This window comes from Peromyscus eremicus, chromosome 10 (genome assembly GCF_949786415.1).
Source record: "Peromyscus eremicus chromosome 10, PerEre_H2_v1, whole genome shotgun sequence".
Taxonomy (NCBI): Eukaryota; Metazoa; Chordata; class Mammalia; order Rodentia; family Cricetidae; genus Peromyscus; species Peromyscus eremicus.
The window spans coordinates 55,363,289-55,507,467 of NC_081426.1; the positions used below are offsets into that span (position 1 = coordinate 55,363,289).

The following is a 144,179-nucleotide window of genomic DNA, read 5'->3' on the forward strand; positions in this document are numbered from 1 at the left end:
ATTAAGGTTGTTCTCAGATGAGTTATAATATCTGCCATTGGCCCAGATCTCACAACTAAACTGGAGGCGAGTTCTCACCATTATCCCAACCAACAGACTATCATGTAAGGAGACTGGAGGGGCACACTCGGAAACATGGAACTAATTGGTCTGATTCTGTGTTGTTTCTTTGTATATCATGCAAAAGGGCATTGGCATAGTTGTTGGATCAAGTAATGGCTCTAAGTATCTGTCTTCAAGGTCATGGAAACATACTCTGTCTCTTTGGACAAAGATAAGGAATCCAACTCCCATTTTAAAATCCACAATAGTAGTCCTATTTGTGAATATCTTTCCCATGGGTCATTGATTCCCAGAAAACCTTATCAGATAGATATTGGAGTGGATGTGCTTTACATCTCAGTCATTTCCCTTGACATGTATCCTTGTGTCTCCCTCTCTCAGTCCTTATGAATGTTGAAATTGTTTTCCGAATGTTAAGCTTAGAATGTGTTGTTTAAGAGAGAATGTGTGAAGTGCCATAAAGGATGTAGAAATCCATTTCCCTCCTTTAAATATCATTTTCTTATTGAAAATATTGTAAATATGTTAAACTCATCTTTTAAAGGTTCTATAGCACTTTTCAACTCATTGGTTAGTAATTGTCAATTCTTTAGAAATTACTCTGTTGGACAGCGTTAAACTGTGCCATTCAAATTCAGAAGACTTGAACTCAATTGTGATTTTAAAAGTAAAGAAACATAGGAGACAGTTTTCCCCATGGGTGAACATAACAATTCTCCTGAACATTAGTAGTAAACAACAGAGTTCTAGAACTGAAAACTCATACATAAAAGTATGCGTGCATTCTCATTCTCTCTCTCTCTCTCTCTCTCTCTCTCTCTCTCTCTGTCTCTCTCTCTCTCAGACATACACATGCATGCTCACACACATAAATAACATACATGTCCACACACATACATGAGCATACACGTGCATGCGCATTAATGCTCATATGCACATTCATTTTTTACATGTACACATACTTGTATGTATGTACGAATGTATGTACATATGTATATCTTAGTACCATCAGTTCCTTTTACAATAAAAATTAAGCAGTTGAGAAATTCAAGTCCCTCAAAGCTTAAGAAGGCCACTTCCTGTACACAGGCACCAACTTGTGTACCAATCTGTAGAAATGAATAGAAATCTATGTCAATATTACTGAAATACAGTTTAATCATTAATTCACAAATACCTTGCTAATTTTCTGGGGTTGGTTTTAGATATTAGATGAATAAAAAGCAGCTGAAGAAGACAAATTGAACTATGGGATTTAAATGAATCTTCATACCCTCACTCACATCTGGATGGCACAGTTTATACAGCTCATGGTGCATTGGAAAGTTTCCTTTTCAAACTAAATTATTGTCATTTAGAAGTAACAATGTGAATAGAAAGGAAAAGTTTTTCCATGTGAAGTGCAGACCTAATTTGAAGGCCTGGATTTCAAATGAGACTCTTCAATCTTTTGAAGCTAGTATCCAGGAATTAAAAAGGACCCCATCTTATGTGGTTAGATAATACTACAGAGAGTATTTCCAACCTCAGCGTCTGCTCCTATCGACTGACTAGACCTACTTAAACTGACTAACCTCTTTAATGAGCTCCAAAAATAAATGCACATTATAGAGGGAAACTAAGGCGCACCCACTCTTTACAGAGAAATGACAGAGAGAGGGCACTTCTTTGGTCTGCGACCCAAATAGCCCAGATCAGATTTAATTCAATATGGGAATCTGGGATTACACTGGGACTGCTATCTGGGTCTACAGTTAAATGCAAATATATCATTAAAAAAGTACTGGATTGCCTCTGTCAAAAGAGTCATTTCTTCCAGAGAATAAAATTAATTCATTCTTGTTCTCATTTTCATCCTGATGAGTTAAAAGAGAAATTATTTAAATTAAATGCAGTTTCCTTGGAATTTTTATAGCTGATTCTGAAATATGAAATGGTTGGGTAAGTAATCGTGTTGTTTCTGAAAGTTCTCAAAAGAAAAAACAAACCGCAAAGAAAAGTATCTTATGAGAGCACAGCACTGTGCAGACCTAATGCACAGACTGACAGGTACTCTGAACAGGCAGAGCGTAGAAGCCTCAGGAGCTGCCTTTGCAGATTCATTCTTTAAAAATTCAAATAATGCCTCCGAAGAATCTTGGACCTGCCAAGATTCTAGTACAAATGGGTTTATGTAGGTGATTTTGGCAGCTGATGCTAGACAGTGAGGGAAGGAGCAACATGGAAAGTGTGTTGAAATGGAAAAGTAAGTAGAAAACAGGTCCAGAAAGGACACGCCATTGATGATAAGTTTGGATAAGAAAAGTCTTGCCTAAGGTCAAAATAGCTCCTCTTTCCCCATATTGCTCCTCACTGAGATCTTCCAAGTAGTCCTGAACATGGTAATGAGAACAAGGGAAAAGAGTCACGTGAAAACAAAGATTAATAGCATGTTCTTTTCTGATTTTGGGTACGGCCAATAATTAGATATAGATTACATAAGACAGTGGTTGACTGACCAAATATGTTATGATAACACTGGTGTAAGAAGGGATAAATTGCAGCTCTGAGGAGCCTAAAGTTTTCCACCTTCAGTGAACTTTATTTCTGAGAGACAAGATCACTGAGGTATGTATGCACAGCGTAACTCTCCTGGTCATGATGAAAATGATGGGATGTTGAGGGGATCCTAACTCATTCAAATGGAGTTGAATAAGTTCAACTATGTCTGACAAGCATGGTACTGGGCATCACATTCCTTTCTTGTTTGCCTCAAGACAATTTCTTGCGTGTGCATTTCATGCTTATGAACTAGCTTGAACTAGCTTGTTGCAAAGGTTGTTATTTTTTTTTCATTTTCATTTTTGTTTGTATTTGTTTTTGTTTTTTCGAAACAGGGTTTCTCTGTGTAGTAGACCAGACTGGCCTCGAACTCACAGAGATAAGCCTGGCTCTGCCTCCTGAGTCCTGGGATTAAAGGCATGCGCCACCTCTGCCCGGCTTACAAAGGTAATTTTTTTTTTTTTTTTTTTTTTAGCAGTATGAGGAAATCTTATGTTCATATTTCGCAGTGTAAGGAATCAGATTTCTGATGACAGTTCAGCTTTCAAGGGAGGAGTCTTTGTGTATGTTGGGGATTAAGGTTTCTAGGATGTCAAGGAGTAGGATAGAAGAGAAGTTTTGTTTTGATAAGACCAGAGGCAAAGATCACATAGAGGGGATATGACAGAATAAGTGAAGTATATTCAAGTTAAAACATACAGAGCACTTTCTTCCTCTCTTTTGTAGAAAACATCCTTTATTCACTCTTTTGTGTCTTTCTTTTTTTTTTTTTTTGTGGATTTGTTGCTCCGAACTATAATCATAGCCTGACAAACTTCAAGCCACAAAGAAGGTGAAGTAAGCACTAGAAACACTGAGACAGCAAAGGATACTTTGGTAATGCATTGGACACACCCTCTTGTGAAAATCTGTTATATATATACTGTGGTAATGTATTGGCACACCCTCTTGTGAAAATCTGTTTTATTCATATATATGTATATATATGCACACACATATACATAAACTGCGATAATGCATTGGACACACCCTCTTGTGAAAATCTGCTTCAGAAAACGTTGGCAGAGGGAAAGCCATCTAGTTTTTCAGTTCACATGAAAGTTATTTCATTGGTTTCATGTGATAGGCCCATGACTGTATAAAGAGTCAGAATCTTTACAAAGACAACAATGACTCAATGGAGAAGTGTTGCAAGGCTGTAATCTGAAGCACTGGCATTGCTTTGGAGGCCGTTAATGCTATTGAAAAGGAGACTTGCCACTCAAATCTTTGAATACATATATAATTGCTTCTCAAGTCAAGGATAGCTCCTGACATGTAGAATAGAAGAAACCATTTGCTTTTTGTTATGACTGAGGAACTTGCCCAAGGAGAATGAAGTTTCAACACTAAACATCTATATGTAAGAAACCACCTCAGAATCACTCACAGTTATAATTGAATGGTAAATGTTCATGAATTTGCTTAATTGGATGGTAAACGTTCATGCATTTGCTTACATACAAAGGAATGAAAACATCTCTGTCAACATGTCTCCTATTATTTTCCAAATCCAGTGACTTGGTTTGAACAAATTCTTTTACTTCTATGCCTCATTAGCATATACAAAATGACAAAAATGAAAGATGTTTGAAATCTATCATTAAACTGTTCCATTACCATTTCTTTAGGCATGTACACTTATGAAAATGAGTTTTCTGTTGTTTTCATTTGTTTTAAAACCGTTAACAAGGAGTCAATCACCTTCATGAATCTTAGAATATAATTTTAGGAACTGTATAAGAAGATTCTGATATTTATGAAGTAATTCAAAATACTTGACAATATTTATGACATTAAAAGAGATGTTTGTTTGTATTGTTTTTAAGATGGTAAAAGGTATGATAATATTTTAAAAAGAGTATGTGGGATGTTTATGACATTTCATCTTTATCTGAATCACCAAACAATTGTTGATTTTGGCTGTGTTTGGAACTCTGTTCAGATAAAGCACTTCACTCCAGGTTATATCCAGTTGGAGATCATTCCACCTCTGAAAATCTTGCCCAGCCAATTAGGTTTTTGCTCACTATTAAACATTTGACAATGAATTCTAAGCATTTCCAAGTGATACTTTTTTTCTTTATAAAGTCAACAGAGTCTCCATTGACTACTTTGAAGTTATTCCATAGAAGTGATTTATTATGCCAGCTTTAATACTTTGCCAAGAGATCCGTAGGGAAGATAACACTTGAATCAGGCCCTTCTACAAAGTATGCATACACCTTATACCTAGGGAATGTAGCCACATTGTTTTAAGAGCCATATAGTATTACGATTCCAAAGAAAAACAATAGATCACTCAATCTTGTACTCCTCCCACCCCAAATTCCCAAACATTTATCAATGTCTTCCTTCCAAAGACTACCATGAACACCTGAAACTGGTCAAGTAGGACCAACCAATTCTTTGTTTCAGTGAGGGAAAACTTGCCATGGAGAGCTGTGAGGCGTCTCATCTGATGATCTGATTTGTACTTTGATTGGGTGTTTTTGAGATGGTGTTCCATTTTTGAATTTGAATAATATGTAAAATGAGATAATGCTGGATTTTACTGGTTGTATCAATATCTCAATACTTTCTTTCTTTCTTTTCTTTTCTTTTTTTTTTTTTTTTTGGTGCTCAGGATGGAAGTTAAGGCCTTAGGAGAAGTACTGACAAATGCTTGACCCCTGAGCTACATGCCAAGCCCTCACTAAATCTCCGTAAGAAGGGCAGACTATAATGAGACTAAAAATGCAGTGGCTTATAAGCAACTAGTACAGAGACTGAGAGAAGGACACATGCTATTTCATGGATGAGACAAGGCTCACATACCACCTGTATTTACTTGTGATTATAGGGGGGATCTTTGTTTTCTCTTGTTCCTACGAGATATTGAGGTTCTATAAGACTTTTTATTTTCTAACGTGGGAATGCGAACTTCCAGCTGTGAAGGCCAGAGCAGCCCCTAGCAAACACCAGGGCAATCGTAGACCAGTTTCAAGAAGTCAGAGGTTGCTTTTCTCTTTATGGCCTTCTTTCCAGAGGCCATCACATTAAAGAGTCCTTTTTAAAGCATGCTTAATCACAGCACACGTGTGTGTGTGTGTGTGTGTGTGTGTGTGTGTGTGTGTGTTTGTGTGCATGTGTGCATGCATCCAGGCCCAAGACTGACCCTGTGTGTCTTCCTTGATTGCTCTGCACCTCATTCATTGAGGCAAGATCTCTCAGATAAATTGGGGCTGGATGATTCGGGGAGTCTGATTGTTTAGATTGCTTCAGAGATCTCCATCTTCATTTTCCAAATTCTGAGTTCACAGGCATTCTGGCACACCCATCTCACATTTATGTGGGCTCTGTGGGTCCTAACTCTGGTTCTCATGCTTACATGGCAAGCACATTAACTGCTGTGCTATTTTCCCATTTAAGAACCTAGATTCTTAAACATTAATTTTTACCTTTTGTTGTATTTAGTTATAAAGTAAATAGCTTCTCCTTTGGGTAATAAACCCTTTTGCTCTTACATATACCTCCCTGTATATATTCATCAGATATACACTTCTTGGGCCCTTCTTAGTAACAGACTTATAATATTTATTTGAAGCAATGGTCAATCTTTTTATTGTTTTGGCTGTGTAAATATTAGTCACAGCAGTGCAACACAGTAGATTATAAGTGCACATCCTCCTCAAAAGTTTAATTTTATTCTGGCTTTATCATTGTTCTATACTATATGGGAGGTTACCAATAATTATTCTGGAACACATTTATATTTGTTCCTCTTTCTCTTTCTAGAATTCATATTAATTGGACTACTTCATTAAGTCTTTAATATTGTTAACCTCCCTTCCCCCTACCCCTGACTGTGAATCTCTGCATTTTTCTTTGATCTTTCTAAGGTCTTTTTGACTGCTTTTTTTCCTGACCATGTACTAGTTTGAAATTTTTCTGTTTTTCTGTTTTCTGTTTAATTTCTGAGTTCCTTCTCAAGAGGCAAATTTCTCATTTTTGTAAAGAAAATCTTGTCTGGTTTGATGGGAGGAGATGTACATTTTCTTGTCTTATCTCAGAGTCTGGTAAATTTAAGTACCTGTGTGGTTGGTATTTTCTTCCCTTCCCTGTGTTGACTCTATTTCTTTCAAATGCTTTGTTTGACTTTCCATAGTTCAGCCCCTTGCTTTCTACTAGAGGCTTTTGTAGATGCCTGTCCTCACTGGCTATTTCCCCATATTTAAATGGGAGGTATTAAATGCACGGTTTACAAGCTTGACATTCATAGGTAGGGCTTAAGACTAAGAGCCTCATTGTTGGTTGGACAATCCAGTGAGGTCTGAGCAGGCTCTGAAGGGCTGGGAGTGGGGGAGGGGCACTGAATGCTTCAATCCCGCATGTTTATCTCTTACGGTGCACAGATGCTATGGCAAGGACTCTGCATTCTGTCTAGGGGGTTATAATCGTCCATACACACTCTCAGAGGTGAGAAGCTGAAATAAGGCCTTCAGCTTCTCTGCTGATGTCTTTTCTGGAAAGACTCTCAAGCTTTGATGAGTAAGAAAAAGGCAGTGAAGTGACTGTGAAACCGATGGTGGGATGGTGGGCCATAGAAGTCTACCTGCTTTCAATCCAGTCACAGCAAAAACTACTTAGTATCTGAAGTTCCTTCTCAAGTCCAGGAGCACCAGGCCTTTCTAAGTGCTGGGACTTTGTGAGCATCTCTGGTGCATGCCAGCCCCGCCCCCCATTTCACCATTTATATTCTTGTGTTTCAATTCTCCTTAGCGTCACACAGTTTACTACTTTCAACCTTCTTGGACTTTGTTGACCTCTTTCTTCTATCATAATTTGTTTTCTTTTTCCTAGTGGAATTTATTTTTTTTTTTTTTCTTTTTCTGGGGATTTGAGGAAGAAGCAGAGTAAAAACAAAAAGGAGGAGCATCAAATCTATCTCCAAAAACAGATGTGTTGGCTTTGATTTTTACTATTTGATTTATTTTATTTACTATTTTATTTATTTATTTTAGCATGCACAATAATAGGATTCATCATGGCATCTTCATATCTTTATACACATAGTTCATTATACTTCCTTTTTATTCAAGCCCCTCCCTTGCCATCCTCCATCAGGTCCCTCCCTCCTCCATCATGTGATCTTTTGAAACATTTTAAAACTAATAAGCACATTGACAATATTTACATTTAGTTTATAGTTAAAGCTCTTGTGCTGACATCTGAACTATGAATCACTAGCCATCAGGACTTCTATCAAAATACGATACCAAAACATTAAACACTATTGTTTTTATCCCTTGTTTTGAATCAATAATTTATCCAACTGCTATAGTTTTACTTCTTTAGAGAAAATACTAGTAACTATCCTACTCCCCTGTTTTAATATCTGACTGGATACTTTTAAAGACTGTCATCTTTTTAACCATATAATATTTTATATGAATTCAAGACCATGCGCTAAATTGTCTCATGTTAGTGAAGTACAGGCTTTTTAGTAGGAAATTGAAAGCAGTCTTAATGAGCCTCAACAATGATGGGTCTAAAGTAGTGTGAAAACCATCAGATGAACTTCTGCAGTTGATTTATTTGAGTGTCTCTACTGTAAATGTCAGTTTTTCTTGTGGTCAGTGACATCAATTAATTGAAAACAAAATGCAGAAACATGCAGATGCCTGTTTTAACAAGTGCATGCAGCATGGCCTGTGGTAGGTTTTATTTTGCAAACATTGCCTATTCTTTAGAAGCTAGACAGAAAGCAAGTGTAGACATGAAATGAGCAAGTGGTGTTGGAACTAAGGAGGGAGGTTTTGGGTGTTCCTTTTTATCCTGACAGAGAAGGTTTCTCACAGATCTATAAGGAAATAAACATAAGTGGATCTAGTGATCTTACATTTAGTATTGTTTCATTCAGTATTTAAAATGTGCATGGTAGCCGGGCGGTGCTCACAGATCTATAAGGAAATAAACATAAGTGGATCTAGTGATCTTACATTTAGTATTGTTTCATTCAGTATTTAAAATGTGCATGGTAGCCGGGAGGTGGTGGCGCACGCCTTTAATCCCAGTACTCGGGAGGCAGAGCCAGGCGGATCTCTGTGAGTTCGAGGCCAGCCTGGGCTACCAAGTGAGTTCCAGGAAAAAGGCGCAAATCTACACAGAGAAACCCTGTCTCGAAAAACCAAAAAAATAAAAAATAAAAAATAATAAAAAATAAAATGTGCATGGTATAAGTTCTTCATTTTCTTCTACTACTGGGGATTCATTCACTACCTATTTACAGAAAATGCTTAAATATTTGCCAATACTCTTCTTACCTATCTGTTACATTTCTAACACAATCTCAATGGTTTTCCTGAGCTAACTTGAAAGCTACAAATCTAATATCAATCAAATTCCATTCTAACAAATCTAAAGTCCCTCATATATTTCTTAATACAGTTACCAACTAGGAAGTGACCTAAGTGAGATGACTTAATTATATTCCATTGCCAATAACAGTTCTTTTATCAGTGACCAATAAATAAATGGGCAGATATCCAATGCTTTCAGTTTCTTTCAGTCTGTCTGATTGTGCAGTAAATTCTATGTATTCTACTCCAAATTCAATCTGCTTTCAAGATGTCCACTTTTGTTGCTTGCCCTGTAACTGCTTTAATGTAGACCCTCAAGCCTCCCAAAAATTAAATTTATGGCATCAGTGACATATGTGACATGTAGCACAGATTTCATCATTTTTGTTACTTGGTTTAAAACATATAACCTCTCACTTCTATCCACAAAGCCAAATTCTGATTTCTCTAGTCTTTCCAAATTCTGGATGCAACTTTTCTCATCCCTCCTGACTGAGCCTTTCCCTAAAATCACATCTTTCTACTGTCATTCCACTGTATAATTTCTCATATACATACCTTCGATAATATGATTTCTAATCTAAAATGGTGCTTCTTTGTGTTTTCTAGCCTGCTCATCCTTAGGTTCCTAATTTGAATACCTCCATCAGTTAACTTTTCATGCTTTGGATCTAGCTCTCAACAGTCTAAAGTGTATTGCAATTATGTACTCATGTATCTGCCTCTCATGAAAGGCCTGAAATCATAGCTCACAGTACACACTGGAGAAAAGTTTTCAGAATTAGTCTCGAATAAAAGCCGTTTGTATATGATCTGGGAAATTATATATAGATTTCAGCACTTAGCCAAAAGAATAGGCTGAGATGCAACTAGAACGTCTTGCAAACCGAAAGAATGTGAAAACATTTTAATGTAATCTTTTATATGATATGGATTAAAATTTCAAAAAAAATGAGTTTCACTGGAAAATAAGACTTATTTTGTAATTTTTAAAATGAAAATATGATTACATCATTTCTCCACTCTCCTTCCTCCAACCCCTTCCCCTGCCACGTGTTCCCTCTCTTCCCCCCAAATTCATAGCCTCCTCTTCTCCAATTGTTGTTGTCATTCCTGCTTTTGTGTGTGTGTGTGTGTTTATAAACATATAAACACACAAATGTATAAATACAACTTCCTGAGTCCATTTAGTGTTGCTTGTATGTATATAATTTCAGTGCTGACCATTTGGTTTTGGATAGCCAATGAGGGGCTCTTCCTTGTGGATGACAATTTCTCCCTCTCTCAGCAGTTATTAGTTACCTGAAAAGTAGGATATAAGGAGATACACTCTGGAGCTCCCAGCTCTTCTGTGTTCTTTTCCATGCCCGTTGGAATCTATGAACCAGGGAGGGAGGTTTGTGCAGGATACAGGTCTGTGTTTTCACTCTTCCTTCTTCATTCCCTGGAACTCTTTTCCCCAATGGTTTGTGTATTCTAAGTGAAGCCCTAAGAATCTCAGTGCTTAAGATGAAATAATGTTGCTGTAGGGCAGAAAGCATTCTATTGCCCCCTTTTGAAAGGTTTTATTTTCTATCAGGTCCTCTAGGGAACATGAGTTCTCCCTTTGCTGTGTATTCTCTTTTCTTAGAAAAGGGGAGTTGGAGGAGAGGAAGCAGGCTGTTCTGCAGTGCACCTCAGCCTCTCCTACGTCCAGCTCTGTGTTGCAATGATCCCATTTATAATGTGCCCACTGAACAGGTAGCATGGTGAGAACATTCTACATCTGAATTTTAATTATATTGGTAGTAAATACTCCTTGTTAGCCCAGAGGAAGCCACTCTTCAGGTTTGCTTTCTTTTTGTAAAGAAGCACTTGACACAATTAGAGAGAAATTATCAAAGGGCAGAGCTGAGACCAAGTTCCTATCTCAATCTTGATGTACACTTACCTACAAGAAAGTAGTAATTATACTTACTAAACAATGGTATTAGGCTATGCTCCAACAGAGGGATGTTCTTTCTTTTAACTCTTGCTGTGGTTGTTGGTGACTGGGTCTCACTATGGAGCTCTGACTGGTCTTGTACTTGAAGTAATCATCCTGCCCCTAACTCCCAGATGCTATGATTAGACTCATAAGTCACCATGCCTGGACCTCCTCTAACTCTTTGTTTTAACTTTAAATCTTTACTTCTTATTTTACATGTATGTAAGTTAAAAAGACCCCATATGTAACTTCATCCAGTTCCAACAAATTCTGATTTTATGGCCAATCTTATTTTTCTAAACTTTATTCGTATACTCCCAAATTATTTTAAAGCAAACCATATATTTCATTAATAAGTATTTATAAAGATACAGACAGGAATTTTAGTAGCAGTATTGTAATAAAAGAGAAAAAACCAAGAGTTTGCTTTAATTAATGAAGTTCATCTTCTACCTGGGATACATATTTTGTTACTGTAAAAGTTAAAGAGATGTGGGGTTTCCATAGCATACTGAATTTGCAAAGTTTACATGGATGTATGATTATGTGAGCTAACTCTGTCCTGGTGATTAATCTCCTCCGTACACAATAGCACTAGGGTTCAGGAACGCCCCTCTTCTGGTCACCTAGTAACTTTTCACTGGTCAACAACAAGCCGAATAAACTCTTAGGTTGCAGAAGAATGTTTCGCTGACTTGGATCCTCTATGAGATTTTAGAAGAAATAACCATTGCTAAGTTTGAATGTGCTAAACCTTTAGCAGGATATACATATATTATTTCTGGAGCTTAAAAATGGATACAGAAGACAAGGGCTTAGGTAAATTAGGACAAATACTGAAGCAGATTTGGAGACAAAACCAAATGTTAAAGCAGGCTCTCCTGGGTGATAGTCTCTGTGAGGTGGCTGGGGGAGCCACTTGGCTAGTCACAGTGATCTTTTTGGGTCAAGGGCTCAGTGAAGCCCTTCATCAACTGTTGGAACACACTGTAGGGACCCTTCAGTCTACCTGCCAGCAGCTGCATATACTACTTGACAAGGATAATCAATGTGTCTGGAGACAAGGCAAGTAGTCTGTTTTGTTTGCTTGGGTTTATACTTTCTTTTGAAATACTCATCTGGTCAATATTTAAGAGGAGCTATGTATAGAAACAAGGAAGGTAGAATCTGTTTACAAAAAACTGATGTTATTATAGAGAAAGTAGAGGAAGACAGTATCTCACAAGATTTAAACGCTCCTCCTGTTGGGGAACAGTTGAAGTGTTTTCAGGCTTTTCTGGTGGCCAGGAATCATATTTTAAGGAAGGGAATTTACAGCTCTGCTAGGAAATATGTGGTATTTAAACTGACGCCTAAACAACTAATTGGAGCCATGCAACTGGAAATTCAGGTGCTTGGTCTGTTATTTGCAAGACCAAAGCCTTAGAGGAAGGAAAGTCCAGGACTAATTAAAGCAGAACAGGCAGTTTTTCTATATTGGAAGAACATGTTGTAACTCCAGAGTCATTTGAGCCTAGTGCTATTAATTACAAAAACACTGGAAAGACTGGATGAGCTAGAAGAAACTGGATCCCTACACACTGAAAGCAGGATGTAAATTCTTGGGAATATGATCAGGTGTGTGCACTAAAAAGTACAGTAAGGCATGGGGGATGCAGTATCTGAGGACTGTGGTCTTAACATCAATGCTTCCAGAATCTAGATGGCATTATGAAATCCAGCTCTCAAACATATAGTGTCATGTCAAGGTGAGCCGGTGGACCTCAGTCAGGAATCCAGAGTAGACAGTACTAAGGAGTTCAGTCTAGAGGCCAAATAGTGAATGTCAGAGAATCTCTCCCAGAGCATGTGACTCCAGGACCATCAGCAGGAGCTCACCACCAGTCAGTCTCTGGAAGGATTGAACACAGTCCTAGACAACAAGCTAAGGCAATTAGTAAGCTACCAAAAAGGATGAGTTCAAAATAAACATGGGATCTCAGGCATCAGACAAAGACCAAGTTGTCAGAACTGTAGTGCAAAGGCAAGTCCAGACCAGTGAAAGGATGATTTGGTGACAGTGAGATGTGTGATCTTTGGATACAGACTCCTGGCTCAGAGCTGAGAGTCTAGAAAGGATCAGCCTGAGAGAAGCTTGAGAAGTGAGATGCACAGACAGGAGCTTAGGATGGAGTGAGAAATGGATTGACTTGGGTTTGATGATGCTTACTTAGCCTTAGAGTAAAGCAATTTGTCTTAGTTTGGTTGTCATTGATCAACCACTGCAGGGTCCAGTCAGAGAATGATACGGTAACGTTATTCTTTGAAAGAACAATTTGACATATTTTTAATGATCACGTGCTCAGTAGGGGAAGGATTGGATTTCCGACCAAAATACAGCATCTGTGTCATCATAAATAACATAGCTGTTGCCTTTCTGCTATTGACCTGTCCTGGGTGTTCAGATAAATATATGTCTGATATTTGAAATGGACAATTGATATAGTATAGTATCTCCCAAGGCAAAGGAACAACTGTCAAATATTCCAAATGATTGAGGAGGTCTTGCCTCCATCCTTATTAAGGAGAAGGATCCTCACATTTTTCTATAAGGTTTAAAGCATACTTATGGGGAAAAAGGGCAAGTTTCACTACTTGGCTACTATGTTAAAAGTAGAGTTTCTTTTCTTGTAGTTATATAAGTGTTAAAAGCTGGCAAATTGTGCAGATACTTCCTTCATCTGTGCAGAAGCATAATTTGACTTAGTTTTTACTTCTTCTTTGTGTGTCTACATGTGCAGAAATTATTGCTTTCATAGACTGCCTCATGAAAATGAATGAACATTTGGGGAACACTGCTATGCTTCTAAGGAAAGAAGAAAAGGAGATGTGTAATTTATGCAGCATGCATGAGGACCGTACTCCACAGCAGACAATATCGGCCATTCAAGATACCAAAGCAACAGACATTGCTCCAAAAAGGGAACTAAATGTCATGGAAACAGCTACTGTTTCTCCTACAAATGCAGAGGAACGTCATTATACAAACCAGGTCCAGTTAAAAGAAAATCAAACCCAGATAAATTCTGAATTAGGGGGGAAAGAAAACAATGCATCATTGAGTAGAAATGTAATAGGGCAAGAAGAGTCACAGAGCTCAGTGTTCCCAGATAATGCAGAAAATGAAGATGAAAAACAAATAGAACACATGACTGCTGAGAACATAAATGGCAACAAGGAAGACATTCATGATGCAATCCAGACAACAACAAGGGAAACTCGAGAGACCTCAGAAAACCAAGGAGAAGAGATTATCACATCCCCAGCAGCATGGGATGTCTCCAGTAAAGATGTGAATAGTCTTCATAATGACTCAGAGAGTCCAAAACAAAAGAATAACATAATGGAGAAGGAGTAAGTAAAGACACCGTGAGAAATGTTTATATAAGCCTACTTCTACATTCGTTTCTATAGTTCTTAAATGCCTTAACCCTGCTGCTATGACAAACTACCACAAACTGGTTTGTTTTGAGTGAAAGAAATTAATATCTTAGAGTTCTAGAAGTGGAGAGACAAGAAAGGCACAGGAGATTCGGTGTCTACTGAAAGCTTACTGATTCACAGATGGTACCTTCTTGTTGCATTCTCAAATGGTATAAGGGGCAAGCCAGCTTCAAGGTCCTTTATTAATGATGCTAATCCTATCCATAAGGACTGTGCTATGACCTAATTAGGTCCTGCAAAGGCCCCGTTTCCTAACAGTCCTCTATGGGATAAAAATCCCAACATATGATATGAGGGAACATGCAACAAAGTTTTATATTTTTGTGTCATGTCTCCAAAATTTACTGTAAACAAGTGATTCAAGTTAAAAATCAACCCACAGAAATTTATGTGGCTGCTATTGCTAATATCATTCTGTTCTTCATTGTTTTAGAAAACACTAATATTAAGTAGTGATTTAAAGGAAAAATAATTAGTTATGAAAGTAATTCAGAGCAATTGTTCAGATCATGAACACTTTTCTAAATAACAAAATTCAGTTTCTAATAAGAAAAAAAACTTCAGAATGTTAAAAATTAAAAGACAATTTGCTAATATGATTACAGTTATCTCTAAGATAATTGTCATCAGTCTTTCAATCTTGCCTTCAGAGCTCCAGGGGATTTGTGGATAGGCTTTTCAGAGTTCTTGAAGGTAAATATGATGGTCACACCTATTCAGCTCAGAAAATTGTCAGGCGTTTTTTTGTTTGTTTGCTTTTTTTTTTAAATCAGATTCTCTAAAACCCATGGAATAAAGAAAGAGAGGAAGATTAATGTATTTTATGAGCTATCTCCCCAGCACTGCAAGGTAGCATTGATTCTCGATTTGTCTAAATTGGTAGTTTCTAACTATATTTTCCCAGATAAATACAACATCTTCCTTAGCAGTGTGATATAATGGGGAAAAATATTTGGGGAGCAGGACAAAATTAATTTTTATTTGCTGTCTTATTATTAGCAAGTTATTTTGAAACTGGGCAACTTGCTTCGTGTTTTCTTTTTCCTTCTTTTTATTTGTGTGTTCATTTTTGATCTCAGTTTCTCAGTGTCTTCTTCCTTGGTGCATGTGATTAGCAAATGAGACAGTCACAGAGGGGCCTTAGTGTTGGGTCCCTCTGTCAGTGTTCACACTCAGCTAGGTGTTAGTATGTTATTTGATGTCAGGCCCTGTAAGATGAATCACTAAATAGTCTTATTAATAAAAAACCAGGAGCCAAAAATTGGGGTGAAAAGCAGAAATCAGAGGAATAGACAAGCCACAGCCAACCTCACCTTACCAACTCCTCAGCCTCCAGAGAGAGCTACTTCCTGTATACTTATGCGTATATAAGTTTCTGTGCCCTGCCATCTTACTTCCTGTTTGTACAGACCTCCAACCTCCATGGTTAGTGCTGGGATTAAAGGCGTGTGCCACCATGCCTGGCTCTGTTCCCAGTGTGGCCTTGAACTCACAGAGATCCGGATGAATCTCTGCCTCCGGAATGCTAGGATTAAAGGTGTGTATTACCACTGACTGACCTCTATGTTTAATATAGTGGCTGGCTTTATCCTCTGATCCCCAGATAAGCTTTATTGGGGTGCACAAATAAAATATCACCACAGAGCCCAGCTACTTTCACTATCCTACCACTCCTCACTTCTGTTACACACTTGTATCCTTCTCGGCACAACACGCTGATGGTCTACTGTGTAAGCACACAACACTGTTCCCAGGAAAACATTACCGAGTCTATATTCTTCAGCAAGTCCTTTGCTTACCTTGATCATAGGACTCTATAAAAAAAAATGAAAAAAGAAAGTAATGTATCCCCAGCAAAGAGAATGTAATGAATTCTGTTGATGAATCTTTCAATGCATGAAGACCTCCATGGTTTGCAAAAATTACTGTCCCTGACAAACAACCTCTAAAGTTGTCAATATGTGGTTTCCCATTTCATTTGAGAAAAACATTGACACTTCACATCCTCCCATTCAGAAATGACTCAAAACAGCACCTCGTGAGTCATTGCCGGCACCACTCCCTCTGACACCTACTTTAGGTGTTCCCTGGTTAGCGACTGACTTCCTCTGTAGCATGGAACCAATTGTGCCTGGCTTGCATATTTACCAAGATGACTCTTCATTGCAGTCCCCCAGGCTAGGAAGCCATCACAGCACGTAAAAGTATATGCAATAAACAAAACTTTGCTTGGGATCTTTTGTGGTTCCTCAACCTTCAGTTTCCCAAAAGCCCTATCCTTTGGAGATAGCTATACTAAAGTGTACACAAAGAGGAAAAAAACCCCGCTAAACTAATGTAATCTATTTAGTAACAAGACTAGTCACAGTTGATTAAGACTGTAGAGAATGGATTTATTTACAAATTTCCTGTACACTTTATCTGTCATTTGGGAACCACACCTTATAGAGGTGGGGTGCATTGAGATGGTTTCCAGGATAGAGAAGAGGGCATTCCTGGACTTATATGAAGCCAGTTCACTGAATCTTCTGCTGAATAATGTTTCTTTTTTCTGAATTATCATTATCTCTATGAACAAAAAAGTTAAGCAGATCAACGTGCTGGAGATCTTTTTATAAGTTCAGAACCGTATACATAAATAAATGACCTCTATGAGTTAAATATTTAATTATATTTCTTTATGAAATTATAAATTATATTTAGCAGTAAACTTTGAACTGTATTAACAGTAAAAGAAAAAAAGCTAAAACTTTATTACTATATAACTGAGAAAATGATGTTGTGTTATACATAGATCCTGTCATATACCTTCAACATTGCCTTTGTTTCCATTATTTCTCTGTTGTGAAATAAATATCAAGAAGAGAACCCCAAGTGGATGGTGTTAACATGGAGATCAAACCATTAGTGATCATGCAGTTTACTCAGATCCATTACATTTTAATAGGTTTAAATATTAGATCTCATTCAAACTTTGCAATATCATAGATTAGATATTAGTTTCAAGCTGTAATGGATGGAGCAATCATTACTTAGGGAAGATCTGCGAAAGGCATGACAATATTTGAGAGCTTTTACTTCCACATTAAGAAGCAGAGAGTCAACGTTTACTTCTAAAATTGAACATCTATGAGATTTGTAGCAAGTTAAAAAATCTCAGCCTCAGTTTCCCTGTCTGCAAAATAGTAGAGATAATAATACTTGACACAGAAGCTATAAAAATTAAGTAAAACTATGTGGCTAAAACCTGACCAACAGGAAGCATTAAACTACTGACTGTTCTGAGAGGTCGTGATATTTATGGGCAAACAAATGTGAAATGGTCGGTCTCAAATTTGAATTCAAATTTATAAGGCTCTGAAAATCTTTGCAAAGATGGTGTTGAAGAGAAATAAAATAGTTAAACTTTTCAAATGACAATCTCAGGGTTAGAAATAATCTATTCCTGCTTAATAGGATTAGTGTACAAAAACTTAAATGTCACTATTTGATCTTGTGTACTTGGACAATTTCTGTGCTTCATATTCATCACTTCTTGAGGCAATAGGCATCATACAGATCCCTTGCCAGCAGGTAGACAGGCAAATAAATAAGAGGTTTTAGATAGATTAATGGACTTTATACTTAAGCATTTATGATGGGCAACTTCCTCATTCTTCTTCCTCTCCAAGTCAAGGACTTGGTGGCCTTTTCCCCTCCAGATAGAACTGTTTAGAATTTTCAAGTCTCCCAGAACAGGTGGTGAGTCAGGAGTGAGGGCCTATGGAAGGGAGCAATTAGCTTTTCTTCTTTGTCTGGATTATTCAGTTTCCTGCAATCGCCCAAACTACCTACTTTTGAGGAAGAAAAGGAATCTACTCTACCCCAATCATATATAGAGTCTGAATACCTCTGCACTGTTTTTGTCTTATCTCTCTGTCTCTCTTTTTCTCTCTGTCTTTCTCTCTGTCTGTCTGTCTCTCTCTCTGTGAGTGTGTGTGTGTGTGTGTATGTTTGTGTATGAGGGGTTGTGTGTGCATGCACATGCATGTGTACTTTTGCTTTCAATAAGACTGGATGAATGCTGGGACTTTCCTTTTTCTGAATTTTTACTTTTAAATCAGAAAAAAAATTCATTCTTGCAATCCTAGAGGACCTCACTATAAAGGCATCTCTCTCCTCACAGTTAAGTAAACTATTAATTTATTTAAAAACATCATTGATTTTTGAATTTTATTATAGGATGAACAACAGTGGGGAATAAATCAATCACTTTGATAATAAAATTAGTCAAAAACAGTTATAACTCATGTGAAGTAGATATTGCTTTCACCCCATATTACAGGAAATTGTGGTATACAGAGGTTTAGCATCTTTTTGATTACAGGGTTAATAACTGGGAACATTAAAGTCCACATCAAGGCAATGTGCCTCACACTTTGTGACCTTCTGCTTTTGTCTATAAAGTACATGGATAGAATGGCTGGAAAATGAAGCTTGCTTTTTTTTTTTTTTTTTTTTTTTTTTTTTTTTTTTTTTTGCAGGTATCTTGATGTGCTGAGTGCTGGGACTGACCCTCAAGTGTCTTGTTACATCACAGCACCTTCGCATGTTCTGCAACAGTTGGACTGCCAGATAATTAACAGCATGAGCTCCTTCATAGTGAGTGCTAACGAAGAGTTGGTCAGCAACGTCATCGCTGTTGAATGCTCAGATAAGGAAAAGAAAATCCCATTCCCAGTATGCATTGCAATTCCTTTCAAGGCAAGCTACAAGGGCAATTACAGAGACATTGTGGTGAAAATGACTGACACGAACTTTCAATCCAGTTACCTAACTCCAAATTCATTGGAAGGAATGAGGGGAACTTCTTACAAGGTCAGTAAGGCCTGAGCTACAACTGTATTTGTTGTTTTTCTTCTCTTCTTGTAACTCAGAATATTATGTAGTAATGTAGTAATAATTGTTCCATTATATAAGTGTGGACACATTTATGTTAGAATACTCATGTTTTTTTTTTTCTAAATACCATCTATGAAGTTCCAACAGTAGAAATTATTTGCCAAAGTTAGTAATAGAGAATGGGTCCAGGACTCACCAAATGTTCCTTTTTTTCTCCTAGAAAACAACCAGCATCATAGCTTCATTCACTTCATGGTTCATGCTAACTTCATAATTACGTATCTACTGTGTTGGACTGCTGCCCACACAGAAGCATTAGAATTCCCAGATGCTATAGTTTTAGTTTTTATTATTCATAGGTTGGGAGAATATATATATATATATATATATATATATATATATAGATAGATAGATAGATAGATAGATAGATATAGATATAGATATAGATATAGATATAGATACAGATATAGATATAGATACAGATATAGATATAGATAATGGAAACAGTGTGTATGTGCCTGCTCTGATGAACTGATTACATTTATAAATGGATTTTAGTCTACACATTGAGGATTGTGTTGTTAGTCACTGGGATGAGGACAGTAAAGGAAGAAATGTGGTTCCCACATTTGGCTGCAGTGTGAATTCAGATGGATCAAGACACCTCTCTGTGACTCAGAGCTTTTATTTGAAAAGTAGTATAATAATGTCTGCCTGATAAGACGGCAAAAACTAAATGAACAAACCACTTAAGAAGATGGGAAAGTCTTTATACAAGCGAGTTGTTAATAAGTTTTCACCATGTGAAACAGACTTTATTGTAATAATATTAAGGCTCTCTATGTCACAAATTCAAATGTTGCTGAGACAGAATCCAGAATTACGAATTTAGTATTAGAGAATTAATGAGGATTCAAGTTAAGAGTTTTCTGTGGGCTACTGAATTTATTGGTAAACAATTAAGGTGTTTATGTTTTTATATGCAAATGTTTCTTATTGGGTGGGAACAGAAAAGAATACATGTTAAAATCTTCATAATACATTCTGTCCTTTTGGTTTGTTTACAAATCAAATCAAGGCTACATAGTTGAATAATAAAGCTAAGTCTTTTCTCATTACTCCTATTCATGCCACTAATACCTGTTAGATTTAGACTAGCTGCCTGTGAATATGGGAGTCTGATTAGCATTGCTCTGGAGCAGGCCTCTCAATCTTGGCGAGTCTGTGTGTCCTTTATAACAAGTACTTTAGAAACTGCTCACAGTACAAGTGCCTTTCCCAGATGGGCTCAAAAGATGTTTTGTAAATGAATAATCAAGACACAAGAAAAATTAAGAGGATCATTGTTTACCAGAAAACTGTACTTTTCTTTACATAGTAGGCTAATGAGAGTTATCTCTAATTTTAGCTCAGGAACATTTGAGTTCTGGACCCCTTCCAAAGTTTTATGTGGGTCCTATGACATTTAAATGCTCTAATTCTCAAAAGCCTTTTTAGTTTCCCTGGTATCTGCCAAATGTGGTCTCAGTGCTCAGCAACCACCACTTGTTCCCAGGAGACCTTTTCTTCTCACTACTTTCCCTCTGGCCACTGAAGCAGGATCATTGTGCTCCGAATTTTCCCAACTGTGATATTGTGAAATGTTTCCCTTAGTCAGCTTTCAAATGGTAGATTATTTTCCAGTGTGAATAACCCTGAAATGTTTGTGTGTGTGCATGCGCTATTATCCACTCATGCTGGGTGGAGTCTAGCTGGTATTGGGGAATGCATGAACAGAGCACATTATTTCTTGGTCTGCCTCCTTGTTTAAAGCATTGATGATTATATACATAGATCATTTTCCTTCCACTTATGGACTCAGTTCCATTTTGTATGATAAAACTGTTGAGTATGTGCTTGGATACATGGTTATTTATTTGAATATAAATACAGAAGAAAGACACAGTGTATTACTCTGTAGTTATGTGTTGCCACTGGGGAAAGAAAAGTCATAGAGACAATGACTTTTTATGGCATCTGAAGATGTTGTGATCTGTCAGAAGGAAGAATTTTTTGGACAGTACACTTGCTGCAATGTTAAAGTAAAATGCCCAGGAAATAAAATTCTATCCCTTGGAATTCTGTAAAATAGCATAGAAACTTCTAGACAAGTTCTATATATAAAACTCATTCTATCCAAAAAAAAAAAAATCATTCTAGCCAAAAATGGCTAGGATTTCAGAGTAACTAAAACTTGTGAAGATATTATGACTACCTATTATACATGTGTGAAGATTTAATTTAAGTTACAAAATAAATTCATTTCTCATTTCTCTACTGGGAAGTCCAAGCTTAAGAAACTCTTAACATCTCCTTATCCTTTCCCAAAAAAGATCACATCTCAGTCAATGTGATCTCTCCACACCATGGGAGATTATGGGTAGCATATACATTTTTTGCTTGTTTTGACAGCCCACAGAATATGTGTTATATATGTATTTTTTCCAAAATAATGCTAATTGCTTGCTTCAGTAAAGTGTCTTTTACTCCATATAGGGGACTTGTGCTGCAGTGAATGTTTACAAGTTGGGTATGTTTTCAGTAGTGTCATGTTTAAAGAAACAGTCTTTCACAGTAACGAAAAAAGGACTTAATCTAAAATCAAGCGTAGATGCCCGGATAGCCTTCAGTTATCCTGCAGGAGTTTTCAACTCACCAGTGCTTGTCCAGTTAAAGGTAAACATTAAAAAGGTAAATTAATTATATTCTATGTCTAGTGGGCCAAGCATGGTCCTACAGATGCAGAAATTATAGATTTGTCATATATCCATGAAGCTTATCTTCTCTTATATGTGGACTCATCTGTAGTGAGTTGAATGATACAGTAAATATTTTGAGTACATCTGAAACACACCTCTGCTTTTATTTACAAGGCTTTCCTAAATAGTCTTCTGTATTACTAGTTTATGTTTGTTGGCAAACATATGCTGAATGTCTAGAAAACAATTGCTGACAAATTTGGGGGTATTTATATAAATCCAGATTTCCAAATAAATTGATGGAAAAAAGAAGCTACTGATCCATTCAAATGGTTATTATCATGATTTTTTTATTTTATTTACTAAAGAAAATCAGCTTTTTTGAACAATAATTTAATGTACACAAACACTATTTTCATAACATGTAATGCTATATGAATATACATCCCAGAAGATTTATATTCTCCAATGGGATTCCTTATCATTCCAGCCTTGTTCTTCCCATTTTCTCTTTCCTATTTCTCCCAGCTCCCATCACAAATAGTAAGTCAAGGAGAAAGATTGGGAAGAAAGCCTAATTATAATATTTTATTTGAAAATATTTTCTATGAACTTTGAGTTGTGTTAGCTTTCTTCTCAATTTTGTGCTAATCACATGATCTAAGAATAGTGATATTTAGAAATTACACAAAATGTCACTTCTGTTTCCTTGATTATGTTGTTGTTTATAGTTGAGTGTTTCTAAAACACATGCACAAATGTATATATACATAAATAAGCACATGTGTGTTTGTAAGTGTGTATGCATATGTGTGTGTTCATGTGTGCATGCATATATCAATAGGAAACCACGTTTTAAGAGATTTTACTCAATTGTGTGCTTTTATATAAAGAGTTTTATTTCCAGGCAAGAATGTACAGAGAAACACATGAAAATACATTCCCTAAAGTTTTCAAAAAATTGTTTTAGGGCCATGCTAATACTTGCATCCTCTGAATGAATGTGTGCATATGTGTGTTTGAGTGTGTATACATGGACATGGACATATTTTTCCTTCTTTTTTGTTTAGATCCAGCCAGTCGACCCTTCTTTGGTGTTATATTTAAAAGCACATCAAGATTCCTCCTATTCAGTACAGTCGACAAGTCCTCTTATCCACATCCAGCACCCATCAACTCATTCTTTTCAAAAGCCAGTCACGGTATTCCTTCCTTGTTCTCCTCTCCCTGAAAAAAAGAATCTTGAGTCTGAGAAAGATCACAGGAGACCCGAGAGTGCCACAGTGCACAGGAGCCTGCCAACACCCTTGTACTTCAACAGGTGAGTCAGAGACCTACTACTGCTAACTAATTTAATGGGGTACAAAGAACCTTCTATGGTTACTAGTAATCAGTTGACTTGAATTTAAATATCTGAGTAAAATAGTATGAAGTATGTTCTCACAGTTGACCCACAATAGGAAAGAGTTTTAGTTCTAATGGACTCAAAGCTGTACCATGTGAAAAACAGTGCTTTTTAATAATATAGATATGAGATTAAATCTTTCAAGAATTTATGATATGGTTAATTATGAGAATGCAACATAGTACTTATAATTTCTTCATTCAGTGTATGAATAAGATAAATTTTATCTTTTAAAATACAATAAAATTTCCCAGATCGTGGTGATGTTTTTATTTATCTCAGCAGTCGTGTATCAGAGGTAGGCAGATCTTTGTGAGTTTGAAGCCAGTCTGATTTACAGAGTGAGTTCCAGGACAGCCAATGTTACACAGAGAAACCCTATCTCAAAATTGGTTAATTAATTAACTTAATTTGAATTTATATTTACCTGCAAGTGTATTTCTTCTCCCAAGTCATATAATCGAACAACATCTTCATGAATAAAGTCAAATATACATACTAACTCACCAGCCAAAATAAACAAAAAAGTGGAAGGTTAGCAAATTGAACATATTGCAGGACATTAAACCTGACCTTAATTCCCATCTTTTAACTTAAGATTAATTTTCTTTCCTAATAGAGGAGACAGACAAGGATATTCCCATTTACTAAACATGAAAGGACTGGTTTTGAAAAACAAGAATTGAGTAACAGCTACTATTACCCTAGAGGTCACTCTGTGGCAGATTTGTGTACTGTGGCCTGCATTATCATTTTATAAATGTGAAGACTTAAGTGTAGTGACATTAAGAACCTCTGCAAGTCTGCTCACTAGTGAGTGATGCAGTCATGAACTGAACTCACACATTTCCTCTCTATTGAGTCCCCACCATTTGTCTGAGTTAATGGCTATGTTCTTGTTCCTATTATGCTTGCAGCTTAAGAAGCTTGGGGCAGCACTCTGTTGATTTGTGGCTGGAGGAAAATTAAACATTCTTTACTGTAAGATAAAGGATAGGGAACATAGAAATAGACATGATCAGTAGTTATAATTTCGCTACTCAACTTCACCAGCAGAGCCACCTTTTAACACACTTTCACAGTTCTTTACTTCTGTTACGTACTTCCATCATCATATACCTATGGCAATGTGCCATATAATTTCTTCACATTCCAGTTCAAAACACAATGTTAAAAAAATATTCTGACCTTTAAAATATACTTTTAAGGCAACATTTGAATTACTGTTTTTAATGTTTTCTTCTAAACTCTCTTATTTGTATTTGTCACCTATTAAAATTTCCTAAGTTCTTGATAGTCTCTTGCTGCTTATACCTTCGTCTTGAGAATTCCTATCTGTGGCTGTTTCTTCTGCTGTCACTCGTGGCTCTGTTTCTTCATTTGGGGACTTCAATGCCTGGGTGTGCACTGTAGGATTCTGCTGGCATGAAATGGAGCCAGTTGCCTCAGATGGCATGTATTTCTGTCTCTGTTGAGATCCAACTCCGACTTCAAAACTACTTTCAACAGTTTCAATATGCTAAACGTTCATGTTCATCTTTCCAGTGCTGTGATCCCGAAGATGGATAGCTTCATATTCTGCTCATTTGATTACTGTTTACTGCTGTTGGCTCCTGTTTCTTGGTTATTGGAAGAGCATTGTCCACATAGAAATCCTTCATTCCAGTCTGACTCTTCCTCCAGCTGTAACTTTGACCTTTCACATTTTTTTTTTTTTTGTCAAAAAGTTTGGGGAATTCATTTCAGAGGCCCCTGCCTTATGCAAGTCAAAATATTATAGATAAAAATTATATTTATTATCATCTAACTATTTTTGCTTCATTGGGGAAAGATCCTCAGACGACCCATTCTAAACGTGTTACTTACCATTCTGTGCTATACGTATTAAGTATATAATCTTTTGAAGAATCAATTGGGGAAAGAAATGGTAATGTTATAGATAGTAATAGCACACATGCTGTATGGTCCTTAGGGGCTAGTACTGTCTGGTCCACACAGGAAGGCCCAACCTACCATAATAATGTCACAATTTCAGTGAGACATGGGTTCAGAGAGCTTTGGAGCAAATAAAATGTTTCCCTTTTGTTAAACTTGAAGCTATCGCTTTGTAAAGTCTTCAAACACATCATGTACTATTGCATTCAAGAACATTAAGGTCCTGGAGGGTTGAAAAGCCTGCTTTGGAAAATCAAGGGGAAACCCCTCTTGAACACTCCCTAGTAGTATATCTTTCCACTCATGGAAACCAAATATTGAAGTGACTGGAAGCAGACCTTTTTATCATGGAATGCTCTTCTGAACTCTTTTATGTGGCATTGAAGGAATTAAGGAAAGGTGAAAACGGTGTAGTAATAGGTGACTGCCAGGCCTGAGACAGTGACCCTGGGCTGTGTATCTATCATCCTGTCTCCCTGGCAGATTGTCTGAGGGGAATTAACCTAGTTTCCAGAGCTCACCTTTTGTGTTCAAGCAGTCTCAATAGGAGATTTCCATATTAGTCAGTGTCACTGCTATAAGGAAACTTTGAACCCTAAGTAGGCTGACCCTGTTCTCAAATGCATGGCCATTGACATGAGAAGAGCTTTGGACTCAAGAGGTAGCAACATCAATTTATAAAGTGAATTTTATGTTGCTTAGAAATGTATACTCACTGGTAATATAGAAAAAGAAAGTAAAGACGAAGAGAAAAATAGGTAAAGATGATGTTTGTCTTCTCTATAGTGTTTTTCTACCTTGTATATTTGCTCCATTAACAAACATGCATTATTATAAATTGCTTCATTTTATAGTTGGGTAAAGTAGATTTAGTTATCTTTCATTTTATCCAAAATAATCTTAACAAATGTTATTTCATTTGTATACTCCTTGGTATATGAAGATAGTTGCCTTGGGGATGGATAGATAAGTAGTCAGGATAGAAACAAGAGCCTCCTGAATGGAAATTGATTGGAGTCATCACCCTTATTTTTCTGTGAAGTACAGCATTGTGGAAATATTTCTTCTTTGTTGAGTTAGATATTCTGAAGCCTATTGCAAATAAAAAAATATGAAGAAGGGAATTTGAATGTGTAGACCCTGCTGATCAGTAAGACAGGTTAGCAATGTCTATATTTTCACTTTTGAAGAAATAAATGTTTATGCTAGTGCTTAATGTGCAGTGTCTTTGGGAGCACAATCTCAAGGTATAGTAACTGACTTCCATATGAGCTCAACAAAGAAAAGTGTTCGTATATTTTTAAACAATAACTTTTCGAATAGAGACATGTGCTAGTGGTTGTACTAACGCTGACAGATCATGAGGAATCCCCAGCTGTCATGACCAGATACATATCCACAACACACAGTAGATTAGAATATGGAGTCCGTGGTAAGTGTAACTGGGACTAAGGACATTGTCAATTAGGCAAGACACCAAAAGTTTATAACTTGATAATTAAACAGGGTAGTTGAATCAGAAAAACAAAAACAAAAACTTTTTTCTCAATATCAGTCATTTGAATTGAAATCCCAAAGTGATTATATTGGTAACAAATATTAAATTCAGAGTGAACAATTTGATCCAGAAAATGATCCTCAATCTATCAATTTATTGCAAACTAAATACAAACTATGTAGAAAATAGACCACCGGAAATTCCTCAGTATGCCATACACCCTAGGCAATGTGACCATGCATATGTTCCTTGTCCATATACTTTCTGTCTTAGAGTTTCTATTGTTGTGATGACATTGTGACCAAAAGCAACTTGGGGAGAAAAGCGTTTATCTGGCTTACACTTCCATATCATAGTTCATCGTCACTGAAGGAAGTCTGGGCAGAAACTGAAATAGAGACCATTGAGGAGTGCTGCTTACTGGCTTTCTCTCCATGGCTTGCTCAGCCTGCTCTTGTATACAACACAGGACCACTTGCCCAAGGGTGGCACCACCTGTAGTGGCCTGTCCCACATCAATCGTGAATCAGGAAAATGCTCTACAGACTTGCTACAGACAATCTGATGGAATCATTTTTGCAATTGAGGTTTCTCTTCCTGGGTAACTTTAACTTGAGGGGGCGGGAGGGGGGAAAACAAGGGAATCCGTGGCTGATATGTAGAACTGAATTGTATTGCAAAATAAAAATTAAAAAAAAATTAGTCAGGAGACACTTCTATTTTAAAACAGCTCTATCATCAACATGTATAATTTATAATGGGAGTTGTTTTAAATTTTTGAGTAAAGAAATTCTATGTAAAAATCAGTACTTTAATGACTAAATTAGTTTTTTGAGAAAAGTTAATTTTAAAGTGTTGACGCTCACATTTAAAGGCCCATGCATTATGTATACCACAAAGGGATTGTTCTGAAAGTAAAATGTGATATGAGAATTTTGATAATGTGATTGCTTGCTGCACATGTTTTCTTAGAGATTAATAGTATATTTATTTTAGTCAGCATCTTCACAGAACCTGATTCTATCTTGGGAAGAGATGAACATTTTTAAATGAATCATTTTTAGAAAGATGCACTATATTTTATTTATTTTAATTTTTCAACACGCATGTGTGAGAGTGTGCATGCACGTGGGCATGTGTGTGGAGATCCTAGGTTGATGTTGGGTGTCTTCCTCAATCACTCTTCACTTTATCGACTGACAGGGTACCTCCCTGAATGTGGAACAGACTGGCTCAACTAGTCTGTCTAATCAGTTTGCTTCAAGGATTCCATATGTCCATCTCCTGACCAATGGGATTATAAAAGGGCAGACACACCTACCCACCCATCATTTACATTAGTGGTAGGGGTCAGAATTCCTGTGCTCATGCTCCATGTTGTTCTAGCCAAAGTATCTCTCCAGTTCTGGTTTATATATTCTGGAGAATTGTCATAACATCAAAATGTCATTTTTTGATCTTGACCAAGCACTAGTCATTACTAGGCAACATTATTTGTCAAGGTTTGCTAATAGTGCATAAGTATGGCATAGTTTAGTTAAAGAGCTGTTAATCCTAGGAGGTATGGATGTATCATGCCATTATTTGACTTAAAGATACATTGCATTTATTACTGCACATTCTGTTTCTTTTATTCAGGACTGTTTCTTTCTTGTGTTTTGAGACAGACTCTTGTTCTATAGCTCTTCTGGTACCTCCTGTGTAGCCCAACTGGCTGCACACTCTCTGTTCTCCTTCAACCTCAGCCTACTCAGTCCTAAGGTTACAGGCACATGCTATTAATCTTGGTTATTAAGGACACCTTTTAAGACACAGAAAAGCAAACAAAAGTCTTCAATCAAAAAGTGCTATAACTTTTTTATTTATTTATATTTTTGTGTACTGGGGATAAAACATAGTCTCTCATTTGTGTTCTTTCCTGAACCAATTATATTCTCTGACATGTTTGTACCTCATGAAGATGATACCCACTACATCTTCATAAATCCAAGTTAGAGAAAAACAGGAATATTTCCCTCATTTATATGCATATAAGTAAGTTCAGCTCTATAAGCCTAGAGCTGAACTCCCATTCCAAATTTATTAGAAACTCATAACTGGACCAAGAAGGAATACAAAATACAAATTAGCCTATGTTATGAAGTGACAACAAATTTCTTAACAGTCCTTGTATCTTATTATACATATATAACAACAGTCTTTATATCTCATTCCATGCTATGAAAGGCTGCTTCTTGCTTCTTGTGCCTATACTTAGGCACAGAACAAACACTTTCTGGTTGCCATTATGGCTATAGAAAAACTTTGGGTAGATCCACTAGCAATAAGCCTCACGTCCCCAAAGTGACAAATCTCTCTTCAATTTCCAATTATTTAACTGGAACTAGTCACATGGTCTCACTCAACTATAGTGATAGAGACATGCAATCCCATTGTACACTCAAAACAAAGGATTAGCCAATATTTTAGTGGCCATTGCTTATGAATGCCAGATGCACTATTTGGCTGAATCAAGTAACTATCTGTCCTGAGTCAGGGTGTATGGGCCTTCACTACACATTACGACCTCATCGAAACTCAGAGCATTGGCAGAAAAAAAGTGAATAGTTACTACCATGGGTGGGTTTAGGGAAGGATCAACGTTGTATTTAGTGAAATTTATTTCTAGTGAATGATCAAGATTCTGATTCAGTGTGAATATATTCTCCAGTGTAAATTAATTTTTAGCTTCAAGGATTAAAAAAATCTACCACATCTGTGATTATAATCTAACATCCCAAAGCCAATTTCTCTAATTTTTTATTTTATTCTGTCAGAGTCCCTGAAAAACCAATAGAGGATTTTAAAAATAATGTAAGTTTAGACCAGTTCTTTGTTTCTGAGTCATAGGACATATTGGTCTGTGAAACTGAGGTAAATTTTATAATTCTACTTATCTACACACAGACACACCACATCACATAAATGCACAGAGAGAGAGAGAGGAGGTGGGGAGAGAGATGAAAGAGATCGAACTTGATTTTGGTAGCTAGCTAAATTGTTTCTTTCCCCATCAAGTTGCAGGATGTTTTTCTCCAAAGATGTTCAGTATCAACAGTTTTTTTTGGGTTTTGGTTTGTGAAAAACAGATACTGTTTAAATGAATGCAAGAAGAACACTCATTGAAGGACCTCATATTAGTCTCAGAAGACTCCATTGTCTCTTTCACATTAATTTTTTTCTTACTCCCTTAACATCTAAATTTTCTTCTTAATATGCACACTATCAATTGATTTCCTTAGTCCAGAGCTTTGCAACTAAAGGAAAGTGATGAGCCACAGTCTCTGAACTCTGACATAGCCAAATTCCAAAGAAAGGGACCTGTGTTGGCTGGCTCTTAGAAACTGGTCTATGGAATGAACTCCAGTTGGCAAGCAGTAACATGTGGTACTTAAAGCTGTTAGGCTTTGGGTGGGACGTGTTACATAAGCAGGAAAAGTATTTAAGAAATCATATTGGCTATCTTCTGCTGTAGGATGTGGTATGGGATATTAATACCACCTAACACTTTCAATGAATGCTTCATAAGTATCCACACTTGTATATATAATCCTATGATAAAGATAACATTGTTCTATTGTGATAGCCAGTAAAATTGAGATACATAAATACAAAATACCTTATGTATGGTCATTTGATTTTTAAGAGACGGAACTCAGCCAGAAGAAATGGTGTTGGAGTCTATGGTTTTACCCAACATGCTATACAATCATTCTTGAGTACCCCTAAAGTGTCTGTGCTTGTCCCTCTGAGTCCGTTATGTTTCTAAGTGTTCCTTTAAACCTTCTTTTGCCAGTAGTAAAATGTATTTCATTCTTCAAATCCATTCTTTCACACCAGCATTTTTATTCTGCAAATATCCTTGAATAGTATATTTGCTCCTAAATCCCCCATGCTTTCTTCTTAGGACCACACAGATTACCCCATGCTATAAACAGATAATACTATGATAGTGTATCGATACTTCTAGAAGCAAGGGCTATAATCGTCCCATCTTTCTATTCTTGAAGTCAGAAATAATTAGGAATGCATAGCGTACACATTATGGATTGTTGCTGGATTAATTACTTCATAAAAAGTAGATTTTTTTAATGTGATTTGTGCTATGTGGATTTTTACCCATTTCTGTTAACCATTTTATAGGACCAAGAGTGCTTCCATCAGAAAACCTGGTAACAACGCTTGTGAAACTTTGAAATTAGTAGGATTCAGAAGCAGAGACAGTGGTTGGTTTGGAATTGATGACGTCGTGGTGAGAACTGTCCAGAATGGCTTGGTATCTTTCGAATTGTGTGAACACTTAGAGAGGTAAGGCCATAGGAAATGATCAGAGGTGATGGCACTCTCCTATAGCCTATAATTAATGTGTAGGAATGGGATCATAGAAACATATGCTGGCTTTTAGGGTGTACTTAAAATGCTAACCACAGTGGACATGGATCCTCTCTTTGCAATTTTGCTCATGACAGTATAAGTAGGGCTTTCGAAACTTACTTTCAATATAGGTTTATTTTTATAGGTTTCTCTTACCACAAAAATAGTTTCAAAACAGCACCTTCATTTCTTAAATTCCACAGGAGAGTAATTAACTGTTCGTACTGTGCTCATCTCATAACTATGTAGATATAAACTGAATTTGTTATTTCAGTTCCTTCATTTAACTTTCTCATTTCCATGTATTCTAGACGGGCCATTAAAGGAATGTTTTAGACAGTTTTCAGGTACATGAGGATTAGGCACTCATGAAGAGAGGCAATCACATGCCTAAAGATAGGTTTCCTTTCGTAATGACGACCCGACCTCTGTGATTATCCCCACGCCAAATTCTGCAGAAACACAGTGTGAGCTGAGAGGGCAGGTGGCTGACTGAGGGAGGCCTCTCAGGAAGATCCTGTGAGGAAAGGAAAGAAGTGGAGGAGTCCAGGGAACATGACGGTTAAAGCTGGTTGTTGTTGGCTCTTCCCCAGCCTGGTGCCTCAGGGGAGCTCTGGAACAACACAGTGGTTGGCTTTGGTGGTTACACCCAGCAGTCCTTGTCTGTGAGAGAAGTCTGCTCTGGATGAGAGCTTCTGTTCTCTGGAGGCCAAGCAAGGGTTAACTTGTCCTGTTCTGGGATCTAAGTCTGTATTAGTTTCCCGGGGGAAATTAATTAATTTATTTATTATTATCACACATTTATTTATTATCCTACAGTTCTAGAGGCTCCGTGTCTCCAATCAGAGCATGTGTAGGGTTTGCTTCCCTTGAGGACTTCAAGGGATGAATCCACTGGAAGCCTGTCCTTGACTTATAAATGACCATTGTCCTCCTCACACAGTGTTCTGTGTTCTTTTTCTGTTGAAAACTCCTGCTTTGAAGAACACTAGTAATATTGAATTAGGGTCATCCTAGTGCCCTCACCTTGGTTTGTATACCTCTATAGTGACATATAGTGTTACATGAACATTAGCATTTGAGGATATGATTTAGGGTGGGACAAAATTAAACCCCAAACAAGATCCATCATAAAAATTCTCACATCACAAAAATGAAGATGAGTATTTCACCCCCACCTACATGTGTTACAGAAATGGATTATTTTCAACATCATTTGCTTCCATGTTTTGAAGTATTACTTGGATACTTTTCTATAGCCTTACTCTGTTGAATGATGGAATAATGAACATTTCAAACCTTGGCAATTGTACTACCATACAAAGAACACAGTGTACTCACACAAACCTGGGTAGCATAGCCTGGAATAAATCTAAGAGTGTATGGTTGCAGCTGATTTAAACATAAAATAGCTAGTTTATCAAAATGCATTTCAGTATACTAAAAATATTGGATACAAGATGTTTTTAATAGAATATCTATATAGTGCTTTTACCATTAATGGAGCTTGCAGGGCAGGGCATGGTTCTGGATGAGTCTGAACACTGAATCTGAAGACCCAAGATGTTACTCTGCACTGTGTAAGATTTATAAATACTGTGTCATTGGTGAGACTAAATTTACTGTCTTTTTCTTCTATCATAAACAGTATTACTTACTATTATTTTATTATTTCATATATAAAACTTTCACATTTTGGGCCATTTGTGTTATCAATTAACTTAAAACAGAAGCATATTGTTTGGCTATATAAAACTGTTTCCCTTACATTCTTTTCTCTTTTTTTTCTAAGAGTGCAGGAACCTCTGATGTTCAAAAGAGAGTGTAGGGTTTCCTATGGCTGAGGGCACTGGTGGTTTTGAGCAGCCTGCCACCAGTGCTGGGAACCTAACCTGGGTCCTACACTAGGACAGAATGTAATCTTAACCATGGAGACATCTCTATATGCCTTGTTTACATTTTATTCTCTGCAAATTTCTACTTTAAATTGTTATTCATTTATTTATTTCATATTGTTTGTGACAGGATCTTGCTAGCTAGTTCTGGATACTCTCAAACCTTTCTATTTAGACAAGACTGGCCTCATGTTCATGGTAGTAGTCCTCCTGCCTCTACCTCCTTACTGCTGGAATTACAGAGGCAAACCAATCCATCTGGATTTATTTAATTTTGTTGTTGTTTTTAAAGTCAAAGACACAAATAAACATTATTCTAGGTCTACATAGGACCAGAATCACCCAAATACTGCCTTTTACCTCCTTACTTTGTCCCACTACAAGCTCTTTAGGGGCAATAACATACCTGGAGCTGTCATCTTTTATGAGAGCAGTGTCTTCTTCTGTACCCTAAACATTATGTAGATTGGAATACATTCTAAACTAATAATCAAAATACGTTAAATACAAAAGGCAGTCATATAGTTGCTTATTGTTATCATCAAGTATCATATACTATGCATAATTCTATGTGCTGCAACTTCATTCACTTGGCAGGGCAATAGGTTTTTCATACCAACATCACCACACACATGTGAGTAATGTCCTTGTACTGTGGTGTTAAGACTGCAATATCACTAAGTGATAGAATTTTTCAGCTCCATTATATTCTCATAGGAACAACCAGTTATGTGCAGTCACTGATTGAAATGATATAGAATGCATGACTCTATAATGAAAACATGGGACCACTTTTAGAACTCACCTGAGACAGAGTGATTACTTTAAGGATATGTTTTAGAGGGGGATATGGTAGGGTTCACTCATCACATGGAAGGCTGATGAAGGACTGTTGTGAGTTCAAAACTAGCTGGGCTACAGAGCAAGAACAAACTACCCAACAATATCCAAAAACATCTTTTAGAATTTAGCTTGAGACCTAGGGGGAGGTCTTGGTCAGTAAAGTTCCTGCCATGCAAACAACAGGACCTCAGTTCAGTTCCCCAGTACTCAAACACCTTAGTATGACAGTTCACATCTGCAACTTGAGTATTGAAGAGAACAGAGACAGGCAGATCTCTGGTGCTCATTGGCCAGCAAGTCTAATGGACCTGATGAGCTCTCTTAGGTTCACCAAGACACTCTATGAGACAGTCTATCTCAAATAATAAGATGGAAAGAGCCGGGTGGTGGTGGTGCACGCCTTTAATCACAGCACTCAGGAGGCAGAGCCAGGCGGATCTCTGTGAGTTTGAGGCCAGCCTGGGCTACCAAGTGAGTCCCAGGAAAGGCGCAAAGCTACACAGAGAAACCCTGTCTCGAAAAACCAAAAAAATAAAAAATAAAAAATAAGATGGAAAGGAATGGAGAGATACCTAACATCTTACATTGATCTCTGGCCTCCACATGCATGTATGTACATATGCCCACACAGCCAAATGTGTAGATGTATGCACCCATACAAACAACATGCATACAAAACACACAGCCAAAGACAACAAACAGTTTAGTTGATCTGAACTAGTTTCTTGACTGCCTGGGATTTCACTAAAGTCCTTCATTAATATAGGCAGTTGATCATCAGAATGATTGCTTTAAGTGGAAGTTAAGAAAAGCAATTTTTTCCTTTGGGTTTGTGGTATTTCAATGCTTCATATTCCCTTTGGGTCTCGCCTCTTTCCTTTTACACAGGTTTATTGTGCTCCACCTGTCTTCCACAGCAGACAATAGCCACTTGGTTTCTTTTGTGAAGTCTTTAGAGGAAGCCTCACTCAGCACCACTGCCTGTATTGTGCTGTCACACCAGAAGGACAATCCGCACAGAGTGGTTATTTTAGTGGTACCTTCGAAGGAGTTAAACCTGGTACTGAAGGACTTGCGCTCAGAAGGCTTTGGAGGACTTCCAGAATCATCTAGACATTTCCAAGTAAGAGAAGGAGAACAACTTCTTTTAAGGTTTACTGGAAACATATTTGGCTCAAGTAAGTATGAGGAAATATTCTTATGTGTTTTACAGACTATAAGCCACAAACCTTAGATGTAACACCCCAAACTTGTATTACTAAGGAAGACTTCCCTTTAGAGAATTTGGGGAAACATTTACTGACTAGTCTGTCTAGGCACTAGTCTTTTTATGTACAGGGACACATGTGTCTTCTTGGACAGATTTTAAGTGACATTCTTTTAGAAACAGTCTTCTTCATGATTGCTCCTGAGTTCAAGCTAACATCACCTCTTCCTTGTGACAACTCCATAGCATCTAAATGCTACCTGCTTCCACCTGGCAATATGAATGTGTTTCCATAAGGAAATAACAATTTGTTGAGAAACATGTCATGTGATAAATGGCCCCCACTTATGATGATTTGATTTAGGAAAGTTGGTTTTATGATATACAATGGCAATACACATTCAAGTAGAAATGGTACATTCTGAGTTTTGGTCTTTCTCCAACTTATCTGCTTCAGGACTGATATTGTCTGTGATGTCACAACTCCTAGTTGGCCACTCAGTCTCAAGGGGAAAGAACTAATATTCTGTGGTATGTTAGGTTGCTAAGCCATGGTGTTAAGTATTTGACATGTATTAAGTGTGTTTTTGACATGATGTTTTCTATTTGTTACATTTGTAAGAAAGTGGTAACATCACAAGTTCAGGAGCATCTGTCTGTCACTCTTCTAGCAGAACTGTATTAGCTTCCATTGCACTTAAAATTATGTACATACTCTTTAATGTCTCTGTTAAGAATCCAGCATGGGTCAGTAGACTCCCATGAGATATATGATTAGAAGTATGCCATGTAATTCCTTATTTTTAATTACATGTATTTTATTTTACATATTTTAAAATATATTCTCAGAAATATATTTTACATTTGGAAAGTGGTCCGAGGTACAAAAGAAGCTTAAGAATATTATATGTGGGCAACACACCCTGAAGATTTCTCATTCCCACATTTACCCAGTATTGCTCTTGTTCTCATTATAAATGACATTAAAATTAGAAATTGGTGGCTCCTAGGTTTGGGTTTTACTCATATTCTCAGGAGACATTCTTCGCTGGAATGAAAGTCCATGGGACAGTGAGCATGTCTTCCTTGTCTGGTGTCCTCTGAGCCCAACAGCACCTTCTTTCATTGACTGTAGAGTGAATGAATGAAGATATGGCAGTGCTGAAGAAGATGAACAAGATGATGGCAGTGGGAAATGCTGTGGGGGAGGGAGAAGTGAGTGGTTGGGGAGGTGAAAAAGATTCAAGACAGTGAAAGGGGAAGTGAAAAGAAGAAAAGAGAAGAAGAGTAAATGGATAGGTAAAAGAAGAGAACAAAAGGTCTTGAGAGGAATTGCCATCTGGGTATTTCTTTTTCATCATCTACTTCCAATTTCCAGTTCCTTCCTTGAGTAAAATAGAATATCAAAGGTATGGTGATAATGGTGGCATGTGAGAGAGAATTAAAGGGTGGATTTTGTGGGGAGTTCTGAATCAGGAACCTTACTATGCACTTGACTTGATGCGACTTGATGCAATAGTCTTTGTATATATATATATAAATTAATGTGTATAATATTGAATCCATGATACCTACTATCTCTCATTCAGAAAATGGCCCCAAGGCCTTATGTGGTATTTGTAGCTCACAAAGAAAAGGAAGTTTGAAGCCAGTCCTGACCCTCACAGGGATAAGTGAGACCCACTATTACCCAGTATCTCCCAATCTAAAGTGTCTCTTCTAACATGTCTGTCACTGGAGGAGAGGAGGAAAGAAGGATGGGAACGATGCCTTTCTACTTAAGTTCTGAAGCAGAAACCAAACTTGACACCCAAGAAAGAGAGATAGTCATAACTCAGAAGTACTCCACCCAAACTAATGATGCAAATGATTTTTCTGTAATACCAAAGAGGCAGCTATGTTTACCTGCTGTCCTAAACAGGACTGAGCTGTTGTCTTTACAGGCAGGGAATCTGTTGTCTTGACTGAGTCCAGGGTCCCATGCTAAATTAAGACAGCCTAAAGATGGACAGCATCTAGGAGGGTTTCTTCATTCAAGGAAACCAAGGCAGGCAAGATGTCCATATTCTTTCCATTGTCCTTTTCCAGGAGATTCTTGTTCATATTAGGATCCTCACTGGAATTTTCTGGATCGAGGAGGAACATGACTCTCCAAAAAGAGTTGATACCTATCTCTACATCAGAACATGGGAAGCCGAAGGAGATAACCCCAGGTGTCCTCTGTCTGCTGGGCCCTCATCTCCTCCCCTGCTTCTCTCCCACCCTAATGTCTCCTATTTCATCTTCTTAATGATCACGTTCAAGGATGTGTTCCTTATTCTTCCCCGCCACATGTTTCAGATGTTATTTTATTTTCACAGATGTTCACCCTTTCTTTTTGTGTCCCCTGCCACCGACGCCACTTTCTATTTACTTATTTAATGCCACATCCCCTATAAAGACTCTCATTGGGAGGGGGCAGTCTTGTTGGGGATACCATGCAACCCCCATCACCTAGGATAGTACAGGGCAGATAGAAGGAACTCTGTGATTAGAAATGAAAACAAAGGTCTTGGCATTGCACTAATAATTGTAGTGGTTGAATGAGTTAACTATGAATAAATTCATTAATACATTTGTAGCTAGAGTTTTCCTGCCTGGCCCAGGGTCAGGACAAATCTCTCTCACCTACCAGTCCCACAGCTGCTCAGACCCAACCAAGTAAACACACAAAGACTTATATTGCTTACAAACCGTATGGCTGTGACAGGCTTCTTGCTATCTAATTTTTTTATCTTAAATTAACCCATGTCTATTAGTCTATAAGTTGCCACATGGCTCCTAGCCTTCCGGTACCTTACATCTTGCTTGTCATGGCAGCGTCTCTCTGACTCGGCCTTCCACTTCCCAGAATTATCCTCTCTGCCTGTCCCGCCTATACTTCCTGCTTGGCTACTGGCCAATCAGTGTTTTATTTATTAACCAATCAGAGCAACACATTTAACATACAGAACATCCCACAGCACTTGTGGGACAAGGAGAGAAGAGAATTCTGGGAAGTGGAAGGCTGAGTCAGAGAGACACTGCCAGCCATCGCCATGACAAGTGAGATGTAAGGTACCGGTAAGCCACAAGCCATGTGGCAACTTACAGACTAATAGAAATGGGTTAATTTAAGATATAAGAACAGTTAGCAAGAAGCCTGCCATGGCCATATAGTTTGTAAGCAATATAAGTCCCTGTGTGTTTACTTGGTTGGGTCTGAGCAGCTGTGGGACTGGCAGGTGAGAGAGATTTGTCCTGACCGTGGGCCAGGCAGGACCAGGAAAACTCTAGCTACATACATTATTGAATTTAGACAACTGTTCAATAAAAACCCCAAAGTCCTCTGATCTACAGATATGCAATATGGATGACTCTTGAGAAAGTTTCATAAGGCATCTATTTCTGAGATGAGATCAAAGGAATGTTTCTGCATCTTGCATCTTGATCTTTATCTTTGCCTGTCATTCTTCAGGATAGAGCTAGAGCATGCTTTCATTCTCTGTCAGAGCTGTCAATACAGCACTTAGACATTTTGCTGCATGACCCTTAGGATCCCTTTGAGTGCAAACAAAATCCAGAAAATGCTAGCAATTTCTTGGGGGTTTTATATAATGATACCGTAGTCTCACTCCTAATGTCTAGAAATACTCTGTGCAAGCCCGTGTGCCTCAAAGATGTTGGCAGTACCTTATGTCCTTGGGTAGCATATTCAATTTATCATCCTTTTATTCACTCTGTAAAACTTACCAACTCTTATGAATATTATCATCTGTAGACAAGACAAAATAAGTAATTAAGTGAATACAATATACATTATAATGCTGGCTAAAAAGTATACTGAAGAAACCAAAACAGGAGAAAGATGAGGAAGAGGCAGAGTTATAGTTTTAAACAATGATCATAGAAGAGCTATTAAGTAGGTGACATTTATATAATTCTCTAAGGACATGAGAGAATGAGCATTAATCCCATCTCAGGAAGTTTGTCTCAGGCATAGGCATTAAAAGTGCATATAAATTGTGTGCTTGAGGACCAGCAAAAGCTAAAAAAGCAGGATCAGAAGGCATGAGGGGAGGTAGTAGGAGATGCAAACTGATCACTCCTAGGGCCATTGCAAAGACTGTGCTGAGACACCATTTGAGATGAGTGGTCCACAGAGGAGTAACATAACAAGCTAGACCACAATTCTGTTGAGAATAAGCGGTAAGGTGAGAGTTGAAATGAAGAGGCCATATAATGAGCTATTTCTGTAATTGAGCCATTTCTGTAAGGCCACGGCAGACTGTCGAGTAGAAGCTGTGGATAGTCAGTAAGAATCATTAAAACACACAAAGACACTGTTTCTCTCTGGGTATTTTGGTTCCTCCTATAACTAGCACTTTTGCTTCCTCATCTGACTTTTCTAGGGAAAGCACTTCTTCTTGTATGTGAATGCCTATGACATCAATAAAAGACATTTAACCCTCATTTCCGAGAAGAATATGTATTGCTGTAAGAAACCTCCAGTTACTCACAAAATATAAATAATATTTTGACTTGGCAAGCATTTGTGCAATAGTGGTTGTCTCAATTCTCTACTAAGGGCTATGCATCTTATATGATCAGAAGGGGGAAACACTCTCCAAAGGTCAGCCAGCCAAAGCTTTAGAAATGTCGCTCTCATTTTTACTTCTTTGTGTATGTCAGAGGAAAAGGAAAAATACTCTCATTTATTTTAAGTTTTTCAGCCCTTTGTTCTTTTTTATTAGAGACTGATAGCCCTCAAATATCATGTTCTCTCTTAACAACAATACAAGTCCAAATTTTTTAAAAATTATGTAACAAGTCCTTTACAAGATCATGAATCTGTTACTGATAAATTCTCAATAATTGCATCCTTATTTAATTTACAGATGTGACTTTTAGAGTTCCATTACAGATACTACTAATGTTTAAAAGGTGTTTACACAGTCTAGATCTGAATTTAACCGATGTAGGCTTAATTCCAAATCCTTGTATCCTGCATATTAATCATCACTTACAAGTAACTGTAAATCTCACAGGGAAAAAAGAGATTTTAAAAAAAGAAATTTTCTAAGTCATAGTTGACCAGGATCAACATAGTGCTGTTTCTTCTGATAATTCTTGGGGTGGGAAGTAAAGACCTAACAAGACATTATTCAAGGGATCTGAAAACTTTAATTTCCAATATAGATCACATTTTAATCACCCAAAATAGTTTATCACTAAAAAATGCTAACCTGAAACCTTCTTAAGTAACACACTCCTTCCCCCATAAGTAATTGTCCTCAATGATCTGCTTCAGTTCAGGAACCAGATTGCCACAACACAATCTTATGCAAAGGGGACTTCTTTTCACAATGGAGAACCTGTCTATTCCTGCTTTTCAGTGAAATTTAGAAATTTGCCAAAATGCCTTTTAGCAGCCACAGCAGGGAAACAGCAATATCTTCTAAATCTTTTACTGAATTTTCCCCCTAGGCAAAACATAAGGCATTCATTCTGTGAGAGATATAGCTAAGGACCACCAGCTTTATGGCTTCCTAGAGAATAGAACCTCAGTTTGGCATTTCATTAAAAGTTTAACTATTTGGTTTAGCGTACAGATGCAGTACAACAACGGAATCTTGCTTCTTTCTCTTCATTTACTATCATGCTGTCATTTCTTCAGCATTTAATATGTACCAGGAGTTGGGGCAATTATATTATTCATATTACATCAGGTCACTTTTAAGGGTAATCTTAGATGGCAAATGCTGTTTTTTCTGTTTTAAAGATGAGGAAGTTAAGGACCTCAAAGTTCCCCAAGCGTAGGAGCACCGGACAGACATTACCATGAAGACAAGTGGCGGGGGCTGGACTTGACTCTAGACCTTTACATCCCAAACATGCCACCTCAGCTGCTCTCTCCAAGCTTCCTAAAGATGTTGCAATGATGATGCAGGCAGGCACTGTCTGAGGAAGCATAGACATCTCTTCTGCTGTTGCAATATGAGGCCCTAAAACCTGCAGAGGTGCAAACTCCTGTTCACAAAAGCTTCATTAGTTTCAAAGAGAAGACTTATCTATGTCTTTGTTTTCAGAGCATCCACCACATTTTGTTAACAATTCCAGCAAATCCAGTAACTATTCCGTTTGGAAGTACCACAATAGCACTGTCATTTTCCATAATTGTGATAACATTTTATTTCTGTTCTCTGTACTAAGGAAGCCATTAGCTGGGTCATGATGCCACACATTTTTACTCCCAACACTTGGGAGACAGAGGTCGAGGTGGGTGGATCTCTGAGTTCAAGGCCAGTCTGGTGTATAGAGTGAATTCCAGGATAGCCAGAGCCACACAGAGAGACTTTTTCTTGAAAAACCCAAAATGAATCAACCAAACAAACGAAACTAAGGAAGCCAGGAGATTGATGTAGCAGCCACTGAGCATAGTAAGCATGGGTAGAGTGACTGAGAAGTTCAATTTTTAAACACATTTTTAAACATTTATTCACTCCCCCCCTCTCTCTCTCTCTGTGTGTGTGTGTGTGTGTGTGTGTGTGTGTGTGTGTGTGTGTGTGTGTAGATGAGAGGAAATTTGCAAGGGTTTGTTCTCTCCTATCATGTGGGATATGGGGATTGAAGTCAGGTATTAAGGCTTTGTGGCAAGCACCTTTAGCCATCTTTAGCCATCTAGGAGGTCAAATAGTTGAACTTTTAATGGTCTTTAATTTAATTGTAATTTACATTTAAGCAGCCACATGTCCCAGGAGAATACAGCACTAAAATATCCAATGTGTGCTCATGGCAGTGTGCAGTGTGATAGGAACAGCACAGAGGAAGGAGAAAGATAACTCTTGGAGAGTGAAGATGACTTTCTAAAGACTAGAAAACATGAATATTTCCAGAAGTTTCTTAGTAGAAAATCATGGAAAGGAAAAAGAAAAAGCAAAAATTATTTGTGTAGGAGCTTCCAGAGAATACGTGGCTCAATTACAGATGAAAAATCTTCCTAATAATCTACAATAACCTGTCATTGCTGTTAGGCTTTATGCTCACAAGGCGTAACAGCAGGCAAGACACTTTAACTAGACTTGATAAATGAAAGGTCATTGGGATTTTCCAAATTAAAGCAAACCGATTATCCTTTTGGTGACAAATGTATCTCCTTTTCAGGCAATGGGAAGGATTATGGGAAAGACTACAAAGTCATCTTTCACCTGCAAAGAAAACCCAGGCTAGAACTCCATATCAAAGAGGTGGATGAATTTGGGAACTATAGCTGCCCTCATTATAAAGGCACCATTGTGGTCTATAAAGTACCCAGAGAGAAGATTGTCCCCAACTTGGATCAATCCCTTCATGAAAATCTTTACCAGCTTCCAGTTTGCAAATTACCATTGAAATTGCCAAAGGTAAGTCCCTCCCCTTCCTGTGTAACAACTTTGGTCGCTTCTTTGTAATTCCCTATTACAATTAGTTCTGCAAGCAAATGGATTCAGAAGGTTAAAAAAACATAATACCAAATTTGGTAAATAAAGGGTAGGTAGGGCCAACTCTAGAGTGATAGAATGTGCATTGGGTTTCTGCTGTTGCTGATGTTAGTGTTTTCTAACTGGAGCAATGGAAGTAGATTGGTTTCTCACAGCATGTTGTTAATGACCATGGCAACAATGCCGTTCATCTTCTATAACTACGTCCGAGGAACTTCGACATTTGTGAAAACACTGAGTGCATTGCAGAGTGTATTTGAAGGACAGATCAGTCTGAACATGGGACTAACATCAAAAAACTTTACTAAGACTAATCTATGCCAGCATGTTTACAAGTTATTCATATCTAATAACCTGCCTCATGCCAGAAAGTCAGATTAAATTATTTTCCAAAAGGTCAAACACATTAAAGCATATAAACATCTTATTATTGTATAAGTAATTACTTCCTATGAATGAGTATAACTACCTTGTATTTTTAATGGGAAATAATGCTGAAAAATCATGTTATCACTGTCTTGCAAAAAGATATTTGTTACTTTTAAAGAAAGCCTTTTTCTGTTCTTACCTTTTGTGTTTTGAATCACAGAACACGTTTTCCATATACAGGTTTTGTACATTTTTTAGGTGTCATGTAGCTCAGACCACACATAAACTCACTATGCAGCTGAGGATGACCTTGAACTCCAAATCTCCTTACTTAAATTCCAAGTGCTAGGATTACAGGTGTGAACCATCATAGCCAGTCTTTGTACAGCCCTTAATTGACAAATATTAACTGTACTTCTGAAAGAGATTGCTCTCCTACGTGTTATCATAAATACAGAGTTATAGAAATAAAATGTAGTCAGAATCTGTGTTGTCAATAACGGTAGCTACTGTGAACCATGGCTATCCTCAAACATGTGACAGATGGCTAATTTCAAAGGAGACATCCTGTGCCAGATAGATCCAGCAAGGAAATATAAATGAGTCATAATTTGTTTATAATGATGAAATGGCACTTTTGTAATATTTTGGTTTGATCGGGTTGAATAACATGTTCCATAAATCAATTTTATTTTTCCTTAAGTAACTGCTGCATTGAAATACACATCTCAAATTCTATTTCTGTGGAATACTACTTTTGAAAATAAATGTAACCTAACAGAGTATGTAAAACATGTATATAAAACTGCATTGTAAGATTATAACTGATTGGATAATGGTATAAATAATGCATTAATAGTTTTTCAGAAGTTGAAAATAGCATCTCAGGAAGCTGAAAACAGTAGACCTTTTGTGGTGATTACATCATGTTTTTTTCTAAACTGTTTTTGTTCTTGGGAATTTAACCACTAGACACGAAGGGAAAACTGGCTTACAGCAAGAAAATGGAATGCATTTGATTGGGATGATAGAAATATCTTAGCAGAAATTCACATTTCAATTAAAGCCATCACCATAATTTCTAAAATACAAAAATCCCTTTAAGTGCTTTTGCATGCACCATGTCATTAAATCCTCACAGAATCTTTGGGTGCAATGCCATTGTTCTTGCGTTACCAGAAGTGGAGACGGAGCAGGTTCAGTCACGTTGTCTGGGATCCTAGAGCTAAGTGCAGAGGAAGGATTCCAACTCAGGAAATCTGTTCACCAGGTGTTCAGCAACCTCTGTGCTGTTGCCTCTTAGCAGAAAAAACTTCTATTCTTATCCCAGAAGGCAGGATAGAGTTGCAGGTATCCAGATTCTCCCTAAAAGTTGTAGGACAAGTAGAATACAGAAAGAGTGTAGACAAACTACTAGATAAAGTTAGCAAATAGCATGTCATGGACTTCAGCCAAACCAAAGCAGCCTTAGTGCAGAGAAACCTCATAACAAAGAGCAAGCACTGAGCCATATGAACCTTTTCCTTGGTGGTTTGAAGGAGGTATTGGGGTGCTGAGCCAGGAGGACATGCTGTTAAACCACCGATGGCAGAAACTGCAGTATGTTCAGAACAGTATCGCCATCTAAATGAACACTCACTTCCATTTGTGCATCTTCTGCAATGTTGATGTTTCCATGTTTATTTGTAATTTCCTTCCAATAAAGAGTCTACATATTTTAAATTTTATTTCACTTTTTAAATATTTAAAATTATATAGTATTTATATTTATATACTTAATATTTAAATTATATAGATTAATATTTAAATTGTATATATACACAGTATGTGAGTGTGTGTGTGTGTATGTGTGTGTATGTGTGTTTGTGGTATATGTCCATGTGTCTGTGAGCATATATATGCCACAGTGGAGGTCTGGGAACAATTTGCAGAAATTGGTTCTTTCCTTTGCCCACTGCACAGTCTCTCTAGCTCCTACTGTGAGTCTAATGGATAGAATAATTTTACATATTGTCTGGGATATAATGGAGTAAAGAGCATGTGCTTAGCATATGTGAGGGTCTGGGTTCAGTCACCATCAGCAATAACCAAGGAATTCACATATTTATTATGTAGAGCTTTTCAATATATACATAACATACAATGATCAAGTTGTGATAATTAGCATAGCCATCACCTCAAACTTTATTTTGGAGTACCTAGAAAGGAAGAATTTGAGTGTTCTCCTGCACTCGACTCTTTAACATTCAAGTCCCTGCCCACATGCTATTTACTGTCCTTATTCCCCCATCCCCCATCTCCTAGTCATCTTTTAACCTGTAACCCTCTTTAGGTTTATTTGCTGTATTTAGACCTAGTCTGTCCTAGCCAGGTCCTGTCCTGAATGATGAGAACAGAGTGTGACTCAGACCAGGTACTAAATATGTGTGACTACGCGTGAGAACTTTCCATACAGCCCTCCTTAACTTCTCTGAGGATCACAACTCTGGACTGGATAGGACACTCAGACTTTCTCAGATTGGTATTTTAGAGCTTAGTTATACGAGCCCTTGCCTGTCAGACTGAGGAGCTGTTCTGCATGAACACATAAAGATTTGGAGTGCAGAACACCCATGAGGGCTGCTTTCCAGGCTGCTTAATTGAGCGTGTTTCTTCCAAAGAGCTGTGTTGTACTCTGCAGCTGTGGCCTGATCAGAGAGAGAGAAAGCCAAGCTCCATAGGACTTTCTAGTAGAAAGAGTCAGGAAGAGAGAGCTTATGTACAGAAAAAGGAACTTCAATTCAAACATGTGGCATAAATGGAACTTTCAGTTATCTGTATTTCCTCTGTGGCCTGTATGATTCTTGAAATAATTAGCCAAGGTAGCTAATTTAGGAGTGTACATAGGTTTTCCCTGTGAAAGTTTGTAAGTGATCACCATAAACGTGTCATGAGCTCTTTTCCTGCTCTGACTCTGACACACACACTTCTCACCCAGTTGCCTGCTCCTGTTGACCACCTCTTCACCTCTGCCTCAGTGTGACCTCTCCCAGGAAGCTGTGGGTGTTCCTGATATGTAGAGCTACAAGATTCTTCATCTGTTGTTGCAGTTACCACATTTCATTATAATGCCCTGCTTATTGTTTCTCTACATACAAACACTTTTCAACCTTACTGTCTTTATTGCCTTCATGGGGATCTTTTAGACATTTTATTAAGTCACTACCAAGCCCTCAGAATTCCAGTGCAGATACATTGTATATCGATCTGCTTATGTATGTTATATGTGCAAATATATGTCTGTTTTAAATAGAAGTGTAAATTCTTTTTAATTCTGTTTTATATATATAAACCACTTATTATTTTTATTTTCATACTCCCCATTATTCCATGCTACCCCCTTCCTTTTCCTCCAATTGCTGTCTTCTTTTTTCCACTTAGTCCCCTAGTGGCTACACCATTAGAGAAAATGATACATGTTCCTCTAGCAGCTGTTAACAGTCATTAGCTCTTCAGGAAGGGACTAGGCCTCATGAGCATCTCCTGTATCCATGGCGGGAATCTGGAGGGCCCAATCTCGTGAAGGTTTCCATAGCTACTGCTTAGGCTTGCAAGAGCAATGTCAGATCTGGGTGGCAGCAATACATGATACTCTTCCCCATCCTCTGTCTCTTAAATTCTTTTTGAACTTTCTTCTGCAATATGCTCTGGGCCTTCAGGTTTCTCTGTATGTGTGTGTTGTGTGTGTGTGTGTGTGTGTGTGTGTGTGTGTGTGTGTGTGTGTCTGTGTCTGTGTGTGTCTGTGTCTGTGTGTGTATGTGCAAGTGTGCAAATTTTGTCTTGTTTAAGACTGAGTATTGTCACTTATTCTCAGCATTTTGAACAAATATGAGTCTCTGCATTAATTGCCAACCTCTTCAAAAATCCATATATGTGCTCCATGCTGAACGTAGAACTGGTTGTGAGTATAATATAATTATTTACTAGGAGGCAAGAAAGAACCACTGGGAAGGAAGCACTAAGACAAGGGAATAATAAATATAAAATAAATAATAAGTAGCAAAGTATGTGCTGCTCCAGCATGAAAAACTTAAATATGATTGGGGAAATGGTGGGGTTTGGAGGGCTACTAAAAGGTAAAAACACATGTAAAAGTGTGTAAATCCCTGTGACTTTGCTTTATATAATTGAAAAATAAGTTTAAAAAAAGTTTGGAATGGAGGTACCTTTCCTTTATGGGTGGCTAATTCTGTTCTAGGAAGCCACAGGCCTTTAAGCAAAATCTGTATCAGATGTGGAATTCCTCCCTATGAGTTGTTAGCCAGGAAGGACTCAGAGGCTCCAAAACAATACAGCCTGTGGCCATTGCTCTTGGTTTCCCACCAGGACATTGTGATATAACCTTATCCTGAAGATACTACATACTTTGGTTACAGGACACAGAAATCAAGATGGAACTGAGCTGGGAATTTCTCTCTCTCTCTCTCTCTCTCTCTCTCTCTCTCTCTCTCTCTCTCTCTCTCTCTCTGCTAGCTAGCATTCATAGTACTGGAAGATGCTGTTTAAGTTGCTAGGAAAGTAAACTCATCAATGGCTTCACTCAGCTATAGACCATGTTTGCTGTAATACTGCCCTGCCAGGCAAGACTCCTACTGGTTCAATAGTGCCACTGCCCCTACTATTTTGGAGAAAATCAACCAACTGCTCTGTAATTGGATGTGAAGCCCACTCTGCAGGAAGGAACACAGACCTGGTACTATAAAGCTGATCAAAAGCACAGGGCTAGAACAGACACCATCCAACTGGGGCACACACCAATGTTTCCCAACATAAGCATGTTGTGAAACTGCCTTCTAAATATTTCTGAACCTCCCTCCCTTCCTCCTTCCCCCTTATCCCCTCATCTTTCCTTCTCTCTTGCCTCCCTCTCTTCTTTTGGTCACATTCAGGAGAAGACATGTCTCTTTGAGGGCTTTGTTTCTCTAGCTGGTCAGGCATGATTAACAGGACAGACTGACAGGTTTTTCTACTCAACTCTACAATGCATCTGATAGGTCACACAAGTTCAGAGAATGTTTATGAATGACTAGATCAATGAGGTCATTTCTACTAGTCTTAAAATTATCCAACCTTGAAAGTTATCATCTTGAAACTACATCATCGTATTAAATATAGAATGTCTTAAATATCTGCTGCTTTTCGTAGGCTAATTGACTATCAATATGCCATCTGTACTTTCCTTTCCTCCAGATGGGTTTGTACAGGGCTTTCCAGATTCACACTCTTGGCCATAACTTTTATACAAAGCCCCTGCAAATCAAGTTCCCCGGGGCTGAGAAAGAATCTGCGGTTGAGGAAGCTTTTCTCCTCTTTTATAACTAATGCAAACCTAAACAGGAATTGAAACCATGACCTTTGCTTTGTGAGAACAGACTACTTCCTCAAAATCTGGAATACGAAAAAAAAAAAAAAAAAAAAAAAAACTCCAACTCAGCTAAGCAGCATTAACATGTGTTACTTTTCAGTAAATAGAAGTGCCCACAGTAGGCAAACAGAAAATACTTTTAACAGAATAAATGCTGTGGCTTAATTTCCACAAATAGCAGAAGCTATAATGTTAAACACCACTTAGAGCAAGCAGGTTGAATACCTTTTCCCCTTAAATGATTCTAGTTTAAACTATACTAACATTTAACAGCCACCACAAACAGCTCCACCCTAGTACCTTGGAAAGGTCTAAAGAGCTAAGTGATTGCTACAGAGTAAATACAATTTGAAGGTATTTTATACCTGTAAGTTCAAGACTTCAAGAATATTTGAAAAACAAGCATCTCAAAGACATGGTGTATCAACAGATGGTCATGATGTGTTGTGTGTGTACATAGTCACACATATTTGCACACAAGTAATCACAAGGTATAATGTTAATGTGCTGTGAGGCTCCTCGGAAAGTGGAGATCCACTGTAAATTTTATCTGTTTACTTCCTCCTTGTGAGAATACCTTACACCCTTCAACTTCCATATTTTGCTCTTTCATATATTAATTCATTCAAAAACCATGTTTTGTATGCCAAGGACCTAACGTACAATAGTGCTCCTGTATAGATAGTATAATACTCACTTTTCTTGTCACTGTGACCAAATACATTACGAGAAGCAAGTCAAGAAGATTTGTTCTGGTTCCCAGTTGGAGGGGAGGGTCCCCTGTGACAGGAAGATTTGGTGACAGGAGTGCTTCACAGGTGCAGCACTGGGCGGGGGCGGGGGGGGGGGGATGGGGGGGTGGGGGGGTGGTGGTGGTGGGGGGGGGGGTGGTGTGTCTCACACTGACGTGCTTCCGGAGTCATAGAGAAACAGATGCTGGGGTTCGACTTCCTTTCTCCTTTTTACCTTTTAATTCAGTCTGTTCCCCCCATCGCAGGGGATTTTGCAGCCCACATTCAGAGTGAGTCTTCCCTTCTCGGTCTACCTTCAACGTACACACTCTCCCAGACACCAGAGGTGTGTCTCCCAGGCAATCCCAGATTCCCCTGAGATGACAATGAAGCATAACGACCACAGTCTAAACCTTCCCTTGCCTCTCTGTGGTCCACTTTTGTTTTGAGGACAGAGGTATCTTTAAAAACATAATTCAGATCACATGTCTACTTCAAACCCTGAGACGACTCTGGTTTCCCTCAGAGCAAGGGCTCCACTCATGTGCAGGAAATATGTATGATGATTCCCAGTGGATGCTAGAAATTATTGAAACCTAAGAGAATGGATTTTTTGTGTATACATAGCTATGACAAAGTTTAGTTATAAATTAGGCAGAGTTAGATATTAATAAGCACAACTAATAATAAATGGAACAATTGATAATTTACTATAACATAAATTCCTTAAGATTTATGGATTTTTTTATTTCTGGAAATTCCTGTTTAATACTTTCAACCATAACTGACCATATTATCACGGAGGCTGAAGGATACTGAGTTCAGAAAATACAAACCACTCATAAGGGACAGCTACTGCAGAAGTCTCTATATGACCTACAGGCCCACTGATTCTAAATCCTTGTATCCCATCCTCTTCACTTGTTCAGCTCCAACCCCACAGTTATCCTGTTCCTGCTTCTAGAGCACACCACAAAGTCTTCTGATGGAAATCTCTGTGTTAGTGACTACTCTGACAGGAATGGTCCTCCGAATGTCTACCTATATGCCAATACCTCAAACTTCATTGTTCAGTCAAATTTCACGTTCTCTCTAAAGCCTCATCTGAATCTATTTAGTAAGTGATATACTTCTATTCTCTTAATCCAACACTCTAGTGCATCTGTAACCTGCCTGAACTTTGTTTCCCTCTAAAGCATTGGAGCCTTGTGCGTTAGGTATGTTGCAGGCACAAGGACCTACACACAGAAAAAATGTAGGTAAGCTCCATGACTGCAGGAAGCTTTGTTCTGTCCCTTCATTATCTACTGGTGCAGATGTAGAACAATGTTTGGCATAGACCGCATGTTAAACAAATGCTGGTTGCATGGATGCATTAATCAATACAGCTATAGTATAGATAATAAAACATGAGAGGAGAAAATGAGAAACATCAAGGAAGGAGACAAATTAGCATCAGAGGATAAACAAAATAGGTGGCATGCATGTTAAAGTAGGACAACAGTGAGTTAACTTCTGGGCTGAGGAAGAACACACGACAAGAAGCCTCTCTACCTACATTTCTAGGAGAACATCAGATGGGGTAAGGAAAACAGAAGATGACTAGACTCTGTGATGCCTTGAAGGAATATCGTCCGGGGTAGTGTGTTATGGTGGCTACGACGTGGGATAAGGTCTGCAAAAAGGATCAGAGGTTCTTTGTGGTACTCGGTAATCAGATGCCCTTCTGATGATGGCCATGTCAGCAATATGGGTGAAAATATGTGGCCACAAAGGACAATAGTTTGCCTATAAATCATTTCTCAGTTGTGTCTTAAACAGTTCTTTTTCAGAGATGCTCAAGAACATTCTGTTGATATTACATTCGTTTGTATGCTGGCAGAAAGAAAGAACCTTTGGAAAAAAAAAATAAATGAAGAGTTTTGGGGTGGAAGGAAGTGGTTAGAATTTTTGGTGCCAGAACATGTGCTTCTGAAATCCCCCAGATGGCTGGCTCTATGACATTTGGTGACTTTCCTCAGCTTGGGCTGTGACTGCCTTGTACTTCTCCCACCTGTTGGGTGGTTTTGCTTGAATGCTGGAGGGGCTTTCATCTCCTGGCTGAAGTCCACGGGAGGCTGGAGTTCCCAGTAATACCTCAATGACATGCTTACATAAGCAACACTGACCCAAATCCTGCTGAGACAGAACTTCCTTCAAAACAAAAAACAAACAGCAACAACCACAAACAAAAAAACAAACACGAAAAAAACCCTGAGAGATAACGTGTCAGCATTTCCTCTCCCACCACCTGAAGAGCAGACCGTGTTAAAGGAAGGAAATATGTAGGTCCTACTGCATGAGTTAGTTCCTCAGTAGTGTCACTTTCTCTTGATTTGGGGCTTTCATTGCATTCTCCCAACCCTGCGAAGGATGATTCTAAAACTGCATTATTTTTTTTCCTAAGAACATGAACCGCTAAAGTATTCTTAACTAAATAAATTAGTGGATTCTGGAGTTGGAGAAATGTTTATGGTCACAGGTACCTTAGTTTTGCTTACAGTTTTCAGATGTAGTTATTTTATAAAATTGTATTAGGGTTAATATGTAAAGTATGAACAGCACATATGGGTAGCACTAAGAGCACTCAGTGAGCTATAAATAAAAATAGTTGGGAGTCAAATGTGCTGGGAGACCAGGGAAAAGTTAAAGGAGTAAGGTATGGGGATATACATATCATTAAGAAACACTGTATACATGTCTAAGTTATTCAGGATAAATAAAAATACTATTTTAAAAAATGGAATTCATTAGTCTGTTTCTAGCTTATAAGAAAATATGTTAGGAAAACATATATATATATACTTTAAACACTATCAGAAAAAACAGAGTAAATTGGTTTTCCTAGAAACATTGAACTTAAGGGAGTTTTAGAATTCCCTATACCTTAATTCCACATTTCTTATAGTACAGGCAATTTCAGCAACACGTCTATTGCTTTATGCTCCACCCTTTATCAGTCAGAGAATAAATTCACTAAGATCTTGATAAATTGAAATATTATGTTAAATTATTCAGAGAAGGAGATATCTTGGAACACTCAGTCCTAAACTGGATGTCTCCATCCAATCCCTCCCCTCATAGCCCGGGGAGCCCTGCAGAAGAGGAGGAAGAAAGATTGTGAGAGCCAGAGGGGATGGAGGACACCAAGAAAACAAGGCCCTCTAAATCAGCATGAGCAAAGCTCATATGAATTGACAGAGACTGAAGAGGCATGCACAGGGCCTGCACAGGCCAGCACCAGGTCTTTAGTGCGTATGTTATGCCTTCCAGTTTAATATTTTTTATGGAATTCTTTATTGAGTGAACCATTGTGTCTCCTCTTGGGGTCTTTCCTCTCTAATGGTTTGTCTTGTCCAGCATCAATATGATAGTTTTTGTTTTATCTTATTATATTTTATTTTGTTATTTTTTTTTTTAAAAAAAATGAATGAATGAAAACCTAGCCACTAAGGAAAAAGTTAACAACTGAACTTTCACTTATATCTGCTGTGAAAATCAGTTTTTGCCAATAGAGCGCCACTGGGTATATCAACCACTTCAAGACAGACTTCATGTTCAGGAGTGATTCCCCAACATATAATGGACACCACAGTTTGTGTGTGTGTGTGTGTGTGTGTGTGTGTGTGTGTGTGTGTGTGTGTGTGTTTGTGTGTGTGTGTGTGTGTGTGTATGTGTGTGTGTGTGTGTGTGTGTGTGTGCTTTTATATGGTTATAGTTTATGGGGGGTTTTGTTTGTTTTCGTTTTCTCTTTTTGAATATGAATATGGTTGTATTTTGTTTTCTTGGTTTTGGGGATTTTGTTTTGTTGCATTGCGTTTTTGTTTCTTTTCTTGAGAAAGAACTTAATGTTGGGTAGGTAAGGATTTGGTGGGACTCAGGGGTGGGTAAGAATATGATCAATTGTTTTAAATAATGGAAAATATAATAACAAAATAAATAAATAAAAAGAAATATGTGTTGTTGTTGTTTTAGCTGTAAGCTAAACTTTACCTCTTGAGCTTAGTTCTGACTCCCCTTGACTCTCCCTATGGTCCTGCTTGCCTGTCACCCACCAGTGTGATCCTCAGAGACAGACACAGTTGTGCATGAGCCACTAGAACACACAAGGGAGAAAGATGAGCAATGCTTTGCCCACCTATGTCATCAGAAGAGATTTCCCTCCCTTCTTCCCAAACCCTTGCTCTCGATCTTCTCCCTTTTTCTTTTTCTTCTTTTTCTCCCTTCTTCCTTTTGTCTTCCTCTCTCCCATCACCTGTTTCTCTTTAGCTTCTGTCCACACAGATTTCTCTGATCAGAAGTCTGAATAACAAGTCAGGAGTTGGGCACTGCATTTTCCTGAATCTTAAATGACTGTGTTTAATGAGTAAAAATGGTATTTATTAATTTACCCAGTTGTCTGTCTTCCTTTTGATTCTCACCTAGCTTTGTTTTTTTTTCTTTAGACATGCCAGACAAAATATCAGCAAATCAAAGCATCTTAATAAAAACAAGATATATTATAGCGCTAAACTATTCTGATAATGAAGATCAGCGACCTGGCCTTTAAGAAAATTTCAAGTTTAGTTTATGAAATAAGCTCCAAACTTTTTTTTTCTTTTTTTTAAATTAATATATATATATATATATATATATATATATATATTCATACAATGTATTATGATTATGGTTCACTTCTCCCAACTCCTACCAGGTCATCCCCACCTCTCCATTCACCTAAATCCACTCTCTTTCTCATTTTCTCTGATTAGAAAACAAAGAGGCATCTTGAAAAAAAAAGAAAATAAGATAAACAAAAAATAGACAAACCAGTATAGGACAAAACAAACAGAGAAAACAAGAACCAAAGGAAAAGCCACAAATTTTTCATGCACAGAAATCTCATAACAGCAAAACTAGAAACCATAATATATAAGCAAAAGACATGGGCAGGGGGACCAGACACAGCATTATGAGATTAAAATCAAAACAAAACCTCCATAAATACCATAGAGCTCAGCCATGTTGGCCTTCTTCTCCTGGATATTGGGCCTGCCCTTCAATGAGGCTTATATATCTATTGGAGAAAACTGATTTTTCCTTCACAATCAGTAAGCAACTAGTGATAGCTTCTGGGGTTAGGGATCAAGGTCATGTCCACTTCCTCTCTCAGCACTGGGGTCCCATCTGCCTTCGACTTGTCCAGGCCCTGTGTGTGCTGCCGCAGTCTCTTGTGAGTTCGTGTGTGCACCAGCCCTGTTGTGTCCAGCAGGCCTTCTTTCCTTGATGTCATCCATCCCTACTAACCCTTACCTGTTTTGGGCCTCCTCTTTCACAGAGTTCTCTGAGCCCTGAGGGGAGGGATTTGATGAAGACATCCCATTTAGAACTGAGTATTCCAAGGTTTCCTACTCTTTGCACATTGTCCCATTGTGGGTCTCTGTATTTGTTCCATCTACTGCAGGAGGAAGCTTCTCTGGTTGGTGATGGTTAAGTGAGACACTGATCTGTGAATATAGCAGAATGTGTTTATGAGTCATTATGTTGTTACATACCTTCATCAGAACAGTACTATTTGGTTTTCCCTTAGGTCCCTGGCCTATCTAGTCTCAGGTTCTTGGCCACCCAAGCAGTGTCCAGTGTGAGTTCTATCTCATGGTATGGGCTTTAAATCCAATTAGATGGTGGCTGGTTACTCCCCCAGCTTCTGAGCCACTATTACACCACTCTATCTTGCAGGTAGGTTGCCATTGTAGATTACAGGTTTTTTGTTGGGTTTGTGTTTATCTTTCTCCTGTGGTCTCATGCAGAGTACCCTTCAGTACCAAGAACACTGGTCAGTAGAGCTAAAGGATCTAGATAGGCAGAGGGTCAACTTCTCTGTGTTCAATGAGATGTGTAAGTGCTATCTTCAGTAATGGGGCCTTACTGTCAATTTGTGGAGGGCAACCAATAGTCTTGGCAATGGCTTGGGTCATTGTGGGTTTCTATGAGTCTCCTTTGGCCAACAACTCAATTATATGTAACGCATTCCCTGGCAATGGAAATTTCATTTGGTGGCGAAAAATGTCTCAGTAGAGCTTTGTCTCTCTGGTTATTTGGTGATTCCATTTATATTCTGTAGCACGAGTTTTAAAAGGTCATCTTAATGAAAATAAACCTGGGGCCAGGTATTGGGGTCAACACTGGAAGATCAGAGAAGCAGAACAAGCCACAGCCACCTCACCTTGCCAATTCCTCAGCTAATCCTGTTTCCTAAGACTGGAAGCCTCTGGTTCCTCATCCAAATGAATCTCAGCTGAACTGCTGCTCAAAAGCCTAAAAGCTTAACCAGGCCTGGGTCCTCGTCCTCAGCCTTAAATTCCTTTCTGCTTCCTGCCATCATTTCCTGGGATTAAAGGCTCTTGTTACCATGCCTGGCTGTTTCCAGTGAGGCTTTGAACTCACAGAGATCCACACAGATCTCTGTCTCTGGAATGCTAGGATTAAAGGCGTTTGTGCCATCATTTTCTGGCCTCTATATCTAGTGGCTGTTCTGTTCTCTGACCCCAGATAAGTTTATTAGGGTGCACAATATTTTGGGGAACATAATATCACCACAAGGTTCCTTTCATATATGTATATATTTTAAGAAGCTGTAGTAGCTTTCTATACAACTTCTCCAGTGGACCCTAGTCTTAACTATACCTCCCCATATATGAGATAAACAGCAACCAAATACAACAATACAACAAAATCCAAGGATAAGAATTTATGATAAACTGCCCTCTGTGGCTGAGATAGAGTGTTTCAGAGAGGTGCTAATTCTTATGTGTTATTATGTAACAGTTTCCTCAGAGACTGAAACATTTCACCCTGCAGGGAAGCTCTTTAAGCAGGAAAGTAAACAACTTGTAATGTATTCAGGAAGTCCCTAAAACTGACAAGACTCACTAGGCCCCTCCCTGCCAGAATAACCAATAAAAGCTGAGAGTCCCCCTCAGAGGAGGAAGCTGGGCTGCAAAGAAGACTCTCAGATGAGCAAACCTGCAAAGCAGCCCCTGATACCAGACCAGATTCCTGGAAGAAGCAGAAACTAGCCTAGCTGCCTAGAAGTTTGGACCAAGTGAGGCACCTGGTAAAGACACTCCAACCTGTTCAGCTGCCTGTAGGCTGTCCAGTGTTCTCCAGGTTCTCAGCTTTGTGAGTTGTCACCCACTCTGGTGTGGGCTTTGTTGATACAGTGAACTGTAATTGGAAGTTGAGCGACATCCCATAGCAATGAATAGAAACTTTAAAGTCTGAACAGAAACTTCAAAATGGGAAAGAACCAGGTGTATTTCAAAACATATAGAGTCCTTCTTCGAGGCTTGAGTGGGAGCTGTGGAAACTTCATATCGAAATCAACTGAAGAACTATGATGGAGTGATTTGGATTCCTCATTTGGGTCACATGAATATCTAACTCATCAGGAGGGTGTGATGGACTTTATGACATAGAGAACATGTGCAGTTAAAGATCTACTCAGAGAGACAGTATGTAATACATAGTAAACAAATCCCAGGTTTCTAGTTCATAACTAAATTTAATTTTATAGGAATTTAATTGTAGATGAATAATTAATAACAAACCACTGAAAAAGTTTAACCAGGAGAGTAAAATGGTAAAATTTTGTTTGTAGTGTAATTATAATAGATGGAAATATATGGAAATAGATTCAGGAGATGAGTTACTATCAGTAAATCAAAGAGACAGTTAAGTAATTCATGATGAGATGGTGATGTTGATAAGAAGATAAGAAAGACACAGAGGTTTAGGGATGGAGTCAACTGGACTTGTGGATATGGGTGGAGCTAGGAAACAGAAGTACAGTGGTAAAGAGAGGAAGCTGTGGGAAGGGGCTTTTGGCAACTGGTGTGACCTGTTGTCTTATGACCATTGCAGTGTATTAGTGACTTATTTGGACGTGTCATTCAGATTTGCGTTTATTTCTATTCTTCTTAATACAGACCCATTAGAACTGTTTTTCCCTTGAGGACCTGTGATCAGTGCCTTTTTCTACTCACAGCCAGCTTTCATATAACTGGAAAGTATGGGCTTTCTCAAAAACCAATGACTTTTATCATTATTACCAAGACTCTTCAATAGGCAGTGGGTATCCATGGGTCATCTTGGCATAGAAAGCCCTTCACAGCTCCCATCCTTTTACCCCTACAGCCTTTGTTTTTGATACCTTGCCCTGAGTAACATCTTCAGTTCCGTTTCTCTGACTCATTGTAATCATGACTACTTCAGGGTCTCTTAACGTAAATTCTTATATCAGTAATGACCCTTGCACTTGGCTCTGTTGTTACCTCCTTAGAGAAACCTTTACATTTACTAAACAAAAATGAGGAAATTTGATTATAGGTGCTGAACAGTCACTGTAACCAATGTATTTGTACATTTACTAATGTATGGTCCACTGCAGTTTTTATTTATATAGAATAATTAGTACTATTAATTTTTATATTCTGATAGCAATTTGATAAAACATTTACCCATGTTAAATGATTTTCTGAAAAAGTACATTGTTGAAGATATAGAATGACAGAGAAATTTTTCCCTCAGGAGAAGTAGTGCATCAAGTTTAGTAGTACAATAGACCAGATTGGTCCGATTTCAGCATCAGCCAACTTGACCATGACATCCTATTTCACCTTGTGTGACTAAGTTTATTGAAGCTAGAGGACCTCATTTAATTTAATGTTCTCTCCTCAGATGCTTTCAATAGCATTTTGCTGAATTCACTGATTAACAAATGAATGCATACTAATAGCATTCATGAACAATTGAAGTGTGTCTTAATAACTGACAAAACTTTAACCTGTTTTCTACTCAGCTAACAATTAGTAAAAGCCTCTCATGACGGGAAAGCCTTGGTTATTGCTGGGATTTCTTAGACTGTATAAGACCTAGAACTATGTTTGTGAATGTCCAGACCTTTCGGGTAACTTTTATCTCACTGATATTGTTAGAAAGTCTATTCCTAGCTGTAAGCCCACCAAAGACAAAACAAACAGGAACTCAAAGATCATTTAGAATAACCTAGAAATAGTTATTCTCAGAATTTAGTCACCTTGGTGGATCTTCTGACAAAATCTATTAGGAATATAATCTTGAAGTGTAGCCATCAAAAAAAAGTTGTTGAGAGTAATGGCTTCTCTCTTCGTTTTCTTGAGCAGCTTTATAAAAATAAATACCAGTTTCCATGTAGTTGCATTTGTGGGTCAAAGAGATTTGCTTTTTGCAGGAGCAACTTGGAATTCTGAGTAGTTTAAAAAACTCATATTAATAAGCATGAATATTTTTGTAGTTCTGGTACGTGTGGAGTCTTTCATTAACTCATGCAGCATATCTTTTGCTTTTCTCATTTGTTCGATAGTAACAATTGAGAAACCCTGAAGCCAGGGTTGTCAATGTAAGACTCATATTGTTCTATTTCAGACTAACTAATGATGTTTTTTGATTGTCTTTAAATACTCCACATGTGTTTTCTGAACTATTCAGATTTCTCCTCACTTTACAAACGCAGCCATTGGTAGAGGCATCTCTTCCTATCTGCCAACTTCCTTAAATTCCTTGAGTTTTTCCTGAATTCATCCATCCTCTTACCAGGGCTTGAAAGCTGTCTCCTTTTGTGACTAGATTTATTGAGGCAAAAAGGGACATATTTATTTTTTTCTTATTGATGAAAGCATAGTCAGATTAATGCCTTGAAAAGAATGAAATTATTTTTCAATTTCAAACAATGGTAAAAGCAATGAAGAAGCAATTGTAAAGCCTGCTACATAGAAATAAGCATAGGCTTAAAGCAAAGAACAAGCTGAGCTGGGCAAGTGAAGATGCCTGGTTCTTCCACACTGGCAGCACCTGTTTTCATTTTCAAACTTAATTGTTCATTTTATTTCCTTGTGAGATCTGTCTAGATTAAAAGGAAAAGATTGCTCTGAACTCTCAATATTTTGTTCCTTAATGATCATACTTCTCCTTAGGTTCACGCTGCCCTGAAGCCCCTCCATGGAATGGTACTCCCCTTCACTGTGAGTGCAGAACATCTCTTTCTAGGCCAACAGGGAAGTTCTATGCTGATTATAGAGTTCACAGAATGTCTATATGACAACAACCACAGGATATTAGCCCACCCATGATGGTGTCTTTTAATTTCTTTATTTAAAAATCTTTGTGTATGCTGGTGTGTAAACATATAAATGTGCACCAAAATAGAGAAAATACAGAAGGAACTTTAATGAACATTTCTTCCATCATTTTTATGCCCAGATTTGATGATATTACTTCTTCTTATAGGAAAATTTTAAAGCAAATAAATATGACATATCATTTCATCTACAAATAATTACTTGCAAATATATTTCTAAAGAGTGAAGACAAAAAAATTGATCACAATACAATCACTGCCTCCATAATGAGCTCCAGTAAGCTTATGTATTCAATGACTAACTCAGGTTTTTTTCCTTTTCTTTTCATTTGTAAAAGACAAGAGTCCTAATAGGATCCAACCACAGAGTTTGGCTTCCACCACCCTCTTTTGAAGTCTTTTCCTTCCCCCTGAGAAGAGAATGAACAATTTTATTTATTTATCTATTTATTTTTATTGAAAATAGATTCTTCTCCTATACAATACATCCTGGCCACAGTTTCCCTTCCCTCTCGTTCTCCCAGCTCTTCTCCATCTCCCCTGTACCCCAGAAGCACTCCCCTTCCATTTCACTTCAGAAAAGAGCAGGCCTCCAAGACACAACAACCAAACCCTTTTGTCGAAACTCAGCTTTGGAGCAGAGTCTTGGATGGTGGTTAATCTGTTCACCTGGAGATTCTCAGCTCCTATAACAGAAGCAGCCTTCCATAATCACATTGGTTTTAAAGGCTTAGTCGCTTATGAACATTCTGGTAAGATTTTTCTGCTCTATTCTAATAGTGACACAGTTCTTAATCTGCCAAGCAGACATTGCAGCCATCCCTCTACCCACCTGGATCTGGCTTTGTCTGATTTAGAAGAGTCTAGTTCCCATGATGACTCATCACCCTCATGCATTAAAATGTTTTCTTTAGAGCTTGGGAAGACACAAATACTGTCCAAACATATTTACCCTGAGTGATGTAATTCCCAGAAAATAAAAAAAGATGATTTTTTTTTTTTACACAATGTCCTCAATTTTTGGAGTTGCTGGTAGTGTTTTCATTTATTTCTTAAATTAATACATAAATTACCTTTAAATAAAAAAAAAGATTCACATGGTGAGGCAATTGTTCTCTTTTTAGTCCCTTTCTCTGATGTTGTGAATAGAACTCAGGCCGGTGTTAATGTTTCTACCACTTGCAAAACTCCTATATTAGCTGAGAATTGCTCTCAGGTTCAGAAATCTTGGCTAGCAACAGAATTTAGAAATGCTGTTTTGTTTTAATTGCACTTATTTTTAGAGTTTCTCTTTGTTTATATAAATGAACTTCCTTTTAAGTAGGCAACAAGTAGTAATCTTTTAAAAATAAATAAGTAATTACTGGTAATATTTTGAGCACTTTGTTGAACAGTATGCCATGATTTAAAGGAACATGATATAATTCAGTGCCTTCTTTCAATATCACTGAGGAATAGGTGCTATTATTCTTGCTTGTTAAGTGAGGAAAGAGGAAAAGGGGAATATTTTGCTTACAACTAAATGAATACGAGGGCCAGGAGTTGGGCTCTTTACCATCTCATACTACCTCAAAGACCATAGAAGCAAAGTTGGCATATATGAATGGAGCATTCGGTGTAGGAATTACTAGAGTAACTAAATACAAAGTTATATGCTATATTCATTTTATATGCAAGTTTTAGATTACAGTTATAAATATGGGCTATGATTTTCTTATAGATATTAGCTTGAATGCTATATCTGTCATTTTGAATGTATATTTTTGGCCAAATTGTTTTCTTTCTTTAAATCTGTCCTATTCATTTGTAAAATATACATAAAAATGACTTCATGGGATACACACAAAACTGCATTTTGCTGCAACGATTACAGGATATACCCTTTTAGAGTAATTGCTAGTACATGGTTACTAATCAAAATCATTGGCTAATGTTGCTGTCAGAGAACATCATTCGCCCCTAAATTAGAGTTTTAAAGAGACCTAGGTTTTAAATCTAATTTTGCAATATCCTAGCCATGTTGCCTTAGTGAATTTACATTTGTGAAATAGGCATGATAATTAGTCTAACTATTGTTTTATCTTTGGAATGAAATAATGTCATAGAGCATAGAATGAGACAATACAGAGATAAGCTCTTACTTGATTGACAGTTGTGATGAACCTATATAGTAGAATTTATGCTAGTATTAATTTTATAACAGATTACTTATTTGATTAATAGTCTATCTGTGGGAGCCCATTCTCGGGTTCCTTGTGGCTTTACCCAGCAGGTCCTCATAGAGGATGATTAGACCACGGGCCTGAGTGCAGGTGTCTGAGATGGTCTGCACTTGGCTGTGTTGGGGGAGGAGGTCTTTTGCTCTACCCCTTGGCTTCTCTATAAAAACCCTGGGGCAGAGACAGTCGAGGCCCATTGGAAAAGTTTCCAGGCCTTCTCGAGGCTATTCTTTATTTTCTGTTTATCTCCGCATTATTCTCTGTAATAAATCCTTCTATCTAATATTTCCTGCTGCTCACACTCAAGCAAACTCTGGGGAACTGTGGGGTTGGTGGGTAAATGCCCCACATCTGTCTAGCTTGCCTATAATAAGAAATCATTAAGAAATCAACATGAAACATGTGTTATAAAACTAAGAAAATAGTTTACAACTATGTTGCTATAAATGCACTCAAATGTAAGTGATAACTATTATTGAAGAATTTTCCACACAAAACAAGTAAATTATAGTAAGTAGTTGTATTATTTACTTTTCTATTGCTGTGATAAAACACTATGAGCAATGCAACTTATAAAATAAAATGTCTAATTGGGCTTACACTATCAAAGGGTTAAAGTTAATGATGGAAGAGCAAAGACATGAAGGCATGCAGCTAGAGTGGTAGCAGAGAGCTCACATCTCACTCCACAGCAGAAGGTAGAGAGAGCACACTGGAAATGGTGGAAAGCTTTTGAAGTTTTACAACTGCCTGGTGCCCAGTGACACCTCCTCCAACAAGACCACACTTCCTAGTCCTCCCAAACAGCAACAGTGGGAAACAAGTATTCAAATATACAAGCCTATGGAGGCCATTCTCATTCAAGTTACCACAACAATGAATATCAGAACCTGCTTATGGTGTTTTAAATACTTATAAAAACCCATGCTAGAGATATGCAGACAAATACTAATTAGATACATTTTGATCCATTACTAAAATAAACTTGTGTGAATTTTAATAACAAAACAAATAACCTGGTCACCAGAAAAATCTGTGGCAAGTTGGTTGAAGTGTGAGGAGTGTGGGGTAGAACAAGATGAAGGAGTTGTTACCATAAGATATTCTAATAAGTACCTGCAAAATTATCTTCAGGATTAAGTGCCCCAAGATACATGTTAAAAACATTATGACGTTTCTTATTTTTTGGTAGTGTGAATGTATTATTTAGTCATTCTACTATATAGCATCAATGTGTAAGGATACTCAAAGAGCAGGGAATCTCCATCATGATTATCTAATAAAAACTGATTCTTCTCTGGAGACTCCTATAATGGAATGCAGTAGAAACTAAATAAGACAATGTTATCATTTATTACTTGTACAACTACCAAATTGTAACAGTATTATCATGGATGTCTTTGAAATTAATTTACCACTTAAACTATAATTTGAAACACACTATTGCTCTATATCTCAAAGATATAGTTTTATTTCATTGTTTATACTTAACCACTTAAGATATGTGCAAAGTAGTCTAAATGATATAGCTTCCCCGAGTTTTTCTCTTTTAAAGCATTCTTTTCGGTTTTACCCGTTACTGTGGTAGACCCTGGGCTTGGGTTACCCCATCATCTTTGCTGTGTTCTCAACTATGACCCCCATTCAGTCATTTAGGCTGGGAGGGTGGGATGATGACATGATGTCACCAAGCAAATCACCCTAAAGCCAGCCCACAATGGCTCTTTCTTCCTCTGCACTGTTTTGCCCTTTATTCTCACCCATGTGTTTCTATAGTGACGTTGGCTTGGTTAGTGAATGCACCATCATAAGCTCCCTGAGAGCACATTACAATGGGTTTGAGTCCTAGCTGATACTGAAATACTGAGGTTTTTTTTTTTTTTTCCAGACCAAAGTACTGTCAGAGATCAGATGTTCCACAATAGTTTAGTGCAAGGCTGCTGTGAGACACAGCATAGAACACTATTTCTGAGGCTACTCTGCAATGGTAACATTGACTGAGATGGGGCTTCTCTCTAACCAAGCCTCTATTTGCATCATAATTACAAATGGAACTTTGAACACTCATCCATTAGAATGTTAGTGCTGTAGAAACCCTTCACACATGCAAAAATGGCACCCAGTTCTTCCCAAACTTGTGTGATAAAAACAGGTGACTTCTACTGAGCATACATTATGTGTCAAGAACTGACCTGAGCCATGACGTTTAAAATGCTTTACAGTCTCTCTGTCTTAATCTCCGTTGCTATAAAGAGTACCAGTGAACAATTCTAGGGTCTATAAAACAGTACGATAACTATTATCTGTCTGTCTGCCTGCCTGCCTGCCTGCCTATCTACCTATATATATATATTACAGTATGTAGAACAGTTTGTGATTGCCAACATACAGAGATAATTAGTATAACAAGAAAGTCAAGACTGATCAAGGCTGGATCTTGGAGAGTGAAAAGTCCTACAAGGGGAACATGGGAAGTGCTGGGGGCATACTACTAGAGCACTTAATAGATGCCTTTATGTCAGTTTGTTAAAAAATCACACAGAAAAGCACCCGAACTCACAGATATGATCTCAGTTAAATTCTTTAGTAACTTTAATCGTTCAGGAAGAGGATTATACTTAGGCAGGACAGAAATAATGGTCAGCAATGTTTGGAATACGGACAATGGAAGCTGTAAAAGTCAATATTCATATCCAGGGGGCCTAGTCCAGTCCCATGGGGGCTCCACAGCCACTAGTCTACAGTTCATGGGCTTCCACTAGTGTGGCCGGTCATCTCTACACATCTTCCCATCATGATCTCAATGTCCCCCACCTGCAGAATCCCTCCTCTCTCTCATTAGTTGGATTCCCGGAGCTCAGCCTGGGGCCTGGCCGTGGATCTCTGCATCTGCCTCCATCAGTCACTGGACAAAGGCTTTATGATGACTAGGCCCCCTGGATATGGAAGATGGTTGTTTGGCTCGAATTGTTTGGGAGGCACCCAGGCAGGGGTATCGGGATCTGTCCCTGGTGCATGGGCAGGCTTTTGGGAATCCGGTGCCTGTGGTGTGATGCCTTGCCAGCCTTGGTGTAGTGGAAGGGGCTTGGACCTGCCTAAGCTAAGTGTGCCAGGCTCTGCTGACTCGCCACGGGAGACCTTGATTTGGGGGATGTGGGGATGTGGGGTGGCTTGGGAGAGAGGGCTTCGGGGTGGGAGGAGGGAGGAGGTAGAATCTGTAGGTGGTATGTAGAGTGAGTAGAAATTTCTTAATAAAGAAAAATGAAAAAAATTAAAACCATAACTTTTTATTCATGGATATTATAGGAAGATTCAAAGATTTTAATCATATATTTAATATGTATATAATATATATGGTGTGTGTGTGTGTGCATGAGAGAGACAGAGACAGAGACAGAGAGAGAAAAAATATTCATATTGCTTCAAGCCTAAGTGGTGTTTTGGGTTTCAGTTCTTTTTAGTGACATTTTATGAGAAGGGGTTCATAAATAGCAGTGTAAATATGTAACACCTGTACCTACCCAAGTTATTTATAGCTCATGTTGATATCCTTAAGAGGGTTATAGTGAGAAAAAAAAAACTGCCATATAAGTCTTGCTGGTCTCTTTTGAAAGAGGGTAGTGTATTGAGGAAGAAGTTTTAAAAGCTTAGAACCATGTTTTGATTTATTCAACAGTATTCATGTACCATGAAAGTTGAAATTGATGAAGAAATTGTATTCAACATGCCACAATGTACTAGTTACCATACAAAAAGACTACTAATAAAAATAACAAGCCTTCCTTTAGCAGATGGCTGGGGTAACAGAATGGCACCATCTGAGCAGAAAAAAAAAAAAAAAGAGAGAAAAGAGAAAGGAGAGAAGCAGAGCTGTTTCTGGACAGGAAGACACAGGGAGCCTTCTGGGGACACTGGGACCATTAGAAAGAAAGACTGCATGAAGGCATGCAGAGTCTCTTGGCTTGGGGGCAGTTCTGGACACAGACAGCTTCAAAGGCAAAGCTCCAGGCAAAATAGCATACAGACAAGAACTGTGTCCCAGTAAAAACCATGCAGAAAACGGATGGGATAGTAAGCACAGGCCAGGGAGAACCAGGCAAGGAAAGGTGGCATTAAAAATCCCTTATGATTTCCGGACTGACCACTTGGTATACACACAAATAATATTATACATACAGAGAAGGTTATATTTAGGAATATATATTTTATAAGTATACAAATACAATAACTATTAATGAAAGAAGAGGTCATGAATTTGAAGGATGATGGAAAGGGGTATATAGGAGAGTTAGGATAGAAGAAATGGAAAAGAGAAATGTCATCATGTTATAATCTCAAAAGTTAAAAAAACAAAAAACAAAAAACGGCTGGAGAGATGTCTCATCAGTTAAGAGCACTGGTTGTTCTTCCATAGGTCCTGAGTTCAATTCCCAGCAACCATGTGGTGGCTCACAACCATCCGTAATGAGATCTGATGCCCTCTTTTGGTATAAATGAAAATAAAGCATTCATATGCATAAAATAAATAAATATTAAAAAATATGTCATTTAGTTTAAAAAAAAAAAAAAGCCGGGCAGGGGTGTCACACGTCTTTAATCTCAGCACTCAGGAGGCAGAGCCAGGCGGATCTCTGTGAGTTCGAGGCCAGCCTGGGCTACCAAGTGAGTTTCAGGAAAGACGCAAAGCTACATAGAGAAACCCTGTCTCAAAAAAATAAATAAATAAATAAACAATCCTTTATGAGGAGACTGGATGGCACATACATGTGAAAAACCCTCTGTATTTAAACATCAGAAACACTGTCATGCATCAAGATGCTTTGAGATATCTGTGAGCAAAGAACAATTTCCTGGGAGCAGGAAAAAAATTACTGATACACAAAGAAAGCAATTTGATACCTACATCTTGCCATAGGCTCAGTCCCTGCAATGCCCGTTGATGGGGAGACAGATTCTATTGAACCATTTATGGAGATGACAAGATGGCTCAGTGTTTAACAACATTTGTTGCTAATAAAAAGACCACAGCTAAAAGATCCCAGCACCCACATATGCTGGTTCACAGACACCTACACCTGAAACTTTACCTTCACAGCGTCTGACACAAAAGCCTGAATGGTTTCCTGCACACAGAGATGCTTACACACACATAAATATTAAAATTATAAATAAATTGACATATTTCATATAGTTGATATATCAAAATTAATTTAGATTGAAGTGCTACAGTATAGTACACCTGAACATATACTCATTTCTTAATTTCCTCGTATTGAAACTTCTAATGTAAGTTTTATATTCTTCCATAGAACTGTGAGAAGCATTCCTGCAAGTACTCAGATTCAGTGAACTTGCTGTTTTAAGTACATAGGATGTGCCACATTTTAACATACAGTGCTTTTATCATTCTTCCATCATTGCTCTGAGGCAGTTTTTTCTAATTGGGTGCTGGCAGTGTACCTCGATCTTGGTTCAACCCCAGTACACACACACACACACACACACACACACACACACACACACACACACAAAGAAAAAAGAAAAGGTAGATTTTCAGGAAGTTGGAAAGGTAGTAGAGAGAATTATGCCTTCTTCAGCCAATGTTCTTTAGTAATCACATCCCACATGACTGCAATGTACTGTCAAAACCCAGAAGGTGACATCGATACATGTTTGTGTGTAGCCCTATGCTATCTTATAGCTTGAAGAATTGCATACCCATCATACCATCAAAGTGCAGGACTGGTTCATTATCACAAAAACCTCTTTATCCTCCTTTATAGCCATGTCTCCTTGATCCCCACCTATCAGCAATTACTAGTAATCTTTCCCATATTAAAAAAAATTGTCATTTTAAGAATGTGATCTCAGAGAAACTAGAATATGTAACTTTCTAAAACAAACATTTTGCAGTTAGCATAGCACCCTATGGCACTTCTATTTAGAAACTGTTGGATGTTTCAATTTTTTCATCCCTTTTTGTCCTTCAATTATTTGTCTTCTATTTTTCAGTAAGTACTGTACCATAATTTGGATGTAGTGTTCACTTACTTAAGACCATCTTGTTCATTTATGGTTTTGTGTGGTTATAGATGAAATTGCAGTGAACTGTGTTCAAGATTTGTGGTACAGTTTTAATAAATGTATTTCACAGAGATTGAGGTAATAAGTGCTCCAAAGAAACTTTGCTTCTCAGCCTCTAATTACGTGTTGAAAACCAGACATTTTTGCTTCATGGCCTGTGCTATTTTTCACTCTTCCACATTAACTGTGTATAAACTGTTACTCAGGTAGTTTCAAAAGGAATGATTATCTATGTGATTAGTTCTGGAAAAATAAGTTTTAAAGATATACGCATAACCATTTAACTGTTTTGTTTTGTTTTATATCCTATATACATATCATTCACACAAACCATTGTTTGACTTTCTGTTGGGTACCAAGTCCTGAGTTGAGTGTTAAGGCCCAGTTCTGGCCCACATGGATTTTATGAAATATTATGGTTTGGGTATAGAGTTTGTGTGGTACTTTATGCTAGTTGCTTTTTAAATCATCTTCAGTTTTAATTTTGTTTGGAGTTCATGCGGTTTCTATGGTGATACTTAAGTGTGTATTACTAAGTGTAAATTTCCTGAAATATTTGGGTTGTAATTTGCTCTAACACAGGAAAACCACTGTTAAACATCCACACACACACACACAATCTAAGTTTGCAAGGTGTGTAGTTTGAGTCTTGCAAATAAGGATAAGGTTTGGGTGGAGACTGTGGCTAGTTCATTAGTGTGTAATTTCCTCCATTTTCTCTGCTTCCCTTTCTCTGAGCAGCACGAAAAAGTAATCAGCCGTCCACAGAGTACCAAAAGAGTGTCTACAGACCCTCTAGGTAAGGACCCTTGGCTTTGTCCTGGTCAGACTACTTTTTATTTTTATATAGTTTACATATATCTGAGTTCTTTTATATAAAAGAAGTGAGAGAGTGACACCTAATTATTGCTTGAACACCCATCAGTGGACTTCTTTGGGAATTCATGTGTGTATAACCTAAAATAGCATTGGCAAATGTATATGTAATTAAAATTGCATTGTGATTCACAGAAATATGAGCTTGAGAAAGCATCTGGCTCAGATTGTAAGAAATTTCTTGGTTTGATAAATACACTATAGTTTTTTTGAATTATTGCAAAATTGTTCAACTCTAACTTTCATTTGTCAGTGTCTAAATAATGTCAATTTAGGCCAGCCTAAATTAATAGAGCCTAAACCTAGTAGAGGTGTAATTGAGGTGTGTATTTCATTGAAACAGGAGAGAGTAGGTTCCATAGTGTAATACTAAGCACTTTGAATTCTGAAACCAGAGGGAAAAAATTTGGTTGTGGTTATGCATAATTAGTTAGGTTTCATATTAATAAATATGTAGCTACCTAACAAAGATGCAAATTTCCAGACAGGATTTGACACTTTTATTCTATTTAAGCTTTTAAATGTATTATTTAATGATGTTAAATCTATGAATTCTATCATTGGTGCTCTTCAAAGGCATTATATTATTCACCATACTTTATCAGGTCCACCAGGAATGGAACAGAATCCTGATTAGCAGTCCTTATGGGTTAGTGAAGAAAATGCAGGCACCCCTGAACTGCATTGTATAGAGAATAGGAATAAACTTCATGAGTATATACTTTATCAAATAAATACTTTTTAAAAGAGAGCAGGTGAAGTTCACACAGCTGAAGTGGGCGAAATCTCAGAAAGTTTAACAATGTTAACTTTTAAAGAATTTTATGTTCAAATAAAAACACAATAGTTATTGTTGTCAATGACCATCAGATTGTACAGGAACCTAGTGGTCCTCCTTATGTGTACTAGGAAGTTCCAGGTATCATCAAAGCTTCAGATGGAAGAATGACCATAGATAGAATTAAGCTTGGGTTGTTGACCTGTCCCATGACCAGCAAGACTAAGTCTGAAAGATTGAAGGATAAATGTAGACAAAGTTTTAAACAGTCTTATTAAATAAGAAACACAGAGCCAAATACAGAGGTGAAAGCCATAGAGATCAGAGAAATAGTGAGAGCCACCAGCTAGCCCTAGGTCTCCATGCCGCCATAGCTTCCCAAGCTAGAGCTACTTCCTGTCTAACCTGCACCTTTATTGCCTTGCTGTTCTGCCCTCTCATTGGCTCTTAGCCCAGCCACCTCACTTCCTCATCATTTCCTGTCTGTACAGACCTCCAGGTCTCTATGGTTGGTACTGGAATTAAAGGCATGTGTCACCATGCTTGGCTGTATCCTAGAACACACAGAGACTCTGCCTGCCATGTGATCTGGATTAAGGGTGTGTGCTACCACCACCTGACTTTTGTTTATGGCTAGCTATGTCCTCTGATCTCCAGTCAAACTTTATTTATTAACGTACAAATAAAATATCACCACATTTCAGCACAAATAAAATATCACCACAGATAAATTCCAAAGATCTGAGTGGAGACAAACTAGGGTACTCCAGGCTTCTGAACTCTAAAAGAGTAGTGCAAACAAAACACTTCTCATTTTTATTAAGGCAAGCAAGAGACAGGGTGATGTTTACAGGTAGATTAAGCAAATATAAGTACACCAAGGGAATACACCTTGTTTTATGTCTTATCATCTTGGTCATGCCAAAAGAACCAAGACTATTCCTCCTAGGTGTAGATGTAACCAACCGTTTTATTAAATAAGAAACACAGAGCCATCGCTTCTCAGCCTTTTGGCTAAGATCAAGTGTAGAAACACAGAGCCAATACAGAGATGAAAGCCAAGAGGTCAGAGCAATAGCTAAGAGCTAAAAACCTTACCCTTCACTGTCACTGTTGCACTACCTCTCTGAAAGAGACGTACTTCCTGTGTGTCTGTCTTTTTATAGTGTTTCTGTTCTGCCTTCTCATTGGTTGTAAACCCAACCACATGACCTCCTAGTCACTGCCTGTCTGTACAGACCTCCAGGTCTTCTATGGTTGGTATTGAGATTAAAGACGTGTGTCTCTATGCTGGCTATATCCTTGAACACACAGAGATCCGCTTAGCTCTGCCTCCCAAGAGCTGGGATTAAAGGCATGCACCACCACCGCCCATCTTCTGCTAAGGCTTGCTATTAGCTCTGACCCCCAGGCAACTTTATTTATTAACATACAAATCACATTTTAGTACAAATAAAATATCACCATACCTAGGCTTTTGCATTTACCATGGGGTTAATGTGGACAGATCAGGGCATTCCTCCATGACCTTGCTTTCAAGTGCATTCACTTATCATGGTTTATGCAATTCTTCCTAGAAGGGCACCTTGTGGGAAGAACATTCTGCACTTGTCCCATCCATAGTTCACAGTAAGTTCACAGCTTTGCTGCACAGGCCCCCATAGTAAGTTAACAATCAATAAACAATTAAATGTTTAAAATGCCAAATTAAGAAGCCTTAATAATAGCCATGCCTTTCAACAGATTTATAAAAAAAGGATTGACAAGATCAGATCAGATCTTAAACCCTTAGTAGTTGTGTCAAATACAAAGGCCAAAATTGATAGCAAGAATATGAATGAGAACCCTAATTCCTTCCAGCAAGAAGATAGAACACTGTAGCTGTCAGCCTTCCAACACTGTGACAAAACTACCAAGGGCATTGATTTTAAAATGGAAGAGGGCCTGGAGAAATGGCTTGGTTGGTTAACAACACTTGTTGCTTGTGCAAAGGAACTCAGTTTGGCTCCCAGCACCCACATGGTGGCTCACAACCATCTATAACTCCAGTTACAAGGAATATGATGATCGCTTTTGGCCTCTGTTAGTACTGCATGCACAAGATGCATACATATATACAACCAAAACACAAATGCACGTAAAACAAAACAAATAAATCTTAAAAATATTTGAAATATGAAAAGCTTATTTGGGCTATTTCACCATGGATTTCTGCCAGTAGAGTACATTGTGGTGGAAGAATATGGCACTGGAGCCATGTTCATCTCATTCCATCAGGAAGAAAAAAAATGGAGAGAAACAGGAAGACCTCAGAAGCATAGTGCTCCCCCAACAAGAAATGCCCAAAGACCTAACTTCTCACCAAGCTCCACCTCCTAAGGGTTCTTCCATCTCCAAATAGCACCACAGACTTAGAAACATGGGTCTTTTAAGGGGACAATATTTAAGATCCCAACTACAGCAAGAACGATCAATAGTGTATCAACAAGGCTGGAAAACAGAAGAAATACTTGAGATCTGTAAAGTTGAGATAGTATTTATATACAAGAGTATGTGAAATGAGCTTTGAGAAGTTTGAATAATATCTAGTATTTTAGCTTACTTGGCCAAACTATCACATTAAAAACCAAAGAAGCAAACAAATGGAATGAAGGTCAAACAGCTAGAAAGAAGAAAAAGGCCAAAGGTGATAGTTTTAATTTTATAAATGTGATATCTCAGTTATCTGTTCTATAGCCATATTGATGAATTCATCTCTCACAAAGAGGTGACTATTTCAGTACTATAGTAGGTCCAAGAAAAACAAACCTAAAGATGAAGCTATAGTAGATTGGGGTATGTTATATATAGGAGAGAGGTAATTGAGCAAGAGTGTATAAATTCATTGAGGGAAGACATAAGAAATGAAATAATTGGGGTTGGCAAGATGGCTTAGTCTAAAGACCTGAATTTAATCTCTGAATTCTATATTGGGAGAGGATTGACTCCAAATCCCGAACATTATCTTCTAACCTACATATAATGGATAGCATATGCACACCCACATTCTCATATGTACACCATATATATATATATATATATATATATATATATATATATACAAATATTAAATAAAAATTAAATTTATAAAACAATAGTTCCTTTAAAAAATTCAAGCAAACTGACACAAGAAGGATCCACTGAGTCACACTAGGGAGATGAGTTAACTAAGGGAAGAGAGAAAAGAAGGAGACCATGAAATACTACTATAAAAAAAAAAAAAACAATGACATGGTCCGTGGGTGTCATAGAAGATGCAGAATTAAGAGCCAGTTGCTCTAAGTAGTAACCAAATGTCTCTAGGACAGTTTGAATATGCTTAAAGGCAGAAGAAAGGATTCATTGTCATTGGTATCGAAAAATTTAAATTGAATTTAGAACAATAACAGATTTCCAAGTTGGTCAATATCTCAAATAGTATGTTGATACAATGTTGCCTAGCTGGTTGCATTCAACACATTTTTCATAACTCTGGGAAGCCCAAGTACTTTGGAAAGTGTTAAGAATACAGGATTAAGGTTGGAAACTGGGAAACAATGAAGGTAAAGAGGAAACACATTTTAAGTTGGTTCGAAGACCATCATGGATAGAGAGTTGAGCCTTTAGAGCAGCAGTGGTTCAGAGCCAAGTGGGACTCTGCATAGATGAGTGAGTGAATGGGAGGTGCCTATTAGTGATGAAGGGAAGTGCTCCTCCTTGCAGGAGCAGAGGAATTGGAGCCATGGAAGTCTAGGATGTTGAGGAAAGTAATAATGATGAGAAATTTAGGCCACATAGGAGGAATCAGTCTCATTGACTATGAAGCATAAGATTTTTCAGACTGTGAATGCATGTAGCTCAGTAGTAGAGTTAACATTCTACAGTGTGGTAGTGTGAGTACTAACCATAGGTGGGGCCTTGGTCTTGATCTTCAGCAATGCAAAAGAAGAAAAGAAAACAAAAGAAAGAGAAGGAAAGGAAAGGAAATGAAGGAAAGAAATGTGAGGACTGGCTCCTATATGTTTTGGAAACACAAGACAGGACCATGGGGATTGTGGTTAGGGAAGTGAATAGTTACCAGCAAGGCTGGTGATGAAGCTGCCTGATAATTTCAGAAGAAGGATGAAGGACATGGGGAGAGGAAGATCTATGAAGTTCAGTGGACATCAAAAGTGAGTGCATTGCCTGATGCTGGGAGAACACTGTTTGGAAAATCAGGAAGGTTGTACCTGACCCTTCTCCTAAGTAATCTTCATAGGAAAGTGGATTCAGAGTATAATTCCTGCAGGTAGTAGAAGATGGAAGTCTGGGCAAAGCCGGAGAAAAGTGACTGTGATAGAAGGGAGTAGGGCAGAGGGACCTTTCACAGAGTGATGGTCTAAATCATACGCCACAGCCACCAGTAATGACTGCCAAATGAAATCAAAAATACGAGAGATGAACAGGCAGTTTCCAAGCTTGGTGAGGGCTATGTTGAGCATACCACACAAGCTCAAGAAGTTTGCAAATCTAAGTGGTGCAGAGGTCAATGGAAATTTTAGGGTAAAGGGCCTTCCATAGAAATGTCTCCTGGGTACCCTGGCTTTTGTTGCTTTTCCTGTGAAAATTGACTAGCTGATGTATTTATCCATCATATTCATACTAATAAAGATAAATATCTGTTTGTACCTGTAAAACATCCTCTAACACAGTACTTTTCAAAGAGTGGTCTAAACTCCAGTATCAGCATCTACCAAGAGTTTGTTAAAACATCAAATGCCCTCCTTACCCTAGTACTGCTCAATCATAATGAGAATGGGGCATAAAAATCATTTTAACAAGTCCTTCTGGTTCCGAGGGACATTAGCATCTCTGAGCCTCTGCAGTCGCTGGTAACCTTAGATGACCATGGCATTGGCAGATATTTGGCTGCCTACCTGGATTGTCTCATAGCTTTCTGTTTCTCAGAGGCTAAATATGAAAGCAGGTAGATTTCACATAAGCTGGTGAGGAGAGTTAGATCATCACGTGCCTAAGCAAGAGTCCTAACCTTACTATCCTCACCTAACTTTACATGTGCCCTGACAGAGGCTCTTTGGGATAACTTACTTCATTGGCTGGCTGAGGAGCTCTCTGAAGAAGGTGTTGAGGTCCTCACCACATCCCTCCCTCTGCGCCGCAGCACAGTTCAGCTCATCAAACTGAAGCACCCTGATGATCTGACAGAGCAGATCCACGAACTACTTTGCTTCTGGAAACGATCTCTACCGACTTCCATGGACAAAATTCGCCTCCTGGCTCGCCATCTCCGCAAGCTGGGCCGGTGTGATCTTGCAGAAGAGCTCAAGTTCAAGTGGGAACACAAGGTGTTCACAGAACCTCAGCCCTGGTTTGATGTGACTGCTGAATAAAGGTATGTTCACTCTTCCTTTACCCTAAAAAAGGGCTCGTGGATTTTAAAGATTGGGTGTCAACTTTTTCCAGCTACTGAGCAAGACTGTTTGAAGTGAGTCTGTTTGAAAGACCCACTATTGAGAAATCAATGGAAACAAAAGGGAATCCTCAGAAAACTGAAGGCTTCTCTTGGGTGTCAGTACCTTCAATGATAACTGACATGTTTTCGGCAATCAGCAGCACCATGGGTTCAACTAAGCTTAAAGGCATTTGCAATAGAGTTTGCCCCCATCTTAGTTAGGGTTTTTATTGCTGTGAAGAGACACCATAACCACTGCAACTCTTATAAAGGAAAAACATTTAATTGGGATGGCTAACATTTTCAGAGGTTTAATCCATTATTATCATGGTGTGACATGGTGGCATGCAGGCAGACATGATGCTGGAGAAATAGCTGAGAGTCCTACATCTTGACTTAGAGGCAACAGGAAGTGGTCTGAGACACTAGGCATGGCTTATGCGTGTATAAGATCTCAGAGCCCTCCTCCATAGTGGCACACTTCTTTCAACAAGACCACACCTACTACAACAAGGCCACACTTCCTAATGGTACCACTCCCTTTGGGGGCCATTTTTTCTTGCAAACCACCACACCCAGTTTACATTTCAATAGCTGAGGTTGTTTTCTAAGTGTGAAGTAAATATATGTTATAGCAAACAACTTTTAAATAATTGTTATATAAAATTAAACTAATATTTCGTGACTCCAAGCAACCAACTCCGGTTACATGTCAGAAGCCCAGATGTGGCAATGTGAAGTAAAGGGTGCCAATGATAGGCAGTAACAAGTACATTTTAGGAAATTGAAAATCTTAAAATAAATTAATAGTATAAAAGCACTTCAGGCAGTTACTGGCAAAAGCTCTTTTATAGCAAGGTTGCTGAGAATTGATGACATTTCATCCTCATTATTAAAAAAATGAAGCAATACAGAAAAAAAATGAAGTTCTGTAAAGTAACCCAAGATCTCTTTCAGTTACTTAAAGAGGGTGTTTATTACACAGTTAAGAGAAATTGCATAAATATTGGGGTTGGAGGCAGGGAAAGAGGCATAATACTACAGCCTGAGATGTTCCCTTTGTTAGGGACCTGGACTCAGGTCAAACTGGAGTTAGTGGTTTCAACACAGAAAAGAAGTTCATGACAAGCTGGCATGAAGCAGAGGTGGCATTTACTAGAGATATTTCAAAATAGGCATCAGCATGCAGATTATGAGAAAAGAAAAACACCCAGAAGGAAGCTGCCCAGACAGCAGAGTGAGGACTTCTCTAAGATAGTCACAATTGACTGTCTTATAGTTTATTAGTCAAGAAATATTTTTATACCCAAAAGGTGCGACTTATATTTTCTTGTGTTCTTGAAGTGAAAAGAATAAAGTAAAATATTTAATGTTTTTCTGAATGCAAAAAGATTTTATGTTCCTTTTATTTTGCCACTAGAGATTGCTATTACAGATATTGTTTCTTTCAGGTGTCCATCTCTCTTTCAAGAAAAATATTTTATTTTTATTCATATGGATTTATGTTTTCACACTCATGTATATACTTTGCAAACAACCTCCACACACAAACCTCCTAATATAGATGACCTCATTCGCGCGCGCGCGCGCGCGCGCGCGCGCGCACACACACACACACACACACACACACACACACAAGCATATTCATAAGCACACATCTTTTTACACCTCTCACAATCTCACTGTCTAACATACCATTTACTTCACAGTCTTGCACCTACCTGTGTACCTCCTGTGCATCTGAATACTGTAAGCAACACACCACTTCCACCTATTCAAACACGTTTCTCATATACATAATCACATATACCCACATGGGTATATTATCAAATCGGCTTGGATACTTTCACATAGACTCACAGGCATATCGTGTCACATGCAATCTATCCCCACATCTCATATACATATTCAACATGTATTGTAGATGAATTTCTAAGTAGTCTTATTAAATAAGAAACACAGAGCCAAACACAGGGATAATAGCCAAAGAGATCAGTGAAATATCGAATAGCCACTGACTAACCTTAGCTTACCACCTTGCTTCCCAAGAGAGCTTCTTCCTGTCTAACCTGTGCCTTTATTGCCTTCCTGTTCTGCTTTCTCATTGGCTCTAAGCCCAGCCACATCACTTCCTCGTCACTGCCTGTCTATACAGACCTCTATGGTTGTTGGTACTGGGATTAAAGGCATGTGTTACCACGCTTGGCTGTGTCCTTGAACACACAGAGACTCTGCCTGCCATGTGACTGGATTAAGGGTGTGTGCCACCACTGCCTGACTTTTGTTTATGGCTATGACCTCTGATCTCCAGGCAAACTTTCTTTATTAACATACAAATAAAATACCACATTTCAGCATAAATAAAATATCACCACAATGTATACCCTCAAACACACACACACACACACACACACACACACACACACAAAATCTTTACATGCACACTTACATTTTCACACATTCTCTCTTCTCTTACACAATCTACTCTTGCTCTACTATTTCTTCTCTCACACACATTTAAATACATATTTGAAAGGGAAATACGTACATGCATCCCTTCGTACACATTGACACAGTTTTCCCAGTGTTAAAACATTTCTCATATTATTGCAACATTAAAACCATAAAGAGGCACATAAAAAATGCTCCAGAATTCCCTACAGCCACACCCCAGCCTGATGCACCTGCCTTCTGTCTGATGTGCTGACCACATGATCACATTAGTAGAAGCACTGGCTTCCAGTTGGGTTTGCTCACTGGTGAGACTGAGCAAGAGACTGGAGGGAGGGAGGAGAGAGAATTGTGTGCTATGTCCCTTTTTCCCTTCCTGTAGTTGTGGTTGTAAAGCTGTGTCTCTCACCTGAACTCCTCTCCAGGAAACCATGCTCCCCTGAATTTTGGTCGATGCCCTGTTCCTTTCTTTAGGTCTGGAGATGGCACCCACTTCCTTGTGAGGAACAGCTGCACTATTCCATCTGCTTCCCATGCAGTCCCTTCTCTTTTAAGACACAGCTCCTTTATTCCTATTCAATTACCCCATCTGTGTCTTATTGAAATCCTGACCCATGTATCTCTACAACCTCGCCTCATGCTCCAGAAACCTGTCTGTGCATATTTTACCACAAGAGGAGTCAGATATTTTGTATACAGTTCATAGTATCAAAAATTAATGTCTTATTTAATTATATGCATTTTCAGTGCCTGTATTTTATGTGAAAGATCATATAACATATCATAGTCAATTTTAGAAAATGTTTGAATTGAGAAATGTAACATGGATTCTCTGATGTTCGAGTTTTTAATTCAACTTTATGTTGGTGAAATGCATTCATTTTGCCACACATGGCCATAGTTTGTTCATTTGCATTATTGCCCAATGTTTCATTATGGAAAAAATAAAATTATGCATATATTCTTTTGTTAATTTTTATTTTTTGTCTTTTCAACACAGGGTTTCTTTGTGTAGCCCTGGCTGTCCTAGAACTTGCTCTGTTGACCAGGCTGGCCCAAAATCACAGACATCCACCCACCTCTGCCTCCCAAACATTGAGATTAAAAGCATTCACCATCACTATCTGGCAAATTATTCATATATTCTATTGTAGCTTGGCATTGAAATAAATTCTATTTTCAGATTGTCATATACAGTGCTATTCTTTGCACAGATTTTAGCATATATAGGCATATAATTTTATTTTAGCATACTTTTAAGCATATATATATATGTATGTATATGTATATTAATCATTCGTTCCTCCACCTAAGAATGAAGTTGTAGGCTGCCAAAATTAATTTAGCCTTGCTGCTTGTTTTGTACCAGACAGGGTTAAGGATGATCTACCATTTACGTTAATCACCAATTTTACCAGTGAAAAACCTATTATCGGTGTCATTCTGCTAATTATTAAGCGCTTTGTTTTACAAATTAGACAAAATTAACATTTATTATTCAAACTCACAAAACCTATGGTGCTTAATCATAGTCATCTTGATTAAATGGTTGTGTCTGAAGTATGAAATTCTGAAGTATTTCAGAGAAAAATAGTAAGGTCTTCATAAGCAATGAGTGCTTTGAGAATGTCATAATCCAGTTTTCAAAAGAGTTAACTTTTGATCTATTTTTTCTAAACTAGCACTTCTCAGAAAGATGCTATGATATTTTCAATGGAATATTTCATTAAAAAAAAAAACTAATCTGGTGGTACAGAAAATGTGGGAGTGGCCAACCAATGACTGGTCCAGCTTGAGACCCATGCCACAAGAGGGAGCCTACCCCTGACATTGCCTGGAGGATCAGAAACCAGAGGCCAGAAAAAACAAACAAACAAACAAACAAAAAGATCCCTAATGAATGACACTCTTCTATACTCAAAAATAAGAGCCTGGCAAAATCAATTTCAGAGAGACTTCATCCAGAAACTGATGGGAGCAGATTCAGAGCCCCAAACATTAGGCTGAGCTCAGTGAATTTTGTGGAAGAGGGAAGGAAGAGGGAGCAAGGATTGTAGGAACCAGAAGGGTCAAGAGTATCACAAGAAAACACATGGAATCAACAAACCTGGACTCCTAGCAGCCCACTGAAACTGAACCAACAATCAGGGAGACTGCATGGTTCTAACCTAGGCCTTGTGCATATATGCTATAGTTGTGTAGCTTGGTCTTTTTGTGGGGCTCCTAACAACGGGAGGATGAGCTGTCTCTGACTCTGTTGCCAGCTTTGGGGACCCTTTTCCTCCTGCTGAGTCACGTTCTCCAGCCTTGAGATGATGGGAAGTGCCTAGTCTTATTACAACTTGATATGCCTTGATTGATTGAAATTCCTGGGAGGCCTGCCTTTCTCTGAAGGGAAATGGGGGTGGGGAGTGGATGAGAGTGGGAATGGAAGGAAAGGAGGGAGGGGAAACTGCAACCAGGATGTAATATATGAGAGAATAAATTACTAAAAAAAAGAAAGAAAAACTAACGTGAACTGGCTCATGAACTTCAGGCCATTAAACATCTCTCCCTCTCCACACCAAGTGATTAAAACACCCCTAGAACCCATGACTAGTAAAATGGTTTCCACAAGGTTGTGCCCACAAGGGCAGTGGTGGGTGGGTGAGAGGTAAATGTGGTAGGAAGTAGGCACTTGACTCAATCTTTGGTTTGATGTGGCCTATGGACAGGGAAAGGGAAATCTAAAATAGTTAAGCTTTGAAAGCTCCGAAGTAAACTCACCAGCTGCTACCAGTGTCTTCAAGAAACTGTTTTTGTTCAGTGAGACTGTTTCTCAGTGAGGAGTCCAGATCTGTCATGGAGTGAGAGGTTTATCGAAGATAAAAAGTCATGCTCCCTCAAGTTAAAAAGGCGACTGTATGGGGGAAGAAGGAAACAGTGAGTGAGGTCAACGCCAGGGCGGATGTAGGCTGGGGGATTCCCAGCAGCTTAGCCAAGCATTGCTTCTGTAATCTAAGCTCTCAATAAGTCACAGCATGGTCTGCACATTTTCAGAGATGGCATGTCAGTCATTGATCCTTGAGTTGTTACCTTTTCCAATTGTCTCCAATTTATTATAGTTTGCTTACTTGTTACCGTTGTTTACATTGTGTGAGTGAGTCAGCACCCTCCTCTGTGTACCTACACAAAGGCCAGGTGCTTGACTCCTGCTCACTGATATATTCCTACTACACAGAATTCTGCCACCAGGACTCAGCTGACCATAGTGGCAATTGTGTTTGGTGCTGGCAATCTGGAGGCTGAGACAGCAGGACTTCAAGTTCAAGGCCAGCCTGAGCAATATAGGAAGACTTTGCCTCAAAACCCCAAACAAATAGAAACAATAGACAAAACCCTAGAAGATTCTGTTTCAAAGTTCCTTTTCTTCTACTATGGACTACTCTTCTAGCTACTTATTAGTCTTCTAGAGCTTATAAATTTGACAATGTTTTTGAGTTTCCCAAATTCCCAGGATAAGATTAACGTCCATTAAAACCCACCTGCAAGTACAGCCACAGCTTGTCTATACATGATTATAATCACCTATCAATGCATATTATCTCCCAATCACCTTTTAGCTTTCATGAGCACAATTCCTTGGTTTTTGTCTATCAGTGGGGTCTCAGAGTTTTGCAAAGGACATGGCATATAGTAGATCCTCAAAAGTTCTTCATTAAATTAATGAATGAACAAGTACCCATGAACATACTGATAGGCCACCTGGACTCTAACTGTTTCATCTTTCTCCCCAAGACAACCTTGTGAGGCAAATATCATGTTTGAAAGGAGAAAAATGTGCGAGGATTTTAACAGTCATCCCTACCATTCACAAGGCATAGGTAAAGCTAGCCACAAATTTAATAGGAATCAATACTACCCCACACATCATAGCTCTGAAACATCTCCTTCAAGTGATTTCTGATTCCTTACACACTGAGAAACTTTGTTCTCCACATCATCCAATATAAGAAAAATTGCCACTTGAAATTGTATCAGTTAGGAAGGAATCCCTTACTTGCCTGGAGGATTGAAGCCACTTTGACACAGACAGGAATTCTTGATTTACAAGCTGATGTGCCAGGCTGTGTCCAGATAAAAGGCCTCTAGCTATAATATTGAACATCCATCTCAGATTTGATGCTACCAGGGAGGGACATTTTACACAGCAGACCTGATGCTCTTACATCTGCACTTGCAGCTCTGTTTTGATTTGTGCCTGTTGAAACAATAAACTTACTCCCTTGTACTAAAATAACTCTCTTTGATTTTGTGTAACGAGACACTGGTCATCCCTTTGATATACAGCCTGCTTTGTAGAAATGAATCATTAATCGCAATTTTGTTGTGTCCCAGATGTGCCCCTGGTGCCCCTTCCCTATCTGTGTTACCTGTATGATTCTCCTGTATTCAACACTTGAGTTTTCAAACTAGCTGCATATTACATCAGCATAAATCTTGGGCTGATTCTGATAGATCTTGCTTGATTTAGCCTCAAGTAGGCCCTAGGAAGTAAAATGCAAAGTTCTTCACTGCAGCAAAGTTAAGAATGATTCTTTTCTGTTCAAATAGACTCTGACATATGTGGAATAGGTGTTAAAATCAGTTTCATAAGATGAAAACTCAGCCCTCTAAATCATTTCTGGATTATGGATAGTCATCAAGTCCCTCAGGTCACGTTTATGCCCATAATGTTGAAGGGCATTGTCCACTGTGTTCTACTTCCTGCCCAGAGCAATCTTGCAATTTTTAACTTTTATGCTTAGCCTTGGGTCAAGAGTAATAGGAGGGAAGAAAGAGAACAGAGAAAACTCTGTCTATGCTGACTACAAAGACTTTTCCTTTGGAGAGGTCATTTGAGAAGATGTATCTGTTCACAAGGCCAAGCAGAGTGGAGCCCAGAGCCAAGATAAGGGGGTAGAATAGGGGAAGAACTCTTCACCCGGTCGGTCCCTCCAGGAAGAGAGAAATTCAGGTCTGCAGTTTTAAAATGAGAAAAGCTGACTGTGGCCATGCTGAGTGGGTAATGCCTCAGGAAGCTGCTTATTGTGTAGCTAATGTAAATTAACATTTTTGATTGTTTCACTTTTCAATGACAGAATTGTACTTCAATGTTTTTGTGCATACTAAAAGATGTAAAGTATAACACACTACCTTTATACTTCTATTTAGATTCACTTGGGGTCATTTGTACAGACACCGAGGGTCTCCACAATGAAGTGAGCCCAGCCTTGCTTCGCTGTCTAGACCACATCTGGAAACTTTCCTTTATAAACAGTCAATGCAAATGTGTCCATATAGCCACAAGGGGGAACCCATGTTTCACACAAAATCAAGGATGAGAGCAAGACCTTACAAAGAAATGTCTTTACATATTGAAACAATATTTTGCATGATACTTAATAACATTTTGCAATAAAGGAAAAAATATGACATATAGTCAATGTACTATACATGTAATATTCCTTTTTTTTTGCTAAATTCAGCTCTAATAGTAAAAGTCTCAAAAGTCTAACACCCATTTGGTATGACAAAACAAAGTATGTAGAAATTGCTGCACATGGTTTATATGTTAGAATGTATTTTGTTTTTCTTTAACAAAAGCAATCTAATTGATAATGCAATGTAGGATTGGTTACTTGAACAATGTATAACTTTTTTGAAATTTTCTGAGAGGAGCAAATGTAAGTATAATTGATGACACTAAGAAATAAATATACTCTGAGCTCCATTCAGTTTCCAATAAATGTTTACTAATTTGATTATTAAGCTGATTTGATTCTTAGGAATCAAGAATTAATTTCTAATTTTTTAAAATGTTCTGAGCCATATTCTGTTATTATGATTTGACAATAAATGAAACTGGCTAACATCTATACACTAAAATATATTTCTTACTATAAAGTCATTTTTAATAGACTGTGACTTTTAGCATATTATTTTTAGTTAGTGTTCTTTTTACAGTGCACCTCACAACTGTAAAACAATGCTGTCATGGCAGATATGCCTGAGAAGAAGGTAAAACAGAATAACACAAGTACAACATCTAGATGTCTAAAGACTACTACAACACCATGGTTGTGTCAGAGTGTTTGCTGTTCCTTACTGTGGGATGGTACATTCCTGTTGACTGATGTTTCAGAGTGCATAAGGACATACACAATCATATTTGAGTGAGAATTTTAAGACCACTAAGTGGTTCTTCCCTCTCCTTTTTCTTCCTGCTCTGATAACAGCATCATGTCTGGAAAGGATGTTTCACTGACCTGGGTAATGAGGGTGGAAGAAACCCACTACCCATGTACAATCCATAGGAAATATGTCAGAAAATTTGTGAAAACATCTTTGCTGTTGTAACCTGTCATTATCCTTATGAATTCAGTTGGATTCATTTATCAAGTACAGGGAAGAAAATCATATTAGCTGTTAGGACTATCAGATTTTAAGAAACATTGAACAAGGGAGAAAACATGTGGGCATTAGAGGTAAGACAACTAGAAGGAACATGCACAGATTCAAATCTTTTGCAGGACTGGAAATAGATTGCTACTGGAATGTTATGCCCATATATCCCCACTATAAAAAATTAATAATAGTTAGCAATTAATTGAGTGCCAGTTACATGCCATAGGCTTTTAATGTATGATCTCATTTCATTCTCTTAGGTAATCTTCAATTTGGTGTTATTATTTATCTTTTTTTACATGATTAAATAGGTTTTCAAATGCTCAGGTTTTTTATTTGCATGTTCCCTTTCTTATTTGTCCACTTAATTACTCATTCAAAGTTAAATAAATAATATTAAATAGCTATTTTAAGTCAAATTATGAGATTATATTTCTAAACTTTTTTTGTCTCTGATTCCAAAGCTTATTTTCTCTCTAGTCCATAAAATTCTGTGGTAGGCAGATTTCTAAAATTATCTCCAAGATTTCCCACTCTCTTTTTATATAAATGATGTATAATTTCTACTCTATGAATGTATTGGACTTCACTCATGGTTATGGTATATAGCAGGGCTGACTCTAAAGTAAGGCTGTACTACTGGTCATGACATTACCTTTACTTGGTTTCTCTGAGTAGGAGAAGTGAGAGAAATTTGGAACACAGAGATTCCAGAGGAGGAACTGTCTTCATTACTGAGACAGAAGAAACTGTGTGGCACAAATCTAAGTGTGCCAGGAGACGACAACTGACAAATCAATGGGACACCAGCCATACAGTCACCAAGACACAGGCTTTGGAGACAGCCTTCTGCTCTTGCCACTATGCTCTTGCTCCACTATCATGGACTATAACCCTCTGGAACCATACACCCAAATAAACTCTTTCTTCTAGAAGTTGCCTTGGTCATGGTGTTTGATCAAAACAGGCCCAGTCTAGAGGCAGGAAAAAAAGTCCTGTACTGGAACGAGCCAGCTTCCCAGGGCTAGTGAGTTAATGGGCCCTAGGAAAAAATCCACTGCTATCAATTTGCATATACATATATATGAAATAATAATAATAATAGAAGAAAGAGGCTATCAACTTGAGAGTTGTATGAACATGTATGGGTTACAGTCAGGGTAGCTTGGAGGGGATAGAGGGAAGGTGGAGAGTGATATAATTCTATTTCAGGTAAAACATATTTAGAAAAGGAAAATCAGAGAATACAGACTGAAACAATTTCCTGTGAAATGAAAATTCGACTGCCTATTAAAAATTTGGGGATTCTACGGGTGTTATTTAGAAGGCCTGAGCTTTTAAATCTGTGTTATCTCAGTTTGCAGCTGATTCTACACTTTGCTAAGAGCCTTGATAAATCGTTGAGTTAATGTACTACTCTTCATTCCTTGAAGCTCAGGCAGTTCTCAGGGCTTCCACCACCACTTCCTAAGTCATAGCAACTGTGTAACTGATCAAGTCCCAGTTCGATGCCAGAAAAACCTGTAGCTCTGGGTTTTAATTTCAACCCTCCAGTACATAAAATGGAGATATACAGTTAAAAGCCTGTGAAAATATATGCTTTGCTAACACAATTATAAACTATTACTGAAGAAAATGATGGAGCATTTTGGGAAAATAAGGGAGTAGAATATCTTCCTTTTGTAGATAAGAAAGTTCATAGCATTGGAGTAACATTCCACATGTTACTAATAGGGGTCAAATCCAGGTTTCTTGAAATCTAGTTTACTTTTTCAATAGCAAGTACAGAATTTCGAATGCTGATAATAAACTGAGAGATTCTAAGTGAAAAAGAATGATCTTTAAATCCTTATTGTGCATCTTTTTAAACATTAACTGGAATTATTGGCTTGTGCTTGGGGATAAAAAGTGGCAAAAGGCATTGCTTATATTCAAAGTGCTAGAAGAAAATTATAAATTTTCTTGAATGTAATATAGATTGTAGATTATAAATTGATCTGAACTTGAAGAAAGGGCAGTGATTTATAAAGAAAAATATACAAGCCATGCCCAATGGTATGCACCAAATGTCACATTTTAAAGTCAAAATTTTAAAGAAAATAGCTAAAAGTGGAATGGGTGAAAGTGTGTGAATACAAAACTTGCTGTACCTGGAAGCAAAAGGGAAATTTGTACCATCCTGAGAGATGTTCTCTGTGACTCTCCTCTGGGAGCTCACAAGAAAGGGCAGTGGCTGGTGAAACAAGACAGAACACGTTCCTCACTAGTAATGCCTGGAAAAAGGAAGAAATCACAGTTGAGGGAATGTCAGGAAGTCCAGCTGATGCTTCTCTCTTGGAAAACAGCTTTAAGTCACTTGCAGTAAACCTCACAATACACGGACCAGAGGCCAAGGCCTACTGAGCCTGGGGAAAGGCAGATGCAGTATGCACTGTGGAAGGAATGGGAAACCTGAATCAGATCTCAGGAGATCTGCAACCAGTAAGGCAGAGATCACTTAGAAAGTCCCGTGATTCAGTGATGTTAGGTCTCTTCAGAAACCTCACGTATGTCTATCATCATCAGCTAGTAAGCGTATCATAGCAAGAGCCAAGGGATTTGTCCAGGAAGAAGAATCTTGCAGACCAAGGAAAGTAATCCACAAAGCTATGTTCAGTTATGATCAAGACACTGGAAACACCAGAGAACATTTGTTTGGTGATGTTGCAAGACTCACTAGGAAAAGTTGGGCAATATGGGTGAAAAGATGGAGGATTTCAGCAGAGATGGAAACTATAGAAAGAAGTCAAACAGAGGTCCAGAAACAGTAAAGCAGAAGAATAATGTTTATTGAGTTCTTAGTGGACTTGACATGAATGAGGAAAGAAAAATACAGTTGAGGTTTGGTCAGCATGTTCTCTCCACACTGAAGTCCAAAAGGAAGGAGAGTGACCAACAGTCCATCAAAATGGTCATGCACAGGAGAAAAATAAAATCAATTACAAAAGAGATAAGTCGTCTTGACCAGGTGTGCAATGAAATGACATTATGAGGGGGATTATTCACTTGGGGTTTTCCTTGCAAAACCCAGAACCCAGTCTAGTAATGTGAAAACATTAATTAAATCCCAATTAAGAGGCATTGTAGGAAATACATTAAGAAAACTCTTCAACAGTGAGAAGTCATCTTAGAAAAAAAAAGTCTAGTGTCACATGATGACTAAATTCAATATTTTTGTGATCATAGACATTGTCTTATACTGAGATAAATAAGGGTGAATCCCTTTATCTCTATCAGCTCTGAGAAAATCTGTATAAAGGTGGGAAAGAAACTGAGGATTATTTTATAGGCCAATTCAAACCTCTTACTGATTACTACCTAGAAATCTATCCTATGATTCTGAGGTCCAAATGATGTGTGTTTCCTAGTGAAAGAAGAGGAATGGTGGCATTAGAAAACCCCATGTTGTGGTTTGAATAAATAATGCCCTCCATGTGCTCATGACCAGAAATTTAGTACTCAAACAGAAGCACTGTTTTGTGAGGTTCTAAAATTGAGGTGGGACAGCGCTAGAGGAACTAGGTCATGGTAAAAGTTCCTTAGGATTTTGTCCTTGGCTGCTTCCTATCTTGCTCTTTCTACTTCCTGTTTGAGTAGAAAGTAAACAGGTGTTCAAGATAAAATGTCCTGTCGGAATCCTGCTTAACTTAGGGGAACCTTCGGGCCTGGCTCCTTTGTCCTTACTTATGTTTTACTACCATTCTTATGTAGCAGAATATATTCTTAACATAAGTTATTATTTTCCCTGCATCTAAAGTCCCTTTTCTGTTAAATTTTAGAGCACTTTTACTTATTAAAAATTGATACTGTACCCACTAGAAAATTCCAATTACAGCACATAGGAAATTGGCTAGGATAGAGTAGAAGCAACAGTAACAGCAGATCGATTGCATCTGTCTTTGAAGTTTCAGAAAGCCTAGATCCTGCTGATACACTTTATAATAATCATTATGAACATAAATCACATGTGCCTTGGAGAAAAAATATGAGCTTTGAGCTTGCTAAATATTTGATCACTATTTGTATGGGGATTTACTACTTAGCTTCCTTGTATAAACGAACATTTGTTCTTTTAACATCAAACATAAAAATGTTTAAAAAGATGAGCATGGAAACTGTAGTTAGCATCTATTGATGTTTTACATTTATAATTACATGTATTATCTCTGTTATCAATTCTCACTTTAAAAAAATCCATGTTTGGGTGTCCAAAACTTGTAACTGTTATTACTTTATCTGTCATAAGGGACTTTGAAGATATGTTGAAAGGAGCTGGCTAAAGTGTCCTGGCTTAGGCAGGCCGACTCCTTCTAATCAACAAGCCCTTAGTGGTGAAGACCCTTTCCAACCTATGGGCAGAGAAAGTAATCTGAAAATAGAAGCAGGCTCAGAGATGCAGTCTAAGAAAGATGTGTTACACTAAGAGCAATCTTGCAGTGAGTGAGTGTAGTGGTAGAATGTATACCACAAAATCAGCAAGGGTCATAAATGAGGTAATTTTTTTTCCATTGGAGACAGTTTAGTATATTCCAGCATGTACTTGTAATCATTACATTATGTGTTTTCTAATAAGAGCCATGAGGAAATAGAAATATGGAGAAGTTAAATAACATCAAAAAGACAGAATCAAACAAAATTCAGTTGTTTCATAAAAATACTTGTGATAATTAATACATAAGCATGTTTTTAATCTTTTCATTTAGCTAAGAAATTTAACTGTTTTTTATTGCTGTGCTTGTTAGTTTTTTGTCAACTTAACACAAGCTAAGGTCATCTGGGAAGAGGAAACTTCAATGAAGAAAAACGATTCCATCAGACTGATGTGAACGCAAGTCTATAGGGTGTTTACTGGTTAGTGACTGAACTGGGAGTATCCAGTCTACTGTAGATAATGCTACCCCTAGGCAGTTGGCCTTGGGAGATATAAGAAAGGTAACTGCGCGTAAGCCCCAGAGCAAGCCAGTAAGCAGCTTTTCTCCACAGCTTGTTTCTCTCTCCAGGAGCGTGCCTTGAATTCCTGCCCTAACTTCCCTTTCATGATGGATCACAAACCATAAGAAGAAATAACCCCGTTCCTTCCCATGTTGCTTTGGTCATGGTGTACATTGTGAAATAGAAATCTAATTTGGACAATTTCTAAGCAGCAGAATATTTGGTAGAAGCTTTCTCAATTACAGCATATCTCTTGCCCTAATCTTTACTGAGTTTCTCTTGGTATATTACCATGTTTCTGAAAAAGTAATCAAAATCAAGTTCAATGATACAAAGTTGAATTAAATAAAATAGTTAATAACTATTCACTCATCCATCTATGATTCCATAAATCAATCAAACTATTGACCCAACCATCTATTAATTTGTACCTTCACATAAATATTCTGACATCTCTTCAGCTTGAAAATATATTTATTAAGTAGTGATTATATTCTAAGTTCTAGATATTTGGATATGGATGGACTAAAGAGGCAAATATTCTAAAACAATAGTAATCTTCATACTTTAGGAAGCCTAATTTTAAGGCAACAATACCCAACATCCCCTACCATCACAAATAATATTATTTTTCAGGTTAGGGGCTTCCTGATCATAAATGTGTTTCTTTGAAGAAGTCCTTATTTATTTAGAACACACGGCATCCAGCCTGGTAGTTTTCTGGTCATTTACTGCTCTTCCTTTTTATGCTACAGTTTTTTTCCTCTTATGTAAACAATATCATCTCTAGAAAGATATTCTCAAAAGTCTCATCAAGCACACAGAAGGTTTAAATGAGGATCGGTTTTTGAAGCCATTCTTCAAGAGACATAGGACAAACTTTACCTCAAATAAAGGGATGCAGAAGTATTGGAAACTAACAACAAATTCCTCAACAGAGAAAGTTCTAGACCTAGACAGAGGAAGTTCCAGAGCAGAAAAAAAGTGCTAGATCTAGAGCCTAGATAGGAACTTCAATCATGAAGACACTTGGCTCCTTTGAGAGATATAGCATTGAGCAGGAGAGACATGAACAAGACCAACACTGTCTCTCAATCTTCCAACCATCTACTACCTACATTGCCTCACAGCGGCCATTCTAATCTAAAACCATTCCATAAGAGAACCTGGGTGATCCAGATCAACTTTGGAGCCAGTAAAGCAGGGGACATCTCTAGACTGAATGTATATATAGGAAGTTTTCAAATTGAAACACATTCAAATAATGCTTCTGACAGAAATACTTCACTATTTCAATATTCAACGTTAGGGAGCTATCTAAATTAAGACATTGTCTTCTAACATAATTTTAAGATGTTAAGATATATTTTTGGCTGATGATGTTTTCCTCTACGTTGACTATGGACCTGTTACAAGCTACTAACCCTAGCACAGACTTTCCATGTTATTAAAATATGCTACTGCTTTACATCGAGCAAAATCTTCCAAGCCATTCCCTTTTCATGCTGCACTTACTTAAAGTGGTTCAGATGCACACTCCAGATCTCCACAACTAATCAGATATGGGACAGGGAAAAGTTCAAATAGCTCAAGTGGATTGCCTTTCACTCTAGAATTTGTTAGTGCTTACTTATGCAAAATGAAATCTTATTTAAAGAAGGAAGCTTTTGAGGAATTGTCCTCACACAAATGGACTTGAGGAAGCTATATGTTTATGTATTTGAAGAGAAGATAAGCAAGCTTTTATTCAATTCCCATGCTTAACCACCAGATGTCATAAGAAGTCCAACACATGTGTTTTTTCTCTGCTTATTGTTGTCAGTGGAACAGAGTATGAAATTCAGGGGGAAGTTCTCACAGGATCTTTCCACCAAAAACTAGCTTTGTCATTGTGAATAAATCACGAACGTAATAAAAGTTCATTTGTATTTTAAAACAGGGGCCAACTAAGTAGACATGGCCAGCTTTGTATCTTCTTCTTAAATACAGTATTCTCTGATTTTTTCCAATGAGTTCTAGCACCTCATTGGTTCAGCAAATCATTATTTAGTGGTTGTGCTGTCCCTAGATGCAGAGGGCCGAGTAGGTTGAGTGGCTCTTTCACTGACCCTGATTTTGTCCCTTTGATAAATTGTTTAGAGTATTTTTTAAGCAAATCATAAAGATTTATGATTCAATGCCTCCAACTGAAATCATTATTTACCACTAAATCTGCTTATTAGTTACAAGTAATTGCTTCCTCAATTGCATAGGAAATCTCAGTCTGGTCTGGTTCTACTCATATCTTACTGGATAACTTACATACATTTTATGCTGTATTGAGATGGGGGTTTTCTACATTGAAACCCACTTTGTTCATATTGTATGATCAATACACTATCTTTAACTTTTCTGAAAGCTCTATCACTTTCATTCTTTATGTCGCCCATATATTGCATCAATACTGTCATATTCTTTGCAGGTCTCAAACATCATTCTAGACATCACCAGACTCAATGCTAGGTTTTGTGATGCTCAGTTAACCACTCAGTGTGTCTGGACAAAGCATAGTACATCATTTTTATCTAACACTTGTGAGTGAATTTTCATTAAATCTATTGCAAAACACACAGTTTGTAACTGGTTTTTGTCACCCAGATGGTGAATAAACACTTATGTAAGAACAAATGGGCCTTGCTAAGCAGACAGGGGTTGTAATGTCAAATGTTTAAGATGTTAGGTATTACTTTGTTTCCTAATATTTATTGAGAACTTCAGAGTTAGAGAGAATCAGTCATCATACTACTTTATAAAACAAAGGTGCTGGGGAACAATCTTTGTACACTGAATATGTATTGCTCTCATTGTTAATAAAAAATGGATTGGCCAATAGCTAGGCAGGATTTTAGGGGCAGAGAGAATGCAGTAAGAAGATGGATGGGGTCTCAGGAGTTGAAAACAGATGCAGAGAGAAGCAAGATGAATGTGACTTGTTGGAAGAAGGTATCTCCACATGGTAGAGGGTAGATAAGAAATATGGGTTAATATAAAATGTAAGAGCTGGTTAGAGACAAGCCTAAGCTATTGGCTGAGCATTTATAATTAATATTAAGTCTTTTGTAGTTATTTGGGAGTAACTGCTGGGACACAAAAAAACTCTGCCTACAAATGGTGCCCAAACATCTGTCACCTACATTCACCTAAGACCTAGGAAAATTTTAAAAAGTTCTAAAAACACAAAAATAGAGTGAAATGAAGCTTTCTAGTCTCATGTCTCTTATGCCAGTCATAGTACAGAGATGCATCTCCTGGCAGCTGGCAGCATGCCATGAGCTAAACCTCATGGTGGGTTCCTATAGTCTCTCACATGGGCTGTAGTACAGAAAGACTTCTCTCAGCTGCTCCCTGACAGCATGATAAATGGTAGGTTTGGGGTTTTGCTCATACAGACAAAAAAGATTACAGATACACAGTAAAGACATATCCAGATGGAAAAAAATCCTTTAAAAGGGTTACAGTGTGTTTTAAAAAGTACATAGGCTTGGAAGAGAAAATAGAAATGATATAGACAGTTATAAAAAATTATAAATACAGTTTAAAATAATAAGTAAAGTCATTAAAAGGGAGTAATATAAAAGAAAAAAGCTATGTAAAGATAAGAAATATACAGTAGAGATTCTGTATGTTAATGTGTTGTCTTTAGATGTTCTGATTGTTAATAAAGGAATGACAGCTGCTAAGACACATTGGATTATAACCTGTATATTTTAAAAATATCTTGACTTCAAAATGGAAGCCAAAAGGTGTGTTTGGGAAAGGGATTATGCTTTTATTTACACAGGAAATGAGAGACTCTGGATTCATTCCAGGTTAAAGATGATCAGTTTTGATTGAGGAAGACCCCGTGAAAATCCTGTCTACAAACATAAAGAAAGAAACCTAAAAACAAAAAAAACAAAAACAACAACAACAACAAAAAAAACCATATAACGTATATTTTACCTGCTCAAACATAAAATGAAAAATCATTTTTGGCAAACTTGTCTATTCTTGTACTAATACAGATATGTATGTTACCTTTAAAAGTTTATGTATTTTCAGAGAAAGGGGACCAGACACCAATGAAAACAAATAGCACAGTGATCCAGCATCTCAAAATGCCATTGTTGCAGTTTTCTTGGAGTTCTGTATCCAGAACAGTTTTAAGGCTGCTGGCTGAGATGGTCCAGCCTCACAAACTATTCCATCTAAGACCTAACAATTACTCTGATTTTCTCAAGATTTCTCCAAAGATAACAGTACCCATAGACAACAGAAAGTAGTTTAGAAAACAATGCCCACATTCCCAAGAGATGGGGTATGGGCAGGTTTTGATTATTCAATGGATTGTAAATGTTTGTCATTGTTTAAGAGGGTTGGTTATAAGTTGTTAATAAACATAGTCAGAAAAAAAAACTAAACAAAAAAGTTAAATTCAAAGATATCTTTCTAAAGGAAAAAGGAAGATATAGCATAGGAATAATAGGAAAAAAGGGTAGAATACTGAATCTACTTTAATCCAAAAAACAACTATTAATCTCAAGACATTTTACATTGGTATGGATTTTGGTTTATTGATACAAATTTAAAGTTAATTTTATTATATTGTATGTATGTTTCTACTCTTGTTTAGGGTATTGTGTTTATGCAGCTCATTTAAAATATAATGCATAATTAAGAAATACAAATTAATAGTCATCAATAATAGTCAAACTTATAGACATGTTAGATACATTTTTAAGATCATAAGCAGATATATTTAGATAGATAGATGGTCTTCAAACACTTCAAAGACCTACAGAATATGATATTTAAAATGTTTTAATAACATAAGACTTTTCTTGACAGAAAGACATATCTGCCCCTGGTAGTACCAATTCACTTCAGAGAAGATAATGGACATCAAAGAAACTCTGTATGAAATTTGCTTTCTTTATGGCAAAAGCTAACCATTTGAGCAAAGAAACTGCCCTTGTCTCAATTGCTGACAGTATACTGTCCAAACTGGACCAACAGGATGAAAGAAAGAAAGTGACCACCAAACTTTACCAAGATAAAGTAGGACAGTCCTTCAAAATTCCCTACTTAGAAAAGTCTGTCAGATATACTAGGCCTATAGTCCTAAGATGGATGCCCCAATATTACAGAAGAATTTTGTGTGACTTATCCAGGCAGGCAGATGAATCTGTCATTAGGTAACATTTTACCCCTCTGGGGTCTTTGATTTAGTTGAGGAATAAATAATTAGGCTTAAAGTTTTTTCTTAGCTATGATAAAAGGTAAATTAGACATAAAACTTTAGACTCACAAAGATAAGATAAATAATAGAGTATTTGCTTTAATTTTGCCAAATACAAATGGACTGGATATTGTAACTGTAATTCTTACTTGATAACAGTTTTTGTTGTATATAATTTTACTATATTAAAGTTAAAACTTTCCTCTTTAATTAGACAAAATGAGGAAATGCTGTGGAACAATCTTTGTACACTGTAAATATGTATTTCTATCATTGTTAATTAAAAGCTGATTGACTGATGGCTAGGCAGATTTTCAGGGCACAGAGAATGATGGGAAGAAGGAGGGCAGAGTGAGAGGCGTAGCCAACAAGACATGGAGAGGAAACAGGACCTGCAAGATGAAAGAGAGTCAATTCTATGTGGAATAATGTAGATTAATAGAAATGGGTTAATTTAATTTGTAGGAACTAGTTAGTAGCAAGCCTAAGCTACCTGCCCAGATCCAAGGAGCCAAGGAATCTTGTGGTTCCGATGAAGTACTTTTTTTTCTGTTTATTACTGGGATTTTGTGTTAATATTTTTCATTGTCCACTTGGTTTGTTTAACTGCACCCAGTATAATTCACCAGACGGAGACTGAAAGCTGATGGAGTAAAGAAGGCCCTTTCTCCTGTCTGTTCTTTGTTTCTGTTGGCATCACTCTGGAGATGGCCCTTCCACTCTACAAGGGATGACATTAGCTTTCAGCTTTTCTTGGCACTTTTGAAATAACGGAATTCTACCTCTCAATTTTATACCTACTTCTCCAAACTCCTCATTTGATTTTCTGAGGCACTGGCTCTGATGGATGGTGATCTTATTAAATAGCTCTGGCTGTCATAATAGAACACAACAGGCTAGATGACTATCACAATAAAGATTTGGTTGCTATAATTCTGGAGTTTAGAAGTTCAAATCCAAGGAATCTTTGAAGGACTGCCTTTGTGGCAGCTTGCAACAGCCATTGTCTTGGCATTGCTGCCTTGGAGCTGTTGCTCTATGTGCACACATCCTGCTTCCAATCAGTCATATTGCATCAGGGCTCCACTCCCATGCTTTACTTACTTTATTCTCAGTTGCCTTTTCAAGTATCCCATGTTGATATACAGTCACATTAGGGGCTTTGATATGTGAATTTTTAGAGACACATTGTTTGTTTCATAACATAGACTTCGGGGCATGACAACAAATCTTGTATGTCTTTTCCTTCAGGTTCCCCAAGTTCTACCACCAGGTGGGCACTGCCCAGACTTAGATGTCTGAGTGACAGTTTTCTGAGTTATAATCTTCTGACAAGCCCACACCCTTTCTAAAATTTCTCCTGTTTGTAAAGGTGGTAGTTGTTTTCTGTGTTTACTATTTCATGTTCATTTTAATGCTTCCTAGGACTGTTGCCATTCTTCAACACCTCCTGTCAACACCCTTCAACAGCCAATTCCACAATGAGTCTTCTTCTGTGAAATGCCTAATGTGGTTTCTATTTGCAGGCTGATGACAACCCATTGAAAATCTGTGAACTAGCGTTATGAGTCTAGATGAAGAATCATCCAGGCAGCAGGAGGATAAAATGTTAGAACAATGTATACACCACGAGTGGTGCAAAATTAAATAAGAAACTAGTATTAGGAGATGTTATCAAATGTTGTAAGGGCCAGGAACTATAGAAAAAGCACCTTTGTCTGTATTTCAACTTCAAATGAAAGTTACTGAGAAGTTGGAGATGTATGTCACGAAGATTTTCTATTTGTTTGATGGTTTATGATCACCATGGACTTAGGAGAATTAAAAACTAAAGGGGAGAAAGCAATTAGGAGCAATGATGGTGTTTTTAGAGAGGGTAGTTGCAGTGAAGGCAATAAATAGTTCATCTATGAATATAGTTTTAACGTGTAGTATGTTAGGCTTGTCCACAAATTTGATATGGGATGACACGAAGAATTACCAAGTGACTGAAACAAAGTTGCTATTTACAGAAATGGAGTTCTCTTTTGTTAAGGTAGAGAACAGGCAGTAGGAACTATGGCTTTTGTGTGTTAGTTTCAAAACATAAGATGGCATTAGACAGTTGTCTTCTCTGAAATTCAGAGTGGAAGTCTTAGATGGGAGTCGTAGACTTGAGACATGTCATAATATAGAATAAGTTTAAATCCATGAAACTGGATAAAAAAATATCTGGGATGGAAAAAAATATATGTGTTGTATGTTTAAACTGAAAGAAGGAGGAGCTAGGGAAGAACGGTCAAGAGATGAAAGAACATCCAAGATAAGAGGAAGGAGGGACACTAGCAGAAGGGAGTATGTGGAAAGCCAACAGTGAAAGAATTTTCCACATGAGATTGTGACAAGCAGTGACAAAAGTTCTGATAGATCGACTGAAAAAGGTGAACGTAGCAACTCAGGATTCACTGATGATCTTTATAAAAAAAAACTTTTGTGTAGTAGTAGGTCTGAAGTACATTTAGGAGCTGAATTAAAGGCAATGGAAGATCAATTGCAGCCAGAGAATGTGGAAAACTTAGAAAAATCTCCCAATGGCAGTGGTGGCAAATGCCTTTAGTTCCAGCACTCAGAGGCAGAGGCAGGCTGATCTGTGTGTGTGAGGCCATCCAGGTCTACAGAGCAAGTTCCTGAGCAGCCTTCTTTTCAGTTTTGATTCTTGAGACAAGATCTCACTAAGTTCCCCAAGTAGTTATGGAACTTGGGGGTCCTTGATCAAAAACCACAGAGCAGCTGGGATGACAGGACTACACCATTAGGCCCAGCTATGATTAATTCTTTATTAAATTAAAATGAAAGCCTAGTACTCTGAAGTTCTTCTCTAGATCTTGCTTATTGCTTTTGAACACAAGAGCAACCATAATCTGAGATCCAAAAGCAAATAACTGCAGGAACTCAATTTAGTTCCTTCTCCCAAGAATTTCTAACTCTTATCTTTACATATTATAGAAATCTGTCTTGTTTGGCTTGGCACTTTTTATCCCACAAAGTTACCTCTGGGTGTCTAATGACTTCTGTCAGTCCACAGCATACTTTGTCCCAAAGTGAGTCAGAAGAAATAGCTATGTCAGGTTCTTTGTTTGCAGTTGGTTTCAATAACAATCACCTGTTCTGTGGTGGTTTGGATGAAAATTTCCCCACATTCCCCACACTCCTGGGAATTTGAATACTTGGTCCTCAGTTACTGGCTCAGTTTGAGTAGGTTTAGGAGGTATGGCCTTGTGAAGGAAGTTGTCACTGGGAGTGGGCTTTGAGAGTTTCAAGACTCACACCACCCCTTTTGTTCTGTTTTGGATCTGCTGTTTAAGATGTGAGGCCTCAGGTTCTGGTTTCTGCTGCCAGGATTCTCTCTGCCATCATGGATTCTAACCTTCTAGAACTTTAAGCACAAATATACTTTCTTTTATAAGTTGCCTTTATCATGGTCCTTCATCACAGCAACAGAAAATCAACTAATACATGGTAAGTGCAGGAACATGATTTCTAACAGTGTGTGCTTAATTACCCTATGATTGCTTTGATAGGTGAATGATAATCCACATTTTACCGATGTGTCCATGAAGAGATAAAAAGTGACATAAATCTCCCAATGATATGTAACTAATAGATAATTATCCAGGATTTAAATCCTAATCATTGGTTCTAGTAGCTATCTTCTGAAAAGAGAGGGAATTATAATGCAGAAAAAGGGAAAGCTGAAAGTGGCTGATAATTTTCTCTCTCTCTCTCATATGCTGGACATACTCATTAATTTGAGTTCTCTGAATAGAGGACATATCTTTTATGGCTTCTGCCTTTTATCTTACTTTAGGTGCTTGATTCTCTATATTTTATGTGAATTCCTTTTTTTTTTCTTTTTATTTGCCCTCATCACCTGCTCTCAGCTACAGAAATCAATATATTTAACCACACAACCTCTGCAAAGACAAACTCAATTCAAACACTCAATAGAACCTCTTAGGTGATTAAATAATAAACTCAAATTATCAACAACTTGGTCTGAGGCCTGTATATTTTCATTTGTTCAATTTATTATGCCTATATGGCAAACAGGGTCACCACAAATGCCCCTAGAGAAACAAGGAAAGGGTGTTGACATTCACCATAGAATTTAGTGATGGCTTAGCCTTTAAAAGGACACATTTCACACCCCCATTTTATATACAAGATACTGCAAAGGTTACACGAAACAACAGTGGCATTTGCTACTTCTAGAAGCTAAGAAGAAAAAAAACTAGGATGTAATATGACATATGACTTTTAGTGTTACAAAGTAATTCTGGAAAATTATAGCATTTTGCTCTGCAAAGATATGGTACAGTGCCCAAGGCCAGAAATAAAAATCAAAAGAGATCACTAAAACCTTTAAAAGGAGCTTCATGTGAGGAACTTTGTGGACAAAAAGTGCTGTTGAGAAAAGAGTATCTTAGAGAAGACTAATTCCCAAGACTACACTCAAGGTGTTGAGAGTTCTGGAATATTGGAAAGTGAACACAAAATCTACCTTCCTAAAATATTTTGAGGGTAGGATATTTGTGGGTAATTCATGAGACCAACAAATCAACTGAATGTCATAATATCTGTGTGTGTGTGTGTGTGTGTGTGTGTGTGTGTGTGTGTGTTTGTGTGTAATAACAGTAATGCAATTACCTGCCAGTAATTAATAATTTAATTTGTTAAGAAGCAATCAAGGTCAGAAGCTGAGTCTCTAAAAATAACAAAGGAGATTTTTTTTTTAATCTCTGGAAATAATTTTTATGGGGTTGTTATTGTGCCCTGGACAGTAGTGTTCAATTTCATAGCCATGTATTTTATTATTCTTATATTAATATTCAATTTTTAATTTAATTAATTAACATAATTACTATTAATAATAATATTTCTCAGAGTTTGAAATGATTTCTCTATTGTAAAATAGCTTGAAATTATAGGATGAGATGAGTGAGGCTTAGATTGAATCCCTGATTCAGGGCTCCAGTGTTTGAATCCTGTTCTGTGCTCCAGGTTTCAAGACCTTTGACTCAGAGGTCTTGCAGTCTGATGCTTGTTGTGAGAGGTGTTTCTGAGGTCTCCTGCTATGCCCTTTCATGTGCTATGAATCTGTTGGCCCTATGTCATCGACCCAAGGCCACCATTTTGGTTTTGTCACCTCTGCTTTCTCCTGAGGTATTTCTACCCCATAGCAAATCTAGCCTCCAGATACGATATATCCTGTTAATCAACCCAAACAGACACTCATAACACATCATTAATACTATTTTATTTTTCATATTTCTTATAAAGGTACATTTTTTTAAAAAAAAATTATTTATTATGTATACAAAGTTCTGCCTGCATGTATGTCTGCAGGCCAGAAGAGGGCAGCAGATTTCATTACAGATGATTGTGAGCCACCGTGTGTGCTGGGAATTGAATTCAGGACCTCCAGAACAGCTGCCAGTGCTCTTGACCTCTGAGGCATCTCTCCAGCCCCCGTAAAGGCACATCTTAATCAGCATCATTGGGAAGCTCCAATTTGTAAGAACTTTTCTAAAATATGATCTTCATTTGTCTAATAAAATGTCTTCTCTATTACTCAGATGATTACAGAGTCCTATATAGACGAAGATGATGATGTCAGGTACAAGGACACTGTAGAGCTCCCTGGGCATACACATAACAGTTACTGTGGTTAAGCTGATTCTGCCTGAGAGATGCCTTTCTCTGTATTCTTCAAAATTAGTGCTGACTGGAAGTATTCGTGTGACTTTGGAAGACAGAAATTTGAGAGTGCCCATTATTCTCTGAAACCTATTCTACAAACTTACATGAGAGGGAGATGGTCACAGATGTCTCACTTTGTGTTCATTTATTTCTCTAACTTTTGGAACTGCTCACCACAACTCCCTGGGGACATTGGCTTCTCCATAGGCCTATCATTTGGAGTTCACTCTCTGAAGCTGGCAGGACATGCCTTGCAACTCCAGCTCTGATGCAGTTTATTTTCTGGCCCCATATTCCCTGCTATTATGCAAGACCTATTTCCTGTACTAATTTCCTCTCGTCTAACTTTCAGACTGATACCTCTGTACTGATTGGACCTTCGTCGATGAATCAGCAAAACAAGAATGTTAATAGTTGGTGAAAATGGGATGCAATGTGTTAATTATTCCCAGCAGAAGGTGTGGCCCAGAATAGAGATGAATGTTTCCAGCTCAAATGATCTGGATTAAAGTGTTTTCCCAGCTCGAAAGATCTGGATTAAAGGTGTGTCTTTCTACCTCAAAGATTTAGATTAGAAGTGGATCTTCCTATTTCAATTTAAGCAAAAATTCCTCATGGGTGTGCCCTCCGTTTTTGAGTTTTAGTTAATTACAGATGTAGTTGACAACCAAGAATAGCTATCTGTACTGGCTAGTTTTGTGTGTTCACGAGTTAGAGTTATCAGAGAGGAAGGAGCCTCAGTTGAGGAAATAACTCCATGAGATTCAGCTGTAAGGCAATTTCTCATTTAATGATCCATGGGGGAGGGCCCAGCCCATGGTGGGTGGTGCCTGGGTTCTATAATAAGGTGGGCTTAGCAAGCCATGGGAAGCAAGCCAGTAAGCATCACCTCCCTATGGCCTCTGCATCAGCTCCTGCCTCCAGGATCTGCCCTGTTTTGAGTTCCTGCCCTGACTTCCTTCAATGATAAACAGCAAAGCTGAAGTGTAAACCAAATAAACCCTGCCCTCCACAACTTACTTTTTGATCATGGTGTTTCATTGTAGCAATAGAAACCCTAACTAGCACACCATCACACCACCTACTGACAGAGGATATATGCCAGACACGAACTGGAATATTAAATCCTCAAATGTCTACCACAAGTGGTCTATCTTGGCTTCAGTTGATTTAAGAAGTGATAGTTTGACATGTCCAAGGGGAGGTATGACAGGGTAACTCAGTGTCAGACCCTCAAGCAATTTTGATTTTGCATGTAATACAGAAGATAAAACCTACTGATGAAAATGTGATGCTTTTAAGTTTTCAGTTATTACTGTAGAACATAAAATATTGCTCAGCTGAAATTAATGAAGCCTGAGTTGTTTACTTAGTTGTCTAAGAATAATATATCTAAGATTATATTTCTCAAAAATTTATTTGTTGTAATTTCAAAAGATAAAAATATACATTCTGCTTCACCAAACACCACGATTTGAGTGAGTTATTATGATCACATTTTTTTATTAAATGTACACATTAACTTTTATGAGCATGTTGGGATTTTTGTAAACTGTATTTCATATAAAATGTACTTAAATTTGAAATAGTCTGTCTTATGCATTTTAAATAAATTATTTATGTACAGCTCACACATTTTAAAATATATCTCAAAGTAAATTTATCATTATGAAATAGATTTAGATTTACATAAAATTTGAAAAGACAAAACAATGAATTTCTATGATGAGTGTTAGGGTATTCACCAATCTGATTACTGGGGTAAGCCAACTCAGGCGCTACTCACCCTCTGCACTATTGCCAGTTGTCTAAGGTGGGGTCGTCCTTGTGGATTCCTGGTAACTTCCTAGCACCCAGTTTCTCCCTCTCCCCATGATGTCTCCCTCTATCATGGTCATGATGTCTCCCTCTATCATGATATCTCTTTCATTGCTCTCCCATTCCAACCCTGTTCCAGCTCGACCATCCTGTTCCCTTATGTTCCCATCCCCCATCCCCTACCCTCCATTGCATTTAATCTGCTCCCAATTCCACCAAGCTGAAGACAAATATTAATTGCAGGAGCCTTTGGAAAATCATGCAGTTGTACACGGGCTTGAAGGCCAAGACCAAAGTGTCAATGGTATTGAAGACTCAGAGACTGGTGAAAGAGAATCTATTCTAGAAATTTCACCTGGCTTCTGGCAATTTGCTGCCAATTTTAGGATTTTTTTTTTTTGGTTTGTAGATGAATTATTTCTGTTTCTACTTTCAGGTTTACATGGCAACCTTATTTGTATATGTGTCTATGTTTTGTAGATATCAGTCAGATTGTATTAGAGATTCATTTTTCTATGACCTCACCCTAATTGATTATACCTGCAAAGATTATGTTTTCAAGTAAATTCACATTTTGAGGTATTGACAGCCAAATCTGCAATGGGTAAACACTAGGAAGATTCAGTGTAACTCATAACCTTTACAAAACACTTCCCATACTTACCATTGGGGAGTCATGATCAAACCCCTGAAGGTAAAACAGCGATGTAGGTTATTTTGAATTCTACTATCTGAAAACAAAATGTGACTGTTATGTGTCATTTGTGTAAGTCAGAAGGGATATTTTGGATTTTAATTAAAATCTTATTAACATTGTAGCTGAAACTATCTCACCTTTGTCTATTTACAGTGTTATCAGTTGGCTTCTGTGTTTTTTCAGCATACCCCAGCAATAGAATTGTTTTCTTTGGCATTTCTTCCACAGAAGTCTCTTACTGTCAGATACTAAGATGCTCTTGGCATATCTTACATGCTTTCTGGTACTGTAGTCACCCATTTCTTCAATAATCATTGTATCTGAGCATTATGCTCATAGCCTCTGGCTTGTATGCCACTTTTAGGCCCTTCCAGTAGACAAAGCAAGTAGCTATATTCATAGATGCTTCTTGTGTGTGTGTACACATATCTGCACATATTTTTTAATGTATACCTAGTTGAATCTATAGTAATTTAGCATGCATTGTCACGAATGTCAGTAACTCTATGTATCCCCAGGCAGGTTATTTCAGTCCCCACTTACTTATCTATAATTCCTCACTAAAGCAACAAGAAACCCGGTTCCTACTACCCACCACCCATTACTTAATTGTTCATATCCAACTCATATTTGCAGAAGTTTTCATTTGCTTTTAATCTACAGAACTATTAAATTATGAGTATTTATTAACCAATTATAAATACTTAAATACATAAATCCACACAATAATGTCTCACATTTCCCAATAATAGCTGCAGACTAAATTCATGAAGTATTATTTCTTCTCTGGATCATTGTTAATGAGGCCAGTGCCATTAGTGAAGTGCTAATGACTTTCTGTTCAATGCAAGTTTTTAAGACGTGCATTAGCTTAATTAGAACAAATAACACAAACATCAGAATCATACACTCTTCACAGGGGAAATTATAAAATTTGTTATATTTCTCACCACACTCATATATATATATATATATATATATATATATATATATATATATAACACACACATGCATACACATATGCACCTACACACACACACACACACACACACACACGTATACCTATACTTAGACACATACAATTTACATATATTGATACAAAATTAACAACATTTTATTATAGAAATTTCAGATACAGTAAGTTTATTGAGTATAGATTATGTAGTATACAAGGCTAAAATATAAAATATTTTCCATACATTATCTGGCTTTTAATTGTGAGACAAAAAGTCCTCATGATGCCACAAAGGTTATGTGGTATAATTCTTTTCTTTTCTTTTCTTTTCTTTTTTTTTTTTTTTTTTGCTTTTTTGAGACAGGGTTTCTCTGTGTAGTTTTGGTGCCTGTCCTGGATCTCGCTTTGTAGACCAGGCTGGCCTTGAACTCACAGAGATCTGCCTGACTCTGCCTTCTGAGTGCTGGAATTAAAGGTGTGTACCACCACCGCCCGGCTGTTGGTGTAATCTTAATGATCTCAAATATAGTGGAATATAACATTTTTATTATTATGTATAATAACAGATTATATATTCTTCTTTATGAAATATACTATAAATGTATCAGTAGCATTTTTTTTCTATTTACTTGTTATATTTATACATAAATTGTGTTGAGTTTTCAGAGTTCCATATGTTTAAGGCAAAAACAAACATAAAACCATGGAATAAGTTTGAGAAAGTCAAAAAAAAAAAGCAAAGGAAAATGAAATGGAGTTAGCATGAAGTATAAATTCACCCTACCTGTTGTCTACAAATTAGGATTGAAGTCTACAGGAGGTTATCTACACATTTGGATCTAAGTCTGCCTTCCTCCTCCCCTCCTCCTTTTGCTCTCTTCCTCTCTTCTCTTCTTCTTCAACGCCTCCCCTGCCCTTCTCTTGCTCAAATTGAGCCCAGGTCCTTGTGCATGGCAAACAAAGCCCTGAAACTATACTTTGTGGTAGGAATTTTCTTTGGGCTACCAACCAGGTCCCAAATGAAGACATGGAAACTAACTATTAATTATGAATACTTGGCCATAGCTTCAGCCTTGTCCCCACTAGCTCTTTTAACTTAATTTAATCTGTTTCTATTCATCTACATTCTGCCTCCATGTTTTTTCCCTTTCTTTCATTCTGTATGTCCTACTTTCCTGCTTCCTCCTTGTCTGGCTGACTGGCCCTGGCTCTTTCTCTTTCTTCCCCAGGCCTAAATTTCTCCTCCTATTTATTCTCCCTGCCCAGAAGAGTCCTGCCTATACCTCCTCCCTTGCTATTGGCTCCTCAGCTTTTTATTAGACCAGTCTGGTGCCTTAGGCAGGCACACACATCTTTTCATAATTAAACAAATGCAACACATCTTTATATAGTTAAACATTCTACAACATAAACAAATGCACCATACCTTTGCATAGTTAAACAAATATTCTACAATACTTTCTACTGGTTCATGCTTATCCAACACCTACACCCTACTGTAAACCTTCTCTGCCTCCTCTGTTTCTCATTACGTCATTGTGAGAACTATTAAGGTGGGCTTAGTCTGATGTTTTCCAGGTGCAGTAGGACAGTCCTAAGCTTTTGGCTGGAGCCATCTCCAGTTGACATTGCTGTGGGTCCTGAAATCTACCTTATTATTTTTAAAGGAACATGATTATTTGCACTTAATCATTTCTATCCTAATGTTAGTTTTATTTTTACTGTTATTTTCATTGAAAACCCATATACCTTTTTGCATTTTCTTTATTTAAGCACTGAATAGAAAATGGTAGTTTATCATTTGTAAACCTCTGGGTCTACCAGGGGAGGAAAACAAGAATTTTTTTACGGGACAAATGGAGTTGGTAATACTCTTTTTAAAGTCATTTTACTTGTGTCTTAATCTGTTTGGGCCACTTTTTAATAGAGAATATCTTAGACTGTATACTAGAATTTTTTTTTATTATAATCTGAAGTCTGGGCTGTCTGAGACCAAGGCATTTGGATTAGTGTTTGAAGACATGTTATGGTTTAAATCCATATTGTACCCTAGAAGCTGGTGTGCTGAGTGCTTGGTACCTATGGCAGCAGTAGCATCCAGAGGTAAGGACCATTGAGAGGATATCGGAACATAAAATTTATGACTTTTACAGTGTATGATCCATTGAAGAGTTCTTAGTTTGTTGAGCTGTCAGAGGTGGGGTCTTGTTGGAGAAAGGTGGTGCCAAGAGCATGGCTTTGAAGAGTGTATTTTGGCTGTGGCCAATTTCTTTCTCTCTTAGCTTCCTGTCATCTGTGAGGTACTTGAGTAGCTTTGCTGCATTGCTCTTGTGGCCATGATACTCTATCTTTCATTAGCTTCGAAACAAGAGCCCCCCTGACTACAAATTGAGACATTTGACATCATGAGTCAAAACAAAAATTTCTACCTCTAAGTTATTATATGTCACATGCTTTGTCACAACAGCTGTCCAACGTGGAGGGTCCTTGTCCTGGTTAGTTTTATCAACTTGACACATGCTCGAGTCACCCAGGAAGAGAAACTTCAGTTGAGAAAATGCCTCAATCAGATGGCCTGTAGGCAAGTCAGTGGGACATTTTCTCCATTAATGACTTATGTTGGAGGGTCTAACCCATTGTGAGTGGTGCCACCCTAGGCAGTGGTTCTTGGATATGATAAGAAGGCAGGGTGAGCAAGCTGTGGGGAGCAAGACAATAAACAGCATTTCTCCATAGCTTCTGCTTCAGTTCCAGCCTTGACTTCCTGCCCTGGCTTCCCTTACACTCCCTTGAAGTGTAAGATGAAGTAACCCTTTTTCTCCCCCAATTGCTTTTGGTCATGGTGATTATTACCACAATAGAAGGCAAATTAGAATAATCCCTTTTCTGGTTCACAGATAGTTATCTTCTCTAAGTGAGCTCACATGTTGTAAGTGGCAAAGAATGTCTTTCACTTTTTTTTTTTCAGAGCACTAATTCTATTTATGATTTTTTTCCCGCAGGATTTAATCTTCCCAGAGCCTATCTCCTCTTATTATCAAAAGGGATTTTAAATAAGCTTATCTTAAGAGTAGAATACAAAGCTGTGATGAGTAACACACATATTAGGAGTGAAATCTGGTGGCTCCTGGTTTATGGGCGAACATGGATTTGAAGATTAGTTCATGCTTACAGACATCTCTTCACTTTGCATGCTATGTTTAAATGCAAGCCACGCCAGTGTGGTTAGGGTAGGTTGACCTGGAGAACAATACCGTCATCATGACATTGACTTCTGATTCATCCTCACACAAGTGACAGGTACCTTTTTGCTTGGTCTCATGTGTAGCTGACTGTCTCTTAGTGTAAGCACTAAGTCCTTCTCGTCTATTTGACAATGGCTTGACACAACAGAGAAGAGTGTGAGAGCTAACTACAGAGGACAATTTAAAAAAATTAAAAGTAAAGAGGAAAACATTAAAGATTTCCTCCCTAGTCATTCAAAATAAAATTTAGCCTGTAAAATGTCACAAGAAATTCAATTAACCGTGCATCTCTCCCATTTCCTAAAATGTTCTATTTGTATCTTAACTTACTGCTGTGCTCAGGATATTAAAGCCAAATACTAAAAATGAACATGTCGTCACCAGCAGCCTCATGCTAGCAACAAGACACTCTTTAACTAGTTCATCTTGTTATTGGCTAAGGTCCTCTTAAAACCGAGTGTATAGTGTCCTAAATGTTGCTAGGTAAGTTTTATAATGAGCTTGAAACGTGACTCTTTCTTGATACTCAGTCACTATCCTGCTTCATTTTTCTGTGTTTTTGTCTCTTTGCCAGACTCATGACCTCAGATTCTGTCACAGGATTTTGTGATATTTGCATATTCATGCAGGCCCAGGAGTCTGTTCCACGAACTTGATGCAATTTTTTTTTTTTTACATTTATGACCTATCCAGCATTGCTTAATGAACACTGTGAAAGTCCATATTTGTTGGCCTTAAATTCAAAAATTATGATTTACTCTCTGATTTTGAGATTAAAAATCAAGATCTTTAAAATGCATATACCAGCTATTCACTGTAGTATAACGTTATCTTCCACAACAGTAAGAATTACTTTTATCCACACAGAGGGACAAGACCTCACACTACTTCCTTGGCAATTGTGGGCAACTACTGATATCAGTCATAATGAGTCCTTGCCACTCTATCAGATTCTGTCTCTCTCATTTCATCTAGTCTACACAAAAGGCTTTATAAATGAGTATCAGAAGTCATGAATTCATGATTTCAACTCAGTCTTGTCAGTGGAAATGAGTACTTTGGCTTTTCCAAATAATTCTTGAAAGAAATGTCCACACAAAAGGTGAGTTAGTTGGCTCATAGAGGAACATCACTGGGCTCGGCTTGGTGACAAAATTCTACATTGCCATGTTCAGATGCTCTGGCTATAAGAACATTCTCATGATTCCAGAAGTCACACATGGTCTGACAGGTTTTCACAAGAGAAAACAGTAAGAACTAGAGAAAAAATAATAATGGGGCTTACCCTATTCTACCTACTTTTCTTTGCTTCAGTCTTTCCTTAAATTTAATTCCCCTGATTATAGAAATCACCACACTGCCTTATTAGTTTCGCATGTACTGCCCCCATTGAAACCATAACATACTTATGACACAGCACAGATAGTATTACTTTAAAAACTGTTTCCATCATTTAATTTCTAGGTTCTAGTCCAGTATTGAGCTCTTATTGGCTTGGTAGTAGATGAATGGTAATTATTTTAATTAATTAGATATATTACTATTCCATTATTCTGTTACTACTTTTATGCTACTTTACTATTTTCTCCAGCTGTTTTTAGTCATGTTCCTTGTATTTTCTTTAGTTTTCAAATTATCTTTTTAGAAAGACAAATAAGAAAAAGTATGCTGCCGGACAGTGGTGGCACACGCTTTTAATCCCAGCACTTGGGAGACAGAGGCAGGCAGATCTCTGTGAGTTTGAGGCCAGCCTGGGCTACACAGTGAGTTCCAGGAAAGGTGTAAAGCTACACAGAGAAACTCTGTCTTGAAAACAAAACAAAACAAAACAAAAAACAACAACAACAAAAAAAAAAAGAAAAGTATGCCGGCTTAAAAAAACATTATATTTAAGCCAGAGACCTATTTTTTTTAAATGTAAAGCTATCATACACACACACACACACACACACACACACACACACACACACACACACACACAATTGGTTTACAGTTCCAAAGGGTTAGAGTCTATAATGGAGGAGCAAAGGTAGCTAGCAGCCAGCTGAAAACCAGCAGCAGAGAACTTATGTCTCAGTTATCAAACAGGAAGCAGAGAGCACATTGGGAAGTCTTTTGAAACCTCAAAGCCCATTCCCCAATGACACTCCTCCTCCAATGAGGTCACACCTTCTAACTCTTACCAAACAGGTCCATGGACTGGAGATTATGTAAGCTCATCAGTGTATGAAGATCATTCTTACTCAAACCACCACAAGGTCACAAGTATGTCTTGACATGATTAAACTCAATTAATATTATCATGTTTTTGTGGTGACTCTCTAGGTCATGTTCCAAATCAATATGGCTCTCTATTGGTGTTGAGGCTGCCATAAGGCTGGAATTACATTGGATTGGGTGCCCAATTAGCAGGTATATCTCAGAAGACTGCAAATGATTAGCACATATTCCCACACAGCAACTCTTTTGGACTAAACTCTATGTCTAAACACTCCTTCTCTTATTCTGTTATCTACCATGTTGTACTTCATGGGGCTCTTTTTACTGTCTTCCATCTGGGGTGTTGTCTTAGAAATCTTTTACCAAATTATATTTACTTACTTTTGATTGGCTGTGGTGATGTTACGATTATGTTGCCACCTCAAGGTAGCTATTCCTAAACTCTAAAAAACCAATTAGCTCATACTTTTGTGCACTGTGACTTCTCTGTGTAATTTAGTTTATCATAATTGGTTACAAATGGATATCTAAAAATGCATGTGTGTACTTTCCCCCATGCTGTATATTGTATGAAAGACAAACCCAATATAATGCATAGTAGGATTTTGATGAACACCTTTTGGCCGAGTGACTGGAGGAGACCAGAATGAAACTTGTTTCCCTGGTAATGACCCAGACAAATTAGACTCTAAAAGCCTAACTAGATTTGATTATTTCAAATAATCATCTTGGAGTGAAATCCTAGAAATTCAGTGGGGGAGACCTTATTTGTCTTACCCATAGACATCTCCCAGTTTCTAGATGATTGTATATATGTATGTATATGCATAGTACATATTTTTAAATTTTTCTTTGAGTTTGTTCTTTGGCAATTTGATCCATTTTTGTGTACTCTGATTATTAAAACCCCTATCTCCTTCTCACTCCATTGTCTCCCTACAAATCCCCTTCCCACACTCATGACGTTTTTTAACAAGTTTTTAAAGTTTCATACATAGTTACATTGTATTTGCAACATTTACAACTACCTTTGCCCTCCAACTGCTCCAGTGTCTCTACCAACCACACCCTTTTGAATTCATGATCTCTTTTTTCTATATTTGATTTTCTTACACACAGACACACACACACAGATAGATGCACACACACCCTACTGACTCTGGTTAGTATTGCTCTTCTTGATCGAATTCTCTCTCTCTCTCTCTCTCTCTCTCTCTCTCTCTCTCTCTCTCTCTCTCTCTCTCTCTCTCTGTCTCTCTCTTTCTCTCTTTCCTTTTCCTTTTATTTTTAGATTCACTGGGTTCAACCAGGATCATCTGCACTACTTATGGGGGAGATGATAATCTTGGTCTTCAGTTATGATTTAGAAGTCGAGCTTCAGGTGACGTCACTAGAAAACCAACTTCTGGGTAGGTGGTGCCCTCTGGTGACCCAAAGTCACCATTGTGAACTTTGAGTGTCTGAGAGATAACCTGGTCCCACTCCTAACCGAGAAGCAATTTGCAATTGATACCTGCTGGGAAAGAGAAAATCCATTTTTCTCCACTGGAGTGTCACTGGGTTTATCAACTACACTCCAGGGCAGGGCCCATGACCAGAGTGATTTGCCAACAAACAAAACACACTCCCTGTTGTTGCTTCTCTTACTGGAAGTTTGTTTGTTTTGATTATTTATTTATTTATTTATTTATTTTGATACACTGAACAGGAAATTGCATAACTAGAGAGGTGAAAATAATCTGAATGGAGCTGGGGGACGAGAAAGAATATGATAAATTGCCGGGCGGTGGTGGCGCACGCCTTTAATCCCAGCACTTGGGAGGCAGAGCCAGGCGGATCTCTGTGAGTTCGAGGCCAGCTTGGGCTACCAAGTGAGTTCCAGGAAAGGCGCAAAGCTACACAGAGAAACCCTGTCTCAAAAAACCAAAAAAAAAAAAAAAAAAAAAAAAAGAATATGATAAATTATATGAAAAAAATAGATGAAAATAAACAATTTGTTTACCTTCATATAATTTACCTCCATATAGCATTAGGGTTATCCGTGTACCTTTACTCCTAAAAGATAAATGAACTATGGATAAACATCTGCAAGATACAATGGAAATAATAGCAGTATGCACTTCTCCATGGTAAGTGAGCTGGGAAGTAAGACCAGGGCAGAGTTCATTAAGGAGATCACGCAGTACATCTGTGGGTTTTAGCACTGGGAAGAAACTTAGTAGAGATCAGAGAGTCAGCAAGAATGGCTAACCAAAGCCATTGATAGTTCCAGGTAACACCCATGGGAATAAGCTACTTTTTAATACCCATGTACTCAGAATTGTTCCTTCTCATCTGATGTCACTTTTGTCACTTATTTTATTTATATGTAAATTAGGATCAACCATCAACTACACTTTTGTTATTTGGTGACCCATAAGCTGTTAGACTACTGAGAGAATAATAAAAATAAAAGATTTTTGTTTTACCTTCCTTTATTCCTTTTTTTTCTCAAATATCTATTTGTTTTTATTTTCTGAGTCTGAGTGTTTTTCGTTGTATGTATGTACGTGCATGGCATGCCTGCCTGAAGCCCTAGAAGACCAGACAAGAGCATGGACGCTGCCCGGAGTGTGGTTGGATCCCTGGGAACGGGCGGTACAGGCGGTTGTGAGCTGCCACGTAGCCTGCTTACAGGAACTGAGGCCGCTGCAAGAGCAGTAACTGCTCTTAGCTAATGTGCCATCTCTCCAGATTCCTCTTTTCTTTTATATTCCTTTTTAAATCTAAATCTTAGTTTCTGATGTGTATAACTCTCCTCTTTCCTAAGGATCTTTTTATGCTCCTTTTAAGGTAATTCTACTGACGATAAATCTCTCATAATTTTTTTTTAATCTGAAAAAATTCTTTATTTCTTCTTCACATTCTCACCGGACACTATAGCTTTGCAAGGACACCAAAGCCTAGGTTGTTGTTTTGTTTTTCTGTCTGTGTTTTAAATCTTATTCCACACTCTTCCTGTCACCTGGTTCCTGGAGAGACATGAGCACAGCTCTTAGCTTTTTTTCTCCCCTATACATATTTTTATCTACTTTTTTCAAGATTTATGCCTTTGTCTCTGGTTTACTATGATTTGAATATCATGTGTAGATGAAAGATTTTATATTATCATTAATAGTAGAATTATTAGAATTTGTTCTGGTTCCTGTTTTCTGAGCTTCCCGAATCTATAGTTTGGGATTTGACAGTGTTCTGGGTAAATTTTCAGTCATTATTTCTTCACATATTTACTTCCTTCCTTCCCTTTCTTCCTTCTTCTCTTCTTTGTTTCTTTTCTCTTGTTCTTATCCCTATACTGTTCTCACTGCGTAGGCATTATTTCTTTGGGATGGTATCATAAGTCTTGGATATAATGCTCCATATTTTACTTTCTCCCTATTCCTTTTACTGTTAGATGCCTTAAGAACTATTCCTGAGCTCAGATTCCTTACTCGCTGATGCACAGTCTACTAAAGAACCATCACTGACAGTCTTCATTTCTTCCGTGGTATTTTTGTTGTTGTTCTTTAGCATTTCATTCTGATTTTACATCTTTCTTCTATTACCAGTTTCTTTACACACCTCTGCTCTTTACATTATTAGGTTGTTAGAGTCTTTGGGGTATTGTTCTAAACTCCCTGTGATAAATCCAAAATCAAGACTGTAAGATACATATGTTTTAATGGCTATAGAACTACTATGAACACCAGAAGACTGATGTCTAGTCTTAATTCTTCCATTATTTAATTCTTCATATTAATATGCTAGCTTATTTTCTGCATCTGTATTTGTCCAAAAAAATCGAATTTTCTTCAGACCTCTAAAAATACATGGAACATGCAAATTCTCTTTTTTATTTAAATTATTTGGAGAATTTTTGGTTCTTTCTCAGAACTTACATCACTTCTTACATTATCTATTTCTTTAAAATGATGTCTCATTCGTGAGTACTGTATTTGCATCAATTCTCTCTACCTTTTTCTTTCCCTCCAACTCCTCTCATGTCATATTCTCCCCATTCCCTCTCAAACTAATGAGTTCTTCTTTAATTATTAATGTTGTTTACATATGTGCATATGTTTTTGTATATATATATATATATATATATATATATATATATATATATATATATATATACTGATGAGTGCCTTTACTGTTGCTTGTATCTTAACAGCATGGTTGTGTAACCACGACCTGAACAGTAACAACAATAGTTGATATGCTAACATTGATGGAAGAGATCTCCCAGGGCCACACTCCCAAATAAAGAAGTATAAGCTATTAGTGACTGCTGAGAGGGAGAATCATTGTTCTTTAGGGTTGAGTGTTCTGATAGATTATCCAACCCCAAGTCATCTGCCTCAAAAATGTAAATTATTATATCTCTGGAATGAAGCATCATGATATATATATATAATTTGAGACACAAATTCATTCATATAAAGAGTCAGAAATGTAGCTAAGTGCTTTAGGACATTGAATTCAATTCAAAATTTTCAGCCACTATAAAATCATGAGCAGTAGTATGAAAATCATGCTTAAACATTTAAATACTGCAATAAAACAAGGAAAAGATTTGTAGACTGTAAGGAATTGTAGAGACCTCTTGGTGAACCTCACCCATCCTAGGAATCCTCAGTTTAGAGACAAAGACAAATGTAGTGCCCTCTTACAGACTCTGGCTAGCATCTTGTCAGTCTCTTTCAGAGACAGGAAACTCCACCCAGTGCTTTCAAACACAGAAGACAAACAATCCAATTGAAAGCACAGTTTCCTCCCACAAGTACTTTGAGGTCAAGTATAGAATGGACATTTGAACCAGTGATTGGTTCTTAGGAACCAATTTTACACAGCGAAGATTTTGCATTTAATTTTTGACAATGACAGTAAGGAAAAAAATACAGGAATAGCCAACAATGTTGGGAGTGGGAGGAAAATGTTTCCTGTTTAATAATTACTGGATAAAAATAAGCATGTCCTCTATCTTATTTGCTGTGAAGGATCTTCCCCCAATTTTAAAATACTTATTCATTTAAATATGGCTTGTTTCTATTATATTTTTGACAGGTTTCTATATAGTATGATTAAAGTAGGAGACTGGCATTTTTTTTTCCTTTTAAAAAATAATTTAGATAAACTTGTTTTCAGAGCACATGTGGCTTTCCTTGGTTCTTTATTGAAAAGAAGTCACTCTAGTTTGTTTCCAAGGACACTGAAAATTGCTGGTTGAATAGCTGGTAATTTCTTTTATAATGAAAAGAGACAGACAAGACATTTCCTGGAAAAATGAATCACTGTGAATGGGGAAAGTGGTTTAAAATCTTTCTGTTGAACTCTTTGGAACATGACAGAGACCAAACAAGATTACGGAGCAAAATGAATTGATATAAAATATGTTAAAGGGACTTCACATTTTTGCCTTTAACACAATTCAATTTGCTGTGGAAATAGTCCCTTCCAATAAAAAAAAAAAAAAGACTGTTGTAGTATCATCCTGTGTAGAAGTAGAATATCCCTGTACTATTTCAGGCATGAAGGTAGAGAGCATCCCTTTAATTAGAAAAAATATATGTGTCTTTATATCATTGATCATTCATGGTACACTTTTTATTCACCCAAATCTTAGGATTCAGGCTGATTACTTTAATGTATAAAAGATGATAGAGCTCTTTGGAATTAAAAGAAGATATTCTGAAAGGACAAACTAACATTTTAAGGAAAAACTATTATCTTTTGAAACTGTATCAGTTACAGCTTCTCCCTAAGAACTGCTATGTATACTACACGCCAATCTTTGATCATTCAAACATGTAAAGACTGGACCAAATGTGAACAAAGGCCACCAGGGAAGGCAAAAGGATCCGATTACATTCTAAACAAATGTATTGCAGTATTGCATACTGTATCTACTGGGTTCACTTCAATGGTAACCATGGTATCTGCTCAATCTTTTAAGCATGATGTATAGTCTAGTGTCTATTGCTATCTCAGCTTGACTGGGCTGCAAATCTAAATGTAAATGCTGCCTTAAGGACATTTTCTAGATGTCATTGCTGTCACAATTAGCTGAATTTAAGTAATAGAGATATTTTAGATAATGTGAGTGGGCCCAATTCAAGCTACTGAAGGGCCTTAGACAACTTCTCATAAAGAAGATACACCGTTGGACAGAAACTTTGGCATGACCTAAAGTGGTCCAGCCTGTTCTTTCTGATAATCTGGCCAAAAAATGTTGGTCTTTCCCATTTGATCCTGCTATGACATGAACCAGTTCTTAAAATATATCTCACAAGGACCTAAGATGCCAGATACTCACAGTCATCAAAGATTAACTTGACACTGGATCATTGTTCCAAGTGCTTCCAAGTTCATTGTCTTGTGCAAATAAAAATTAACATGAGGACTCTATTGGGAATATACAAAGTAAAAGAGGACTTAGTGAACATCATTACAGAGGAAGATGGACTTAGGGGTCATGGTATCTATGGCCCTCTTCCCGATGTGGTTATATTGAGTGAATATGTCCTTTCTGCTTTTCACTATTAAATTTGTTGTTTTAATTGTCTTATAGATGATGCATGCCTGAACCTGACTTTTAGGGATACAGACTATGATCTTAGTCCTGAAACAATCATAAGGGACTGAAAAGCACACTTGTGGTATCAGTCACCTGCAGGAAGGTGACCCCAGAGAGGGGAGAAAGATTAGAAGGTCTCAGATGCCGTGGAAATAATTTCATCCCATGTACATTTTCCTATCTTCCCACTTCATCTGGCATAAATTGCCTGTTTTCTCTATTTAGCAGAAAAAATGAACATTTAGACTTTGTTTTGATTCTTGAGAAAGTCTGACCCTTGTCATCTGTTAACTATATCATCAGTCATCAGAAGTTCAGAAGCAGGAGGATGCTGAAAGTTGATTGCACGTTTCTTGACTCTTAAAATCATGAAGTGGATAGATATGGAAGGCTATTTACAAAATAACTTCTGTGCCTTGTGTAGTATTTGCCTATTGGTAACCTGGTGAAGATGTAAGGCGTCTCCATTAATAAATAGCTGCACCCATCTTGTGACATTTTAAACTTGAGTAAGAATATTGTTTTCCTCTTAATAATATTTTGTAGTTAAATGACAAGATTTCATGTTTTGTTATGAGAAAAGTTTTGATATTTTATGCTATTTATGTTCAGATTTTGAAATACTGAAAAAAATACCTTAACAAATCAAGGATTTTTTTTTTAATATATCTGTCTGTGTTAATATCTTTCAAATAACTGTCTTTTAAGAAACTATTTAAAGTCATACTATACATATATATGTATGTATATGTATATATACCCATGACACACATCTTATTATCTAAACTTTATGTATCATAAAAAAGATTACAAATTAAGATGAATATGAGGTTGATACATGTAAAGTAACTGGTACATGTTGTTGTTTATCACAAGTCCTTTAAACAGCCAGGTATGACTAAGGAAAAGGCAATAACAGTGGCTACAGCAAGTGTCAGCCTGATCAATGGGCCCAGCAGGCCAGAATATAACCCTGCTTCCCCTTGGACCTGGGCCAGAATAAATAAGAATGGAGAAGTGCGCGCATGCCTTTAATCCCAGCACTTGGGAGGCAGAGCCAGGCGGATCTCTGTGAGTTCGAGGCCAGCCTGGGCTACCAAGTGAGTTCCAGGAGAGGTGCAAAGCTACACAGAGAAACCCTGTCTCGGAAAAAAAAAAATGGAGAAGTGCAAGGCAGCCACATAGCAGCATCCTTGATAAGAGGAGGGACAACTTCTGGAAAGGTATAAAGGACTAACAGTGGACACTTCTCACTCACAGGGTTTTACCCTTTGCTTTGTGAAAGGAACAATTGCAATGAGTGATGGAATCTTTCTGTGTTGTATTAGACCTTGCAAACATTCTTCTTTAGTTCCCTTAGCTATTGACTCCTGAACCCAGCAGGTATCTACTTAGATTAGATAATGATGGGACTTCAGAGATGCAGCCAACCCTCTGTGGGAAGGCTTCACTACATGTGTGACACAATGCTAATGTCTTAGTATCTTCCAGACCAAAAGTGCCCAAGTAAAGTATCTGGCATTTAGACAACTTTGATATCTAAAATCTTGGTATGTATCAGCTTGCTCTAATAAAATAAATAAATATCATGTTATTATTTGTATGTGCCAGACTTGTAAATAACTTATTTATATAGCTAATAATATTCCATCAATTTGTAGGAGATACTAAAATCTCTTGAATTTTTCCGAATGCTGTAGTCCTATTAAACATTCTGTTAAGAGAGGGAGAATCAGCCTGCTTCAGAGATAGGCTCTCTAACTAGTTGTTCAATACCAAGTAGTCAGCACTAAAAGCATTAACATGCAAGCAACACAAAATGTACTCAGTAGGTCATATTTATTTATATATATATGCACAATATTATTTATATAATATATATTTATATGTAATAATACAAGAAAAAGAGACCACAAGTTTGACAGGAGTGTGGCTGGAGACAAGGGAGTTGGAGGAAAGAGAGGGAAGAGAAAATGATATAAATATAGTAATTATATGTGAAGTTCCCCAAGACATTTTTTAAAAATTTGAAATATTTTTAAATCTTAAAAATGATTCTGAATTTTACTTCAATCATTGAACTTTATTAAACATATGCAAATTTGTGTAAGTCTTCTACTTGTTGAGGTTAATTGTTGCTGGCTCTTTTGTAATATGCATTATATAATCCTTATACAAAACATAAGAAAAACTACAGAGATCACGTCTTTTAAATTAGAATTATTAACATTGCTAACCTTCTTCAGGTCTTATGTTTATGTATTCCTAGTTGAATTATGACTATTCTCATCAGCAAAGACAAATAGACAGTCTCTAACACCAGGAACCCCAAGCAGCGCTTCCTGATAATTAAATGGTATTGAACTTTGCTAACTCTGTAAAGCAATACTTAATTTTTAAATTAGTTTTAAGTGATAACATGTCTTCTAGCTGAAAGCAGCATAGTCCCATATTCTTAATACCACAAGTCTACTAGACTTTCACAAAAGATATGCAACTAATACTTCTTAAATTATTTGAAAAAAAAAAACAGAAAGAGAAAGAACACTTCCAAAATCCTTAGTTTTTCTTATTGGCTTTCTTTTTGCAATGTGTCTGTTAATATTCTGCAGAAACACAGCCTCTGACAAAGGAACCTGAACAACAGTTTTGAAATAATACTCCTAGGACCAATGAAATGGACTCCAGGTATGACTTGCCTAAGAGTCATTCTTTCTGTACTTCTTAGTTGCGTAACATTGACTACAAAGTGTTTATTGCACTGATTCCTTGGTACTTGTCTCTCTCCACCTATGTGTTTTAAAATTAGAACCACAGGACAAAGTTTATCCTTTTGTGGAGAGACACAATAAACAAAAAAGTGCCAAATGGATAATCAGCAATGTCTTTGGAGAATATTGTTCAGAAACAAGATGGGAAGTTGTCGGCATTGTGATAGAGTCATGCTGAGTCATACTTGTCTAGAATCCCAGAATTTACCTGAGATGTTGAAGCAGGAGGATCATACAGTTGATACTATCTTAGGGTTTGTGAGGAGACCTTGTCTCCAACCAACATTGAGTTGTTTGTGCCAGCCCTTCCAAAAGTAATTACATCCAAGTGGTTATAGAAAATAGTTCTATAGCATTCGTGTTTAACTGGATGTGTTCTAACTTTGGTTTCTACTTGTATTCTATTTCAATATTTCTTTCAGACATAGACATTTTTTAACTCAAGACTGAGGGACTGAAACAAAGTGCGGAAACGTAACTTTTCTAGAAGGATAAGAATATTTTGAAGAGACATTTGTGTCTTTCACTTTGGCTATCAGACTATTGAAACAACGGACCTCGAGAAAACATAATTCTCTTAAGAATCTCACGCTGGGAGAAGAGAAAGCTCAAAGCCTGAACTAGCCAGAGGGAGATCTTCTCAACTAAGAGATTTGCAGCTTGTTAGACCACCTTGTAGGAGAGACAGTGATGAACTGCTGGCTAAGCAGGATAGCATCCTGACGAGGGCTGCTTCTATCTGCATAACATTAAGATATCAAAGATGGACTTGACCTCTTTTTCCCTTTTCTCAGTGTGTCACTGGATCTCTTTGTCCTTCTTTCCAATGTGACCACATTAAATAGATCATCTTTTCTTTCTTTTCATTACCAACAACAACAACAACAACAAACATGTTTTTATGGAAAGGTGAGAAGCTGGGGGAAGTGAGATATTAAGGAAAAACAAGAGAAACTCCCAATAGCTACTGACAGGAGTCCCTGATTTTGTGCCATTCTTTGACCCTCAGAGGTGGTGCTCTTCCTACACTCATAATGTAATGTTGTGTGATTATTATCAACTAGTTAAATACACAAACTGTTGTTTTGTGTGTGTGTGTGTGTGTGTGTGTGTATAATATAATATAATATAATATAATATAATATAATATAATATAATATAATATAATATAATATAATATAATATAATGTTGTACCCAATATCGGTCTTCATGTGTGAGTATAAGTAGGCCTATTTTCAGTCTGGAAAGAACATAATCACCAGTCACGCACATGCAAGCTACTTATGTATAATTAATCTGGAAGGCTCATCTATTTTGGTTTGTCAGATGGTTTTATAAAATGCCCATTTTTGGTAGACAAAGAGTTTCAAATTATCTTGCATTGAATAAAATCTGAAATGAAAATAACCATTTCTAATCCTCAAGTGAACTGATTTTATTACTATCCAGAGGCCTCCCGAGAAACACCAGTCACTGTTGACATTTAAAACACAATATTGTAGTTTCATTTCAATGAAGCTAGAGCTAGAATTAGGAAAGGCAATATCAAAAACACTTGGATTTATATTAAGCAATACCTCAATGAATTTGTATATACACTGTTTAAAACAAATGTACAAAGGTTAACATAACCCACATTAAAAATTCTATATATTTTTGGAGTGGAGAATTCTTGCTATTTTATTTAAAACAACCTAAAAGACAAGTAAAAAAGAACGTAAGCAAAGTGTTAGCCCCTTGTGAAACAAATGTTTGTGTGAGTGAGGACAAAATATACTTTCATTTTCTGAGTGAAATATGTAGTCAAACACTAGCCTTTTTTTCTTATATGTATAACTAGCTATACAATAACCATAATATTCATTTTACTATATAATTTCTCTTATAATTAAAACTTTTACTTTTACTTTCTGATATGGTATAATATAATTGAAACATAAGCTGTAATGATATTGTGTAAAGTTTGATGATAACATCAAAGGATAAATTTTTAACTCTTAAGAGTACACTTGTGTATATAAAATATATGTATGTAAAAATTAATTTGTCACTTTAATTTAGCATTAGTTGACACAGCTGTATGTTTATACACAGAAAAATATTATATAAATGTATAATAATACATACAAGTATAGAATTTTTAAAAGAAATGGCATAACAACACTATAATTATTCTTTGTGTGTTAGATGGAATTATTTCTAGAATAAGATTTTATAATAAATATTATTCACTAATAATTTTCATGTATTCAAAGTCAGTTGTGGTATGTAGGAATAAATTTGAATCACTGTTTCATTAAAAATGTCGTCAATTTTTATTAAAAATTATAATTAAAAGGTGACATATATATGTTATTTGTTCTTTGAGTATTTTGTAAAACATGTTTTGATCATATTCTCTCTCCCTCTCCCAACTCTTCACATATTCATTCTTCCTTTTATACTCACTCAACTTTGCACCTGTTTTGTATTACCATCAAGACTAATTTGTGCAGCCACAAATATTCTTAAATGCCTGGTTAACTTGTCAGGGATTACACTATTAGAGAAAACATGCCTTCCTTCTACCAGAAGCTAACTCATAATTGATAAAGCCCCTCATCTAGGGGTGGGGTTTGATGCCCAGTTCCCCTTTCCATGTTGAGATTTGGTCTGGCTTAGGCTCGTACAACTGCTGTGAGCTTATGTCTGCTCTGTCCAGAAGACACTGTTTCCTTGTTGTCGTTCACCACCTCTGGCTCTATACTCTACCCCTACCTATGCTCTTGTACAATTATATTTGGGCCATTGGAGGACAGAGTGTGGTATATACATCCCAATTAGAGCTAAGCATTCCGTAACCTCTTATTATATGTACTCTGGCCAGTTATGGGTCTCTGTGTTAATCATCATCTACTAAAAACAAAAGCTTCTCTGATTAAGGTTGAGAAATGCATTAATATATTAATATATAATAATATATTATAACATTAAGTCATTAGACTTGGTTTTAATACTGTGTCCATTTGGCAAATAATAATATTATGTTGATAACCTGTCTAGCCATAGATTCTTGGTCCAATAATGGTACCAAATATAGGTTTCATTTGTGGAGTAGAATGTAAATCTAATCAAAGGTAGTTAGTTACTTCCTATAATGTTCATGACACTATTGAACCAGTAGATGTGTCTTGCAACATAAGTCATTATTGTAGCTTCATGAGTGAGTAAGATTAATGATTACATTTCACCTACAATAAGGTGCATAACACCTTTCAGCACTATTGAAAGCTTGCCAGTATGAATGAAGCATCCTGATCAGTAAAGGATTAATTTCTCCATATTTTGTGATGCAACTGCATGGTGTCTTCATCAACAAGGTCTTACCATCAAGGTCTGAAAGGTAGCCAAAAGCATCTCAATAGCCTCTAATGTTTGGCAGTCTCTGGAATTTCACTGGCCAATAACTCCAAAAGAAGTAACCCAAATTTTAATTCATAAAGTCTAATTTTTCAATTTTGAGATTTTTTTCTTGAGCTATTATATTGTTCTTTAAAAATCCCTTGCTTGTTATTCTAATCCTACCTAACATAGTACCTGAAGTATTAGCTAGAGCAACAAGGTAAGAGGAAGGGATAAAAAGAGATACAAATAGGAAAATGAAGAGTTAAATTATTCTTACTTATAGGACATGTTCATTTGCATAAAAGTAAAAAAAATCCATCAGAAAAGACTTAGACCCAATAAACACTTGCATCATAGTAGCAAGATGAGTAATAAACATTCAAAAATCAATAGCCATCTCATATAACAATACCAAATCTGTTAAGAAAAAAATTTGTTTGAAAAAATCATCCACAATGGCTACAAAATTAACAAAATACCTAGGAATAAACCTTACCAAGGAGATTAAAAGTCATGTACTATTAAAAAATTAAGATGATAAATAAAGATGACCCGGGAGATGGAAAAATCTCCCATTTATGAATGAACATAAATAATTTGGTTAAAAAAATAGCTATAGTTTGAAAATAATTTACAAATTTGTAACAATTTCTACCAAAATTTCAGTTGCATTCATTACACAAGTAGAAAAAAATTGGATTCATCTGGATCCACAAATGACTACAAAAGAGCCAGAGTAAACCAAGAAACAGGAGAAACAATGCTGGAGCCATCATAATACCTCCTTGCAAATTATGCTACAGACCCATTGTTACAAAAACATTTTGTTATTGCCACAAAACAATCATATCGACCAGTGGAACAAAACAGAATGTCTAGAAATAAGTCCACATGATTACAAACACTCAATTATCAATGAAGAGGCAACAAAACATACATTGTGGGGGGAAAAACAGCATCTTTAACAAATGATGCTGAAAAACTGAATTTCTGCAGGTAGATGACTGAAACTAGATCATATTTTCCTCACCTGAATAAAAGTAAATGCAAAATCAATAAGAGATCTTAATGTAAGAACTGAAACTTTGAAAAGGTTAGAGGAAACCATTGACAAAACACTTGAAAAGGTAAGCATGGATATGGACAATATTTTAATCTCTGTAAACCAATTACCATACAAACTCCTCTAGAATTTCTAAAGCTCTGAAGTCAACTTATTAATTTTCTCCTCCTTTACAACAGATTCATTTGACTGAGACACTTCTAGAATTTACATATTCCAGGGATTGGTACTGCTGTAAAATAGAACATTGTTTCTCTTCAAGTTCTGGAACTCTGCAGAGCAATAGACCTGTTAGAACTGAAATGGACCTTGTTAGAGCTGAAACTGTCTCCATCAGATCTCTGTGGATCTACATTATCTTTACTAAAGGACAATGCATGAGAGCTAGGAAGTGTTACTGTATGAACACAATAGAAAGTGGGAGAAAGAGGGAGTGAATACATGCAGAGAAAAGAAGAAAATAGCATTGCAAGTAAAGCTGTGCGTTAATTTGGGCTCCTCTAGGCAATATCGCTATGGGGAGAGCTTTCATTGTAAAAGCTTGCAGTTGCCATGGACTCCATCTCTATCAAAGTCTATGAAGTGCTTTTTTTTTTTTCAACTTGACACACGTTGGAGTCATCTAAGAGGAAACCTTAATCCAGGAATTGCCTCAATCAGATGACCTGTAGGCGAGTCTGCGGGGCCATTTTCTTTATTATTGATTGACATTGCAGAGTCCAACTCACTATAGGCAGTGCCATTCCCTGGGCAGGTTGTCTTGGGTAGTATAAGAAAGCGAGCTGAGCAAACCAAGAACAAGACAGCAAGCAGCACTCTTCCATGCCACTTCGTCACTTCCTGCTTCCAGGTTCCTGCCTTGAAGTCATTCTCTGCTTTCCCTCAGTGATAAACTGAGGTCTGGACATGTGAGCTGAAATAAGCCCTTTTCTCCACAAGGTACTTTTGACTACCGTCTTTATCACAGCAATAGAAGCAAAATGGAAGACTTGGAATTAGTTTCTATTTCTTCATTAGACGTCAACATCTGAAAAACAAAGCATTTCAGAGCTAGGATTTGCAGGGTGAAGGAGTTTTGGGGGTGGGGGGAGGGGCACTGTGGTGTGAGACTCAACTCTTTGTTTTCCTGATTTCTCCAAGATTTTTCTCTGTAATTTGTCCTAGCCTTGGGAGATCTCTAATGTGTTAAAAATACTTTTAAAAATATCTTGTTTAGCTTTCTTAGTTGTTCTTGGTGGGAGGATTAGTCCTAATTACCTACTGTGGAATTAACTAAAACCAACCTCCCATTATACTTATGCGTAATTTGTGTTCTTGGGACAATCCTGAATTTTCTCTATAAAGCAACGATACAAAGTTCTTATTATAGTAAGTTTAATGAAAATGTGAGTCAATTTAAGCAAATGTATTATGAAAATATTATGTATGGAAGCTAGTCGAATGTAGTAAAGACACTAGAAAGTAGTAGGACTAAAGTATGGAAGATGCAGAAGGGAAATGATTTATGTTGAATAGCCATATGAGCCTCTTGAGTTTCCAGGACTCAGTGTCCATCTTCACATTATTCTGCCCTTGTTGGTTCAATATCTGACCACAGACACCAATTCCACAAGAACTCAGTCTAAATACCTGCTTAGTTCCTACATGGAAACCCTTGTGGGATTCTTTTGCTTAAAAGTTTTGCACTTTTTCTTTTACATAAACATGTATTTAGAACCCTACATCTCTCAGGATGTTTGCTAAATGTTGGTTGTATTGTTCCTTATCTCTATGGGTTCATAGTTGCCTTATAATGCAGAAATATAAGCAAATGTATCAACCATGAGAACTGTAATAAAACCTAATCGAACCATGGACAAGAACACTACTGACATGGTACTGTATAATGGGTTCTTCCCCAAGTGGAAAGTTATACATCTCTCATGGGGAATCTATGTACTAATAAACTAATTTACAAGATATAGAAAAGGAATGTGAAAGAGTGCAATGAGCATTAGAGAAAGGAGATAGGTAGAGAAGGCAACATGAGCTACAGAGGCCTGTGGCCCCCTAACTGGAAAGAATCAGCCATCACTGATGTAAGAGTTGTGAGGTAGGAGAAGGAGGATAGCTTCTCTAGAGAAAAGAGGAAACTGACTCTGACTATTCTCTAAGGTCAGTAGAACCTGGTGAGGTGAAGAAGGATGAGTGACATCCTCATGTTTGTATTTATCTGATGATGTGGTGAAGTAAGGTGAAGACGTGGCCACCAGATTGAGGACCAGCACCTACACAAAGGGATTACGGACAATGAAACATCTAAGGCTTGTTTTCACTGGAGTCTTTGGTTGATGTTGAAACAACCAATAATTTTATGACTTCTACACATGAACTTCTTGCTTAGATCTGCATTTTGACAAACAGATGTTAGGACCAGACTTGGAATTCTATACTGGTAATGCCAACTAGTATTTTATGGAGTGCATATTTAAATGTACATATATATTCTTTCCTAAAAGTATCTTTAATTATTAACAGACTTTATTTTTTCCTGAGAAAAGAAAAAAAATATAATTTACTAGATGATAAATTTTCCTATATTTGAAAAGCAGAGAGCACATTTGGAGTCAACTTGGTTTTATATTGCTGTGGAAAAGAAATACATATGTAGAATATATGTAGAAAATACCACATCTAGTGGTATACTATGCACACCTAAAGTGCAGGATTGACATATTAATAATGAGAATTCATAAAACTCTTTTTGTTAAATTTCTTGATAATATCATAGACTATGGCTCTAGTTTGCTGGATATAATTTTATTTCATTATTTGTATTATAATTATAAATTAACTAGGAAATGGAGAGAAGAACACAAAAAGTACAATAGTAAGAATTTATATTTTATATTATTGTAATGGAAAACCATTTTCCTTATTACTAAATTCTTACTCTCTATCACATACACTTAAACTAAGTAGTCATAATTTTGATTACAAAAGAAGCTTAAAACATACTTTCTCATGAGATGTGTACTTTGAATTCTCAATATTAAATAGCTTAGCCTCTTTCTTTTCTTCGTGAATAAGTTTAATGAATGTTGTGAAATTCGAGTTAAAATTCTCCTTGACTTAATTTATTTCAATGACAATAGACTCCTGAGAAGCAGGCAAAAGCTTTAGGTTGCTGGTCCTAAGTTTTGTTACTAGAAATAATTTTAGTTTTTACTGTTCTTAGTGACCTAAAATTATCAAAATACTTGCATCATAAAAGTGTCAAAGTAATAGCTGATGAAAACATGAGCAAATGCCTTAGGATTAGCAAGTTTTAAAAACTGGTACTAGAGACTGAGATTTCAGTTTAGTCCCGTGCTATTGTTGGTTATTTCTACAAATCCATACCAGAATTGATACTTAAGCATGATAAATCATTGACAACTATAAAAAGTTATTTCAGCTCATTGCCATTTATTGAGTCTTAGCAGTCCTAAACATTTTATACAATTTGCGTTATTTGGGAAGGGGAGAAAAAGAGTACCAAACTTCCTATTCCACCAAACCAGAAATGATATTCTCTATAGTCCTTCCTCTCTCTCTCTCTTTCTTCCAGCCCCTTGCTTTCTATTTCTTGAGGAAAAAATCTTAGTTGGTTTTCTGCCATAGATAACTTCCGCTACCGAGGAATGTGTGACCAGCATGACCAATCAGCATTGGTGGTATCACTTGCTGGTTTGGATTCTGGACTGTATCAGTAAAGACAGAGTTGAGTGGCAAACATGAATTCAGTTTTTGTTTTTGTTTTTTTCTCTTTGCGTCTTTATTCTAAGTGCAATGTGGCTAGTTTCTGATGCTGTGACTTCCCTCATAATAATGGACTGTAACCTAGTACTGTGAGCTTAAATAAATTGTTTGCCTTTTAATTTCTTTTTGTCAGAATATTTTATCACAGCAACTGAAAAGAAACTAAGATATCTGCCCTGTGCCAGAAATTATGACAAGTGTTGGGATCCAATGTTGTACACAGTGATTGTTCATTTTATTCATACTGTTAGTGTGCAACTATTAAAAGTTTAATCAAATAAAAAGGAAACCATGATAAACTGCTACTTTATTGTGATGACTTGGACAGTTTTCATTAATGGATTGTCTAACCCCATGGTTACACAGACAACTCTGGTTAATCACTGTAGGTAACAAAACCAAGAGGCATGAATATGAGAGAGGGACTTGTGGGAGGAATTCGACAAGGTTGTGACAGATACAATAGAGAGAGAGAGTGAGAACAATCAGAATGCACTGTACTTGTATGAAGTTAACAATAAACAAAATCAAGAGAAAATCATGCACAAAAGGACATCTTTATTTTTGCATTGTGAATTTTTTTTTTTTATTTTGCAATACAATTCAGTTCTACATATCAGCCACAGATTCCCTTGTTCTCCCCCCTCCGGCCCCCCTCACCTTCTCTCCAGCCCACCCCCCATTCTCACCGAGAATGAGGAGGGTTTATATGAGCGAGAATTGTTGAGACCGAGGTTGGATAAAGCACAGGGACAAATAGCCAAACGAATGGAAACAGGTGAACTATGAACCAATGGCTGAGGGGTCACCAACTGGACCAGGCCCTCTGAATGGGGGAGACAGTTGATTGGCTTGATCTGTTTGGGAGGCATCCAGGCAGTGGGACTGGGTCCTGTGCTCATTGCATGAGTTGGCTGTTTGAAACCTGGGGCCTATGCAGGACAAAAGGACATCTTAATCAGCCTCTAGATAGCCCCTGTGAGAGGCAGCAATTGGAGCCATACTGTAAGGGAGTAGTGCTTACTTACTTCCACATGGGGGCACTCTAGAACTCAGAATTAGTTTCCTTGCTTAAAAATTTTCAGTGTTACCTTGGAACAGAAAGAGTGGAAATCTGTGGTTGTTGTGGTGGTTTTAATGTTTTCTTTTTAATCAGACACTTTATATTTATATTATTTATTTGCATGCAAATGATTAGCCACGTATGGGACTAGAGAGATGACTCCGTGATGGAGTACACTTCTCAAATTTGAAGAAATGATATCATTTAAAAGCACTATGTATCTTCCTTGTCTTCTTTAAACTCAAGAATTTTTATACAAAGAAGAAATTTGGCTAGCATTCAATTTTTCTTCCTTTTGGCATTTGCTCTTCAATTACTTAGAAAACTTAGAAGGGCAGCTAAAGCTTTCTATTCATATAAAAGCTTGTATTTCCCCACAACATGCACTATTTTCATTAGCCCAATGTTTTTTATGAAAAATGTGAAATTTGAGTGCTTTGTGTGACAAATGAAACAACTTCTCTAACCCTGAATTGGGTTAAGCATAAAAGGTACACTATTCTTAGGCTAGCAAAATTGTGTGTCTTTTCTATAAAAAGAAACATGCTGCTAGAGAGCTGCTTTCATTAAATGTGTTCATGTGCCAAATTTTGCTATTATCTGGAGCAAACATATGATCATGTGTCTTCCTGATTCAAAAAATCTTCATCAACATCTCATTAGTTATTGAAAGACACCTTGCTGTTTTACATGATCTTTGATTGGAAAATATCAGTGTTATAAAATGTTGTTTTAATGGATAATTGATACATAGTTAACACCTACTGTGATTTCCACCACTGAACAATTTGTTCTGCTTTGTAGCTCATCATTTCAAGGATTTATTTTTGTCATTTTTATTTATGTGTGAGTGCGTGTGTGCGTGTGTGTGCATGCGTGTGTGCGCGCGTATGTGCGCGCGTATGCTGTGTGACTATATGCCAAAGGACTGCAGTTGCCTGTAGAAGGCAGAAGAGGGTGTTGGATGCTCTGAGTTACAGGCGGTTGTGAACTACCTGACAGGAGATGAGAAAAGTGAATTTGGTCCTCTGGAAGAGCAGGAAGTATTCCTAACCACTGCATCATCTCTCTAGCTCCAATGTAGCCAATCTCTCCCTTTTTTTTTTTAATTAAAAACGTTTGTTTTTATTTATGGATATGTGCATATGGCTGTTTGCATCACATGTGTGCAGTGCCTGTGAAGGGCAGACAAGGTCATCAGATCCGACAGAACTAGAGTTACAAGTGGTTCTGAGCTGCCTGATATGGGTGCCGGGAACCAAATCTGTGTCTTCTGTAAAATCAACAAGTGTACTCCATCATAGGACCATCTCTCCAGCTCCATATGTGGCTAGTCACTTTTATGTTAACAAGTAATCTAGATGTAAATATAAGTCTATACATACATGTATATTTTCTAGATTTATTTTAATCCTTGATCCTCTTTTCCCTTGAATTTTAAGGAAAGAACATGAAAGAAATGAGATGACACAATGTCCTAACTAAGACTCTTATATGAGTCTTCCTCAGTGTTTGGAGTGAATTATAGAAGATACGGATAATTGTAGCTGGAGTTTTCTCTCCAGGTCCCACCAAACCCTGCAGTCCAACAGCTCACTTATAAAATAAACACACAGACACTTATATTATTTACAAACTGTATGGCCATGGCAGGCTTCTTGCTAATTGTTCTTATATCTTAAATTAACCCATTTCTATAAATCTACACCTTGCCACGTGGCTCATGGCTTACCAACATCTTCACATGCTGCTTGTCATGGCGGCGGATAGCAGTGTCTCCTGACTCAGCCTTCCACTTCCCAGAATTCTCCTCTCTCCTTGTCCTGCCTATACTTCCTGCCTGGCCACTGGCCAATCAGTGTTTTATTTATACAGAATGATATCCACAGCACTTCCCCTTTTCTTTTTTTTTTCAAAAAGGAAGGTTTTAACTTTCACATAGTAAAATTACAGATAACAAAACAATTACCAAGCAAGAATTACAGTTATAATATCTAGTCTATTTATAATAACTAGTTTATTTGGCAAAATTAAAGAATATATCCTATCTGACTTATATTTGTGAATCTAAGGTTTTATATCTATCTTATCTTTTATCATAAATAAGGAAAATTGTAACTATCTAGCTTCAACTACATCAAAGACCTCAGAAGGATATATTACCTGAGAACTGGGAGAATGATGCAAGCAACTTTCGGGAGTCTTGCAGGGTAGACAGAGACAGCTGCAGCCTGGACAGTCATCCAAAGTTTTCTTGTAAAGTTGGGGCATCTGTCTTCAGTCCACAGGCCTGGAGTCTTTCAGTCATTTTTCTCTGTGTCCTGTAGAATGTCTGGCAGTTTCCTCTGTGAAGCAGGAACCTAAAGGACCATTTTGCCAAGCAAAGTTCAGTGGTCAACATTTTATGGGTCTTGTATGTCCAGTCGATCAAGCAGTCCAGGCAAGAATAGTTTCTTGTCAAAATGGCTATTTTTGCCAAGGTGAAGATAAACTCTATATGGAGTGTCTTCGATGCCCATTCTCCTATCTGAAGTAAATCAGTGCTGTCAGGAGCAGACATGTCTCACTGTCCAGAAAGTCTAAATTTTTAAAATATTTTAAAAGCCATATTCTGTAGGTCTTTGAAGTATTTGAAGATTACTTATCTATCTGAAATATATCTATGTATACCTAGAAGACTTAACTAACATGGCTACAAGTATGATTACCATAGATGACTAATTATTAATTCTTTTTTAATTATCCATTACAATTTTAAATGAGCTGTACAAACATAACACCTTAAACAAGAGTAGAAATATACACACAGTATAACAAAATCAACTTTAAGTTTGTATCAATAAACTAAAATCTATACCAATGTAAAACATTTTAAACAAGTTGCTCTTTAAAAGTAGGTTCATTAATTTATCCTTTTATCCTATCATACCTATATCATATTCCCTTTTTTCTTTAGAAAGAGATCACATTTATAATCAACCTGATTTAAATAAAATATTGGTTTTTCTCTGTCCCACACCAGAAGGCTCTTCTGATTTGAGACATAAGAATCTCTTAACTTTTTTTTTTTTTTTTTTTTTTAATAATATGCCTGGGTTTAGAGAGGGAATGAGCTACTTCCATCTCCCAAGCCAGCTTGGTATATTTGGGAATTTGGGCGTAGCTTTTCTTACTACTTCCTGCTGGAGGGGGTGCTGTATCTTATGGGGACACAAAGAAAATTTTAGGCTTATGGGGTAGTCTCTGAGGCTGTATTGTCTGAGCTAGTTGCCTTGAAACGGTTCTGGATGTTGGATCATCTGGGCCATGGTGTCATCGGACACCTTTCAGGGTGTCTTGCTGGTCAAACCTGATGTATCTTAATCTGGAACAAATCCATAGCCTCTGGCTTTCTGTGGAAACAAAAGCAGAGACTCTTTTCCAAAGCAACATATCCTTATATCCAAATCTTGAAGTCAAGGTACCTTTAAAATATACATTTTGGCATAACTCAACAGCTTTTACAATCAAATGTTTTTCTTCAATTACGAATATCAAAAAGAACATAATCCAGAATCTCTGTGTGATAGCCATCTTTATGTGGCTTATTTTTTTATATTACCTTGAACCTATTGCTTTAAACTGCAGCATTCTAAGATTGAAAAGGTGCTGTGGCTGCTGGCTCCACACACTCCAGCTTCCCAACATGGCAGTGGTACGTTTTCCACCAGCTCTGGGAGCCATCAACTCTCAGAAATAATGGGTCTATGCTTCCATCAAAGCAGCGTGAAGCTCAGAAACCTCTTTTTCTGTTTTGTACTAGCAAAGGTTAAATCCACCACACAGCTTAATGTGCCACTTGCGGAGGCTTCATTCCCGCCATACTGCAGGTGGAGCGCACACGCCAGGAACCCGCCATAGTAGATAGTAGCTCAAACACACAGGCTGCTGCTAACTTGAAAGAGACAACTAGGAACTGTTTTTAGCTCCGTTTTAGAATCTTTTTACTCAGGTTTTAGGTGGAAACTCTTGCCAACACATTGGGTGCCATTTGTAGCTGGAGTTTTCTCTCCAGGTCCCACCAAACCCCGGCAGTCTGACAGCCCACTTATAAAATAAACACACAGATGCTTATATTATTTACAAACTGTATGGCCATGGCAGGCTTCTTGCTAACTGTTCTTATATCTTAAATTAACCCATTTCTATAAATCTACACCTTGCCACGTAGCTCATGGCTTACAGGCATCTTCACATGCTGCTTGTCATGGCGGCGGATGGCATCTCCTCCTGACTCAGCCTTCCACTTCCCAGAATTCTCCTCTCTCCTTGTCCTGCCTATACTTTGTACCTGGCCACTGGCCAATCAGTGTTTTATTTATACAGAATGATATCCACAGCAGATAATGGTTTTAATCATATTCACCTTCCACTAATGAGTAAATTGGGATACTACTTCTGGAATTTCATTATTTTGTGTATAATCTGTTAAGATAATAAGATCATTTCTTAAGGAAAGTTAATTATTCTAATCTATTCAGATTTGTTTTCCTTAATTGTTAGTCTTTCCTACGAGTATTCTAACCATTGATAACACCAACTAAACCAAGCTTGACACGATTGGACTTTCCTCAGATACAAAGTTCCTTTGTCTGCTCTTCACAGAGATGATTCTTCAAAGTGAATTTAATTTTGAAATTGATTATATTCTTTCAGAATCAAATATGGTAAATGGGTTTATGGATTGTTCTATTTCATGCATTATATCATTTTTTTTTTGCTATTCCCATGTCATTATTAGTTTACCATTTCTCTATTATTTCTTGTACCATAGTTTATATAAAATCATACAAAAAAGTAGCTGTAAGTTTTAATCTAAACTCTTTACTTCCAAACATTTTGATGTCAACGATCAATATCCCAAAGCAGATTTTCCCTATTACTTACCAAAGTATATCAAATATATCCATATGCATCAAATATTCTTTATATTTGGTAAAATCATCTATCATTTCTGAAGACTATGCATTCATCTGTGGTGGCAACATGGATTGTCATTTTTAGCATGGGTGCTCCAATCCATCACCATCCTGAAAATGTCTCTTCCCCACTTTTCAATATCTCCTCTTTTTTTCTGTGAGTTGGGAGGGGTTCTATTACTCTTCTCAAGAATGCTCACATGGGAAGTCAGGTTTGAATGTGTGTTGTGCCTGAAAATGTCGTTACAAAGCATTAAAGTCTCTGAGTAGGCTCTGTCTCCTCTCTTCTTCCCTCCCTCCTTCTTTCTCTTTGTTTCAGCTCATAAAACTTTCTCTTGAGAACTCCTTTCTTCCATTTTTATAGGTACTTTGGGTTAGATCTGTTTTTCTTCCATTTTTATGAGCATTTTATGGGCTCTGTGAAGCTAAAATTTCATATTCTCTGGTTCTTGGAAATAATCCTGAAATTCTTTTGATGACTTCGTGTTCTCTGCTTTTTCTCCTCCCCTGTTCTTTATTTCTGGCAGCCCTGCAAAGGATTTTTCTGGATTTGTTCTCTCGTTATCTTCCCTTTTTATCTCATCAGCCTGGGCTCTACTTCGTGACAAGTTTCTTCAACTTTATTTTTCAATATCCTGTGAGTCTTTCCCCTCTCCATTCTATTTTATATGTTTTCTCTTTGCCATCATTTTTATTTTATTCCAACCTCACCTTTATTTTTTTAATTTTATTTCATTTTAGAAAAAATATGTAGCCCTTTCCTTCATTTCTCTCAGGGTATTAATAATAATTTCTTTTCAAAAATTAAAGAGGTCAGCGACCATGAACTTGAGAGAAGCAAGAGGTGGGGTCCATGGGACAGGTTAGAGGAGGAGAGGTGAGAAAGAAATAATTATAATTTGATTAAAATACTTTTTCAGATTACTATATTCTTTCAAATGATTCTGTTATATTTTGTTCATATTGTATTAAATTATTTCTTATACATTAAACAGCAACATAATTTCATGAGGATTTTATATTCAAATATTACTTCTCTATGTGATAATTAAGGGCACTGTAGAATCTCATTGTGTGAAGTAGAAACACATGATTTTGTATGTGTACTGTGTACACAGGAAGCTGTACCCATCTTAACATATTTGTGAGTTCTCACATTTCTATCTGGAGTGACTGAAACCTTGCACAGGCCTCTTTATTTCCTCAGCAGCATCTCAGCACCCATGTCACTTCTACCTAATGTACACCAGGTGCTCTCAGGCATCATCCCAGTTACCTGGATAAAGTATGGAAATGTCAAGGAAGAACACTTAGGATGGGTGGGCTAGAAGCTATTCATTTTGAAAAATAAATTTCACTTATTGGAAAATTTTATTGTGAGGTTTAGAAAAAGAGAGAGTTGGCTAAAACTACTTAATCACCTATTAGCCACATGATATTGAGCAATATATTAACCTCTAAAACCCACCTCTTTCAATCATTAAGTAAATAATACCTAATCTATAAGGTTACTGTGAAAATTGATAATGAATTTAAATTGCTAACAATACTGTCCACACAAGTACTAACTTAATTAATGTTAACTTTATGATTAAACAAAAAGGAAGTGTATGCTTATTATATGAAACTGGATGAATACAAGAATACAAAGAGAAGCATTATATGATACAGAGGTACTCTTTCTATAGTACACACATACACACACTTGACTGTGCCCCTCTGATGGGTCGGAGTTATCATTAGGAAAATCCTAGCTGTTGGGGGAGATAGTCTGGCAGTCCTGGGAACCTGCATGGGCAAGACAGTGAGACTTTGCCACACTCAGTCCGTACTTGATTACCTCTTCTTGTCTCCTTATGGTATCTATCAGAGTCCAGTTCAAGTGTGATTGGCATCTTTCAGATCAGAGTATCATTGTTGGATAAAATTCCGTTATTTTAGAAGTTATTAGATAAAATCCCATTCTTTTAGAAGTTATCAGAAGTAAGCTGGTTGCAGATAGCAGAGCATTTCTTACTGGAATACAACTGATTTTTATACAGATTTTACACTTGAGGTCTGGGAAACACTGGAGAGATATCCAGTACATTTCATTGCACCAGACTTCTGTCCCATTCACCCTGTCTTTATCTGTTCATCTTCACACTTTCATCAGTTTGTTGAAACACTCAGTTTTTCTATCATCCGTATTTTCTCACCCTAGATGACTACTGTGAAACCGCTCATTATCTTAAAAACAAAACGAGGCACAACAAATCAACAAATGTTAATACCACCACCAAGAACCAAAGATGCAGAGATGATTTCCTTTCCTTCCAATGGTCAGCTTGCTGACTCCTTAGGATAATCAGCTGCTTCACCTCATCCAGTATGCTTGCTGTGGCTTAGATAGATAGTGTTTCCATCACAAAGTGATTTAAGTATATGGTGTGAAACTGCTGTGATATTTGTTAACAGAGACTCACAGAAGCTGGAAATGATGAAGGAGAAGCCACAGGCTTTAGTTAAGTTGAAAGTAATCCATCTGCAGAAAAGGAAGGGATCAGGCAGATGCAAGCAGTTTCAGAACAGCATGTGAAGCAGTGAGACTAGTGGGTGTAGATGCTGGACCCTCACTTCATACAAGGGTGTGGATGGGGCGGGGAGAGGGAGTTACAGGTGGCCACTGGAGCAACATCAAATAAAGAGAAGTTGTCCTAGTAAACCCAGGTGTTTTACGCATTGTAGTGTCAAAGGCTGGGACAGTGTCAGTGGATGTCAGCAATATCTAGAACATTGGCCGCGTGTCAGCACTTCTGTAAAGAGATAGAGAAAAGTGAGGACATAATGGTACCAGGAATGCATGAGAAGGTAAATTGGTATGTCCGAGACTCCAGGGTATCTGAAGAGCCTCTGTATCCCAAAAGAGTATTAAATGCAGTCTTTTGAAAAACCGTTCCACACTGTTTCTACGGTGTAGCCCTTCCCTCTCCTGGACCAGAATCACCAGAAGACTGTACTATGATCACTGTTTCTTTTTTCTTCAACCGTCAACTTCTTTATTTTTCTTGATGAAGGTTAACTTTTTTATAATTTCTTTTGCATCAGAATAATACATTTTCTAAAGCAGCTGGAAGAAACCAAGTTACATGTCTAGCTACATAATGAATAACATACAGCAATAAGGAAGAATAATACATATTTATATGTAAATGCGTTATACCTAACATTTTAATGAAGTGATAAAATAGAGTAATATACGAAAACAATATATATATATATTTCATATTCTGTATTTCAATGTGTGTATATTTGCAAGTACAGCCACTAAAAAATTAATTAAATATAGGTTATTGGTAGAATTTTAGAGAACTGTTTATGCTTTTCTACTCTTGGTATACTTACAGTTTGTTAAATGCACCAAAGTAAGCCAATTTGTCCTAGGAATAAAGGGTTAAATAAACAAACTTGAAGCTATCATAAATAAATACCAGGAGGTCAGTCCCATTTAGAAGCACATTCTTTCTCATGGGTGTTATTCCTGCATCTGCCCCAAAGCTTTAGCTCTGGTGAGGAATACACCTTTACATTGTCTATGCCTCTCAAATCAGTATAAATATAAATTATACACTATGAAACTAACACCAAATTTCTAGGGAGATTCTGAAGACAGGAAATCAGAAAGAGTCTGCCAATATGTGTTAATATGATGCTAGCGATCCTCCATCCTGAAGCACAAGTCCTGGTGTAAAGGAAAACAACATAATAATATTTAGAAGGAAAACACGCCACACTCGAGTTTATTGGCAGGATTGGGAAGCCTGCACATGTTCTACTCAATGTGTTATGCTTTGGAGTCAGAAATCTCAGGCTCTTTATGTTCTTTATAACTGTAACTTAAAGGCTGAAAAATGAAAAAAAATATTATTTTCTGTTAGAGGAAACCCTTTTGTACAGATTTCTAAATATTTGCCAGGCCTGGAGCAGAAATTCAAATGGAGAGCCATATGCCATATGTCTGAATAATAAAAAGTTAATGGATCAATCTGGGAAACTGTTAAATAAATATGTTTTAGCACCTTTCCCAGATATATAAGGAAATTCTACCCTGTATTGAGAGGTTTTAGATTCCTTGGCTGGTCTCATGATTTTCCTATGTGAATGGCCTTGTATGTGACAATGTTGGACTGCACATGTGAATTCTATCCACAATCATGTGGTTCTGTGAGTTCAGTGGAAAGAGACCAGCACAGTAGGGACAGAACTAGTTAGAGAGTCATCCTTATTTTATCAACAACTTGCTTTACTTGGAGCATTTTACAGACAAAAGAAATAACAAGAAGCTATAATGTACTAGCATGACACAGAGACCGACATGAAGTATGAGAGGAACAGATCAACAAGCACTTCCATGTGCAAGTGCATACAAAGAAAACACAGACCCAGAATATATCCACTCATGGGTTTTACTCACTCCTTAGCAAAGGAAGATTGCAAGTGGCTTCTCATTCAATTTGCATATGATTTCATAGACTGTAAAAAAAAAGAAAAATGTTCTCTAAATAAGGGAAACAGATAGAAAAGATGAAGGAATGGTCACAAACTAATGAGGATCCAAACTAAACTTTGTATGTTTCAATTCCTAAAGTAACAACAATACACAAAGTTTATCTCACCAATACAAAGAATATGTAAAGAATCCAAAAACAGAAATAAAAGGTAAAAAAAAAAAATCCTGCAAAAAGTTCTGTTTGACATAATTGACAGAGAATTGAAGGAAAAATTTCCATGTGTGAGGATATTATGTACTTTAAGCAAAAAATAAACAGAATGTTATGAAAAAATTGCTTTACTTGGAGCATTTTACAGACAAAAGAAATAACAAGAAGCCACAATGTACTAGCATGGCACAGAGACTGACATGAAATACGAGAAGAACAGATAAACAAGCACGGAAGAATGGAAGAGCAAATAATGAAGAAAATACAAACCCAGTCTGTATCCACTCATGGGATTTACTCATCTTTAGCAAAGCTAGATTGCCAGTGGCTTCTCATTTAATTTTCATATGATTTCATAGACTATGTAAAATAGAATTATGTGTAAGTTAGCAATCCTCAACTTAGAGTGGTTGTTCTCTAGAAGGACTTTCACAATATTTAGTCAATCATCTTACTGCTAAAGATAGTGCCTAGATTGGGCCATCAGTTTGTTGGTGTCAGGAGAGGCCAGGATGACAAATGGAATCATTTTCAGAATGAATGTTTTGGTAAGGCTGCCACTGGTCTGGACAAGACACCAACTTTGAAGAAAATGCAACAAGAAAAGATACCATGGTAACATAATGAAGCAGCATCAAGCTTAATATTGTTGCCATTAATGCTTAAAATGCTCAGTAAAGAAAAAAGTTAGGACAGAAAACAGAAAAAATAAAAACACTGGCTGCTTAATAATCAAGAGAAATAATTCATCACTAGTTTGTAACCAGTAGCGGTAGGACTGTCTCTATTCAAGTAAACACAATGATATATTGCGTGTGTGCTCTGGTTATATTCAATGGCTAGATATGTTTTTATGATAGACATTTTTAGAATGTCAGAGAATTTAAATACAGCCTATCACTTGTCCTTATTCCTAGAATTATGCAACATCATTTTGAGGAGAAGTTTGTATTATTTTGCTATCCTTTACCTTTCCAATCACTTCCCTAGGTATTATATGCCAAGAAACACAGTAACATGGGCATATTTTTAAAAAATATTCTTTATTATTACATTGGCTATATAAATTTTATCTTCTCATTGACATTGGAAGTTACATATTGATCAAAAAGAAAATCAAAAGGAAATCTGTGAGTAGAAGTTTCTGAGCACACTTTTCAGAATGAAGAGAGATGCAAGCATCATTTCATCTGATTAATTTCTCCAGGTCAGTTAAAAATATTCTTTGGAGGATGATTTTTTTTTCAAGATGTCTGAAATTTAAAATTGCAGTCCTTTGAGAAATTTACAATTTGTTTCCTAGGTGACAGTTATTCTTCAACATTGAATTCCTGCTGAAACCTTATTATTGAAACCATGGTAGAGACACAGTTTATAAGTATAAGAGAAAAAATATATTTGTTTCTCACATTCTGCTTTCTTATGGGATTTGGGGATGTATAGGACATTTAACATATTGTGTCAGTTGGAAAACCCACTCTGAAACATGGAGAGAGGTGACCTTGATTATTTTTAGAATTTTGAGATCTGTCTCTACATCCAAGGACATCTTGTCAAAAATATTTAAATTCTCTGTGCTAAGCACAGTATGAAATATTAGGGGTATGAATAGGATGGATAATCTCTCCCCCAAAAAAGCCTACTCTTTAATAAAGGACATCTGCCTAGAATCACTTCACAATGCAGCATGATCTACACGCCTATGGTATTGTCAATATGCATATTTAGTTGAATAAAGAGATAGCTGTGGAATTGCTAGCACCAAATGCTGTGGCAAGTTTGACATCATCTGTACTTTGATATGCAAGAGAAATTCATGAGCAGTCACCGAGAATTCAAATCTCAAGTGTGAAACAAACACTTGCAAGGTTGTTTTCATATGGCAGGCAGCACCCCTTAAAATAGTCAGTTTTACTCGATGTGGTCATTCTCTCCAATTTACAAGTGAGGAAATTTAGGATCAGAGAAGTGGAAGAAAGACATTCAAGACAAGCTTCAAATGAAGAAATAGAGAAAGGGGTCGAGTCTAGGTCTATTTGCCCCAAAGCTGTGATATTTGGATACCCTTATTTCAGTTTTTGAAGAGGCAGACATCATGGTCAGAGGAAATAAAGATGTTGGTGACTGGTACACTATGCAATCGATGCTGAGCTGGATGAAGTAATGCCTTCATAAGGAAGGTGGCCGATTCGTAAAGAGGAAGGAATTGGTAGATGGCTTTGAGAAGCTTGGGGGTTTACATATTAGCCAGCTAGTTCCTATCTGTTAGCTCAGTTAGGTATTTGACTGCATCTAATTGCTATTCAATTAGTGCTATATATATTTGAAATTGAAATATAATTACATTGTTTTCCTCCTTTCCTTCCTTCTGCTGAGCCCTTCCCATGCACCTCCCTTGCTCTCTCTCTAATTCAAAGCCTCTATTTCTTTAATTGATGTTACACACACAGACAGACAGAAAGACACAGAGAGAGAGAGAGAGAGAGAGAGAGAGAGAGAGAGAGAGAGAGAGAGAGAGAGAGAGAGAGAGAGAACCTGCTTAGTTTATATACTGTTACTTGCAGATTTCAGATCTGAGAACTTGGTATTGAATAACCAAACCAATTTAAGGGCTTTCCCCTGGAACAGACTGCTTCTTCCCATTCTCAGCATATCTTAGTTGCCTGTAGGTCTTTGTTTATGATTGAGTCTTGATGATCTTTCTCCTTTTATGTTAGCATGTCTACTGGGCAAGTCCTTGTTCAGGTCTCATTTCAGCATCCATATTGGTGAGAGACTTAACGGAAGTAGCTTCTGACATGGCTAGGAGATGAAATCTTTCAGAAGAATTCTGTTCCTCTGGCTTTTACAATAATTGTTCCTTTCTTCTTCTATGGTCCTTGATCCCCAGGTAGGACCATTGGTTGCCTTCCTGACTTGAAACATTATGTAGTACCTTCTGGTACCATGAAAGCTAGTCCTTGGGGAGGAGTCTTTCGGTGAAGAATGACCTTCGATTCTCTGGGTCTGTGTCTGAAGTACATGGTTTGTTTAGCAACGGAGACTTACTTTCAACTTTTGGGGGACAACCAAGGGCAAGAGCAAATGAGAGACTCTTAGACAACCCTAACAAACAACTCAAAAAATGGTGTCTCATGCCTGCTATTGACATTTTCATGTCAGATAGTCTGTGTCACTTGGCAGAAGTATTGTCAGCCCAGAGGGGAGAATTTCATTTAAACCATATGTGCATATTTAAACACATACTTATATGTATTAAATGTAATTTTAGTTAGAATAGATAGCTAATAATATGCTTCCTTATAATTTTTCAGATATCCGTACTGTTACTTTTCAATTTTCTTCTTTTGTATTAATTTCCTTCCTTTCCCTAACTAAAGCCTCCACTCACTTTTCTCATTTTCCTCTTCAAAGCTGGTGCTTGCCTTGCTATTGCTTTCTGCACCGCGATGCCTTTGATTCCCTAGTGTCTGCAGTTACTCTGGACTATCTGCTCACATCTGAAGACTTGGGGTTGAGACATGCATGAGAGAGAGCAAAGTCCGCCTGTGCTTTCTTCTAGCAGGTTCTGTTTTCCCACTTAGGCTGTGAGCCATTTGGGGTTAGTTTTGTACAAGGTAATAGATATGGATCACATTTCATTCACCTACCTAAGGACGTCCAGTTTTTCAAGCACCATTTGTTGAAGATGCTTCCTTTTCTTCAGTGTGCCTCTTTGGCACGTTTGTCAAACGTCAGATGCGTAGTCATATTGAGTCTTTAATTTACTTTCATTGGTCTACATGTCTGTCTTTGTGCCAGTGTCATAATTGTTTTTATTACTATGGTTTGGTAACATAGTTTGAGATCTAAGCAAGTGCTCTTTTGAATTAATCTTTTCATTTTTTATGATATCAAATAGACATGTATCATGATACCTTCCTTCCAAATAATACTTGAAATAAATCACTTTCAAAAATAACCACAATGTTGTATAATATGTCACTTCTCTTACTTGTATTTATAACTTTGAAAATGCCTAAATGTCTTATTGAATAATGGAATTTCAAATACAAACTTAATTTATCCTTTCCTGAGGATGTGCCCACATGAAGTATTTTAATTTTATTAAATGTTGTTAGTTAGAGGAGATACTTTGAAACAAATTTTCTGCCTTTAAAATACTTAAAGACTTTTTTCATATCATACCACTTGAGGATCTGGCATTTTTTTCTGTTAATAACGTTTTTGCAAAACTAGATTATTCGTAAGAGTTTCTTAAGAAACATAAAGATTCGGTCCACATTTGTTATGACCTATCGGTGACTCCAAGGCACATGTCCAATTTTTGCAAACTATGTTGCGTTTCAGTTAATCTGTTCTCTTTCTTGAATGGTTGATGTTACATTTCAGTCGATCTGTTCTCTTTCCTAAATGGCTGATGACATGTGGGACTTGCTGATAAACAGCTGGAACATTATGCCTCAATTTTATGAAGGAACTGAATTCTCCTCTAATCACCCTTTCTATTCATTTCATTTCAGTTTAAGATGATTACGGAAACTCTAGACATCTAGATTGAGAACAAGTAAGAAAAAAGGAAGAAATGGCTCATTTTCAAACACTACAATTTTTAGAAATACTTCAGCAGACTTCCTATCTTTCTTGACAAGACTGTGTCCTAAGGTCTTCCCTAACTGGACGGAAGTCATGGAAAGGAGCATGCACTTTACCCATCCTTTAGAGGAGAGAAAGGCTCAGGAAAGGACACTGAAAATCATCTGTGACAGAATGGAAAAAAGCATGTATAAGTACTGATGTGAGTTCTTGAGTGATAAACTTCCATCTTGGGTCTTTCAGAAAGGAAGAAAGTATGAGTAAGGATGCCCAATGAGTAACATTGTGAAGTCCAAATAACTGTCTGAGAGCTTCATGGGGCCATTTCTGATCCCAATCACACAATTTAATCTTGATTAAATTGTTTTTATTTACTTGAGGCTTGAATTCCATAATTACAATTGAGAGTACTTAGGTAATTCTCTCAAAGTATCATTTTAATTAATCCTCTTCTTTTATATGGTGTTGTAAGAAAATTTAATTTCCTTAGCCATCATTAAGAACATAAAGAGCTCTGAAGATGATCTCATAAGAAGGAAACATGAAAAAAGGAAGAAGAAGAAGAAGAAGAAGAAGAAGAAGAAGAAGAAGAAGAAGAAGAAGAAGAAGATCATTTTCTAATGCTGTAACATGTATCAGCTTTGTTATATCAAATATTTCTTTTAACTCTCACAAGTTCTGTTAAAGTGGGGTAATTTTGTCCCAGTCTTACGGTAAGGAAATTGAGGCTTGGAAATACTTTTACCCAAGATCACACTAATGGTAGTGGCAGAGGAACTGTATCCACTCTCTGCTGCCCCCGCTCTGTTTTGCTCCTTCTCAATTCACGTTTAGATCCCTCATGCCCAGCAGTGAGTTCTTATTAGATAACATTAAAATGTTAAGTTGGTGAATTAGTTTATATTCTGAGTCAAAAGCATATGCTGTTTATTCCACCAGTTATTACATTTCTCCAAAACAATCAACATTAGTGATGCTATAAACCAGGTGCTCAGCTGTCAGTATTTGAGGCATTTAGGGAACCCAGTAAACCCTGAATCACAATTAAACTTTTTACTTTTATTTATTATCCACTAACTGTTACATAAGTCACTTTCATTTTAAATGTAATAAGTAATACATATACATTGTAATGTAATACACATACTTTTGGTATAGCACTTATTTTTCTAAGCCTTAAAAAAATTCATCTTTAATATAACCCTGTGAGTTATGTGTGGCCATTCTTGTTCTACATATGAGGAAGACACTATCATTACAAAAGAGGTCTCATAAAGATTATTCTTAAATTAAGTGGTTTATATCAATGAGTATATATTTCTTGAGCATGTAGGTTGGCTGAAAGGTGCTCAGCATGCCTAGATTGAGTTGCAAGGCTGTAGCTCAGAATTGCTAGACTTGGATAGGGTAATTCAACTCTAACCCATTAATTTCTCTTCGTATTTCAGTGACTAGGAATTAGAATAAGTAAGTTTGGTGTTTTAGTATGCTTTCTAACAGAATAGAGTTACGAACTGCTATAATATGCTATCTTTTTGACTCATAATTCAGAAGATTAAAAACTCCCAGGACCATGATCCTACTTCTGACAAAGCCTCCATCAGGCATCACAACAGGGCAGATGGGAAAGTGGAGATATGCAAAACACAAGGAGGAATTAGGCTAGATTAATTCTTTTAATCAGCATTCTACTCCTTTAGTAATTAACCTACTCCCAAAATAAGATCTTCAGTCCATTTGTTAGAACAGACCTCTTTTGGCTAACTCACTTCTTCATTTTAAGGAAATTCATATTAATTAGGTAAGAGAAAAAACTTACTGTAATAAGGTAGAAAATTAATGTCATTCAGTAAAAATGTGATCAATTTTGGCTCATCTAAGGATGACTATCATAGTTATTTTTCCATTACTGTGACAAAACACCATGACCAAGGCAACTTATGAAAAATTATAATTGAGTTTATAGTTTCAAGAGGTAAGACATGTTGGCAGGAACAGCTGAGAACTCACATCTTAATCCATAATCATGAGGCAGATTGAGAAGCTTGGGAATGACACTTGACTTTGGAATACTCAAAGCCTACCCCCCCACTGATACAGTTCTTCCAACAAGGCCACACCTCCCAATCCTCCCCAAACAATTCTACCAGTTGGGGACTCAGTATTCTAACATATGAGCCTACGCAGGCCTTTGTCTTTCAAATCACCAGTACAAAATGTACTAGCTTTGCCATATTCATTAAAAAAATACCCTTCCTCACCCCTGACTCTATGTGCCAAACACCTTGCCATCTAATGTGTCTACAAAGACAGTTATATTTCATCATGAGTCTTGCAGGGAGGCATCCAGATAGTAACAGAGTTTGAAGATAAGGTAAGAATACAATACAAGAACTTACCTCACCGGGCAGTGGTGGCGCACACCTTTAATCCCAGCACTCGGGAGGCAGAGCTGGGAGTTCGAGGCCAGCCTACAATAATGAACACGACAAAGTCTCAGAGCTAAAGAGGATTTTGGGCTATGGACTTATTCCTACTAGAACTTCATGTCACTGAGGTACAAAGCTCTGTCAAGCACATCAAAGTGGATTGGAAGAGTACAATTAGAACAGCTGT

General features: G+C 37.2%; 1 protein-coding gene across 2 annotated transcripts; it reads left to right on the forward strand.

Moving 5' to 3' along the window:
• Positions 1-11,744: 11,744 nt before the first annotated feature.
• On the forward strand, positions 11,745-74,811 carry Dthd1 (death domain containing 1). Of its 2 annotated transcripts, XM_059275427.1 has the most exons (10): positions 11,745-12,015; positions 13,731-14,343; positions 18,957-19,290; positions 21,850-22,029; positions 23,123-23,373; positions 31,073-31,237; positions 34,930-35,219; positions 42,431-42,669; positions 68,491-68,548; positions 74,489-74,811. In XM_059275427.1, exons 1-10 carry the CDS (start codon positions 11,745-11,747, stop codon positions 74,809-74,811), a joined length of 2,724 nt encoding a protein of 907 aa, XP_059131410.1. The 2 variants fall into 2 exon arrangements, with proteins under 2 accessions (XP_059131410.1, XP_059131412.1); XM_059275429.1 differs by lacking the exon at positions 13,731-14,343 and having other exon boundaries at positions 11,999-12,015.
• The last annotated feature ends 69,368 nt before the right edge of the window (positions 74,812-144,179 follow it).

Bases quoted from the DNA above. Each gene is read 5' to 3' on its own strand.
- Dthd1 (XM_059275427.1), top strand. From the start codon at position 11,745: ATGGATACAGAAGACAAGGGCTTAGGTAAATTAGGACAAATACTGAAG. The intron at 42,670-68,490 runs GTAAGTCCCTCC...TTCTCTGAGCAG, and splicing joins TACCATTGAAATTGCCAAAG to CACGAAAAAGTAATCAGCCG. The intron at 68,549-74,488 runs GTAAGGACCCTT...GTGCCCTGACAG, and splicing joins AGTGTCTACAGACCCTCTAG to AGGCTCTTTGGGATAACTTA.